The sequence below is a fragment of the Mixophyes fleayi genome, chromosome 2 (genome assembly GCF_038048845.1).
Source record: "Mixophyes fleayi isolate aMixFle1 chromosome 2, aMixFle1.hap1, whole genome shotgun sequence".
NCBI classification, from domain to species: Eukaryota; Metazoa; Chordata; class Amphibia; order Anura; family Limnodynastidae; genus Mixophyes; species Mixophyes fleayi.
Genome location: NC_134403.1, coordinates 95,003,755 through 95,126,965, shown reverse-complemented (window position 1 = coordinate 95,126,965; position 123,211 = coordinate 95,003,755). Strand labels below are relative to the sequence as shown.

The 123,211-nt window shown below is 40.3% G+C and overlaps 3 protein-coding genes and 1 long non-coding RNA gene across 6 annotated transcripts; 2 read left to right on the top strand and 2 right to left on the bottom strand.

The window, feature by feature from the left end:
* Positions 1-17,969: 17,969 nt before the first annotated feature.
* On the bottom strand, positions 17,970-77,581 carry LCP1 (lymphocyte cytosolic protein 1). The gene is made up of 16 exons (XM_075199717.1): positions 77,474-77,581; positions 51,040-51,121; positions 48,667-48,830; positions 48,314-48,443; positions 43,245-43,377; positions 41,926-42,007; positions 38,584-38,749; positions 36,430-36,572; positions 30,838-30,933; positions 29,168-29,363; positions 28,813-28,891; positions 25,105-25,219; positions 23,010-23,143; positions 21,557-21,680; positions 20,121-20,245; positions 17,970-18,383 (listed from the first exon to the last, which is right to left on the bottom strand). The coding sequence occupies exons 2-16, from the start codon at positions 51,101-51,103 to the stop codon at positions 18,254-18,256; spliced, it is 1,881 nt and encodes a 626-aa protein (XP_075055818.1). The 5' UTR covers positions 51,104-51,121; positions 77,474-77,581; the 3' UTR covers positions 17,970-18,253.
* On the top strand, positions 55,739-57,843 carry LOC142139836 (uncharacterized). The gene has a single exon (XM_075197704.1). It carries the CDS (start codon positions 55,924-55,926, stop codon positions 57,841-57,843), a length of 1,920 nt encoding a protein of 639 aa, XP_075053805.1. The 5' UTR covers positions 55,739-55,923.
* A 209-nt stretch (positions 77,582-77,790) lies between the features above and the next one.
* On the bottom strand, positions 77,791-92,613 carry LOC142141335 (uncharacterized). Its single transcript, XR_012688649.1, has 3 exons — positions 92,361-92,613; positions 79,667-79,907; positions 77,791-79,031 (listed from the first exon to the last, which is right to left on the bottom strand). It is a non-coding gene; the product is annotated as an uncharacterized LOC142141335 (long non-coding RNA).
* LRRC63 (leucine rich repeat containing 63) lies at positions 92,394-122,329 on the top strand. 3 transcript variants are annotated; one of them, XM_075199718.1, is made up of 11 exons: positions 92,394-92,603; positions 95,563-95,642; positions 98,254-98,367; positions 101,506-101,982; positions 107,210-107,263; positions 110,904-111,052; positions 113,332-113,430; positions 113,810-113,946; positions 115,155-115,238; positions 120,031-120,270; positions 120,438-122,329. In XM_075199718.1, exons 3-11 carry the CDS (start codon positions 98,256-98,258, stop codon positions 120,619-120,621), a joined length of 1,536 nt encoding a protein of 511 aa, XP_075055819.1. In that variant the 5' UTR covers positions 92,394-92,603; positions 95,563-95,642; positions 98,254-98,255; the 3' UTR covers positions 120,622-122,329. The 3 variants fall into 3 exon arrangements, with proteins under 3 accessions (XP_075055819.1, XP_075055820.1, XP_075055821.1); XM_075199719.1 differs by having other exon boundaries at positions 92,394-92,652; XM_075199720.1 differs by lacking the exon at positions 113,332-113,430.
* Positions 122,330-123,211: the final 882 nt, after the last annotated feature.

The following is a 123,211-nucleotide window of genomic DNA, read 5'->3' as shown; positions in this document are numbered from 1 at the left end:
CATACTTAAGGGGCTCTCGGGGATGTGAAACAAAATTAAAAATAATTGTACTAATAATTCATTAACTTTAAATCAGGGGTGCACGCGGGGGGGTTCTGGGTCTCCAGAAACCCCTCCCCTCCGCTAAAGAAGTGCCCTATATAGCGGCACTGTCAAAGAAGCGTCCGCGGCGGTGCTGTATTGTACCGCACCGCTGCGGACGCTTCTTTGATAGCGCCTCGGCTGCTGTATAGTACAGTGCTACCGAAATGGAGCTGCTGCGCATGCGCAGTAGCTCTCCCGTTTTTTTGGGGTGAATGCAAAAGTCAAAGCGATCATGTTAAAATCCTACGTGCGCCCCTGTAAATGATACATTCTCAAATATATAATGTGGCTTAGTATTTATTATAGTTATTATTTTTACATAAATTCTGTATAATTATAAATATTACTGTAAATTATATGGGGTCTATGCATGAATAAAATGTGGTGCCACTAAATATGCGCAATGCATATATTTAACATCGCTGGAATGCATCATGCCGGTGCTTCTCTGGGACCCCTCTTCTGCAAAGTATTTTTCCTGTAGGCTGCCGGTAAAAGGAGGAAATCGCACAGCACTTCCACTGAAACGGATTCTGCGAAGCCAGAAAGGCTTCAGCAGTTCTCATAGGAAAAGACAGGTACCGCCACCCTGAGATGTACACATATAGAGAGTGGTGGAAGTGGGGGTGTATACGGTGCTATACCATACCGCCACTTCTACTGCCATCTTTGTAAAATGATCAAATTCTATTCACTCACATTCCCATTACATTTGTCATACTGCCACTTCTAAATTTCTATACTTCCATTTCTAAATTTCCTCTTCGACCACTGCATATAGAAGTAATAGAGGAACACACTGATGCACACAACACACTGCCACATGTATAAACTGTTAGAGGCACATATTTTTACTCAGGATTTATATATATTTTTCATCTAGAATTTTCTTATTAATTGTTTTTCAGCGTATATCATTTTGCTTTCCCCATCCCACAATACATCTACCCATGTGCATTTCCATTCCCGGGCCTAAATAATAGCCTATGATACTGATCATCCAACCCACTCCCAGAATTCCCTCACTCCTGTCCCTGTCCTTCCCTCTTTCCTTCCTGAGTGGGTGTACTGCCACCATGACAGTGTTCCAGGCTGGTCATGAGGGATAAATTTGTACACTGCACCAAAAGTGGGTGTAGCTTCAATGGTTTTGGGTGTGGTTTATACACATACACAATACATTTTAATTTGCATGGTGCCCAGAGTACAATGCAGAACCCATACCCAGGTAAGGAGATGTAAGACGTAGGGAGGTGGGACAATGCCTTTTGACTTTTCTATTTATTTTTTAACTCCTCACAGTCTCTGGTAGCAGCAATCTGATAACAGCTCTAGTAGTCACATGTAAACAGACTAATGAAAGCTTATATCTAATTGGTTGCTATGGGTTACAGCACAGGCTCTATTTTATTAAATAAGAACCATATTGTTTTGAGTTATCTCATACGAGGCAGCAAATCATATTTTACCTATAATTTTTACTTGATGTGTTACTGTATTATAAGTTCTGTCTCAGGCAGACTGTGACAAAAAGATTTTGATTCTAATAGAGAGTCACTTTGTAACAATTTTATTAAGGATAAAAAAATAATGTTCCTCTATAGGTTGACAATTTTTGCATACAAAACGTATAAAGGACATGACCACTTATAGATGTGATAGCAGAAAGGTGACGGAGAGCCCTTTGTGTTACCCCAAGTGTTACTACATCAACTAGAAGTGGAAGTACTGTAGTCCTCCAAACATATGGGTCATAAGCATCCTTGATTCCAGAAACATGAAGATCCAAAATGAAAGCATGTTTAAGTGGCAAGTAATTGTGTTTATGAGGGAAACTCCCTCTTTAATCATTCCTGTATAAATTTAGTTCTTGCTCACAAGTTCTTCTGCTCCAAAGCAACCATTAGTGTAGAACCTACTGCATGTGTGTAAGATTAGAAGGGGCATTAAGTCATACTTGCCAACTCTCTCGGAATGCCCGGGAGACTCCCGAATTCCGAGTAGGTGTCCCGGACTCCCAGGAGAGCTGACAATTCTCCCACATCTGCCCACAGATTTGTAGCCTCCATGATGCGATTTTCCGGGAATTGCATCAATTTGGCTCTCCCCCTGTGCTAAAATGATGCTTTTGCATCATTACGTCACAGGGGGCGGACCACGCCCCCTCACACCCACCTCTACACTGAGACTCCCGGAGGCCGATTACTATTACTAAAGGTTGGCAACTATGCATTAAGTTGTGTGGCAGTTTAGTATAGTCATTAACTTCTGAGACCCCTTGTATATTACCTATTCAGTACAAACATGTACAATTACTGACTTCTAGTTCTTGCTGGTTTTCATACGGAGCAACAATACTGCCAAAAATCATTTATAAACAATATGCAGGGGCACACTTGGGGGGGTTCTGTTACTGGCCCAGGAAACATTTCAAAGAGCATCTGCATGTGTTTTGAACATTGACCTCAACAAAATGGCTGCTGTCCTTGCCTCTAGTGATTTATTTTTGCAGTTTTGGATCCAGTGCTCTAGTGTTTGACATAGAAAATACAGAAAGTAAATGACCTGTTATTACCTGCAGTCTGATGTACAGCATAGGGTAAGTAACTGTAACACTAATTTTAAGTTTCATTTTAATTTGGTGTGAGAGGAGAATAATATTCTTTTGTAGAGTAATAGTAATTTGGTTAGATGGTCAAATTTATATAAAGCAGTGATCACATTCATGTACAGTTCACTGTACTTTATGCCTCATTCTTTTTTATATAACATTTTATTACATTAATGTATATTTTTCTGTTCTAATTCTAGTTTTCATATCTGAATACAACAATACTGCCTAATTTCTGTTTTGTGTGTACTTTTGATTTGTTTTGCTATGCTGACTGTATGGACACTGCACAGTACCACTACTCTATGTCATTTCTATGATATACATATATACACTGCACAGTACCTCTTCTATTTGTCCTGTTCATGCTGTACATATGGACACTGCATAGTACCATTTCTATATACGTCATGTTCATGCTGTACATTTGGCAAAATCTCCCCTGTTCATGCATCGTCAAATGTCTTGGAAGCCGTTGATCCTGTTTTTTTAAAAAAATAATTAAACTTAAAATATTCAAATAAATTAAAATGTCCTGATCAAATTTCCTAAAAAACAGGAATAAAATAGGCAAATGGAAACAGTGGCACAACTGCCTCTCAGTAGCTGCTTTTGCAATAGTTGTTATTAGACTCCGTTTTATACTCTGTGATTCAACCAAACTTCTTATTTAAGTCAAACTATTGCACTGCAAAAAAGTGCCTGTTACCAGATTATTGCAGCAACTTATTGTTTTGTTTTTGTTGCAAAATCAAACATTAGGAAAACCCATCTAGAAATCCTTAGTTTGCCCCTAATATTATTTGCGAGATTAACCTTATATTTTTATAGAATCCCTCAATGAGAAAAACACAATATCTTCATAATATTTTATTGGAAAAAATACCTTCGAAACATGTATACCAACCATATCTATGTAACAAATATTGCCAAATTGAGAGAGAATTTAGCCACAAGCGCATTCATTTATTCATGCAAAATGGTCATTTTCAATTACATTACTAAAACACTGTTTGCTGTGACAGTGAAAACAATCAAAAATGATCAAGTCTTGCTACCCAGTTTAGAAAATGATTGACCAGCTTTGAACATTTTAATAGGATCATTGCGTTTCCAGGTGACAGTCTTTGGGGTATATTTACTAAATTGCAGGTTTGAAAAAGTGGGGATGTCTGGCAATAACAGAAACATGGCTCATGCAATCAGACACTGCCTCACCTGCAGCACTTTCACATGGTGGCCTCCATCTCACCCACACCTCCAGACCTGAAGGCAGACAAGGAGGTGGGGTTGGACTACTTCTCTCCCCACAGTGCACATACACAGTTCTACCAAATGTCCCATCACTCACGTTCACATCTTTTGAAGTACATGCTATTCGCATTTTTAATCCATTCTCCCTACGTGTTGCGGTGATCTATCGTCCCCCTGGAGCACACCAACAATTTATTGAGGATTTCTCTGCATGGCTCCCTCACTTCTTATCTTCAGACATCCCCACCATCATCATGGGTGACTTCAACATCCCCATTGATAACCCACCTTCCAAAGCTGCTTCCAAACTACTCTCTCTAACATCCTCACTTGACCTCTCCCAGTGGATTGAATCATCTACTCATAAGGATGGCCACTGCCTTGATCGTTTTCTCTAGACTATGCTCAGTTTCTAATTTTATTAATACACCCTTCCCCCTCTCGGATCATCACCTTATCAGCTACACTCTCACCCCCACTGCTCTAACCTCTCTACTGTCTAACTCAACCAAGCCTCCTCATACTCGTAGAAATCTTAATTCTATTAATCTTCAACAATTTTCCACCTCTCTCCAACACCTTCTCTCCCCTATCTCTACATTCTCATCCCCTGAGATGGCAGTACCTCATTTTCACCTAACCTTAGCAACGGCCCTTGATCAAGTGGCTCCAGCGACACTTCATACTACACGTCGACTTCGATGTCAACCGTGGCACACCAAAGCAACACGAAATCTTCAAAAACTGTCCCGTAAAGCAGAACGTCACTGGCGTAAATCTCGAAGCTCTAATGACTTCTTCACATATACTTCTGTCTACCACTCCTATCGAAATGCTCTGGACACTGCAAAACAAACATACTTTCAATCTCTTATCTATGCTCAGGCTTCTAACCCCAAACGCCTTTTCAATACATTTAATCATCTTCTCAATCCTCCCACCCCGAACCCTCCATCTACTATCAGTGCTCAGGATCTTGCTTCCTACTTCAAGGACAAGATTGACAAGATCAGACTAGAAATGGTATCCTCTTCCTCAACAAGCCATCAGCTCATTTCCTTCCCACTACCCTCTGACACCCTTTCTTCATTTGACCCCACAAATGAAGAGGAAATTTCTACGCTCCTTATCTTCCTACTCTACCTCCTGTCCTCTTGATCCTATTCCCTCGCAAATTAGTAGATCCCTGTCTTCTGTGCTCTTTTCACCTCTAACTCAAATCTGTAATCTCTCACTCTCTACTGGCATCTTTCCATCACTATACAAGCATGCAGTGATTACTCCTATTCTAAAAAAAAACTCCGACCCAAACTCTCTCTCAAATTACCGTCCCATCTCTCAGCTCCCTTGCCCCTCCAAGCTTCTAGAGAGACTTGCCTACACTCGCCTCACACGCTTTCTTTCCGCAAACAACCTGTTGGATCCTCTTCAGTCTGGCTTTCGTTCTCAACACTCCACAGAGACTGCGCTGACCAAGGTTGTTAATGATCTGATCACTGCTAAGACTGAACGCCATTACTCTCTCCTAATTCTCCTTGATCTCTCGGCTGCATTTGACACCGTTGACCACTCTCTTCTCATACAAACGCTGCAATCCCTAGGTCTTCAAGACACAGTTCTATCCTGGTTCTCATCTTACCTCTCTAATCGCTCTTTCACTGTTAATTTCTCTGGAGCCACCTCTGCTCCGCTTTCCGCTTCCCCTATCAGTTGGAGTACCACAAGGCTCGGTGCTAGGTCCTCTGCTGTTCTCTATCTATACCGCTTCTCTTGGAAATCTAATAAGTTCCTTTGGCTTTCAGTATCATCTCTATGCAGATGATACCCAAATCTATCTATCCTCTCCTGATATCTCGACATCTGTGTTGTCCCGTGTAACTGACTGTCTTTCTGCCATTTCATCTTGGATGTCCTCTCGTCAACTCAAACTTAATCTTTCTAAAACAGAGTTAATAATATTCCCACCCGCCAACAAGAGCATACCTGACATTTCTATCTCTGTTGATAACATGACCATAAATCCCACCCCACAAGCTCGCTGCCTAGGTGTAATCCTTGATTCACGCCTATCCTTTGTTCCCCACATTGACTCTATATCTAAATCATGTTACATACATCTAAAGAACATTTCCAGAATCCGCACATATGTCACACAAGACACTGCTAAAACCTTAATTCATGCACTAATCATCTCCCGCATTGACTATTGCAATTCCCTCCTTACTGGTCTTCCCAAAAACAGACTCAAACCCCTAAAATCTATTTTGCATGCTTCGGCAAGACTGATTTTCCTTGCAAATAGCTATTCCTCTGTTGAATCACTCTGTATGTCTCTACACTGGCTGCCTGTCTTCTACCGAATCCAATATAAAATACTTTTACTAACCTACAAGGCCATCAACAAAGCTGCACCAACATACATCTCCTCTCTTGTCTCAAAATATCTCCCAACTCGGCAACTCCGTTCTGCAAAAGATCTGCGTCTCTCATCCACCCTCATTACATCCTCCCATTCCCGGTTACAGGACTTTTTTCGGGCTGCACCCACTCTATGGAACTCTCTCCCTCGCACAATAAGACTCTCCTCTGTTCTACAAACTTTCAAGCGTTCTCTGAAAACCTACCTATTCAGACAAGCTTATAATATTCCTCAACCACCATCTTAACCTCACTACCTTTAGCCTGTTACACAATTTCACAGAAGACAACTACCCCCGGACCAACATTGTTGTGTGACAGGATCATTTAGCTTATGAGTCACCTTACCTTTGCAGTCTGGCTGGGCCAAGATGCAAAATGTATACTTAACCTCATGTGTCAATCTCCCATTGTCCCATAGATTGTAAGCTTGCGAGCAGGGCCTTCTCACCTCTTTGTCTGTTTTACCCAGTTTGTTTATTAGTTTATTACGTTTGTCCCCAATTGTAGAGCGCTACGGAATATGTTGGCGCTATATAAATAAATGATGATGATGATGATGTCGCCTATAGCAACCAATCAGATTCTAGGGGGTAAATGTATTAACATGCGGGTTCTTCAAAACCCGCAAGTTCAGCGTCTTCGGCGATTAAATTTAAAGCGGCGCTGCCTTGTAAAGGGAAACTTCCCTTTACAATGCAGCACCGCTTTAAATTTACCCCTAGCTGTTATTTTGTAGAATGTACTAAATAAATGTTAACTAGAATCTAATTGGTTGCTATAGGGAACATCTCCATTTTTTCAAACCCACAGTTTAGTAAATATTCCCCATGGACTGGCCCATTCGCATACCTGGTAAATCCCCAGTGTGCCATTCTGCCTTAAATTACAGCTTGTCCAGGCCCACTCCTCCATTCCACCTTGAGCCTAACTAAACATTGGTGTCTGGGGCATACACTGGTAGAATGGAAGGAGGGGAGGTGGGTAATAAATATACCCCATGGACTGGCCCACGCGCATACCTGGTATATCCCCAGTGCGCCATTCTGCCTTAAATTACAGCTTGTCCAGGCCTAATCCTCCATTCCACCTTGAGCCTAACTAAACATTGGTGTCTGGGGCATACACTGGTAGAATGGAAGGAGGGGAGGTGGCTAGTGGGTTAACTAGTTAAACATTAACCAAACCTTCTGCATACTGGCCATGCCCCTCAGTGGAGTAGCCAAGCCCCTTCTACTGGTGCACTATTTTCATTTCCACGGTTGGCCCTTCATACTTCAGATCTACACTGTCGGGTGAAATTTACTCTAAATTTACTAAACTGCGGGTTTGAAAAAGTGGAGATGTTGCCTATAGCAACCAATCAGATTCTAGCTGTCATTTTGTAGAATGCACTAAATAAATGAAAGCTAGAATCTGATTGGTTGCTATAGGCAACATCTCCACTTTTCCAAACCCGCAGTTTAGTAAATCTAGCCCCAAGTTGTAGTATAAATCATTTGCAGTCATTTTTAACATTGAATGATGAAATCATGAAAAATGTGTCCATCCTATTTGTACTAACACTGGTCATTGGTCTCATAATTCATTAAATACAATTATCCATCCAGATATGAGTACATCAGTCATGTTTATATATCCAAAAAATAAGTTTTAGAGAAATCAATACTCTTGATTTCTGAATGTGTCCTGCTGTCTACCACTTGCCCTGAAAAACTGATTGTTATTTACTTTCATACAGAGTGGCATGTGGAAATATTATATTTATTGTACATTATTCCAGCTGGACTAATAGATGTGTAACTGTCACGACACATCCTTATGTCCTGACAGTTGTATCTTCATATAACTGTCAGGACATAAGGGTGCGTAAGAGAATAATAGGTAATATATAGCCTTGTGTTTGTGAACAGAAGTAATACTTGAGTTAATTTAAAAGTGATACATTATATATTTTAAATTATTACCGGTACTTGTTACTTATAGCACACAAAGGTATCCCTACTGCCTGATATTTTCTACTGACTAACATTGAGCTACATTTTTGAAGCAATACAATGATATTGACAATACAATTGAATTAATAATAAATAAAAAAAGATAGAACACAATAGCATTTACAAAGAGATTACAATGGGAACCTATATTTTTAGTTTTGGTACCAGCTTGCTAAAAACCACTGGATTAGGTAAGCATATATGTGGTCAAACTGGAAAACACTCCTGCCATTCAATGTTTTGGCCAAGCAACAAGTTCAGCCTGTGCGTGGCCTACGTAGCATTTAAGCTCTATAGTGCCCGTTTTAATGCTTTTATAAGTTGGCTTCGAAATCTTTTACTGGCAAAAAAATAAAGAATAGGGTTAATGCAACTATTGGAAAAAGCAATGCAAATAGTGAATGGTATTACAACATTAATATTATGAATGGTTAAGCAGTTTTGAATGATATTGAATCGCCCCAGCAATTTGAGAAAGTTAAATATGTGAAATGGCAGCCAGCATATTAAGAACGCAAGCACCATTGCCGCTACCACCTTAAGGATATTGTCACTTTTTGTCTTCTTCACCCTATTCTTTGCAGATGCTAAAATAATTTTATATATCAAACAATAACAGATTCCCTGAATAAAAAAAGGTATCACAAATCCAACTATATATTTGATCGAGTCCAAAAACACTGGCCAAAATACATTTCTTGGTGGGTATTTCATGCCGCAGACAGTGTGCTGGGTATGATTTGAATAGTAAGTTTGTCGGAAGTACATTGTCGGAGTGCTCATAGCACAAGCTGAAGCCCAGATTATAAGTGTTGTAATTTTTGCCTTGGTTAGAGTTCGTTTCTTGAGGGACTCCATTGGACACACAATGCCAAAGTATCGATCGATACTGAGGCAAGTAAGCAGGAAAATGCTGGCATACATGTTCATTGATGACACAGTAGCACATAATTTGCACAGAGAGGAACCAAAGATCCATTTGTATTTCCCTGACATATCCACTGCCCAAAGTGGTAACGTGGCCAGAAAAGACAAGTCTGCAATTGCCAGATTCACTATATAAATATTGGCCACTGACTTTGTTTGAAGACAGCATGTCAGTCCTACTACTATGATCGTGTTTCCAACAATCCCTATTATGAAAATGACCATGTACAGTATGGGAATCAGAACAAAATGATAGGCAGTGTCATATTTGATAAACGAGCAGTTCCCATCGGCAGCAGCTCTGGGATCCTGGAGAATAACAGGTCTAAATGATCCAATTGACGTATTTGAAGGTGAGAAATCCATACTCACAAAAGTAAATTGTGTTCCAACACCTAAAAAAAGAAAATTTAGTGTATCAATGCATTATTTTAAATTTCAAAATTGTAAGTGAGAATGACTTAGTTGTTGAAGAAATCTAAGTATACAATAATGTTTTTGTTTATTATTTGTTTAATTAAAATTAGTTCATGAATATATAAGAGATTAATAAATGTTTAGGTGTATACAGGATGTATCAGGTTCCCAGATTTAATAAACTCACTCTATTACTCTGGTACAAAAGCCCTACTTTGTAACAGTGGTTACCATTATGTCCTTAGTTACCCATTTCCTGGACCCAGCAATAGCCGTGCCTGATTGTATTCATGATGCACCTCATTCTCACATCAGCATAAATCTGCATATGGCCTTTGTTACTAGGTGAGGAGCACACGTCCGTACTTGTTTCTGAGATCACAGGATCTCAGAGAAGTACAGGAGCATGTAAACCATCCTGAGGACATCATCTCTTTTAAATTAAGAACATGGAATTGTCACATGTTTGCAGTCATCATTAAAATTTGGGAACATTTAAAACTGTCCCATATCCCTGGAAGCTCCAGTACTTAAATCACAATGTTTAGTATGCAGCAGGCTTTGTGAGTGATTATGACTTAAGTGATAGAGCTCAATGGAATGTTGGACAATGTAAATACACCCAGACTAATTCTAGGTACACACTACAGAATTTTCCACCAACTTTTTATGCCGAGTGATTTTACATGCGATCGATGTTCCGATCGCTCGGCCCATGGACTGCATACCCACTAGCCTTGTTTAGGAAGATAAAGGGAAGAGCGGACGTCCCTTTAGCGACTTTTACAGCCATGTTGTCGAGAGCAATGACTGTAATTTCGTACTCACTGTTGTGGATCGGTAGGAAGTTTATACACACTACACAACGGAAACGAGATTGGAACGAAAATATTAAACGGTACAACCAACCAAATGAGGCGACAATCGTCCATTTTGGGCAGACTTTCGACCATCGTGTCACTACACACACTGACCCGATTTTTGAACGAGCGGTCGTATGTCGGCTGGTTGAGCCGATTATTGGACGAAAACCGTGTAGTGTGTACCCAGCTTTAGGGTGATTTTAACAACATTTACTTAAAAACAAACACCTGACATGATATTTGGATATTTCCATGTCAAAACAGGGTTAGCTTTAGGCTGTGCCCACCAGACCCATATTTTGTTCCCTTACCAAACAGTTCCTGACTCAATTATTGAGATTCTCAGTGCACCCGAGTGAGTTCTTAACTCATTGACTCCAGAATCTATTCCTATCCTATTTCTTCCTTATTCCAGAAATACATAGACTGGTCACCTTAACAGTACAGATCAATCTGGTGGACTACAGGTTAAGTTCTCTCAAAATCCATCTAGTTTTTCACATTTCCCCATTAAAGCCTCTTTACGCAAACACTCATTTCCATCAACTAATTCTACCTCCTAGACCAATTATCGTGGATGGATAAAAAGAATATCCGTTGGTCGCCATCCTAAATTCTAGGTCCCATAAGAGGCAGCTTCAGTATTGGGTGCCGTATAAAAGCAGTCTCAAGGAAAGTTTGTGTGTGTGGCAGTTTCACAACCTATAGCCTCCCAAAGCTGGAACTCGGACAAATGGAGGCTGTCTAGTGGAGGAGGGGGATGATGTTACAGCAGGGACAGATTCAAGCTCTGCCCACAGGGCCTATATCTCCTTCCCTGACTCACCAGGTTCTGATGGTTTTTGAGACACTGTGCTGCTGAGTGAGCTCTGAACTCCCTGGCTCCAGTATATATTCTTGACTCTCTGGTTTTGACACAGGCTTGTGTGATTACCTACACATAGTTCAGAATCTATGGACTGGCTGATTCTGCACTCAAAGTCGGACTATCATTCATTTCCATCTACCACATTATTGCTGCAAGTTCTGTTTGCTGCTCATGAAATCAGCTACAACTTACATATTCTAACTACTTGTCAATTACTCTGCAGTAACTTTGTGCAATGTACCTTTCTAACACAGTGTTGTTTTCTATTATGTGTAGAGCTTGAACTGTTAGTGTTCCTTTATGAAGCATGTAATACTCTACCCTGATCTGCTTTTCTTCACTGTCACAAATCTTTGACTGTGTCCATATAGGAGTTGTCCTGGGAACATGTTATCATTGTTTTTCTGTATCTGTTTGCTAGCTTCTGCCTGAAGCGTTGCTTCTTGATTTACATCTAACCCTGATTCTGATCTTCATAACACTTTATTGTAACAGCAGAATAAACTGAGATGATTTAAAGCTGCATTACCACATAATCACTAAATTATACTCATCTGCTCCTTCCCCACCATGGTCCCCCGGGGGCGTCATACACCCATTTTCATCCGGGATTCAGTTCGCTCTCCAGACCAAAAAAATTGGAGAGTGTGACTTCCGATTGGTCCTTCTGATCACACCTTCTGCAGGAAAGTGGTAAGCTTAAAAGTTTTGTTGCGTCTATAGTGTAGAAGTGGAGGAACCCTGGGAAAAATGGCTGCTTAGAGCAACCACTATGGCTCTGCCATGGGGAAGAAGCAGGTGAGTAAGATATACCTATTCAATGCAGCTTTAACACTAGTTGTTGTGTGGTTGAATTATATGGCAAATATAAAACATAGCCTTGCCTTATTTCATATATTTTTATCTACATTGTTATATTTAAAAAATCAAAACAAAAACTGTCAACTACGTAGAGCTGGTATTAGTCATGTTAGGGTGTCTTCTGAACGTCTCTTTGGCTACACTGAAACATTCTAATCTAATTTGACAAAATGTGTAATTTTGTTTTTATTGCAGTTGTGATTATGGCATGTAATGCTTGTGATATTCTGTAACTCCACTAATCAATTACATATAAGTAAATATATGTTACTTTTTTATCTATTGCTTAGGTTCTTTATGTTATTTCCCACACGTGCATTTTAAGCCACCAGTTGTGGTGGATTGAAATGCACATGGGGGAAAAAGTAAAAAGCCTCAGTCTAGCTTACTCTTACCTCTTTAGCAACACCCCATTCATACATTTTAACTTTTCAGCTTTTCTCCTAAAATATTGATCAGTCTTAACAAAATCATCAGAGAGGACATCAAGATTGTCTCTGTCTCTGTTACATGTGTCATTAGTGTACATTTACATGTTTTAATTGTTTTTATATATTTATTACAATGGTCCAAAAAGGCATCCCATTCAAAGTGTAGGAGAAGTTCTGGTTTATGCTACCTATGTGGGGGGAATGGAGAAAAGTATTTTACAGTCACCTCCAAACCTAGGAATGCTTGCATGAATACTCTGTTTCTATCCCTTCGGGTATATTTACTAAACTGCAGGTTTTAAAAAGTGGATTCATTTTATGGAATGTGCTTAATAAATTACAATCTGATTGGTTGCTGTAGGCAACATCTCCACTTTTTGAAACCCACAGTTTAGTAAATACACCCGCTTGAGTCTTTACATTTCATGTCACTCAAACTAAATTTTGTTTTTGTGTGTAAGCATAAAATGAGGTACTCCTATCCCCTCTTCAGAACAAGCTATATTTGCACCCTCAAAGACAACATGACCCTCATGTGTAAATGCTATGCGTGTTGCATAAAATCAGGCAAATGTGCACAATAGTACCTGCATGGGCCACAAAAGACCCCACAAAAGTTTGGTGGGTCTTCAATTTTGCACTTTTGTAAATAATACTTTAAATGTATGATGTATGCTCTAGTAATAAATATAGAAATAGTTATGCAAAAATTAAAGTACAGTTGTGTCAAGTTTTGTTACTAGTATCTCAATAAGTGTGATAATCTAATTGCACTTTAATTAAGATTGCAAATGCATTATTATGAGTTATCATCTCATGTTCAGTTTATTACAATGGGATGTAACTGTGATTACCGGATAACCGGAGATGCAGTTACTAATGTAATTACTTTGTCCAGTATAATCTGATGTCAAACACATATTAGCGGTTCTTGGCTACAGTCCCTTCAGAACAAATTTTTGGTTACCATATTGTGTGTCTGTCATTTGCAATTGATCCAAAAACAATAATATATTAATATTTTTTTTTATAGAGGGAAGTCTAAGGTATTTTAGATTGTATATATTCAGTCTGAAACTGATATTGGTCTTTACAGTATTATTTGGATCTGTGCCTCATTTGTACACTTTCAAAGCCATGTTCTGTATGTACCATCCACTGCTACAGCTCTTTCTCAAGACTTAACCCTTTCGCTCTGATTGCCCCTTCTGACGCTACGTATCTCTCAATTCCTATTACCATCCCTCTTCAAATCTAATCTGGAATCCTACCTCTGGATTGCAGCACTATTAAAAACTGCAATTATGACTGACTACCTCCCAGCAAAGGGACATGGCAGAATGAAATTGTTGCCAGCTTCAAGTTTTTAAGAATGTTTTGTACTTTCACCTGGGATCATTTACATTTTTAGCACAATTCTATATGGCTCCAGCTTCCTGCTTATATTATAAGCTCTTTGTGACAACAGTTTTCTTATTGTACTTTTAAAGTGTGGGCTTGTTGTGAGTCCCCAATTTGTTTATCGTAAATACTGGAATACTTTTGTGTAAATTGTGTGGCACCTTATAAAATTATACATTATCCATACACACTGGATAATTGTCAATAATAAATATTACTAATTGATTTTTCTAAATGTGTTTTCTATCATCACCTGCTTGATGCAATGTTTGACTATGGTGATAAAATTAAATGATCTGTTTAGAACATTAGGACTACATTTCTGATCCATCTCTTCTGAAATATCCCAACTGTAACACTTGTCCCTATTGCATGTATCTTAGGTAAAAATCATTAGCAAAGATAAAATTAATTGTATTTCACAATATGCAAGTTTGAATGTTTTTTTTTAGAAATGCTGTTATTTCTAAAAACCTTTACATCGAAGATCAGGTTTTCATACCTATAAAAATGTATTTAGGCAATTTTAGTATCTAGAATATACTAAGCATCTAGTCATGAAGATATTATCTGTGATAATCTTGGTCTACATCCACTTTCAAAATTTATAGTAAATGGTTATAATAGTAAATGGCAAAATAGCTCAGTTCGATTGTGTAGAAAAAAAAAAATAACAGTTCAGTGGGGTTACTGAAATACGAAATAATTTAGTTGCTTTTTTCACAGCAAAATGTCTTAAATCTTTGCTGTTCCAGTGTTGTGAATAGTGTTGTATTGCTTTAAAATAAACACTGTGTCTGCTATGAAAAGTAATGCATATACTTACCAAACACTTCTGAAAAGTCTTTTATAGGTTGCTTCTTTTAATGTATCCAAACCTTCGTTGTCTTTGTTTGTTGATGTGAAGAGGCTGTGTATACGATCTCCACCGCTCAGTTACATGCTATCTGGGCAGAGACTACTACTGAGCATCGAGGTTGGTTTGCATTCTTCACTGAACACAATTACTGAAATCTCAAGTAAATAAATATAGATACACATGACTCATATTCATTCAAGTTCCGGCATTCTTACAGTTATACCACCTGCTATTTCATTTTCAGTCTCTTCTGCTGGGTTATTCACATTGGCATATGGAAAGTGCAGTGTAATCTACATCTAATAGCCTGACAATGAATTTGATTTGACTTTGCTGAATCCTGTCTTATCAGCTGCTGGGTGGGGTGTGCCTGCCTTCTGGAATAACACAGTCCCTCCCAACCAATTATGTGTTTGATTCTCTTGTGTGATTCAACACTTACTATATAAACTACACTATGTGTTAAGCTGGGTACATATCTACACAATTATTGTGCAGACTGTACTACTCATGACTGTTAGTTCAGGTATTGCAAGAGTCTGTATGCTCCCACAACCATGTTTTATACCAAAATACATCCTATCTGTTGACTTGGTTTTCTAAACTTCCTAAAGATCATGATCAAAGACTGAACAATGTCGGGCAAATGTGGAAGTGTGTATGCACTCACGACCAGCAGTGTAAGCAGATATCTGTAGAGTTTTCAGCTGATGGTTATGAGAGATGAAGCTCACAGATCTTTTCAGGACTTTCAATCGTTGGTGAATTCAATACAGAAATTTAATTTGAAGTAAGATTGCATAGGTGTGTAACCAACTTTAAAAGTTCACTGGTACTTTTGACCAATGTGTTAAAATTAGTGATTAGCCAGTGGTAGACCTAAAAAATAAAAGCTCCTTGTACAGGAATATTGTTAGGGCTCCTAACACCCCACTTCACAGATCCTCTCACACATTCTATTCCTATGTATATTTTTCCTTTATGCTACCTAGGCAATTGCATATAATAAACACTACATGCAGTCTTTAAATAGCTGAGAGATATGGAATGGAGACAGTGGAGTCAGTGTGCAGTGCGGCTGGCAATGGGGTCATAAACCGCTGGTTATTACCCTCTCTCTTGTTATTAACCAACCTGTACCTAGAAATAAAACTGAAAGAAAGTTGAGTATAGAGATAAAAATGTCTTTGGTTTTGAACTTGAAATTGTGGCAATAACAGTGCTACAGGACATCAGCCATAGTCATATCCTTTTACAGATTTACGCCTGGACCTTGAAGATTCCACTCATCCCTCCTTGGTTATGAACTTGATCCCCCACAAGGGGGAGTGTGAAGGGTGGTGTTTCTTTGGCCACTGTAACATCACCCATGGCATCTGTGCCACTGTGCTTTTCCACTACAGATGTAACTCCAAAAGATACATACTGGTAGTATAATTGACTTGTAGTTGTAAATATAGATTGTAAGATACTCTGAGACACAGACTGATGTGAATGATTATTCTCTGTATTGACAGCACAATATTCATTCATTATTGTCACACTAATTAAAACCTCCTTGCTATAGCTATCCATATGTCCTAGCGAATTTCGTTAGCTTCTGTGACTCTGAAACGAAACATTCTGTCTCAGAACTATCAAATGAATTATTCCTTCTACAGCACTCTCTACATTTATTCTCCAGGACATTCATTGCTGGCATCAGCTGAAAAGAGCCCGACTCTGTAAACTCTATGGAGACTGTGAGCATGAGTGCATACACACTACATGATTGGTCGGAAAATATTAAACAGTACCACCAACCAAATAAGCCGACTTTGGAACGACTTTCGACCATCGTGTTACTAACCCAATTTCCGACCGAACGGTCATATGTTGGCTGATTTGCCCAATTATTGGACGAAAACGCTCCAGTGTGTATCTAGCCTAAGTATTACATATGTTACTCTTGTGTGTTTTTATCACCTGCAAACAAGGTAAAGCACCCATAAATGTACCCTCTCCACCTCTCATTTAAATATGTTATCTGACAAAACCAAAAATTTTATTTCTGCATCTGGTGGCAATTTGAGGCACATATATGTGTGCCCCCCACCTTTAGCAAGGAGCACCACAATATGCCACTAGAGGATGCTAAATGTTCTCCCCTTAAAGTTGCCACCATCTTCGCAAGCAGATCTATATTAGTAGCATGATTTTACTATTTTGCACATTGTAAATAACCCTTATAGGTTTTTGGCGTTATCTACCTATTATGGGCCAATTCATTAAGAAACGCAATTTGCACGCACGTCCGTCCATATTCAAGTATGTTTTGATTGGAACACGGGTATAAGTTCGCTCTGGCTCTACATTATCTGCCGTATGCACACAGACAGAACACTGCAGGCTACGCACAATGCATATGTGCAATATAAAGTCCTATCTGAGTGCATGGAAAAAATAAACACCTTTTAATATGAAAATCGTTAATAACAATACATTTAATAAAAATGTATTTTCGTTTTATCTTTTTTTTTTTTTTTTACATGAAATACATATATCATGATTTTCTTAATGCCAACTATACATAAATGCATTTTTACAGTTTGTCTTACATGTAAACACATGTTCCGGTATGCATACGCATCCATCATCTCTATCAATCGGCATTTACACCCATCCTGTAGCTGGTGCAAGTGATACGGCTAAACAACATGTACCTGACCATGCGCTCAACCTTGGCACGTATATATACATTGCCTATGTTAGACTTCCCCTTCCCACCCCAGTTCCCTCCTTGAAATCGTAGGCTGTCTGAAGTGTCCTTTCCGTGTGACCACATATTTCATGCAGTTGCATTTTCTGGTGTAAGTATCGCTCTGGTGCATGTGCAGAGCGATTTAAAGCAAGATATGGTATGTAAATGGACTATGTATTAAATCGACCATAGTGATTATTATAAAGTATAAACAGGAGACATAAAAACACAGCATAGCAAAAATCAGATCATTTTTATTATTTGTTTTGAATTGAGTTTAGAAAAAATGAAAGATGTACATACAAATGCTATTGTTGTGATCTATCCATATGAATATAAGGAATGCATGAACTGCTTTCAAAACCAAAAATAAGCACTTTGTCTCACATAATATATTTTGACTATATCATGTCATCTAACATAAGGAATGATCGACATTGGTTTGGAGTGACAATAGACAAAAGATCCCTTCATTGCCAGAAGAGCCTACATACAGAATATATTATGTATGTCACTGGCTTTTTAAACTTTAAGTCCTTTGCCCATGAGGCAGGCAAAGACTGTCATGACCATCTTTGGTTTCACCTCCACCAGGTCTTCTGGCAAAGCGTACACCCTTGCCCCGATTTTCCTTGCCATTGAAATAGCATATCTGCAATAAAGAGACAGACAGTGAATCCAGCCAGGTGTTGACACTGACAGCATATGGTCTATACTTTTATGATGTTTCTCTGTTATCTAACTTGACCATATAATTCCTTGTCCCAATACACATTAATCATTACAGTCATAAAAAGACATTTCTACAGCTTCCTCTGTGTATTTACACATACTGCATTCCATGGAGTGCCACCATTGTCATGTTATTTTGATCTGCAGTGGCCTTTTCATTCCTTTGGGATTAGTGAAAGTTTGTATAAATTTGCCTCTTCCCATGAGATTATACAGTTGCACATTCTCACTTTTGTTATCTCAGCATAATGTGCATAATTGTAACTAATTTTACCAAGAAATCTGACAGAGCTCTCGAATTGCTGTAAAGTCTTCATGAGGACATCACTTCTACCAGTGTGGATTCAGTAAGGAGATTTCAGCTTCACTTTTTCTCACTATGAGCCTGATTCATTAAGGATCTTAACTTAAGAAACTTACTGTTTCAGTCTCCTGGACAAAACCATGTTACAATGCAAGGGGTGAAAATTAGTATTCTGTTTTGCACATAAGTTAAATACTGACTGTTTTTTCATGTAGCACCCAAATATCAACTTTAAATTTCAGTGTACAAATAAGCTATCAAGTATTTGTGTGCTACATGAAAAAACAGTCAGTATTTAACTTATGTGCAAAACAGAATACTAATTTGCACCCCTTGCATTGTAACATGGTTTTGTCCAGGAGACTTAAATAAGAAGTTTCTTAAGTTAAGATCCTTAATGAATCAGGCCCCATATGTTATTAATGTATTAATGTGTAATTATAATTCACAAACACATTCACTACATAACACCTCAACTGCAATAGTGTCCAGGTTTCCATAGGACGGCCTATATATAAAAAGAATTGTACAAACAATTATGTCATATAATAGGAGTTTCAGTGGTTTTCAGGAAACCCCAGAGAACCAAAGAGCAATTGAATACTGTAAACAACTTATAGGTGAGCAGCTGGGCAACAGCTCAATTTGTATGCAACATAGAAGTGATTACTAATAGTGTGAGACAGTAACTTTAAACTTTTTTGGCATTCAGACACCTGCTGATGTCACGTGAATAATCTTTTTTTCATAACACACTTCATATATTGAGAATTGAATACATATGAGTATGTTTGAAAAACATTGACTGGCTGCTAGTTTGTTTCATTTACATATAATATATAGTTCAGTAATTGTTCCCATTGCATATCTTCAGCTTACTTTAATCAATTTCCTTTGTTGACTATAAATTCTTTTGACACATCCTGTATTGTGTCATGAGAATGTAATGTGTTCTTTGGTTGGGAATCACTTGTATCCTAGACACCTGTATATTTGCTGAGAATTAGGATATTGAAAAATGGTTGTCTTGAAGGCTACTGCTGAAGAGGAAATATGACTAAATTATACTGAACTAAGTTGTGTATCAGAACTTGTTATTACACATAAAACTGCTAACTGGCTTAAGTTGGCCACACAAGGCCTGATTGTGCTGTTTGACCTGGCCCCCACGTGACAGGATCCTAATCCAGTGTGACCACCCACATTAGACAAAGTATAACAAGTGAAATATTGGTGTAATCTGTAGTTTTATGATAAGAGCAGGGATATTTAAGGTGACAATGGATGTCAGATTTAACCATATACCTAGTAAGGCAATTTTTTAGGCAATAAAGACTTTCATTTTATACATACTTGGCATTATTGAGCTTCTCTGCATCATCTAGGTCTTCTGTTTTCAAAAGATCGTATTTAATTGAGCCAGGTTGAATTGCATCAATTAAATCCAGTACAGGCATACTTGTGCTTATTTTGCCATCCTTGATATAGAGAAAAATATATTGTATTATCAAATACAGCAAATCTTAATATATGTGTTATGAAAGGTAGCAAAATCTCAAATTGTTATTGGTCACAGCTTGAGAAATGCCTCAGTAATTACTTGATCAAGCAATTTATTCTGCACAGATTGCTGCAGGTGTTAAATGTCCAGGTTTCATGTTATTTTGCACATTATCTCATTCCTTCAAATAAAAGTACAACAATTCAATGAATGCTTTTTGAAAAATATACTGTAGACCTTAGACCTATGCAGTGGGGTTCAAACTTATATGTTTTTTTTTTTTTTAAAATGGGATTCCAAGGGGTAAATGTATGAACCTCCGGATTCTTCAACTCCGGCGTGTTCAGCGTCTTCGGCGATTAAATTTAAAGCGGCGCTGCATTGTAAAGGGAAACTTCCCTTTACAATGCAGCGCCGCTTTAAATTTAATCGCCGAAGACGCTGAACACGCCGGAGTTGAAGAATCCGGAGGTTCATACATTTACCCCCAAGTGTCTTTGTTATAAGGTTCAAGTGCCTGTGTGCAATTACTCTGGAAATCCAAAAGAGGTGGGTTCCACATAAAATGGTTTTCAGATCTGACTATCGGGGAATGCCAAATATACATCCATTTGGGTTGCAGGCCCCAGGTAGCACACTTGTGAACTAAAGGACAGTCTCCCAAAAGTAAAGAGCCTTTATTATCTGTCTCAATAAATCACCACCATTTCCTGCTCTACCATAAGTCATCACTCTCACCCTGTACTTGTACCTGTAGCAGATGCAAAACATATGTGTCTTAACAGGCATATATGGGTGTTCCTGCAGGTCTGAGCTGCATTTAGTGTCCTCAGTTTGTACATCCCTTCCCTCCCCCTCCTGCCTCTCCAGGCGCAGGCGGGAGTACTTTACAGAACCATGTAAGTCTGCATTGGAGCATATGCATGTGCCCACTTTTCACACTACGCAAACTGGTGTATGTCCCAATCTGCATCAGGCCCTCTGTGTCTTATGGATAGTTATGTGTCTGTTATTAGTTTTTTGTTTTACCATGCAATGCTAATTCTTCTTTAATAAACAAACAGTGCAAGCATTTTCTATTATCAAAAATGTATTTTATGTATATTTTCCCTATCATGAGCATGAAATGTAGAAATTATGCTGACAATATTGTAATTTTACTGTGTTTATTGATAGAGCCATTGTGTATTGTTTGGGATAGTTCCAAGAACTTACACAAGTATAGATGAATTTATAATTTACTATGCACAAAAGACGTATGTAATAATTTATGTGGTTGAAGTTTTACCTTGAAACTAGAGATGGACGATGACTTTCCAGCCTCTCTGAGTGTTTCATTCACCCAATTGACAATTGTGTCATCATTAACCTTCTGTCCTCCTCCAATGTCCTGCAAGATATTCAGCGTGTACCTTGAATAGAAAGCAGTTTTAAGCACATATTAAACGGATACCATAATAAAGCTATGTATTCTGTGTACACCCTTGACTAATGTAAAAAGTATTCCTGCTACAGTCATTTATTTCAGGGACATAACAACCACGTCAACACCCTCACGGCACGGAGTTGTCGTCATGCTGTTCTTATTGTCCTGTAGTGCCTCATAGACATTATGGGGCTCATTAGAGTTAGTCCGTTATACGTTTAGAATGAACGCAGGGAAAAATTGAACACATCTCAAGATCGGTCCATTTAAAATACGGCAACATTTACGCCAGGCATACATCATACGTAGCAAATGTATATACTTGTTTCCCACAATACTGTAGAGAGATGCGGCTAGACATTGTTAGTAGTAAATGATACAGTCACAGTACCCTATTTGTACACAATATAAGAAATTGAAGTGTCCTATACACAAAACTGAGTAGTGTCTTGACAGTGTTCTTAATAAAAGTCACATTTTCCTTATAAAATGTGATTAAATTTAAATTAAATACAAGCATCTGTTGTTTTCCCCTTTAAAAATTAAAAGGGGACCAAAGGGGAAATAAGTAATGAGAGTAAACGGCCACAACTTCATATCATAGAGCCACTACGCTAATGAATGAAGTAATCAGTTGGACGGGTCAATATGTAATTAGAACTGACTTGATAGCGCTGCTTATAGTCATCATCGTCATTGCGTCACGTTGCACCAGACGTCCAGCTTCCACAAGAGATATGTGGTTCTGTGGATGTGTCTGTGTCTAATTGAATGGCATTTCAGTGAATATACCCTTACTGTACACAGTCTACGCCTGTCTGATCCTTCCTTTTATTGTTTTTGTTATGAGTAAGGAGACACAAGTTGATGATACCAAAAGTCTACATAAGATTTATGCATATGTATTTTTTGTGCACATGCACAGTACGGAAAATTGTGTCTTATGCAAATACCAGATGTAAGTCCAACTAAATGAGATTTTTTTCTAGGCTACAAAAACTTTTTTGTGTAAGTGTTAATGTCTGTCATCTTTATGTTACCTCTATGCTGTTGGCTTTTATTATTATTTTAGTAGTGATATTTTAGCATTTTTCTCACAGTGTACACAGGAGGGTGAAAATCCACAGATCTCTGGTAACAACAGCAAAACAATTTCTAGCCCTTTACAAGCAGGACTCTAGACACTATCTTCTGTTGGTTTGTGAGTTGTTCTGTCAACTATCTGCCACCTCTTTTATCAACTTCACCAAGCCCGGCCTTTCCATCCCTCACTGTGCATGCCAAGACTATTAAATGACAAAACTTGCTACTATACCTTCTCATTAACTGCCACAGCAAAGCAAGTGTGAGAGTCCGGTTTCCCTCATGCAAGTCCTGTCCAGCAATGCCGACTAGAGAAAACTTGGCTTTATTCTTTCCCAGATCCACAGCATAGTTACAGTTTTCAAGCTATAAAATAATGAGTAGAAAAATATAAAAAGGTTGTTGAGTATAAGAGTTTCCGTTGTTTTTATGCAGGATGTGTCATACCTGTAATTTTGACACCTACACTTCCTGCATACAGAAGACCCAGTGCCTCCCCTCGCCCATCTAATTAATCATCATCATTCACTAAAACTCAGAGGAAATTGTCAGTAACTGTGTACCAGATATCTGCAGGAGAACAAGACTCAGAGGGAATTGTCAGAAACTATGTACCAGATATCTGCAGGAGAACAAGACTCAGAAGGAATTGTCAGTAACTATGTACCAGATGTCTGCAGGAGAACAAGATATCCTTTAGGAACCGAGTGGAAGTCAAGAATTGTTATTAAAAAAAAATCAATGGTGATTGGTGGGGCTTGAAAATTCGCTTAAAGGAATTTGGTGAGGAAATATAAAGGATCGCTAAATGTAAAAATGAAATGACCCTCTGTAACTGATACATGACTGTATATCTTATTCAGACTAATGTGTCAAATTAATTACTTCTAATACGGAAATGACTTAATGATGGTGCAAAGAGAGTCCCATTACAATTTGGCTATGGGTCCCAGATATTTATAGTTATGCCCCTGTACTCAGGAATAATCTTGTCATTAGGATTGGATCATTATTAGGTAAGCCTGTAAATGCAGTTGGAAGTTGATCACCAGCAGCCTGTGTATGTGTAGTCATCAGAGCATGTGTAATGTGTGGACTTTAATTCATCAGTTTCCATACGATGCATTTTAAATAAAATATGTACACCAAATTTTACACTAAAGACAATTGGATTATAAGTCAATATTGCCATCTACATTTGATACTCTTGGATCAATTGTTTTTTTTAAACGATTTGCTAAAAAGCTAATAGATGAAATGATCAGTTTGTAACTGTGTGGCCAGAGTAAAAGATATTGGCTGCTGTAACATGCATTGTAATTCCTAACAGAATGGCTACTAGGACTCATCAGGAAAACAATTCTCCATAATGACTTAACCTACGATATCTTAAGTTCTGCTTATCTCCTGCAACTTTCACATATATATCTGTAAATGTTATTAGTAGCTCTTTTTGTGTAATTCAAATTGTATATTTTATTTTGTGCACATTTAAATCATGTCTTAGTCTATATCACTTTCCATATGGATGCTTGAGATGGGGCCGCTAATTTTTAACTTGATAAGTTTAGCAAGTATATCATTTATAAGTATATTGTTAGTCTTTCTATAATCAACTTTCCTGCTGTTGTATAAGAAGCAGACCTATGGTGTATAACAATCTCATAATTCACATCTTGAAACAACCAGTGTATGAGTTCTATCATAGAAATATCTTTAACAACATCATAAAGTTCTTCTCTACATTTAGTTATGGTGAAAATGTGTAAAACTAAATGAGTTCTACTGGTCATAGATACTCATTCAATAAGTGGCAGGGACAGAAGATAAATATTGGAGAGGTTCTCAAAGAAGTCTCATACATTTTTGGAAGACTACAGCTAGTCAACAGTCAACCAAATCTAACACTAGAATACCCTAGTTTACCTTGTAGTATCCAAAGGTTGAATTGAAAATAAAAAAAATATTAAAATTAGAAATTGAAAATTCAGAACAAAAATTGTATTTTGAAATGTCATATTAAATAACTTGTTTTTTTAAAATGTTGTTTGTGGGCAGCAAATTCTATAAAAATATCAAAATAACAAATTTTTCACCCTTACATAATAAATACATTTTACACCCTTAGAACTATTGGCTCAATACCATAAAGCAGGAGATTTGTTTATCTCTAAAACTAATTAATCCTATAAAGTGTTCTGCATAAATTATTGATGCTAAAGAAGTCTCTCCTTCAGATGTTATATTTTATAAATTATTAAAAGACTGAAAGTAATCACAAAGGATAAACATAGAACAGAACTTGTACAGTATATGTGAACAGGTACCTTTTTCATTTTTTCTCCCAATTTAGGGTAGGGTGGTTTGTTTACCCTGTTCCAATCCACAGGAACTTTTATCTTCTCGTACAGCTGAAATATAACTAGTGCATCATCAAGGTCACTGTAATCAGAGAAATGAACAGCATTATTCTAGCTACATATTCAAGCACACATAAACATAGTTTCACTAACCAAGCTAGTATTGAAAATCTCCAATAGATTTCTGCCTCTTTTCCTCACAAGTGTGCTAAAGGTTGCTAAGCAACCATACTCACTTTGATTCCTGAGCTACTAATAAGGGTTCCACATTGCAGCTGATTTAGCAGCTCTTGCAAGACTCATCACTACTTACTACCTAGCAGCTGAGCGGTCAACACTCTCTGCTCACATGATTCCTACCCAACAGCTTATTGTCCAGAACCTACATAAATATACTCATTACAATTATTGTCTTGCTGGTGTTAGGTTTACATAGGCTAGTTCCTGTATCATTGTCCTATATAGATTGGTATTTCTTCTGTTGCTGGATTTAGTGTGTTTGACCTTGGCTATGTTTACTGGACCTCGCTGTTGATTCTCTGCCAGCTCTTAAACTCTCTGTCTGCTTTTTGACCTTGTGTACCTCTCCTGCCCTCTGACTCAGCTTGCAAAATTGACTATCACTTTTGAGTATTGCTTGTCTTGTTTTCTTTATGTATTGCTCCAAAGCCATGAGTTTCCCTGACTCTACCTCACTCACGGCTGTTAACACTTATACTCAACTGGAACAAAGTACAGGGAGCATCCGAGTACAAGTGAACAGTGTGGTTTCAGGAAAGTGTGAAAAACATCCCACGCCATAGGTTCTGTATAGGGGTTATCAGTCGCTGATTGTGGGGTTCATAGCATACACACAAAATACCCACAACAAATATTTCAAAACCTGCACAATCAACTTTATAAACAAATAAAACATTTTAATGATCTTATTTGATGTTTATTGATCATTTAATGTCCATCTGCAGGGAAGTAGATTGAAAAAATCAAACATGCATGTGTTTCCAAATTTAATGACATGCTTTTAATCCAGGTTGATTTGAGATAACAGAGCATCATGAGCACTCGCTGCACTAACTTTAAAAGACAACGTTGCTTGTGTAAATGTTCTCTTTTGTCTAGAAACTGGGACGTTTTTCATGGAGGGATTTAAGACGCAGAATGCCAGGAGTGGAGTAAGGGCCCCAATATACTAGCACCTCCATCAGATTGTCATAATTGCATACTCTTCCAGAATGTTCGGGAGACTCCCAGATTATTAGGAGACCTCTGAGACTCTTGGGAAAGCAGGATAAGATCCTGGAAAAGCACTCGTTCTGGCATCATACACTGCACATTGATGCAAATGGTATCATCAAGTCATGTTCATCTCTTCTTGTTAACACTGGCCTCGCCATCTCATCAATAACAATTATTTCCATTCCATTATATGTCTTTGCGCATACTCTTCGATATTTTAAATTTTAATAATATTTTTAGAGAAATTGCCATCGTAATTACTAGAGATGCTCAGGCTCAGCTCCCCGAGAACTGAACGCACCCAAACCTAGCAGATCCGAGCTAAGCCGGCTCGGTAATTTCGCACGCCCTCTGAATTGAAAACGAGGCAAAATGTCATCATTACGTTGTCAGATCTCGCGAGTTTTGGATTCTATAAGTACCGCCCTCCACGGCGATCCAGCGCCATTTCACAGAGGTACACAGAAGGGGTAGCACAGTTCTTGGCAGTCTGTAGAACATTTGGGCTGCGTCATAGGTAGAAAAGAAAGAGGAGGGGTAGCAGTGTTCTTCAAAGTCTCCAGTGACATTCAGGAGAGCTCCATTGCTAATTGGTATTGCTGAAATAGAATTAATAGGTCTGGCTTGGTCTTCTAAATCTGCAGTCACATAATGTACAGTGTTATATAGGTAACGCACAAAGAGGAGAGCTCCATTGTTCCATTGCTAATTGTGATTGCTGAAATAGAAATACTAGGGCTGGCAGACTTGGTGTAAATCTGCAGTCACATTGTACCGTGTTATATAAATAACACACAAAGAGGAGAGCTACATTGCTGAAATACAAATACTAGGGCTGGCAGACTTGATGTAAATCTGCAGTCACATTGTACTGTGTTATCAAAATGGATTCACAGCAGTACACAGAAGACCGAAGCTTTATTGAGACAGACACAACTATAGGGAAGGGTGCATAAATTAAGGCAAGAAGTTCAACAAAACTTCAAACAGTGATGGGGGAATGAGTTGGAGGGGGTACAGGAGGGGGAGACACAAGCCCAAGGTTTTATTGGGTAAACAGCCACATAGGGGGAGGAGGAGAAGAGGGAGACAGAAAATGAATCATCTTCTCTTCCTCAGGACTGTCAATGGTGTTATAGTCTCTAAGTAGGCTGTGGATCAGCCTGCGACAGTCCTTGATGGTCATCTCCCTTTTCAAGATGAGGCCATTCCTGGCAAGCCATATAGCATCCTTAAAGCAGTTCATAAGGCGCCAGGCCTCCTGGATTGCCCCAAAGATATGGGTCCCAGGAAATAATCCATAAAATACCGAATGTTATGAAAGGAAATTTCTGGGCACACTGTCATTAAATTAATGTTCCAAGGCATCCAACAGTGCCTGTGCAGTGGGGCAGTCCCAAAAAATACGCTGTGCTGTTTTCCTTCTGGTGATGCAGAAATGGCAGTGGACATATCGGCACAGGTTCCGGGAGTGCATGAATGTCCTGAGAGGCAGGTATCCCTGGATAGCCATCCATGAAATGTCTTTGTGTCTAGTAGTCAGCCTCTTAGAGGCCACATTCTCCCACACGTATTTTGTTGTTGCAGCAGAGAGCCCTGGAAGAGACTCCATACTGTGTTTAGCTCTGATGATCTTGTGAACAGTTTTTGGCTTCCACAAGTCTGGTTTAAGTCCCTCCAGATGGTGCTCCCTCACAAATTGTCCAACAGCCAGGTAAAACCAAGGTGTAGTCCAGTTGTAAGGGAAGGAGCTGTCCTACTTGTCCCAACCAAGGGTCCCTCCAAAGAGGCAGGAGGAAAAAGCGAGACATGTACTTCCCAGTAGACCAAATGTTCTTTTCAATAAGAGTTCTGTGGATGCAGTTGCAGATAAAGAAGGCTCGCAGCATGGTGGGGATATCCGGGATCCCTTTCCCACCTTTGAGGGTCTCCTTGTACATGACCGCACACTTCACTGTGTCCATGTATTAGCTGTAGAATTACCACAGTTATCCAAGGAATGGGTGGAGCGATCAAATGAACCATAACTGATTTCATGATCCAAAGACAATTCCATCTTGTGCCACTTTTCTTTACTGACACTGCTGTGTGGCAATGTTTCCTAGATGTGCTAGGAACTGCTGTGTGTTTGAGTCATTGCTCTGTCGCTTAGCATCCAGCCAGGGTGCTGCAGGCTTTGTTTGAAAGTGTATGAAAATAATATTGTGACCTGTGAGGTGGTCATAATTGACTGCAAATGACTTGAAATTAGTGTTATTGAGGTTAATAATAATGTAGTTGGCAAAATTATGTGATTTTAGCAAAAAAAAATTTAGAAAAAAATAGGGATCCAAAATACGCAAGGGCGGTTTTGCCAAAACCAAAACACAAAGTTAATCCAAAACCAAAACCAGAACACGGGGGTCAGTGAACATCTCTAGTAATTACTAAGTTTCTTACCTATACAAATGATTTACACGTGGGTTAACACCCAGTGAATTCATCCAGTTTCTGAATGTTCTCTCCTCTCTTGTTTCACCTTCACAATGAAATGAATAGATGTTTATAAGACAGATAGTAAATATGAGTTCATATCATATATACTGTAATAATTCAAAAAAGCATCAGACTATAGGGAAAGCATTACTGTAATTGAGCAGAATAGCTGCACCACTGAATCTAACTGGAATATATGGCACTCACTAGTAACAACACATTCATTAATATATAAATATGTCATTGCATTGATTAGCAGTACAGTTATAAAAACAAACGTAATATCCTAGATATAGTAAATGACTATGGCTAGATTTACCTTCAATTGAGCTCCAGTCAATGTCCTGATTTTCTGGCTTCTGCAGGGCTGGGTATTTATTAAACAGGTTGGCAATGAAAGCCAAGTTAAGCTTTGGATTTCCACGTACAATATCGGTGGCTGTTACAAACTGGCGGCAGCCTAGCCGGTCTGCCTGCACCAACGCACACTCTGCTCTCTTCAGGTCCTCTTTCTCCTATGACCAGGAAGCAATATGCAACACAATGTAAACAAACTAGATGGACATAAAGGCTGAAGTGTCCACATACAATCGTCTACATATATATGTGAAACGTTAATGGTGTTTTTTTTGACATTCAACAATAGCCAATTTTCCTGCTTAAAAAAGACTACCACCATTGGGTTATGTCTTATTCAAATGTTTTTACATGTTAAAAATACATTTCTGTTTACTCTTTCAGTGTTTTACACCATGCCCATCTTTGGTTGAAGAGCTATAGTTATTTTACCATGTAGGACTTGCAAAAAGTGCAGATTAGTAATGCTTATTTGTGGAAAAATGCTCCTAGTTGTGCTTTTCAGGATGTATACCCACTTCCCAGACTTTGGATCTTAGCAAATAAAATCCACATGCTTAGATTTGTGGGTTTGTAGATAAACTGGAAAAGCCACACAATGGAAATAGTAAAAAAAGTCACACCAAAGTCCAACCTAGTACTACAGCCTTTATTAATTTACATTTTTACACCCAATTTACTGCTTGTTTTAATTTCATTTATAGCGTAAGTTAAGAGAGCGAGAAAGGACTTTCTCTGTTACATATCATTACTGTTTTGGATTAAGCTCTTTATTGCATTGGTTATAGTGTGCCTAGAGATGGGCTTTTCTGCAGTATTGCAGCTGGAAGGTGCAATATGTGTCTATTGCAACACAGGGATGAGACCCAAACCCCAGCACCTCTGATTTAAGTCAATTTATGAGGTGAAAAAGGTTGAGTGCTGTCCTGCAAAGCAGAGACTGCCTCTGTAAGTACAACCCTTTATCTCATTTCAGTTATCTCATCTTGTAAAATGACATCTCATTTTTACATGTAGGTACAGAGGTAGGTGCACTCATGAGCCTAATTCAAACTCTGGAAGGAATAACCTGGGTGTGCCCAAGTCGTTCCATCAGCCAGTGCAAACTTTTGCACCCCTGTAGATGCAGCCATCTTGGCCCACAAATCCATGCACTTCCCTGTAACACTGGCTACAATTCCACAAATCACTTTACAAACAAAATTTTGCATTTGTAATTGACCCTTAATGTGTAGCTGCAAGTTTCCGGCGAGTTTGAAAAGTGGAGATGTTGTCTATAGCAACCAATCAGATTCTAGCTGTCATTTATTTAGTACATTCTACAAAATGAAAACTAGAATCTGATTGGTTGCCATAGGCAACATTTCCACTTTTCAAACCCGCCGGAAACTTGTAGCTTGATACATTTACTCCCAAGAGTTCATTATGACCAGTATTTATCAAATATTAATTTTATGTAAAGGCCCAGAATAATACCTAGAATGGTCACATAAGAGTAAAGCAAATGAAAGCCTTCATTGCATAGTGTGATAGCTGTGAATTTAAATGCAGAGTATGGAAGTTTCATTTGATTGGGTCACTACATGACTGACTAGGTTATTGTAAACAGGCAATTTGCAGAAAGCACTTTACCCTGAGTCCAGTCATATCAATGACCACAGCAGGAACCCCCTCTTCATCTCCTTTTGGAGCAACTTGCTCAAGCAAGTTGTAATAGGCTTTGGAGTCCTATGGTAGAAAGAAACAAATTAAGACAATCATCAATATAATGTGAACACAAATCAGAGCAATTGTGTCTATGTGGTAATATCCATATATAGCTGTGAAATATTACACTCATACTTGGAACAACTGTGCAATTATCACATCTTTACATCATGTGAGATAAGGTTCGCCTGCTATAAAGGAACTAATCCAAACTTTCCCCAATAATTTCCCACTTGCTGATTCTTGAATCTCACCAGAACTAGATCAGTGGTTTCCAGAACGCAATCTCTAACTCACAAGATGTATAGGTGCTAAGTCGGCATTTTAATAAACATACTTTTGTTTTCTAACATCAGTACACTGTACACAAGTCAGCACTTTCTCCATTGTCATTGATACCAGTTTTCTCTGTTAATGGTGAATGTACACAGTTAATATCATAGGGATCCCCATTATCAACCTTTAGGTCAAAGGTCACAGTGCTGACTCAAAAACAATATAAGTAGCACAAACATTGTATTTCATTAATGTGGAGTTTTATAATGCTTTATAATAAAATAAAGTCACTGTTTTTATGTTTTTATTGTGTGTAGTAAGCCAAAGGGTACACTTATATTTGAGTCCTGGCAATCTGGGACTTGTAGTTCTACAGTAGTTGTTGAGCTGCACCCTGCCTATACCTTGTCTTTAGTTATACTGGAGTGTTGTTATTATTACTATTATTCTTTATTTGTGAGGCACCACAAAGGGTCTGCAGCGCCGTACATAGATAAAAGGAATACAGTACAGGGTAACGATCCATGGCATACAGGGTAGTACAGAAACACAGTGCAGTGCAAACAAAGTGCATAAAGTATAAATAATTACCAGCTAGACAGAGAAATGAGCACAGGGCAAAGGAAGAGGTGACTTCCATTGTACAGGTAGAAGGGCAGTGAAGAAGGGAGGTGGGGAGTGAAAAAAGGGGTAACGCCAGTGCCCAGTACAGAGGGGCACAACTTGCAGGATCAAGGCAGGGATAGAGAAGATAAGGCACTAGAGAAAAGTAAAAATATAGGGGCACAAGTCAAGTGACGAAATAGAAGGTGAGCTAAAGGTAAACAGGAGGAAGAGAACACGAGGAAAGAGGGCCTTGCTCAAGGGAGCTTACAGGCTAAAGGTGAGGGAAGACTGACAGGAGACACAGAGTGGTAAGAGGGGGGTGAGGGACGAGAACAAAAGGGGAAGCACAGAAGTATAAAGGAGGGGGTGAGGTATAGAAGATAGTATACAAAGAGAAGAGGGTTGTAAGAGGGCAGGGTTAGGCGGAAGAACGGTAGGCTAGTCTGAACAGATGGGTCTTGTGGGATCATTTAAAGTTTGACAGTCTAGATGACAGCCTGATAGAATGGGTGAGATCGTTTCAGAGAAGGGAGGCAGCACGGGAGAAGTCTTGAACGCGGGAATGAGGTGGTAACCAGATGGGAGGTGAGGCGATGGTCGTTGGAAGACTGCAGTGGGAAAAAAGGAGTATGAGTGGAGATGAGGTTGGAGAGATATGGAGCAGTGGAGTTAGAGAGGGCTTTATAAGTGAGGGTGAGGAGTTTGAAGTGGATTCTGAAGCAGAGGGAGAGCCAGTGTAGAGCTTGACAGAGAGGGGAGGCAGAAGAGGACCATCGGGAGAGGTAGATAAGTCGGGTTGCAGTATTATGTATGGACTGAAGAGGAGCGAGATGGGTATGGGAGAGGCAAATGAGGAGGAGGTTGCAAAAATGAAGGAGGGAGGCAGGAAATGATTAGGTAGTGGATGAGAGTTTTGGTGGCCTCGCAGGAGAGAAAGGGTCTGATCCGGGCTATATTACGGAGATGGAAGCTGCAGGATTGGGCGAGGGATTAAATGTGAGGGGTGAAGGGGAGAGAGGAGTCAAGGGTGACCCTCAGGCATTGAACTTGGGGTGAAGAGGAGATAATGGTAGTGATGGAGAGGGTGGGAGATGAGTCTCTAGGGGGGGGGATAATAAGTTCCGTTTTGGCCATATTAAGTTTGACGAAATGTTGGGCCATTCAGGAGGAAATGGAGGATAGGCAGCTGGACACCTTATTGAGGATGGAAGGGGAACGAACAGGACAAGAAAGGTAGATTTGGGTGTCATCAGCATAGAGGTGGTACTGGAGGCCGAAGGAGCTAAGATCACCCAATGAAGAGGTGTACAAAGAGAAGAGCAGAGGGCCAAGGACGGGGCCCTGAAGGACTCCTACGGTAAGTGGGGAAGAGGTAGAAGAGGAGCCAGAGGTAGAGATAGAGAAGAAGCAGTTAGATAGGAGATGAACCAAGAGAGGACAGTGTCTGAAAGACCAAAGGAGCGATGGGTATGCAGTAGGAGAGGGTCATCGACTGTATCAAGGGCAGCAGAAAGGTCCAGAAGTATGAGGAGGGAGTAGTGGCCTTTAGATTTAGCAGAACTGTCAGACTTTAGTTTCCTTGTCAGTAATGTTAACTTATTTTGATATCTAGGTCCAGAAATCATTACGTCTCATTTTGCATCTATATGCAAATCATCAAGAGCATTTTCAGTGCTATTGTGTGGCCTAATCTTTATTTTCAGCTTTCTCACCTCTATCTTTATATTAAATTAAACTACCTTTTAATAAATTCCTATTTGTTAATCTACAGCTAGATGATGACGTGAATAGGGAAAAGGGCTAATTACATACATCAGGAAGATGGAAAACTCATTTATCACGGCACTTAGACGTGATACATTCACCATTTCAGAAAAGTAAATATTTGCATTGCAGTAAGATAAATATTTTAACCCAGTTTAAAGTCTTCCTGTTACATAAGTCCATGCATCATGTCCTCTCTCATTTGTCTTAATCCATCTTTATCAACCCTATGAAGAGCTGGATATCGCATGAACTAGCAACTTTATACTTTAGATAAAAAATAATGTCAGTAAATAGGTAATAATTACAATATCCCCTTGTCTTATACCATGGCATGATTCATCATATGAAGTCATCATTATAATGATCATTATTTATGCACTATGAAACAATGGCAGCTCTAGGGAAAGCAATAATTTTCACAGAGCAATAAAATTATGAGCAGCCTTTCATCTCAGTTTAGGTCCAAGGTTAATTATTATATTGTACACATTTACAGATCTCTAAAGATAAATGTATATATGCAAAATTACTTATATATGCATTGCCTTGAAAAAGTGTTCAGCTTTTTTTTCACAATCTTATAGTCTGGAATTTTTACATTTCAGAATTGGAATTTTTATATGTGAGTCACACATTCATAGCCCCACCCCCCAAAAAAAGAAAATCGTAAGCTACAAAGTAATCAAAATTAAAGAAAGTATTCATCACCCATGGTCAATATTTGCTATTTATTATTACAGCCAAAATTATTTATGAATAAATCTCTATTAAATTTGAATATTATATTTGAGCAATATTTGTCCATTTCTCCTTGCAAAATTGCTTAAGCTGGGTCAGGTTAGTTGAGGAGCAGCGATGGACTACAAGTTTCATGTCCTACAAAAGATTTTTGATGGTATTAAAGTGAGGGCTCTGACTGAACTTTCCAAGGACATCTATTTTTCACCTTTTTAGACTATCCATTGCTGTCCTTGAAATGTGTTTTGGATAATTGTCATGATGAAATACATCCCAGCTCTAGATTGTTTGGCAGAGAGTATCAGGTGTTGACCAGGACTTGTCTATAATGTGCACCATTCATCTTCCTATTGATCCTGACAAAATTGCCAGACCCTGATACTGAAAGTGTAACGATTGTCTTGTCTGTAATGAAGAAAGCCCTGGGGTGAAGGATACACATATTAGCCTGGTTTAGCACTGGCCAAAAAGAGGCGCGGAGTCTAATGAGTCCTCCGCTCTTCACCAAGAACTCCCGCAAGGCAGGATAGACATTTGTGTCCGAGATCACGCAGAACGCTGCCCTCTGATCAGCCACTAGGCGTAACACATTGGAGAGAAAGCGAAATCCGAAAGCAGGTCAGTTAGCCGAGGACTGGCACACTGGCAGTAGCGAGTACAATTTCAGTATGCAGAAGGGAAGTCCAATAACAGGCTGGGATCTCGTACACAGGCAATAGTGCAGTACAAATTCATGAGTGGTCAAAGCAAGAAAGGACTGGTACATGAGGGTTTAATGGGCAGAAGCACTATCCAAGAAGGAATGAGAAGGAATGCCAAGGTCAGCAGCAATACAGCATACCAGGGAGTCAGTCTGGGTATGAATACCTGTTGCTCTGACACATCTGCAGTGTCAGAGTGAGCTTATATACTCTGCAGGTTTCATTATGCCACCTTCCAGCCACGATCATGTGATCGCTCGAACCAGGGAGTGCTGACCTTTACACAGAGGCAGAGGAACTCAGCAGCACAGGAATGTGGAGCAGGTACGTTTTGTGACAGAAAGCTTCCCCTTAATACAATGCTACCACAATTACACTTGATAATGTGTGGGGTGGGAGAGGGTTAACCGTTAACTGTGTACGATTTAACTTGTACCATCCATACCGCTTTCTGCCACATCTCTGCAGTTTCTTCATGATGGAGATTTGCAAGCTCTTTGCTGGCAAGGATATGTTTTTTTAGCCAGTGGTACATCCATGCACCCTCCTATTAAAGCCCATTTTGTGGAATGCCTTGGCGGTTGTTCACAAATGTACATTATGTGCCATTGCACCATTGACCTTTGTAGTTCGGTCAATGTCACAGATGGCCTTGCTTTAGCTTCTGTGAAAGGTGTCCTTCTTGACCAGCAACAAAGTTAAGGAGGGACGACCTGTCTAGGCAGTGTGGCAGTATTTTCAAACTTCTTGCTTTTCTATACAATGGACAGCACTGATCTCAGAGAGTTGTTCAGTGCCATTGATAATTATATCTTAGGTTTGTTTTGAATGTTCTTTAATCTTCATAGTTAATCTTTTTTTATTTTTATTAGAAAGTCTCCACCATGCTTTAGGACCTCATACAGAGTGATCCTACAGCATTGTAGACCTCTCTCTATGGACATGATGAACTTCTAATACAATCAACTTGCTGTGTTTTAAATGTAAATTTGTGTACTATAAGTAATAATGACCCCCTTACTGTAAAATAAAAAGTATATTAGAATCCACCTTGGAGTTCTGCCATGGTCATAGAACCTCTCAGGTGCTGCCAATATCCTATTATTATTATTATTATTATTATTATTATTATATAAAGTAGGGTATATTATTCAGGTTTTTTAAAGGATATGCACTGTACACCAAATCAACTTGACAAAGCCTAGATCTATTGCAGTGCTTGTATCTCTCTAGAAACATCTATATATATATATATATATATATATATATATATAGAGAGAGAGAGAGAGAGAGAGAGAGAGAGAGAGAGAGAGAGAGGGAGGGATAAATATATAGATATATGTCTTTAAATAGATAGATAGATAGATAGATAGATAGATAAATAGATAGATAGATAGATAGATAGATATAGTATGCATTCACAACATACCTTGATATCTGAGCTGAAATTATTAATTTTGTTGCATCCAGCGTTCTCCAGGTGGTAATTGGCCCATCTCAGGAGCAGTTCTTCTGGAGAAAGTTTCATGAGGTCCTCCAGACTCTCTCCATCCCGTAACAGGGCAATCAAAGCTGTATCGAACAGAGAATGTTACACATTAATAGTAGTCTAAAACTTATTTTACAAAACCTGTGAACTGTTTACGTTCCAGTAACTAAAGCAAAATATGACTTTGGTACAACATTCTATTAGTGTACACAGAGGAAAAAATATATTACAGTGCATTTACTTGATAATATACTCTTTGTACTATCATCATTATCAACAATTATTTATATAGCGCAAGCAAATTCTGTAACGTTTTACAAGTGGGACTATAGGTATTGAATCTATTTTCCACAATGCTTTGGGCCTTGGGGTTTTCCATATAAGGCTAGTTTTCTATATAACTGTATCCTATTACTACAATCTTTATTTTAATTTCCGGTTTCCAGACAAAGTGATAAATGCATTATCGTTGCAGCACTGTATGGTTGGAAGTTTTTAGATTTAAAAAATGTGCCATAAAGTTATATTACCATGGCATGGTGACTGAAGGTGTTGTTGACTACATTGTCACCTATTCCACGACCACACTGTAGCTGTTCCATGACCACACTGTAGCTATCCCACAACTACACTGTAGCTATCCCATGACTACACTGTAGCTATCCCATGACTACACTAACTATTCCATGAGCACACTGTAGTTATCCCACGACTACACTATAGCTATCCCATGACTACACTGTAGCTATTCCATGACCACACTGTAGCTAATCTACGACCACACTGTAGCTATCCCACGACCACACTGTAGCTATCCCACAACCACACTGTAGCTATCCCACAACCACACTGTAGCTATCCCACAACCACACTTTAGCTATCCCACAACCACACTGTAGCTATCCCACAACCACACTGTATCTATTCCACAACCACACTGTAGCTATCCCATGACTTCACTGTAGCTATCCCATGACTACACTGTAACTATTCCATGAGCACACTGTAGCTATCCCACGACCACACTGTAGCTATCCCATGACTTCACTGTAGCTATCCCATGACTACACTGTAGCTATCCCATGACTACACTGTAACTATTCCATGAGCACACTGTAGCTATCCCATGACCACACTGTAGCTATTCCATGACCACACTGTAGCTAACCTACGACCACACTGTAGCTATCCCACGACCACACTGTAGCTATCCCACGACCACACTGTAGCTATCCCATGACTACACTGTAACTATTCCATGACCACACTGTAGCTATCCCACAACCACACTGTAGCTATTCCATAACTACACTGTAACTATTCCACACACACTCTAGCTATTCCATAACCCACGACTACACAGTAGCTATCCCATGACTACACTGTAACTATTCCATGAGCACACTGTAGCTATCCCACGACCACACTGTAGCTATTCCATGACCACACTGTAGCTAACCTACGACCACACTGTAGCTATCCCACGACCACACTGTAGCTATCCCACGACCACACTGTAGCTATCCCATGACTACACTGTAACTATTCCATGACCACACTGTAGCTATCCCACAACCACACTGTAGCTATTCCATAACTACACTGTAACTATTCCACACACACTCTAGCTATTCCATAACCCACGACTACACAGTAGCTATCCCATGACTACACTGTAACTATTCCACGACCACACTGTAGCTATTCCACGACCACACTGTAGCTAACCCATGACCACACTGTAGCTAACCCACGACCACATTGTAGCTATCCCATGACTTCACTGTAGCTATCCCATGACTTCACTGTAGCTATCCCATGACTACACTGTAACTATTCCATGACCACACTGTAGCTATCCCACAACCACACTGTAGCTATCCCATAACTACACTGTAACTATCTCATGACCACACTGTAGCTATCCAATGACCACACTGTAGCTATCCCACGACCACACTGTAGCTATCTCATGCATTTATAATATTGTGAGCAAATTACTTATAAAATATTTTGCATATTATTTAATTGAGTGACTGAGATATATATGCGACCTCTATTTCCCATGGATTAATGATAAAGAAGACCATATACCTTCATTCTTGCTGAGCTCAATGTCTGCAAACAGCCCAATCTTGATAATCTGCCACAGAAGTCCCAGCACCAAGTAGGGTTTCCCTTCCTTCAAATCTTCAGCACCAATGTTTACTACATGACATCCAATGGCAGATGCTGAATTGAGTGCTAAATTCAGATTTTCCTAAAAGCAAAATAAGTCAGAACACTACATATTATATAATGAAAGAGGAAAACAGATGTCTGTAAGTAAGGACTGTGTTTATTACGTAATTAAGTGAGGCCAGGTTATTTGCACAATTACAACAGAGTTCATAGGAATGTATTGCATAGACACCCATATCTATTCCGATATTATCTGTGTCTCCGTACACATCTCCTATTCATTGACCAACATACCCATTGCTGGTATGATTCATCCTAAAAAAACTTTTACACTAATCAAATTATTGAAAGTATATACAGTATTCTTGATAGACTGAAATGTTTAAGAGGTTTGCAGACAACTTTTAATTATACTAGAAGTCCAATCGATGTACCAGCATGCAATTTATATTGTGCTTAGATGTTGTTTCCGTGTTCATGTGGGTTTTCTCCGAGTGGTCTATTTTCCTCCCTTGGTCTTATAGTGTTGTAACTAAACTAGAGCTAGTGTGTATACTGTACTGTCTGTGTGTCTGTGGTAGGGAAACTACTGGGACAGGGACTGATGTACCTGTATAAAGTTCTCTGCTTGTACATCTCTGTAGAATCTTTTGCTGCTAAATAAATAAGGGATGCTAGTAATATGTACAGGTAATCAAAAACAACAGCAATTTTGTTTTTAGATAAGAGCATACAGAATTTACAGGAATATCACCAGCAGAGGGCAGTAATAGTAAAAAGAGAAGTAAACATGAAGAATTGTGTAACGCTTTACAAAACAGTTGGGAAACAGTTGAATTGAGTAATAAATTAGTTTAGCTACCAGTTTTTAGTGCTGTGTGTGTATTTCTGTGTGTGAGGAAGAGAGGACACATAAAACATAATTTGTTCATTAATATAAGTAAAAAAGAACATGCATAAACAACACTGGTAAAGTGCTATAACTGCTGCGCTGTGGATGTATCACACATTCTGGCAATGCCAGTGATAATACGTAAGTTTTATACCTACTACATGCATGACATTTATCTCTTTAGAATAGGATAAACAAGCAGATGATACAGACAATAGCATACTTGCCTACTCTCCCGGAATTCCGGGAGGCTCCTGAATTTCCCAGAAAAGTAGGCATCCTCCCGGAGGAAATGGAGGCGGGGCTTAATGACGCAGTTTTTTTCCATCATTAAGCTCCATCCCCTGCTATGAAATGCCCTGACTTTTGGCATTTTCTAGCGGGGACAGGACTACGGGGTCACAATGGTGTCCTACTCCTCGTCACATGACCTCTCCTCCCAGATCTCCCAGGGAAGAAGTTTGAAAGGTGGACAAATATAAGACATAGTATATACTTTTTTTTCAAGAAGGAGCAAGGGGATAATGAACTCCCTACTATAAATTATATGGATATTACAAGTGGGCGATGAGTTCTTTGGCCATATAAAAGCAGGAGGCTGTAGGCCAAGTGCTTTTATGAAGGTTAAAGATATCCATGGTGACTTAATAATGTACAGTAGGGTGTGCATTATTCCAAAATACAAGTTTTTCTAATAAACCCTGAAGTGATGACATCATTATACCTCACAACATGTCTCCCCACCAGCGAGACAGAGAGTGTGGCCACAGAAAAATATGGGCGTCATCACATCGTGACAGGGCATGAGCACGCTGCAAGAGGACTGCCTAGATCTGTAAAGTGCTGCTCATTACATACCTCCCTTCCGCCAATATTATCACCCACAGGAAAAAACATGTCCCTGGGTGGGAGCGAGTCCTAAAATCAGGACTGTCCTGCTGAAATCAGGACATTTGGGAGGTTTGCCTCATAACTCACCGACATGAGAGCTCAATGTTTATACAGATATTATATACAGGAGTTTTTACATATTTTAACATCACTTGTGTGTTATAATTGTCTTGTATCATCAGCATATAAGCACCAGTATGTTTGAAAATTAAACTTGGACACCTCTGCTGTAGATGATACATTGCTCATACAACTGATTACTACACGCAAGAAATTGTCTCAGTCACTTAATTCAGGAGGGTTTTTGTTAGATCTGAGCCTGTAGTCACTTGAATGGTAATAGCATTCTATCATACACACACAGGGCCTAATCATTTATCTGCCAATTTTGAGCACATCGTACGCACAATCACTCTGTGCATGCCCGGAACCGGGACATATGCCAATAAATGCAGCCCTGTCCGCTCCGTCTTCAAACACAAAGGACACTTACTTCAACCTACTATTTTGGGGAGCGCACGGGGAAGGGAAGAGGCGTTTTGCCACACTCCATGTACAGTAAAGGCATGCCAAACTTAAGCACACGCACCTGCGCCCGAATCAAAACTCTGGGCATCACAAAGTTACTTTTTTTCTGCCATATCTCTTGCTCCAGCTACAGGGCTAGCCTAAGTCTTGAGTACTAGTGATGACAGTACCGTGTGCATGCTATAACATGTGTTTGCAATCACAAGTAACTGTAAAAATGTAGTTTATGTTCAGTAGACTTTAACAGCATCCTCATAAATGTACTTATTTCTGTTTGATCATTAGTGACTTTATTTTTAACTGGTGCTATTAATTATATCTATCTATTATTATTATTACCGTTTATTTATATAGCGCCACTAATTCCACAGCGCTGTACAAAGAACTCACATCAGTCCCTGTCCCATTGGGGCTTACAGACTAAATTCCCTAACACATACACACAGATACACACAGACAGAGACACAGACTAGGATCAATTTGTTAGCAGCCAATTAACCTAACAGTATGTTTTTGTAGTGTGGGAGGAAACCGGAGCACCCGGAGGAAACCCACACGGGGAGAACATACAAACTCCTCACAGATAAGGCCATGGACGGGAATTGAACCCATGACCCCAGTGCTGTAAGGCAGAAGTGCTAACCACTTAGCCACCATGCAAATTTGTAATCCACATAGGTATTGGACGTATCCTGCAGAGTCTTGTGTAGTAGAGCACTGTAGACCTACACCTGAATTCAACAGCGCATGAATCTTGAGATCCATACCTCCGTACCTTGATTAATTTGGGCGTGCGCAAAGCCAAAAAATGTGGGTTTCTTACTAAGCGCAGGCTGCTCTCAGGATGCATGTGTGGATGAATCAAGCCCTCTGCCACGATGACTAGGACTCAGATGGTTAGAATTCCACTGGCATTTTGCACCTTTATTCTGGGGAATTTGTACCTGGATAGTGAAAGGAGTTAGCTTCTTTTTGTTGATAGCTCGTTCATCAATGGTGTCTGTCACTGAGAGGTTGATCATTTTGCTGGAAAACAAAGGCATACATTACCATACACAATGTTTATTTCCGTATATATGACAAAGTGCCTGAACCTTTAGCTGGCACACATATATTATATAAACCTAGGAATTGTACCAATTCCTAAATAATACAAAGAATCCACTTCTAGTTTACTAATTCCATACTTGCCAACTCTCTCGGAAAGTCCGGGAGACTCCCAAAATTCGGGTCAGTCTCCCGGACTCCCGCGAGAGCTGGCATTTCTCCCGCATCCTGAAATTCCATTGTTAAAATGATGTGATTCACAGAGAATCAGGCCAAAATGACGCAAATCGAGGCGCCCCGCCCCCTCCTAGCCATTAGTCGCGTCCCTCTCCCAGATGTTGCCTACTGAAAGTAGGCAAGTATGACTAATTCCACACGCAAGACACTTAGAATACTATATAAGTTTGATAATGTGATGCCATGTCCTTATGTTTCTGTCATCATGGGCATGGGGTGGGTGGAAGTAGAGCTGGTTATAAATGATGTGCACCATCTGAGCACTCTGTAAGAGCCTAGCTTGCCATCCCAGGGGAGACATGTTTCACTTTCCTATCTCAGTTCCTCTTACATTGCTTAACCAGCCAATCAGAAAATCAGTGTTATTACACAAGACACTTGAGCAGTCTGTGAAATCTATAAATAAAGTGGGGGCTTGTCAAGACCTAGGCTCTCACTTAGGTTAACTTGTGTGTGATCTAGTCATGCTGGACACAATTTTATTTTGCCGTTGCTTTAGGGTTTTCTGGCTTATTATGTGCTTTCTGCACTTTTTCATGCTTTTTACGAGTTTACTGATGTTTCCTTGTTGATTTTTTTTTTGCTTTATTTTTTCCTCAGATCCATATTAAAAGGAACAGTATACACAAAAGAAAAAAAAAAAACGAAGCAAGGAAAATGTAAAATACAGCAAGAGTCACCTCTCATAGTCATATATGTCCTGGATACATCATGTACATGTGTGACTTAATATAAATGGCAAAATTAAAAAAGTGCTTGTGTAAACAATTCTTAAGTGAAGAATCCTGCAGAAAATGTCACACACACACACACAAACAAACAAACAGACAGACAGGCACATACACACACAAACGAACAGACAGACAGACAGGCACATACACACACAAACAAACAGACAGACAGACAGGCACATACACACACAAACAAACAGACAGACAGACAGGCACATACACACACCTATAATACTGTATATACTTACCAGAGGATAATTCCATCAGCAACTGCTTTGAACAGGTCATCAGTGTCTGGGTTTATGGGAATGACATGTTTACAATCTGGGTCCTTTTCTAAAGCCTTATTTACCCAGTTTACAAAGGCATACTTTTCCTCTTCTGCAATGTAATAATATAATAATCTATTACAAACGTTATAACTTTTTGTGGACATTTTTTTCAAACATTCTATCATTATGTATTTACAAGTGTTTCTGGGCACAAGAATAAATTAAGCTTCCCGAAACCCAGTCACGACAAATTAAAGAGACAGTAATAGCGTCATTAGGAAAGCCTGTCTATTTGTAAATTAAGTAATATATCTAAAATAATTCATAAATTAAGCTTAATGAATTGTTAATGCTCTATCTTCCAACATCAAAAAGCCAGTGCTTGTGAGATAAGATAGCAAGTCTTAAAAGTAAAATGCTTTGAATTATAGGGGGGTATTCAATTGTTAGCGTTAACGGAAAAAAACGAGCGCTCAAAAAATATTACCGTTTATACGGTAATATTGCGCGCGAAAAGCGTTAATACGGTAGTTTACTCGCGGAATTTCAGGCGAGCTTAAATCCTGCGAGTAATTACCGTATTAATGCTAAGATTTTTTGAGCGCTTGTTTGAGAGCGTTAACGCTAACAATTGAATACGCCCCATAATGTTATGCAGTGGTCGAAACAGGAATTTAGAAGTGGCGGTATTAAAAAACTTAATGGGGATGCAAGTGATTGGAATTTTATAGTGTTAAAATTAGAGATGGGCGGGTCCGGTTCTCCGAGAACCGAACCCACCCGAACTTTGGGTATCCGAGTACCGAGCTGAGCAGCTCGGTACTCTCCCGCCAATTCCGAATCCAAATCGAGGCCGAACGTCATTGTGACGTCGTCGGATCTCGGGACTCGGTTCTCGCGATACTTCAACTTTATAAATACACGCCTCCACAGCAATCCATCGCCATTTGACAGAGGGAGAGAGCAGGGTGTAGTCATAGGCTAATTAGAGCAGGGACAGAGAAAGAATACAATATTGTTCTTGCAATTGCTCTAACCAAAATCGCTAGTGCAGAGAGGAGGATAGAGGTTTATTATTTTTTCTTCATATTTGGCACTCCCCAGCGCTTTTGGGTTGTCCCCCATAATTGTGCATTAATATTTCTGGCTGTCAAAAGTCATATCTGTCAGCAGTATCTACTCAATAAATGTTAGCACTCCTCAGTGTTTTTGGGGTGTCCTCTCTAATTGTGCATTAATATTTCTGGCTGTCAAAAGTCATATCTGTCAGCAGTATCTACTCAATAATTTTAAGCACTCCTCAGTGTTTTTGGGGTGTCCTCTCTAATTGTGCATTAATATTTCTGGCTGTCAAAAGTCATATCTGTCAGCAGTATCTACTCAATAAATGTTAGCACTCCTCAGTGTTTTTGGGGTGTCCTCTCTAATTGTGCATTAATATTTCTGGCTGTCAAAAGTCATATCTGTCAGCAGTATCTACTCAATAAATTTTAGCACTCCTCTGTGTTTTTGGGGTGTCCTCCCTAATTGTGCATTAATATTTCTGGCTGTCAAAAGTCATATCTGTCAGCAGTATCTACTCAATAAATGTTAGCACTCCTCAGTGTTTTTGGGGTGTCCTCTCTAATTGTGCATTAATATTTCTGGCTGTCAAAAGTCATATCTGTCAGCAGTATCTACTCAATAATTTTAAGCACTCCTCAGTGTTTTTGGGGTGTCCTCTCTAATTGTGCATTAATATTTCTGGCTGTCAAAAGTCATATCTGTCAGCAGTATCTACTCAATAAATGTTAGCACTCCTCAGTGTTTTTGGGGTGTCCTCTCTAATTGTGCATTAATATTTCTGGCTGTCAAAAGTCATATCTGTCAGCAGTATCTACTCAATAAATTTTAGCACTCCTCTGTGTTTTTGGGGTGTCCTCCCTAATTGTGCATTAATATTTCTGGCTGTCAAAAGTCATATCTGTCAGCAGTATCTACTCAATAAATGTTAGCACTCCTCAGTGTTTTTGGGGTGTCCTCTCTAATTGTGCATTAATATTTCTGGCTGTCAAAAGTCATATCTGTCAGCAGTATCTACTCAATAAATTTTAGCACTCCTCTGTGTTTTTGGGGTGTCCTCCCTAATTGTGCATTAATATTTCTGGCTGTCAAAAGTCATATCTGTCAGCAGTATCTACTCAATAAATTTTAGCACTCCTCTGTGTTTTTGGGGTGTCCTCCCTAATTGTGCATTAATATTTCTGGCTGTCAAAAGTCATATCTGTCAGCAGTATCTACTCAATAAATGTTAGCACTCCTCAGTGTTTTTGGGGTGTCCTCTCTAATTGTGCATTAATATTTCTGGCTGTCAAAAGTCATATCTGTCAGCAGTATCTACTCAATAAATGTTAGCACTCCTCTGTGTTTTTGGGGTGTCCTCCCTAATTGTGCATTAATATTTCTGGCTGTCAAAAGTCATATCTGTCAGCAGTATCTACGCAATGGATTCAAAGCAGTCCACATATGATCTAAATGAGCAACCAGGTTCTGTCACCAGTCCTGATGTTAGTGTTCCCAGTACGTCATCTGGCCAAGGCGATGTCAAACAACAGAGTGTTTTCAAATTAGTGCAAAAAACAAAAACCAAAAAACAATTTACTGTATTGAAGCGAAAAAGAAGTGTAACTGAGCAAAAGTTAAGTGACGATAAAAAAAAAATTGCAAGCATGCCATTCTACACATGCAGTGGCAAAGAGAGAATGAGGCCTTCACCTTTGGCTATTAGTGGCAGATCCCAAAAAGTTACCCAGCCTACAATTGGTGCACAACTACTGTTACGCGTCAAAGCCGAGCTGCAAGATAACAGTGAGGCATTACAGGAGAATATTTGCTCTGATTCACAAATGACAACAATCCCTGTGGAGAGTCCATCCAACAGTGGGATGTCTAATCGTGAGCATTCTGCTGATGTGTGCCTTAATAGCCCGAGTGTAGCCGGTGATACAGAAATTGAGGATGCCACTTTGGAATTAGAAGAGGATGAGGGGGAGATTTGTGTAGGCGACGAGGGCGCTAATGATGATGTTGATGATTATGATGCAGACAGATACCAAATTGCCTTTCTCAATTTCTATTTATATTCTAGATTATATAACGGCTGAATAGTTTTCTATTTTACTCCTAGTGGAGAGAGGATCTGATGCAGACAGATACCAAACTGCCTTTGTCCATTTCAATTTATATTGTACAGTATATAACGGCTGAATTTGTTAGTATTTTATACAAGTGGAGGGGGGCCTAGAGAGGTGGAAACCAAACTGGCTTTCTCCATGTCAATTAATATTGTACAGTCTATAACGGCTGGATTTTTTGGTATTTTATACAAGTGGAGGGGGGCCTAGAGAGACAGAAACCAAACTGTCTTTCTCCATGTCAATTAATATTGTACAGTCTATAATGGCTGAATTTTTTAGTATTTTATACAAGTGGAGGGGGGCCTAGAGAGACAGAAACCAAACTGGCTTTCTCCATGTCAATTAATATTGTGCAGTCTATAATGGCTGAATTTTTTGGTATTTTATACAAGTGGAGGGGGGCCTTGAGAGACAGAAACCAAACTGGCTTTTTCCATTTCTTTACATATTTAACTATAAGTGTAGGGTGTAATATACATTCAAAGACGATGGCTGCATTGCCAATATGCATAGATGGAGAGGAAGACAATCTGTTTTGTGTGTAGAATAGGCCTACCAACGAAGAATTAAACTGTTTTTTTGGATGATTTATTACCTCAACAATTAGATTACTTGTCTCTAAAACAGTTGGAGCACTAAATTGGGTTAATTTAGGCCCAAAAACATGGATTTTCCAAAAAAATAGCAAAACAAAACCAAACAAAACCAAAACCAAAACCAAAACACGCAATGGCAGTTTTGCAAAACCAAAACCAAAACCAAAACACGACGTTAATCCAGATCCAAAACCGAATCCAAAACCAAAACACGGGGGTCAGTGACCATCTCTAGTTAAAATGAATATGATCACTGATGTTATGTCATACAACATAAAGCATTACAACAGGACAACTATTTATATGCAATGTTGCTTCAAAGGAAGAAGAAATTGCTCTATCCCACTTTACTTATAACTGCAGTGGGAAGTCATGCTATATATGAATTTAAATTTGGGGGTTTAGTTAGTTAAGATCAGATGTGTGTAAATAAAATGTCAGGGTTAGCATCATGTGTGTAAATAAGATGTCAGGGTTAGCATCTTTCAGACAGATCAAGTGTAACTTATTTCTACTATCTAGCCTTATATATTAAAATCTGCAAAGTGTTATTTCAGAGGGAAAGGGGGAAGTACCCAGTTCCTGAAGTGGGTTTCCCAGAAAGATACAACTAACTAGCACCATGTTGTGTAATGTCAAACAGCTCATTTTGTGTTGTGTTAGATTTGCCAAATATCTACTCTGGATGATCGGTAGATCACGTTTCTACATATGCACTATCATGTAGTTGTATTTGTATCCCACTTTAAGCAGCAAGATCACAAAAAAGATTGTGTTATGCATGCCTAAATAACCTGCAAAGGATAGAGGGCAAACTTGAAAGATTTCTTCATTTTCAGAGTAAAAAATTTCTATACCAAACAATTACCCCTAATTCAACCCTGCTTGGAGGTGACGTTGATACACCCAACGGTGTGCTGTTTGTACCAAGATGTGAATGAAACTAGGTTTTCTAGATCCAATAGTAGAGAGGGGAATAAGCAGTTCAATTGTATAAAAAAAAATTAAAATGAGGATGGGGGCTTGTGTCCCAAATAAATTAGTAGCCTGTATTTTTTTATTGTATTTCAGGAATCTTGTCTTTACAATAAGATGATGGGGAAAGGTGATAAGTGTAGATTAAATATCTGCAAACATACTGCAAGTGAAGTAAGGAATAAGTGCATTCTGTGAGAACATACAGCTGTCATGTCATGGTAAAATTCCTAGCATGATCCATTTAACTAAACTGTAACATTTGGGAAGCGCTGCCCTAAGCTACAGGTGAACTTACCTGAATACGAATGCTGGGTGCCCACACTGGACTGTTCAGATGTGCCACCAAGTGCACAAATACCTTCCTTCTTGTTTATAGCCTTTCTGAATGTTTTAGCAACATCTAAGCTTTTAAGATCATGAATAACCTAAAAAGGTGAGAAAATATAATGCTGTCAGTAGTTCCTTGAGAATTGATAAGCTGCTTATTATTAATAAAGTTGTTGCATCCACTGTTTGTCTACTTTTATGTAACTATACTTAATGCCCAAGTATTAACAAGGATTACTTAGTCTAATGTTTAATGCCAAGTGGACAACATATAATCACTTTCAATGTGGATAATATTTTGTGGGTCCAATATGAACTTACTCTGATAAATTCCTCAAAACTGATCTGGCCATCTTTGTTCAGATCTCCTGTTTCGATAAGGCTTTGGGTGATTTCTCGCAGTTTATAACCAGGGAGGGGCAAATTAGCAGCTCTGAATAAATCATTCAATTCATTAGGGCTTATGAAACCATTTCCATCCGTATCTGAAAACAAAGAAGGGAGATATACCAGTGTATGAAGGAAGAGATTAGTATTAGATCTTGTTTGTTCTTTTTCCCTTTAACGTATCGGTTAAAATTTGCTAAAAAAAATAAATCCATATTTTTTCTGATTATTTCACTTTGTAGAACTCTTTTTCCTATAAGGCTTCTAGATAACGATAATGTTGACTATATTAAAGTTAATTCGATAACGTCTCTCAGAGTTACATGCTTATTTGTAATTTTCTCTAATGCTTTCTTTATTTGGTTATTTACCATTATTACTACCAGCATTACACAGACCTATATTTACAACATAAATATGTACATTTCCTTTTAAATAAAAGTGCCACTGGCATGCTGTTGGAATTCATGCAAGTGCAGGCAATGTAACATAACACCAGTGAGCTGATAAGCTACATTCTTATCAATGATTCAGCCCCAAATTTACAGTCACTCATTTTAAAGGGGTGGGGTACGGCATATTGATGCCGAGAAGCCCGACAAGACTTACCCTGACCTGAGGATTCCGAAGGAGCTGCTTCCCGACCTTGACCCATGACGACTCCTCTTCACCCCGACTTCAGCCAATGAGGATGAAGCAAGAAGGCGGCTGCAGTTGATGACGTCATTGAGCATGCCAACGCCATTATCTCTGCTCTTAAGGGGGTAATGTAAGTATGCACCCATGTGCAATGTAGAATCCTTTGTAAACTACATTGTACATGGGTGCATACTTACATCACCCCCTTAACAACAGCGATAAACGCGTCGGCATGCTCAATGACGTCATCAACTGCAGCCGCCTTCTTGCTTCATTGGCATTGGCTAAACTCATGGTGAAGAGGAGTCGTCATCGGTCAAGGTCGGGAAGCAGCTTCTTCAGAATCCTCAGGTCGGGGTAAGTCTTGTCGGAGTAGTCAGCATCGATATGCTGACTATCACCGTTTTAAAGGGTTACTTTTGCCTACACACATTGGAGGGGGCCATTTCAGCCCTTTTAAAGGGGAATTCCATGCAAAACTGTGCTCCACATCCTTTAAAGTGGACCTGTCACCTACACACATGCATCCATTTTTTTTGTACTGAACTAATATTTATGAGAAAATAGCCTAACAATTGACTAGAAAGCAGTACCTCATGAACATTGGCAGAACTAGCGAGCTGTGGGCCCAGGTGCAGGGAGGAGGGAACCAGGGCCCCCGACCCTCTGCAATGCGGGCCCCATTATCTCCATGGGCCCCGGTGCACTGCACCTGCTGCACCAATGATAGTTCCGCCACTGCTCATGAATATAAGTCAGATCTCATGAATGAATTAATGAAAAGTCAGCACTTGTTAATATTAGTCAGATAGTGCCTCAGTGATGTTATTGGTTCCTACCAAATTGTTAGTCTGCAAACTGGTTCAGCCCACAAGAAGGATGACTCCACTGTGTAGGTGACAGGAACAATTTAAGCCTCTCTTCCCCCAAGTAGCAGCACTGTAGCATTCCCATGCTTAGGTTTCGGACAATTTGGGAAATGTAGTACTCACCCCTCACGGATGAGCACCTCAGGAACGATGGGGTCACAGACTTAGGACACACATGGTTCTACTACATGGAGGCATTAGAATGGAAATTGTCACAATTCCTAGAATTTGGGTTTATCTTCACATTGGGCCCGATTCATTAAGGAAAGGTAAGCAAAAAATTGAGTAAGTTTTCTTACTCAAGTTTTCTGAACAAAACCAAGTTACAATGCAAGGGGTGCAAATGAGTTTATTATTTTGCACATAAGGAAAATACTGGCTGTTTTTTTTCATGTAACACACAAATATTTGATAGCTTATTTGTACACTGAATTTTAAAGTTGATCTAGGACATGCTCTACCCCAAATATAAATCTGCCATCACATTTTAAATTTACTTCCCCTCCAATGCAATATGGTTTTGCCTTACTTACTTACTTTTGCATAACTTTCCTTAATGAATCAGGCCCATTGTGTTCAAAATAATATTCCACTTATAGCAAAAATGACCTAAGGAAAAATGTAGATGTTCTTACTTACTGATTTTACTCTCCCGTGTGATAAATTAATCGATCTTTGAATTAAGCAATTTCACTGCTTAGTAATAGTTTACAATTGAAATTCAGATCTCCAGAATGGACGAAATCCCCCTCCCCCCCAGTATTTGGGTTTCCATGTGTACACATGAGACATTTCTTACCAATTTTGCTAAAGGCCTCCCTGAGCTCCTCCATCTCCTCCTCTGTGATGGGTCGAGACTCCATATTGCTATCAGTTCCACCCTAGGAATAATACATGATGATTATATTCTCATGCACGCGCATAATGACAGCTTCGGAAATAAATGCTGTGTGTTGTTGACTTTTTGTTAAACACAGGATGATTTTTGATTCAGTTTTCATTTACTCCAAAGCCACAATAGATGCGATCATCTTTATTTTCAAACTATTTAAATTCAGTATGACTGCCTCCAGGGCTTGTGTCCTGCCTCCAGGGCTTGTGTCCTGCCTCCAGGGCTTGTGTCCTGCCTCCAGGGCTTGTGTCCTGCCTCCAGGGCTGCCAATCTTGAAAAAAACTCTTTACTAACAATTTTATATAAAGTTACTGATGGACAACATTTTTTTACTGATACTTTTATTTGCGAAAGGTATCAAAAAGTGAACATAGTAGAATCTAGAGGAAAAAGAGGTCCAGGGACTAAAATAGGGCACTCAAAGTCCTATTGACCCAAACCCATTAGTATGGTGCAGTGAGTGCTATGTGAAAGGACCTTGGCACATATTTTGCTGATCTCAAATTTTTTTTACTGATAGTCAAAAATGTGAAATGTTTTACTGACTCTCAATAAATGCACTGACTATTGGCAACTCTGCCAGCCTCTCCTTTGTATTAGGCAGTAGCAAAGGAGAAGTTGGAGAAAGTAACGTTAAAAAGATAATTAAAAGAATTTGGAGGTCATTTAAGAAGCGCAAAATGGCCGCTCTGCAGCTTAAATGGACCCAACATGCAACTCCATGTGTGCTCCTAGATTTCCACCTGATACATAGGTTTGTGAAGCAAGATGGGCACATTTGCAGAGGAGCTGCAGTTTGCACAGGCAGAGGGGAGGGGTTTTGGTCGGAGGGAAGACTTTCCTAGTGAATTTCGGAGCTGGTGCACTGATGCGCTACAATTCGTGCAGCAGTGCAGAAACCAGATTTTAGTTTATGGATTAAGATAAGTGAAATTAGTTTAAAGAGTGTTGAGGGTGCAGTTTCAGATGCTTACTTTGCAATAAGAAGGGGCGCACAATTGCCACATGTAATAAAAACAACCCCTTATTCACACACTGTACTGTTTAAAGTAGAATTATAAAAAATTATGCAACCAGCCTCTGTGCTACACACCCTCTGCTGGTTTCCAGTCTAACAGACAGGAAGCATGGGGTGCCCATGCCAAAGTGAAAACTAGTGTCGTTGGGAACACTGGGTGACCCAATGTCATAGCACAGCGGAGCTTTGACCGTGCCCATCCACATGCTTTGTTTCAAAGACATATCGGATCCTCCTTTGCAGAGAATTTCCACAGGTCCTCCCTGGTTCTGAGATAGGGAGTCACAAGTACAGGGACCCCATTCTAAAGAACGTTTCCACTTTCGAATATATCCTTTAATGTCTACAAATGCAGATTAATAAATGCATTGAAAGATATGTGTGGTGCGGCCACACAGATTAAAGTCACTAAATAGCTGAGTACTTAATGCTGCTTTGCACTGAAGTATACAATGAGATTTGCTGCATGAAGGGACATTTTTCGGGGAACATCCTTACCAAGTACACAGTCATGCAGAGTCAACAAGAGTATTATATATTGCTGTGAAGGGAGCATGAGTTCAGATCACTAAATGTATTTGTTCCGACGTAGGCTACAAAACTACACATTATAATCTGTAATTTACGAATGTGGACAAATGAGCTGAAACTGCACATTCCTTTTTATTTTGTGATGTCATTTGCCGCTATTTGCACAACTACAACATGGTTTGTCTAACTTAGTGCAGTCGGGGGCAATATGAAGTAGCTGGAGCTGCAGTGTCCTCTTTACTTACTACTGGTTTGCCACGTGAACCCCCTCACTGTGCAGAGGTCACATGATGTAGAAGTCAGTTGTCCCTGTTCTAATAAGATGGGAGCAGTCAGCTGGGGGACCGTATGATACCGCCACAAATGCTAAAACTATTTGTCCGTAGGTAGATCCACAGTGTCAGCACAAGCCCACGTCTCTAAAAAGGCAATGAATAGGGCATTGGATGACAGGGCTCTTATAAATGGCCTCACATAAATCATTTCTCCTTTTGTAGAGTCTTGTTTGCATATTGTTATAAGGAGTGTAGACCAGAGATCTCTCAGTTCTTCTCATAGTTCTGAGAAACGTGAGTAGTAACATTTTAAACAAATACACACTAAAATATTACAGAAGTATTTTCAAGTTAGTTTGTGCCAAGAAAGTGTAAAATGGTTTCTCAGCGAATCTGACATATGCAGATATTGACCCCACGCTGCTGATAGCATAATTGTAGATTGTTTTCGCTACCTACTATGGGAAAACTTTACATGGTTTTATTAGAGCTGTTTCATTGCAAGTTTTACCTACAACTGTGTAGGTAAATTTGTGGCTTCCTACATGTTCACAGGAAAACCGCTTATATTTCCTGTGTGAAACAGTAATATCTGCAGATTACTGAGAAGAATTAATGCTTTTAAGCCCACTTAACTTTGTATATTAAGTTTGCTATAACAAATAAATATTACTGGAGCATATGTACATCACAAACATGTATTAATAGGATCAAGAAAAACCCAAATACTGATCTTAAAAAACAGGTCTTATTTATAAGGGAAAATCTTATAAATACTACCAGGAATCTACCATAGAATCTACCATAGAGATTATTCATCAAAGCAAGAGTTTTGTGGAACAGGTCATTTTGCAGAGTTCCGCAGTTACAATCTTTGAGACCTGGTTTTGCTTCATCATTCTGCAGAACGCCATTCTGCACTGTATTTGTACATTTGCAACTGGAATCGGAATGTAGGAGTTTATTTATGAATAGAGCTGGAACAACAGCAGTCAATTCATTCTGCTGTGTGGTATGGTTGGGGTACAAGAATTAAAGCCAAATTATGCTAGTGAAACATGCAAAATTGCATGGCCAAATGCAGAAAATGGGTGAGTATTTTGTTGAACAGTTTTGAAAATTTTGCTTATCTCTATTAATTGGTGGACAGTCTGCTAGTTATTCGCTCTATTAGATGATCAATTTGGGGTTGGAAACTGAGGAACACTTAGGTTTCTGATTCATTAAGGAAAGAAAAGGCAAAAAAAGGAGTACATTTTCTCCAGGACAATACATGTAACAGTGAAAGGGGTGCAAATGAATTTAATATTTTGCACACAAGTTAAATACTGGCATTTTTTTCATATATCACACATATATATATATATATATATATATATATATATATAGCATGGTGGCTAAGTGGTTAGCACTTCTGTCTTACAGCACTGGGCTCATGAGTTCAATTCCAGGCCATGGCCTTATCTGTGAGGAGTTTGTATGTTCTCCCCGTGTTTGCGTGGGTTTCCTCCCACACTCCAAAAAAAAAATACTGGTAGGTTAATTGGCTGCTAACAAAATTGACCCTAGTCTTTGTGTGTCTGTGTGTTAGGGAATGTGCAAGCTAATTTTTAGGCATAAATCTGCAAATATATGTTTGTGAATTACTTCCTAGAAATAGTGGGACATGGTTCTCTTAGAAGCTGTTAGATCAAGGGGTTTTGTGTATGTTAAACCACCCAGGGGGGCTGGTAGATAAGGGTAGCACCTTATGTCATTTATGGCAGGACGCAAATGGGAAAGCCTTTGAAGAAATCTCTTGCAAGACAATGAAATCTCACACATGTTTGGGAGGCCCCAGACATGCCGACTGCAGAGACTGGGTTGTATGTAAATGACAGATTCAAGCTGAATAAGGTCACAGGAAGGGGGGGGGGGGGGTGTGGGCCCTGTAGCTGGGTTTTAAAACTGTACTGAAAATGTAACTCCTGGTTCTTCTGAGGGAGTCAATTCGATATTGAAGAGGTCCCATTTTTCCTGCTCCTCCCGGCACCACAAACTTGATTCTAAGTGAGGTATCAATTCTGTGTTTTATCCTTGTTATTTTATAAGAAACAATTGCACTATATTTCTATGTCATTTTATTATCTTTTTATCTTAAGCATTGTGGATGTATCTTCCATATTAAATTACACTTAATAAGTTCTAGTCTCTGTGTTCTTATGAATTCACGCGACAGTTTGGTCCAGACGCTACCTAATTGAAACTGTGCAAACCTTGTGGTTTAAGTGAACTCTGATTAAAGTAAATTGTGTTGGATTAATGCTAGGGAGAACCGAAGGCTTCCTAAATAAGAGTGTCAGCTCTTATCCGAAAAAACCTTGGTGGTGGTAATTAGTATCGCAAAGCTAGTGTGTGGCATAGATAGGGAAGTATTTAATCATTTTAGACATACCAAGTGGTTGTTGTGTGGTTAACCCTGTGTCACATAAGTGTCACGCAGACTCAGGTGAGTGCTGTTCGTGACAAATTGGTGGCAGCGATGGGATATATTTTTTTATTTTTTTTTAAGAATTTAAGTGAATTAGGGTTGTGTGATCCCTGAGAGAGGAAATACAGACTAATTCACCAGAGACTGAACTCAATGCTTAAAACATTATAAGACATACAGCAATTGTTTCTTTCCCTCCCCTTCTCTTTTTTTTCTTATCTTTTTTTATTTGACATTAAACTGAGGAAATGGCTGCTGCATATAAACGCTTGACAAAGGAGGCGCTGATTTCAGACTGTGAGGATGGAGGAATTCCCACCAGTGGCAAAAGCAAGGAGCAATTGATTAAAGCTCTTGTGCAGAGGGATCAGCAACTCACAGCTGTGTCCGAGGAAGAGAATAGCCAGAACTCAGAAGTGGACCTGACTGTGGGTATTCCTCAAAACCAGGGACTGTTAATTTCGGATGATTCTAATGGTTCATGTGTGGACACTGCTATGGATGTTTATTTGCAAACTGCCCTAAAATATTTGGGCCCAGCGGACATTACAACTAAAATGCAACTCATACAGCAGTTCCAGGAGAAGGAAGCTGCTGACCGTCAGGAGAGGCGTGCTGCTATGGAGGTAGCAGAGCGCCAAGCAGAGCAACAGGCAGAAAGAGAATCTGCCGAGCGAGAGGCAGAGAGGAGATATGAGCTGGAGCTTGCGAAGCTCAAACGCCAGCCAGAAGCCAGAGATGCTGGTATTAGCAGACCCCGTCCTGAGAATTTCCCTGTATTGGAAAAAGATGGGGATTTGGATACCTTTTTGCGAGGTTTTGAAAAGACATGCCGACAGTATGGACTGGCCAAAGATCAGTGGGCACAATATTTAACCCCTGGTTTGCGAGGTAAAGCATTAGAAGCCTTTGCAGATCTTCCACCTGAGATGGACGGAAATTATGAGGCAATCAAAAGTGCCCTGTTGCAACGCTTTAACATCACCCCAGAGGCGCATAGGCAGAAATTCAGAGATTTAAAACGCAGTGCCTCTGACACATATTCAGGACTTGTGGCCCAGCTGTGTGCTTCATTCAAACAGTGGGTTGGAGGGCTACAGATCACCACCTTTGATGCTCTGCAAGATTTGATGATCCAGGAGCAGTTTCTGACTTTGTGCCCAGCTGATGTGAAGGAATGGGTAGTGGATCGGGACCCTGCGTCATCTGCGGAAGCAGCTAGACTGGCTGACAAGTACACTGTCACCCGGGCCCCTGCAGCTAAAAGAGGAACTTTTGTGCCAGGACAGTCTGCCTGGAAAGGGGAGCGGCCCGGAGGAGCACCTTCACCTGCTGTTGTTTCTTCATCTTTTGGGAGGGTGGGGGCCAAGCCTGTTCAGGGAGATACCCGCCGTTGTTTTATTTGCAACAGGACAGGGCACCTCAGTGCCGCCTGTCCAGACCGAAAGATATCTACAGCCTCCACTGTGGGACCACCTCCTCCCTGGTCTGCTCCAGCTGTCCTGTGTGTTGCGGGATCCCAAGTGAGCCGGAATGACAATCTGCAAACGGTCACTGTCGGTGAAAAGGTAACTGTGGGGTTAAGAGACACGGGTGCTGATGTTACCCTGGTGCGTTCAGAGTTGGTGGGGTCATCGGATATAATTCCAGGGAAAACTATTGCTGTGCGCGGGGTGGGAGGAATACACCCTGCTGTGCCTATGGCCCGGGTCTATCTGGACTGGGGTGCTGGAAGAGGTCTAAGGGAAGTCGGGGTATCAGACAATATTCCTACAAATGTTTTGCTTGGAACTGATTTAGGCAGGATGTTATCTCGTTATGTTGCTAGTAGTGATGTTGTGGACTCTGAACTTAACCATGTTTTTTCCCAGGTATCAGGATGTGACAGGGAAAATGTTTGTTCAGTTGTATCTGAAGTCTGTAAACTAGGATGTGAGAAGGAAAATGATTGCTCAATTGTATCCGACCTAGGTCAACTGTCTGTATCCAAGGAGGTAGGGGATGTAACTATTTCCTCAGTGTCAGTGGTCACACGTAGGCAAGCAGAGAAGGATAGGTCCTCACAATTAACTCCTGAGAGAGAGGTAGAAAGTCCCTCTGACCCAGAAACTCCCCCTCTAACCCCCCTCCCTCCAGCACCTGCAGTTACAGATGCCTTACCTTTATCACCAGACACTGAGCAGCAAGTGAGAAGCCAGGCTTTTCAACAAGCACAGCACACTGACACTACACTGGAAACACTGAGGTGCCTAGCAGGCAGTCCTCCCACTGAGTCTGATAAAGAAAGAGTGTTTTGGGAACAGGGAAGGTTGTATAAGGAAAGTGTAGCCAGAGATGTACCTGAGGCGGGGGGTGATGGAGAAACGGCTAGTGGTACCCCTTATGTATCGGGAAGGGTTACTCAGGGTAGCTCATGAGGTCCCGCTGGCAGGGCATTTAGGCATAAAGAAAACTAAGTCTCGCTTAAAGCAAAAGTTTTACTGGCCAGAAATGGGCAAAGATATTGCCAATTATTGTCGATCTTGTCATGCCTGTCAGATGGTGGGGAAGCCTTGTGATGTGGGACACGCCCCTCTAGTGCCCCTGCCACTAATAGCAGAACCCTTTGAGCGGGTAGCTGTGGACATTATAGGACCCCTTGCCATTCCCAGCAGCTCTGGAAAACAATTTATTCTCACTGTGGTGGACTATGCCACACGGTACCCCGAAGCGGTGGCCCTCTCCTCCATACGCGCTGACAAGGTGGCCGATGCCCTCATATCCATTTTCTCCAGGGTAGGATTCCCCAAGGAAATGTTAACTGATCAGGGCACACAGTTTATGTCTAATTTAATGCAAAGCCTTTGCAAAAAGATGCACGTGGAACACCTCATAGCCAGCCCCTACCACCCACAGACTAATGGCCTGTGTGAGTGTTTTAATGGTACTCTCAAACAGATGCTCAGAACCTTTGTGGAGTCCCAGGGGAGAGACTGGGAGAGGTTTCTGCCGCACCTCCTGTTTGCGTACAGGGAGGTGCCGCAGGAATCCACTGGCTTCTCCCCCTTTGAACTCCTGTATGGGCGCAGGGTGCGCGGTCCCTTAGATCTGATCAAAGAGGATTGGGAAGGGAAATTAATCACCCCCGAAACCTCCGTGGTCCACTATGTGGTGCAGTTCAGGGAGAGGATGCAATCCCTAATGGGGATGGTGCATAGTAATCTGAAGGCTGCCCAGACTAAGCAGAAGCAATGGTATGACCGCAGTGCTAGGGAGCGTATCTTTGAAGTGGGTCAGAAAGTTCTGGTATTGGTTCCTATGTGGCAGAATAAGTTACAGGCTGCTTGGGAGGGCCCCTTCTTGATAGTTCAACGCATCAATGATGTCAATTATGTGGTAGCCAGGGATGAGGGACGGAAGAGGCACAAGGTATATCATGTGAACATGATCAAGGCCTACCACGAAAGGGGGGTCTCTGTATTAGCTGTATGTAGCTTACCTGAAGAGGACCATGAGCCAGACCCCTTGTTAGACTTAGTAGCCTCTGCCAAGAGTGGGAGATCATTAGAGACCACCCAGCGTAGTGAGAGCTTGACAGAAGTACAGATAGATCAGCTGTTTGTGACATTGAAGCCCTATCAGAATCATTTTACAGGGAAGCCAGGACAAACACATCTAGTTGTTCATCATGTAAACACAGGCGATCAGCCTCCCCTCAGACAGACAGCTTATCGAGTTTCCCTGGAAGTGCAGACAGATATGAAAAGGGAGATTGAAGAAATGTTGGAGTTAGGGGTAATTAGAAAGTCCCACAGCTCCTGGGCTGCACCAGTAGTGCTGATCCCCAAAAAATGTGGTGGAACCCGGTTCTGTGTGGATTATAGAAGGTTAAATGAGGCTACTGTGTTTGATGCCTATCCCATGCCCAGGATAGATGAATTGCTAGAACGGTTAGCCCATGCTCGCTATATAACCATTATGGATCTGAGTAGGGGTTATTGGCAGATCCCTCTGACGCCTGAGGCTCAGGAGCGGTCCGCATTTATCACCCCGTTTGGTCTGTATGAGTTCCTGGTCATGCCCTTTGGGATGAAAAATGCCCCTGCCTCCTTCCAGCAACTTGTGGATAGCCTGCTAGAGGGCCAAGAGAGGTATGCTGTAGCCTACCTAGATGACATTGCTGTGTTTAGCCAGACCTGGGAAGAACATTTGATCCACTTGAGCAGTGTGCTAGCTAAAATAGCGGGGGCGGGTTTAACAATAAAACCTGAGAAATGTCAGATTGGTATGAATGAGGTGCAGTACTTGGGGCACCGAGTAGGAGGAGGTACCCTGCGTCCTGAGCCAACTAAGGTAGATGCTATTGCTGCATGGCCCACCCCTAAGACCAAGAAACAGATTATGTCCTTTTTGGGGACCGCTGGATATTACCGAAAATTCATGCCCCAATATAGCTCCTTAGCTAAGCCCCTAACTGACCTTACAAAAAAGAGGTTGCCCCAAGTGGTGACTTGGACCCCAGACTGTGAAGAGGCATTCACCGCATTGAAGTAAATGACAGATTCAAGCTGAATAAGGTCACAGGAAGGTGGGGGGGGGCTGTGGGCCCTGTAGCTGGGTTTTAAAACTGTACTGAAAATGTAACTCCTGGTTCTTCTGAGGGAGTCAATTCGATATTGAAGAGGTCCCATTTTTCCTGCTCCTCCCGGCACCACAAACTTGATTCTAAGTGAGGTATCAATTCTGTGTTTTATCCTTGTTATTTTATAAGAAACAATTGCACTATATTTCTATGTCATTTTATTATCTTTTTATCTTAAGCATTGTGGATGTATCTTCCATATTAAATTACACTTAATAAGTTCTAGTCTCTGTGTTCTTATGAATTCACGCGACAGTTTGGTCCAGACGCTACCTAATTGAAACTGTGCAATCCTTGTGGTTTAAGTGAACTCTGATTAAAGTAAATTGTGTTGGATTAATGCTAGGGAGAACCGAAGGCTTCCTAAATAAGAGTGTCAGCTCTTATCCGAAAAAACCTTGGTGGTGGTAATTAGTATCGCAAAGCTAGTGTGTGGCATAGATAGGGAAGTATTTATTCATTTTAGACATACCAAGTGGTATACATCCACTACCTATACATTCACTACCTATACATCCACTACTTACACCTGCCTATACATCCACTACTTACACCTGCCTATACATCCACTACCTATACATCCACTACTTACACCTGCCTATACATCCACTACTTACATCTGCCTATACATCCACTACCTATACATTCACTACTTACACCTGCCTATACATCCACTACCTATACATCCACTACTTACACCTGCCTATACATCCACTACCTATACATTCACTACCTATACATCCACTACTTACACCTGCCTATACATTCACTACTTACACCTGCCTATACATCCACTACCTATACATTCACTACCTATACATCCACTACTTACACCTGCCTATACATCCACTACTTAGATCTGCCTATACATCCACTACTTACACCTGCCTATACATCCACTACCTATACATTCACTACTTACACCTGCCTATACATCCACTACTTACATCTGCCTATACATCCACTACCTATACATCCACTACTTACACCTGCCTATACATCCACTACTTACATCTGCCTATACATCCACTACCTATACATCCACTACTTACACCTGCCTATACATTCATTACTTACACCTGCCTATACATCCACTACCTATGCATCCACTACTTACACCTGCCTATACATTCATTACTTACACCTGCCTATACATCCACTACCTATACATCGACTACTTACACCTGCCTATACATTCATTACTTACACCTGCCTATACATCCACTACCTATACATTTACTACCTATACATCCACTACTTACACCTGCCTATACATCCACTACTTACACCTGCCTATACATCCACTACCTATACATTCACTACCTATACATCCACTACTTACACCTGCCTATACATCCACTACTTACATCTGCCTATACATTCACTACCTATACATCCACTACTTACACCTGCCTATACATCCACTACTTACATCTGCCTATACATCCACTACCTATACATCCACTACTTACACCTGCCTATACATCCACTACCTATGCATCCACTACTTACACCTGCCTATACATTCATTACTTACACCTGCCTATACATCCACTACCTATACATCCACTACTTACACCTGCCTATACATTCATTACTTACACCTGCCTATACATCCACTACCTATACATTTACTACCTATACATCCACTACTTACACCTGCCTATACATCCACTACTTACACCTGCCTATACATCCACTACCTATACATTCACTACCTATACATCCACTACTTACACCTGCCTATACATCCACTACTTACATCTGCCTATACATTCACTACCTATACATCCACTACTTACACCTGCCTATACATCCACTACTTACATCTGCCTATACATCCACTACCTATACATCCACTACTTACACCTGCCTATACATCCACTACCTATACATTCACTACTTACACCTGCCTATACATCCACTACCTATACATTCACTACCTATACATCCACTACTTACAGCTGACTATACATCCACTACTTACACCTGCCTATACATCCACTACTTACACCTGCCTATACATCCACTACTTACACCTGCCTATACATCCACTACTTACATCTGCCTATACATCCACTACCTATACATCCACTACTTACACCTGCCTATACATCCACTACCTATACATTCACTACCTATACATCCACTACTTACACCTGCCTATACATCCACTACTTACACCTGCCTATACATCCACTACCTATACATTCACTACCTATACATCCACTACTTACACCTGCCTATACATCCATTACTTACATCTGCCTGTACATTCACTACCTATACATCCACTACTTACACCTGCCTATACATCCACTACTTACATCTGCCTATACATCCACTACCTATACATCCACTACTTACACCTGCCTATACATCCACTACCTATACATTCACTACTTACACCTGCCTATACATCCACTACTTACACCTGCCTATACATCCACTACCTATACATTCACTACCTATACATCCACTACTTACACCTGCCTATACATCCACTACTTACACCTGCCTATACATCCACTACCTATACATCCACTACTTACACCTGCCTATACATCCACTACTTACATCTGCCTATACATCCACTACCTATACATCCACTACTTACACCTGCCTATACATCCACTACTTACACCTGCCTATACATCCACTACCTATACATTCACTACCTATACATCCACTACTTCCACCTGCCTATACATCCACTACTTACATCTGCCTATACATCCACTACCTATACATCCACTACTTACACCTGCCTATACATCCACTACCTATACATCCACTACTTACACCTGCCTATACATCCACTACCTATACATCCACTACTTACACCTGCCTATACATCCACTACCTATACATCCACTACTTACACCTGCCTATACATCCACTACCTATACATCCACTACTTACACCTGCCTATACATCCACTACCTATACATCCACTACTTACACCTGCCTATACATCCACTACCTATACATCCACTACTTACACCTGCCTATACATCCACTACCTATACATCCACTACTTACACTTGCCCCTAACCACACGCAAATAAAACTGCTTTTTCAGCCATATCTGCGTCTACATCCCACTATGAATCTGAATGCATTTGCTTTAACACGCCCTTACTCTACATTGCCTAAGTTAGAACTCCCTCCCCTGTCGTGCCTCTTCAGGAATAAAGAGTCACAAATGGCAAACAAAAACTTTCTAAGTAGGCACAGTAGAAAAGACGCAAAGATGTGCCACGCAAACAGGCGTACGTCTCACTCTAATCTCTACTCTCTGTGCCTGGCATGCTGAGGTGCCTCAAACAGACCTCTCCACCTTAAATTGCTGTGGCCAGGCTGTCCTTGATTGCCTTCATTGAAGGGTATGACCATCAGCCAGCTTAAGCTTTTCCCATATGGTGGGTTCAGGGGAGAAAGTTACCCAACAGGCATGTTTCTGCCCAACTGTTCCAGATAATTAGGGCAGCACTGAGGTTAAACACACCTAGCTTCTTAAGTATGTTAGAAAGGAAATTAAGGGGATAGGCCACATACTGGGATGGCATGTAGCAGCAAGCGAACTATATTTTTGTGGCGAAGGACAGGGTGTTGGAAGTCATATAGGATAATTTGGAGTAGCTGGCCTTTAAAATATAAGACCTTAGGAATCAGTCATAGCACCAAAACCATAAAATTCACAGGGTGCCCAACTTCAAGAACTGTCTTATACAACTTCTGGGTATGGCTCTCAAATTTACTAGAGCACTTGGTTGAAATTTACCAGATTCATCGCCTCTTGAGCACGAAATGACCTGACTCAGATCCACTGCATTGTATTGTGCCTTATTTTACTATTATCAGACATAAAAGAGCTTTCTCCAGACCATCAGAGACAAACCTTTAGATGAACCTAATAGTTTCCATGTCCTGCATTTCCCAGGTATGAAGTTATACCTTCATGATGGACGTTGTAGTGTTTGTGTGTCTGCCTTAATTGCGTTGCACATTTATGCTAATAAACCTACTCAATAGCAAGGAGTCCCTGGAAATTATATTCTAATATTGGCAACTGTGATCTAGAAGCCCATTGCCGAAGGGAGGCCCAGAGTTGCTACATCCATCAGTATTTTGCAATTTTGGGCTTACAGGAAGTACTTGCAACAAAATAACTCAGCTTTCCTGTGAGATGTGCTGTGGTTTATGTAAAGTTCCCCTATTTGCAATGCACAATTGGCCTCTGTGCTAGGTTTTACTTACTTCTTTGTCTTAAGGAATATTTAAATAAAGCTTGGTGAAATGTTAGTGAGACAATGCACATTACTTAGATGCTGAAGGGGGAGAGTACCCATTCTAAGACCAGGAAACTAAAGAATTTCTATGACCATATAAAAGCACAAGGGCTTTTGTACAAGTTACAGAAATCTACTGCGACTTTTGATATATTTACCCTTTAAAGTAGAAGGTACATGCATTATTCCTTATAATACATTAGTGGTAGTGTTTTACAAACATATATTTTGGTATACAAGTGCGGGATATATTGCGTGGAACCCCTTTATCCAGAAAACAAAATCTTTGTAATTAATAGCTGTTTTACCTTGATAACTTCATACCCACAGTGTAAAACAGAATAATTCACCAAGTACCTCCTCATAGAGGAGCACTGTTAATGATTAGGGTAATGCGAGGATCTGTGTGGGGACAATTGTAATTTCTAAATATAATTTAGTACATATTAGGTATGGTGTGGCAATTTGCAGAAAATCCCATTGTCTTAGAACCCCTAAATACAAGCTTTTTAGATAATAGATCCCATATCTAAAAAGAGGGGAAGACACAAGCCATTAGTTACTTAGACCTACTACATGCCAGGGAGACCCACCAGTGTATCTTGTATGTATGCAGACTGAGGGCTAGATTTACTAAGCTGCGGGTTTGAAAAAGTGGGGATGTTGCCTATAGCAACCAATCAGATTCTAGCTTTCATTTATTTAGTGCTTTCTACAAAATGACAGCTAGAATCTGATTGGTTGCTATAGGCAACATCCCCACTTTTTCAAACCCGCAGCTTAGTAAATCTAGCCCTAAATGTTTATTTAGTAATACATAACTCTTGTTTAATAAATTCTCTTACACTTTATGCAACTGTGACTAGCACCAAGTCACATCATCTCTCACCATTGCAGACTTCCTTATTGTAATCAGATGGGACATTGACAAATTACTGCGGTCAGTGGCCCTGTGAAACTCTTATGGCTGTAGTATAGAAAGAAATAAGGAGTTTCAGCATCACTGTCTCTATTTCAGAAGTTGCCTGATTAATCATCTGGTCCAATTTGTTGCCATATGTGTGTGGCAAAAGTTAAGTAGATCCTGCCAAAAGGCCAGATTATATGGTAGCAGCTGGTGTGTATACAGCCAAGTATACAGTGCTGCCATATGTCTCCCGGATAGCTGGCTGCATAGTGCTGTACAGTCTGACAATATGGTCTATTTTTTTTAACTACTGTATATTGATCCAGCATTGCAGTGTTCTGTGGGATAGAAACAGTCATTCAAACGATTGGATTAGACTGTGGTTGGCTGATGCTCACATTGCCTTTTCTATGCAGCCATCGGCCTAATACAATTCATGGCACCCTTATGGTCCACAGTGGCCAAAACACTGAAAGACAATTTCTACTAAATGTGGCTGTCCATGTGTGTGGCCAAATCAGTCACAGTTGTTTGCCGTTGTTGACACCTTTGGATACAACGCTCTGTCTACTTTAGTAAAGTGAAACTTCAATTGGCATTGAAAGTATAGCTCTAAGTATTATATTTAGTATATGATAAAATACAAAGAGACTATACTCTATGTTCTAAGCTGACATATGGCAGAGATATTTCCTTTTTCTCAGTCTTGCTTCTCCTCTGGTTTTTCCCATTTGACTTCTCTTTAGCAGTTCTGCTTTTTTTCACTGTACAAAATTAACTACATGTTTCTCTTTTTTTTTAATACTCTATTTGTCTACCACCCCCTCCTCCGGCGCTGTGAGACCCAATCCGCTTCAGATCTGAGCAGGCATCTCCTGCTCTCCTGTCTCTCCATAATAGCCCAGCTCCACACTCCATGGCTGACATGGAGAAGCGTCAGGAAGCAGCTTCCTAGGCAAGAAGCTGCCGGTTGCCGTTACTTCACATCAGCGGCCACTGCTTGGTATTGGGGTACCGCAGGGAAAATAATAGTCTATTTCTCTCTGTTTATATAAGTTATCTTATCGACATTTCTCAATTTCTGTCAGTTTGAAGGAATAACACAAGGAGTACCCCATCCCATGATGTAATAAGTGTTTCAAGTTAATGAATGGGTGGTGAGAATTCTGGATATGAGTACTTCATTATAAAAAAAAGTACTCGCTTCCACTCCAACGTTCCTTTAAGCTATGGCAGTACGAAGATTCTCTATTGTTTTTGTCTTGCCCATTATATACGCCACGTCTCAATGTAGGATGGTTATCTTTCAAGTGATCACTGATAATGCTAGACAACTGGAAAACATTTATTTATGAATGTTTATACTTTTAGTATTACATGCAGTTTTAGTATTACATGCAGATTTAGTATTACATGCAGATTTAGTATTACATGCAGTTTTAGTATTACATGCAGATTTAGTATTACATGCATGCATGAAAAAGACTTAGGGATTTAGTTATTACCAATCTTATTTTCTTCACATTAATGCATCATTTCTTATCGCAATTATACAAAATGATTTAATGGGCCTATTTATTAAACTCACTTTCACTCATTTTACCTACAGGTTCTTATGGGCTATTTTGCACATTGCGATAGGAAGGAGGGCAGGAGAATGAAGCCTGCTATAGAGGGATCTGAAGATCCCCCTCCTGTAATGCTCTCCCCAAAGGCTATAACAGCTAACTCCATCTTCAGATGGCATTAGCTGTCAGGGTTAAGCTCAGTATTTCGGACCTTGATAAATAGGGCATTATCACATCTTCGTAGTCCCCTTAGAAATCTATGGGGGTTGCATCTGTGATCAAACATGCTGGTATCTCAGAGATATCTGCAGTGATCCTCTAATAATAAATCGGCATGTTCCTTTAAAATGTGATAATCTTCCAAAAAATGCAATTTTGGGTGGATTTATCGGGTTAAAAACCTCTTTGGAGGTTCATAAAATATGGCAAAATGTTTAAATCTGTTCTGCAAAATATTCACCTCATTCTGCATTTGGGAGCAAATTAGTATCACCTGTCGTACCCCAATCAAAAAACACAACAGAAAAATGATTGGCTGACTTCAGCCCACTTCTATTCATAGGGGAAAATTCAATTGGCCGCGTCACTGCCGAAAGTAACAGTAATAGTGCGCAGTCCACGTTACTTTCGGCGATAATGCCGCCAAATGAATTCACCGCATAGACTACAAATGTGAATTTACACATACAGTGCGGAATGGCCATAGCACTGGGCGATGAAGCAATAACGGAACTCCTACAGTATATTGCTCCATCTTGAGTTTGTCTTGATTTACCACATTATGAAACATATTTTTATTTGTCAATTAAATATGAATCCAGCATTTCCTTGAACATTCTATGCAGAGTGATCACATCCTGATTTGGGCGTTTTTTCGGAAGAGACTATAATAAAAGACGTATCAAAGGCCTTGACACTCACATTACGGGAAGGCTGTCAAGGGGAACAAGATGGTAATTGGGCCATTTTTACATTTACAAATAAGGGCTGGCAGAGAGATTGACATAACTTAATATAAAGGTTCCCTAACCATCATTGCCTCTGGCACCATAACTTGCCCCCAACGAGCACTGGTGCAGATACAGTCTGTACGCAGGAAACAAAATAATTAAAAACAAAACTCATGGACCAAACATATAAATGATAAATGGCCCCGTTCATGCTTCATTTCCCTGAGTTTAATCCAAACATTAGATTCAAACAATCAGTTCAACTACAGCACTTTGGAAAAGGTCTGCAGTATTTGATGTCAACTTTGCACCATTAGTTGTGCTACAAGGTTTGCAAAGGAGAAACAATCCACAGGCACAAATGAGCCAATATTATTCAGGTTGTATCACTTGAGAAAATAATTACATTTGCTAATGATAATATTACATCCCACAAATGTCACCCGGGCATTGATCCAACATTTTTAAGTTCTAAACTTTCTCATTTTTTATTTGAAACACAGTTCCATGGATAGCAGCATTTGACAACAATTTCCATTAACGTTGCTGTTCAGGTGAAGTGTGCTACAAGTGTTGCAGTCTAACATGACCTTCGTTTACTACAACTTGACTGAACAAACATATAATCTGTATTTTTGTTTGTACTCTAAATGCTCATCTTAAATACATGTTAATATTGGTCCCACTGGGGCGATTCTGTCACCTGAAGGCCTGAATGCTGAGTAACAATAACAATATTCAATTTGCCAACAAATGTATATGGCCAAATTAGGTCAGACCCGTTTTCTAGGCGCTACAGTCGAGAGGTTGGATTTCTGTTAGCGCTGTCAGAAGCTGAGCACACACAACATTCAATAGCAATCACCTTCTGATCATATTTACATACATGCCCCATAGTGACCCGGTTATTTACAAACTGTTATTGGAAATATAACCAAAAACAAAGTAGGTTTCATTATTTTGTAATTGCCTCCTTTTCAATTGAATTGACACTGTTAAAATCTTACAATATTCTTAAATAAATCGTAGCAGCACAGCAGGGACTGTTAGCAGAACATAGACTGACAGATATCTGTAAGTTGTTGTGTGAACAGGGAAATTGTTGTTCTTGATATTAGTAATAAGGAACCTAAATCATAAAGCACAATATAGTAACACACTATTAAACTTCTCTATTTCCCTTCCTATATACTGCTCATCTGTTTCATGTAACACCTAAAGGTAAAGAGAAGTTGGGCTACCTTTCTTTCCTGAAAGGTAAAGGTCCATTTGTGTGGCTAACAACCTCTGCTGCACCCTGCAAAAACAGGTATGCATGTAAACATGGACAAGCTCCGTCTCTAGATGATCACTGAAATATTTTATCTAGAGCCACAATATCAAATATTAATAATGCAAATCAGAAATATGGGGTCCTCATTCAGGAAGCAGACAGGATGCGCATAACATGAGGTTTTGCCCCCATGTACCTAGATATTCTGCCCAGCACATATCAAGGTGCTAACTTACCCTCTGCTCTCTCGGGAGACACCTCTGTGAACTGGAAGTGAACCAACATTTGAGGAGAGCCTGAAAAGGAGCACTGTGCAAGAGTGTATACCATACTGCCCACTCTCCCGGAATGTCCGGGACACACCCGAATTCCGAGTAGGTCTCCCAGACTCCCGGGAGAGCCGGTCATTCTCCCACATCCTGCCCACCTCCTAGAGACGCGGATCACGGCGAATTGGTCCCACCTCCCACGTCAAAATTGCGCTTTTGCATCATTGCACTGCAGGGGCAGGGACAAAATGACGCGCCCCATCCCCTCCGTCCTCCCACTTTACCTCTCCTCCGGGATCTCCCAGAGGGAAAAACAAAAAAGTTGGTAAGTATGGAGTAAACATCACATCAAAGTCCAACCTTGCAGCACTTTAGAATCACCCTTTTTAGTAAAAATTAAACTCTTCAAACTGTCTGCTAAAATACTACCTTGTTTAGCTTCCGTTATTGTTTAAATTAATCGGGGTCAGGGAACACTTAGACTGCATGTTGCACTATAGTGTGCCTGAAGGTTTGTTTTTTTTCATAGATTTTTTATATTGGTAAAGGGCATCTAGAAATGGGCTTCTCCACTAAAGTGCAACTGCAAAATGCACTCTATTAGCGGTTTAGTCCGAGAGCCAATCTCTGTGAGGTCAGAGCGGATGCACATTTCACATCTGTTCGCGGACTGGAAATGGTTGTGTGCCCCTCCACACAGCTATGAGTGTCCTTAAAATGTGTCCATTATCTAATTTTAAAAATCTTCTCCTAAAAAAGTAAATCATGTTTTGCTCTGCTCTGCAAAATGAAGTACTCTGTACTTATCAAGGAGCATCCTAAATCCACCCAACTCCCATCAATCGGTGCAAACTTCTACTAATCCCCAAACTCTGCCAATTTGCAATGCAAACCCAGGTGTTTTGCCACAAATACAGGCTGCGCACATTTCAGCACACAGAACCAACAATTTTCCGCTGTGTCGCCTGTGTTGAGCTTTGTACATTACCCCCATTGTATTGCGCATATTTGCAGATATCAAACCGCAGTCATCACCTAGCCCTCATCAGGCCAGGTGCTCCCATCCTGACGCACAACATGTGTTTATTCCACAATGGATAACACTTTGCCATGCAAAACCATGTATTATCCTGTAAAATCAGCACAAAGACAGTGACATCACAACAGCATCTTGCTCTGCGCAGTAATTTTGCAAATGTCTTTCTGCTGCTCTTTCTCACCCATACATTACTACCAATGTCTCACACATATGGCACAATTCTACCACTCGACCTGACTAAGCTACAAGATTACTCTTCAATTTGGCAGGTGACATGGATGAGAGTCATGGGGTCTTGTTAGTGTGGTTGAAACAATGATATAGGTAATCTTTGTACCAAATTTACAGGCATAGATAGGATTGGATCATTTTCAGACATTGTACTCATTTTAGAGTCACACACATGGCGACATCCGGCCAAATGCCTAATGCTGCTAGCAATACTGCAGCATGTGTGGTTAGCTTTATAGAGGTGTAAGGTGCTCTCCTCTCTCGCTTGTATAGGTGTCTTTACTTAGTTATAACTTCCTGTACTTTCTACCCACCTTCCTCTGCTGAGAAGGGAGGAAGTCAACATTAAAAATAAGTATGGGTAATGTGAAAGCCCATAATCACTCCATAATCGTGCTTTATCTACATCATACTACTGATATTTTTTGCAATCTATTATCAGATTTTCCATGCTGGAGAGTGCAATGTAAGTTATATATTTTGAAAAGGACCCAATAATATTATTATTATTATTATTATTATTATTATTATTATTATTATTATTATTATTATTATTTATGTTTTGTGAAGCCAAATAAGTGGTCTACTACATTGTTTGGCTGCTTTGTTTCATAGGAGTTTATGAATATTAATTAATAATTGAACATCATACAGAGTTGGCCGCAAAATGGGAGTATGTAAAAATATCGTATGCTGAGTCATACACATCTTAAGATCTATGTAGGTCGCCTCCAGTAACATATATGTCTGATTTACGCTAGACACACATCACAGGCACTTATGTCCCACTTGCGCCCATGTTTTTATCCATTTGTTTTATGTGCAACAAATGCATTAGATATTAGGCATCAATAAAACGTAAAAACCTCTCTAATACAGCCGAAAAAACTCCCTGTCTTGAGTACAAATAAAAAAGTTTTGTTTAAACACGCAGACAAAAGCATATTATTCACTCACAATTGCGCAAACATGCCCTTAATGTACACGGCCTATGTTAGAATACCCCCATGACTTCTCTCCAGGTGCAGGCTAGCGTAATCATGCAAACCTGCATGGGTAAATATGCGTGCGCCCACTTTCTGGCCATGCACGGTGTCATTTCATACAGGATATGTTACACGAACTGGCGGAATATTCACTCTGTATCAGCCCCCCAGTATTTAATATAAAATATCTGTCATCTACACACAGTCAAGTAAGCCATTTTGCAAAGTAATTTAGGGCAAGATCAGGAGCCACTATCGTAGACAACTGTTTGAACCTTACCCAGCAGCGTCTGTGCCTAAAAACACGTTCCAAACCTCTACCCAGAGGGCCAGCTCATTTGATTGGAGTTTTTATTTAAAAATAAATGAACCAGTTGAGACATGTTTGAAATCCAAATATATTTGTGAACCTCACACAACTCGCATGTCAATGTTATTGCTATAAATAACAGTCACACAGTCTTGTTTATCAGTTTTGTTTAGAAGATGACATAAACCAGCTTTTGTTTGTGTATGATGCAGTTCCATTTGGCCAGTGACAATTAAATGTATTTATGCAGTCACTGGCCTACCTTATTGATTGGGCCTATGTGATCTGGTGTGCTGGCCTGCGCTGCGCGTGATCACAATTGTGCAATTTGTCAATAGTAGACAGTTTTAAAGAAGTGTAATGCTGCCTTCTCTTTACTTGAGGCCTGCTCCTCCTAGAATTTCCCTAAGATGGAACAGATCTATTAAATTCTCTTAATCCTATTAGAACCGCCACAAAGTTGGTGTGGTACAATTTCTGTCTCAACCATCTATGACGGGGATGAGGGAAAGATAAGAACAAGCTGCCCGGCCAGACTTTATGGTAGAATTTCAATTGGGCGTGTTACTGTTAAAAGTAACGCGGCCTGAGCATTATTACTGTTATTACAGTAATAGTGCACGTAATTACCGTTATTACAGTAGTTTTAACGCCAGACTTTTGCTCGCAACTCCCTGAGCTGCGAGCAGAAAGTCAGGTTAATATTACCGTAATAACGGTAATATCTATAACGCGGCGGTACTTCGGGGGGAATTGAATTCCCCCCATATTGTCTAAAAGCACCTGAGTGACACTAAGTATGTGGGTAAACACACCTACCATATAAACATACTCAAGGTACACCACACCACAGAGTCGGTATCTGTGGTTTCTTGCTTACAAATGGAGGAACTAGATAGTGACTTCAAAGGTGAGGGTGATGTAGAAAAGGTTTTCTTTGGCAAATAGCTTGGTGACAGAGGGGGCAGCTGGCCTCAGGGAAGACATAAATTGCACAGTGTGCTTTCTTTTCTTGTGATGAGGTGGATTGTTGTTGTTACTCGCAGTCCGCATACAGGAATAGATGGGAAAAGGGATCTCTTAAAGCCTGAAAACATGAACTGTTGGTAGCTCTTGAGGACTGAGTTTGGGCACCTCTGCCTTAAACTATAGATGAAATAGATGCACAGGAGCAACGTAGTTAATAAAAAGTAATCGTTTATGTATAAAATTGCAATATCTCACTACAACATGATTAACAATGAGTTTCAGTAATAAACAGATGGAAGGTCCTTGGACAGTGTTCCTTGGACAGTGCTTCTGCAAATGAGGATTGTGACAACCGGTTTTGCTGTATAAAACAGCTTAATTAGGATCATATTCAGCTATCAGAAGCTTTTCAGTAGGAAACCAGGCAGAGCCTCTTTGTTGTCCCATCATGTAGATAGCAATCAACATAGGCCACCCGCTTACTGAGTTTCGCTAAAGGCTGGAGAGAGTATATTTGGAGATGTACAGAAGATACTGGAGTTAGGTGTTGTCCAGGAATCATACAGTTCATGAGCAGCTAACTCTGTTTTGTTCTCCAAAAAGTATAAAGAAACATGGCTTAGTATAGACCACCGCTGACTAAATGATGTATCTATGTCTAATGCTTATCCCCTGCCCCATATTATGCATTGCTGGAATATTATAGTTAGTAGGAGCACAGAATATTTCCATCTTTAACTTGTGTAAAGAATATTAGCATTTTTCACTGAAGGCAGGACATGAAGCAGAAGCACAGCACCTAGGACATTATATTTGGTGGGCTAAAAAAGCTCTGATAGAAAGGATTGGTGATTCAGCGCTCCCTATAATTGTGGAATGTTAATTCTGCAGCCTCTTGGGACCGGAGGGGAAAGGGGAAGGGGTAGGTTAAAGGGTGGCTCAACCCTTGGTTACAGTAGATTTAAATGCTAGTCCCTGGGCGCCCAGGGACTAGCATTTATATCTAAAAAAGCTCTGAAACTGTCCCAGCCCATGACCAAGACAGGTATTAGCATTCTTAGGTTGCTCCTGACTACAGCACTGTAGCCAAGCCCCTGACAAGCAACAGCCATCCACAGTAGTAGACTAGACACCCGCTTGCAAGTTGAAAGTGAGAGCGAGTGCTTTAATACTGACAGCACCAAACTCTAAGGACTTTACTGCACCCCAGGATGTAATTGGAGCAGTACTAAGCTAGGAGGTTCCTGGCATACAGCAGCACCCTGTGGCTTGTTTGCAGTGGCGGATCCAGGAGGGGGCTATCGGGGCAATCGCCCCCCCTAGCAGGGGCTTGCTGCCGGCGGCTGCACACTATGTGCAGATCCGTTCGGCAGAGAGAGTTAGGGAGAGAGTCCTGCCCAACTGCTCTGATTGCCGTCGGCAGCTTTAGGTGTCAAAAAGGGGGCGGGGCTACATCGCCCCCCCTAAATCGCCCCCGGTACAATTAAGTTCTGGATCCGCCCCTGCTTGTTTGAGATGGAAACTTTTGACCAGGGAGATGGGATATGCAATTTTTGAAAAGGAATTATTGGTCACTGTGTGGATTGTTAAATACTTCAGTCATATTTGCATTTCACCACGTTGACCGACAACAGCCCTGTAAAGTGGCTACAGCACATCTTCAGGGAAAATGACAGATAGCTGCAGTGGAACCGAGTGCCTCATATCTGTGACTTTCAAATTATCCACAAGCAATAAAAAACCCACAACAACACAGATGTCCCAGGAGAAAAAGTCTATATTTCTATGTTAGAGACTGTGAAACCAGTAGCCAGATTGTGGGGATGTGGAGGACATGTACAGTGGAAGGTGAGTAAGCCTAGGCCCCCACTCCACCAAACCCACAACCGAAATTCACTCACATATTGATATAGTGGGGTCAAGGAGGCACACCCCGCAGTGCACAAATGGTTGTGAGTCCAGAAGGAGTATTGCCTCCTGATAATCCTAGGAGGCGACACCTAGCGAAGCTCATTTTGCAATAGCTACATATTGCCCAAGTGTGAGCTGTTCCAAGTGCCAACAATACCCCCAAAAACATGGTGAAATAAGTTGGCACATTGAGTCCACCATAAAGCAGAAACTTTATTTTTGCACTGCTCCACAAAACTACGCACATTGGTGCACCTACTTCAAAATTAGCAAGGAGAGCCCTCATTCTGCCCAAAAGTCACTGCTCAGCAAACACCATCATATTACTCCAAAAACCTGAGCATTTTGGAAATCTAGGCACACCAGCGCAGATCAGGGTGCATGATCTCACCAAATAGAATTTTGCACTTTGCCTCCACAGTTGCAGTTTGTACAAATTTCTACACTCTAAAGCGGCTATGATTCAGGACAGCAATATTCCTTTATAAATAGCATACATCTCAAATACTATAGGGCTTTAATGTGTTCATATTATTTTTAGAAGACATAAAGCTGCTCTACCTTGTACTTTCCAACTCTCCCGAGATGTCAGGGAGATTCCAAAATAGTGGGTGATCTCCCTGACTCCCGGAAGATTCTGGCATTCTCCCTGATGCTGAACCAGTAATGGGCTCCGCCCTCTGTGGCATGATAATACAGGTCGAATATTGTGTCCTATATCCATGCATTGATGTCTATGTAGGTGGCCATTTCCATGGAGACCAAGATTTAATGAAAGACTGTCAGTTCAGATGACGAACATGACTTCAGTATTGGAGTCAGAAATGTAATGTCAGGAATGGAGTTACTTGAGTTTCTAGAGAATCATTAGCTGTTTTTCTTTAATGGGGTAGAAGACAATGGAGCTCCCATTCACAGTATCACAATCAGGTGTGATAACTACTGAACACATTTTATTCACTGACAATTTTTAAAAAAAATAAATACTGATGGCTGTCATTTTTTATTAAGAAATCACTTTCCTGTATTATAGTTTCAATGTACTGATAGCTGTCTAACTGTTTCTTCTCTCTGTTGTGTCTGGGAGGACTTTACTCCCCTTCACTGCAACACAACCCAGAAGTAGGGACTGTGTGCGCTGTCTGATTTTGGGACTGGAGTGTGCACAGGACCATGGAGAGGGGCAGGAGCAGCAGTCAAGATGCTACAGGTGACTTGCAGGTACAAAACAAGGTGCATCTCAGGCAGTTCCTGAACTAACATTGGAGCATCAGGTGTGGTGCACCTAGGTACATGGAGATATTGAGGTCCCTGCATGGGGAATTAGCGAGCTGTGGGCCCAGGTTCCCTCCTCCTTGCACCGGGGCCCACAGCTCGCTAGTTCTGCCTCTGGTCTCAAGAAAAGATAAGATGGGGGGGATATTATGTTTTTATTGATAATGGAGTAACTGTGTCTATAGAACATGATACTGTTCAGCTCTATATAATGTGATGCTGCACCGTTCTATAAGTTGCACCTGGTGTTGCTGGGCGTGTCCTTGGGTAGCACTATATATGCCCATGTGCGCAGCCAGACACGCCCCTAAAGCAGAGCAGGACACGCCCTCTGTGCGTTGCTCCAAGCTGTTACTTGTGTAGTCTCTCTGAAATAAGTTTTCAAAAATAGGCAAGTATGTAAGTATGCTCTACCTAGATTAACACAGTTTATGGGAATAAGTAGCTGTTTTACTGTAATGTTAAACAAGACTATAAATTATGTATTACAAGGAATAGTAGCTATGTAATGTAAATGATGTTTTAGTTGAACATTATAAGAATTGCATAAACTTGTATAACTTTTTTCAGAATTTCATTCACCATTTTATCATAAATGTGTCATGAAACAGACAAGGGCAGGTCTAAAACAACATCAAATATTTGAGTTCCAAAAATTTAGCATATATCATTTACGGGGCTAATTTAAGAGCAAATGCAACTATTGGGGGCAAAATTAGCACCTGGAAAAAAAACATTTTGTGGTACAGGAGGGAAATGTGAAATGTACAACATGAATTAGAGTTGTGAGAGTATGTGGCTTAGACCAACTCTAAAATACCTTGCAAAACTAGAGTAGATCTGTGTGTGCGCACTATTTGCACAGCTGCCTAACTCTAAATCGGACCTAAATGCAAAGATGGAGTTGTTCAAATCAGATCACTTATTATTTCTACATAGCCCTTGCTAAACCTACAAGTACAACTAGGCCCATCACCCCTAGGGCCAGATTATGTGTGTATGTCTCTGATCAAATGTGTGTGTGTCTCCCTCATACTTTACACCACTATGTATCTCATTGCAATACTACATGTTTCTGTACAATGAATTGTTTCTTTGTAAAACTATATAGGTTTAGGGGGGAAAGCAAACTGCTAATTTTGCCCCGAATGCTCTAGTAACTCCAGTGCACTCCATGGTGTGCAGCAGTGTAATCAGTTCATCAAGCTTCCACTGTAATGGACAGTTTAAAAAGTCTCACTAACTGAAAATAAATGGTGCTGGCTTTAATTCACTGTTTGCACTAACTGAGCACAAAATTCCTGTGAAGTTGCAGAGCTGAACGTTCCTGTCTCAATGACAATAGCGATAAGCCACCTTTCCACCTAATTAATCAGTTAATGAAATAAACAATAGCAAGTGTTTGTTGGTTACACATCAGAAAACAATCTCTAAACAAAAACGTACCTTGTTCAAAATGTGGCTTGTCGCTGGCTACACAAGCAGGGTTATCTTGAAAGAACGCTTCTGTGCTAAAAAATCCTAGTTAAGCTTTATTTTGTGGTTAGTAGAAGGAAGTAACTGATGTGACATTATGCCTTTATAAGGAAATATCAACCGTTTTAACCCTTCCTCTATTTCAGCGCCACCTGATTAGTCAAAAAGATGTTAACACCGTTACCCACTTCCTAGCTTGCTTTTGCAACTCTGAGTGCTGTTGAGAGTGAGACTTGTTGTCTGTTGCAATGTATGTATTGCTTATTCACAATCACTCCATAGACAGTTCATCGAGAAGTTTTATTGAATTTAGAGCATTTTTTTTTTGCAGTTGTCTGAGACCTTTATATGACACACAATGATTTGCAGCCTGGTCTCTACTCTGACAATTCTTACATGATCTCTGGCTCATAAAGTGGCATAAACAGAGGTTTCAATAATAAAACTGCAGTACAATGGGACTTCTTATGGCAGTAAATAAAACCATACCACAATAATTAGTAGAACAAGGTATGAGCACAGCTTTCATTATTATAGCACAACTCCAGATGTTCTGGTACCCAACGGTAATTACACTCTCTCTACCACTGGTAGTAACACTGTTGCATGTTTAATACCATGTCAGTAAAGTTGTGAAACCAGTTTAAAAGGTATAATCATGCACTAATAGACAATCATATTTAGAAAAGATAAAACTGCTTGTACGGACATCTGCTAAGAGTGGGAATATGCACTTGTGTACTTGAATAAAAAGTTACTATACATTTATGTGCATATTTTTCTATTTTTATTGTACTTTCTCTCAGATTCAAAATAAAAAACAGTAAAGAAAATACAGAATAGTACATCTGCAGCTGAAGAAATGCAAAGAAAACAAGTGTGTATTGTGTAGGCCAGTGATAGGCAACTTGATACACTTCAGTGGCCGCATGGGTGGCCCTCTAGCCTTCAAAGGGACCGCACATTACCCTTATTCTCAATAATAAGTTAATATGATACATTTATTTAAGGAGAGAGACACCTATCTCTGATAACACATCACAGACATTTTAAGGAAGTGTTACAAGCGAGAACAAACAAATCTGATAATGAAGCAGGTTGGGGTCGCAGGTGAAGGTTCGGAGGCCTCCTGTTGCCCATCACTGGTGTAGACTATAGTGTTGTCGGTTTGGTTTCTGTGCATCAAAACGCTAAGATAAAAAACTAGTGTACATTATACACTTATAAAGTGTTACTCTATGCGTTTATAAGTAAAAGCCAGCCAGCATTTCCTTGAATGACTACCCAACAAATAGTCATAGCTATGAATCACAGAAAAATACCCCACAGGGAATGGAAGAAAAAGAGACAAAGGTTAACATTTGGTTTTAGAAAGGACGTTTTTTTGTCACTCCAGGATGTCCCATGAGTTTAAGTGCTAGGAGATCAGCGGTATATAGAAATCCATGGCATATGTTTTACACTTTCATGCTCATAGAAGCATTAATTGAGTGATGTGTCCTGCCCTGAGGATGGGGAAATTGCTGATCTGGAACATAATAAAAAATATTTCACCATAAAACCAAAGTGATAATTCAGAATCAATTGTCATTTATTTTGTTCTCAACAAGGATAAGTATACTTAAACCAAGTAAATTCACCATACATCATAATAGATGTGTTGCCCATGCCAGAGCAGTTTACATGCTCATGAGACAACACATAAGCTTTTCTGGCATGGGCAAGACGTGCACTTATCCACTTGCTGACAACAGTGTGGACGATGACTCATCTTATCATATGATTATTTTCCGATGCTCTGTGCTCCTTGTTTGATATTACTTGCAAATGTTTTTATTTGTAAGGAGGAATTTATGGACTGCAACTCATAGACTGCTGCTCTGTGAAGTTCTCGGTACTGTATGACTCTGCTTAGGCCCTACATTGATATCTGCAGTAAACTCAGCTATTTTGCAGTGCCTGCCATCCAGGGCCTAGACATCACGGTAGATGAGTATGTTCTTTCAGAATATTTATACATAATCCTAAAGATGATGAATGATAATTAACTCAGCCACATACTTTAAATATATTGTGTATCATTTTCTCATGGTTTCCTTTAGCTTGCAAGTTATATGTACATGAAAACCTATAGAAAGTGACCAGTTGATGTGTATCACATACTTGCCTACTTTCCCGGAATATTTATAAGGTTTCTGAGCTTCAGATAGTCCTCCCAGAAGAGTCGGCATCCTCCCGGGTCTAGGTGGCGGTAGGGCTTAATGACACGATTCTCGTCATCAACCCCCCGCTATGCATTGCTGTGAATATCAGGATACAATAGCAGTGGGTGGGGCCACGTTGACTTGTTGGTGTCACCACACCCCCTCCTGCACTTGTCACCTGACCTCCACACCGGGATCTCCTAGAGGGGAGGTTTTAAAAGTCGGCAAGTATGGTGTATTTTGGGATAGTTCAAGTTTAGTAACTTTAACATTTATCTGTGAATCAGCCCATTCAATACATAAAAAACTACGTACAGTATTTAAGACATTTGCCTGGAAAAGATTACATAGTGGTTACTTATCCTACATTTTATTTGCTGACAGTCCGTCAATACATTACATAAGATTATTTATGTTCTCAAAACACTCAACACACATTTCGATGCAACTGACCAAGCAATGTGTAGCTGGGCAGGCACATCCTTGCATACTACTGATGTAAATAGATGTTAATAATGTGAATAATTAGATGCACTCTAAGGATTTCCATCACCAAATATGATATGGGATCTGCACATAATCATAATCAGTGGTTGAAGTGGAAATATAGAAGTGGCGATACAGAGATTTAGATGTGGTGACATGGCAGATAGTTTTACCATGAAGGCAGTAGGAGAAGTGGTATGTCACTACTGTATACACCTCAACTTCTAACCCCTGGGCATAGTATCATTTTACAGGATTTTAAACAATAGATGATTAAACAGTTTGTTAGATAAATGTTTTCTCCCTCTTATCTCTCACAAACAAGACTCATAATCCTTTAATATCCTTAAACACAGCAGACCCTTTACTGTAAATGTATTCATGTAAACATCAATCATTATATTTAGCAGTTATCAGTAATACAACTGCCCATAGTCATTGGAATATATAATTCAGCAATCCATTTACACCAAGAAGACATAAAGACAACTACTGTGAAAGTGAAAAACTGTAAAAGTGAAAAAGTAACAATAGCTTTATTACAGCAAACCATTATTTTTCACAGTGCGGTCATTGTGTAATCCCTCGCAGGAACAGAAGATATTCATCAGAATAATTGGCTTTAGAATTCTGACCAGATTATGCTGCTGTCAGATTCTATTGCTGGCTTTAGAATTCTGACTAGTAATCTAATTTATAGTCTTCAAATTTCCCAATAGTTAATCTAGGAAGTTGCCATAATGCTGACATGTAACAATTTTCTATGCCCTTTAAACAAATTTGTCTATAAATGTTCCTATTTGTCAGCCTAACACATTCACACATTCCACAGCCCTTGGAAAATGGGAATACATCTGTTTGGGGTGATTGTTGTTCCAGCTTGGAATGAACATGGTGGAAAGAGTAAAATCATCACGTCAAAGACAAACCTACTATCATGTAAGGACCTCTCCCTTTACTTAAACTTTTCCATTTTTCTGCTAATACTACTCATTCCAGCTTTATTTAAGTCTAATCACTAGTATGAGGATGCATTGGGTACTTCTTTATTACACATGGCACTATTCCCTGTGTGACTATTTTTATTACATGGGATTACATGTGCCTTGTTGGTACAAACATCATCCCAGCAAAGTATAGGACATTTGCCCACAAACCATGGAATATCCCTGTAAATACCCATTCTCTAGCCCATGAATCTAATTTAAACATTTCTTGTGTGGATGTTCCTAGTTAAAGTCCTAGTGAACTGAGCATACTCATGCTCTTTATATTACAAACTAAATCCAATTTACATCTGAGCCAACTGTTTCTTTATGTGCCTATATGTAGCTTATATAACTAAAATGTCAACATATAGCCAATGTACCTCAAAATAACCTTACATGTACACAGGGGTGGAAAATAGCAACATCTGAGGGGAAGGTCTGCCAGCCTCGCAGGCCACCCTCTCTGTTCTCAGAAGAGCAGATCTGGGCCCTTCTATGCCCTTCCAGTCCTGCCCTGTACCCATGGCCCAAAAAACTCACCCCCGTTACTCAAGTGGGGCCTTCAGAAGGATCGGTGACCAATAGGCTAGCCGGACTAACAGCCAAAACAATGATGGAAGTGCACTGTGTGGTGAACTCTGGTTACTGTGAGGCACAATTTCATACCTGTGTGAGGGGGACACATTTGGCCTGTTTGGAAAGGACGTTTTTTTATTTCCTGAGAATGAATGTGGAAATGTATGTTCCTCAGGTTACTGTCCCATCATCATTTTGAATGTCCACTCTTAGGGGCATATTAAATTACGATACCGGTCCGCGGGATCGCGCCGGAACGGGCCGCGAACTTAATCCATGGTACCGCAATAACGTGGATTTTCGTTCGCAGCCCCTAGGGTTGCGTACGAAAATCCCCGTTATTGCGGTACCGTATTACCGGCAATACTGCGCAAACCCTAATTGAATATGCCCCTTAAATTGTAATAAACGAAAAAGAATTACAATGATATACAGAGAAGTGCTACTAGGCAAATATGCTTTAATTTAACTTTATTACACAAGCACAGGCAACATTGTTATAATCTCTAATAACTAATATATCACCAATTCCTGATTCACAAGCTGTGCACTTGGGTATTCAACAACAATTACAAACTCCATTCAGAAAGTCCTCTGATCTGCCATGCATTTATTTAGAAGAATACTTTATGGAAAACTAAGCTAAAATAAAAATGGTTGTATATTTGACCACTTTTATTAGACAAAGTAACCATTGTAAAACCCTTGCTAATTAGGTAGACATCCCCCTTGTACCTTTTCTATGGGAGCTCCCCCTAGTATCACACTACTACTGTAATGTAGAAAAGAATACTGAAGCGCAGGCAGTCAGGTGAGGAAAATGTCGGTGTCAGTGCTGTTGGACGTATGTGTGTGGTGAAAATGGCTCCGGAATGGAACAACTGCAGCTCCTCAATATTTACATAATGAGCAGAAGTCCAATTCCCTCTCTCGAGAACTGAGAGTAAGGCCTATAGCAACCAACCAGATTCTAGTTATTATTTATTTCGTATACTCTACAAAATGACAGCTAGAATCTGATTGGTTGCTATAGGCAACATCTCCACTTTTTCAAACCTGCAGCTTGATAAATTTTCCTCTATGAGTGCACCTGCAGACTATCAAGGCACAGCGCTTCAACCCAAGGAATTTTGTGGCATCTCCAAAGTATGGCCTGAGAACTGAAATAAATGGTGCAAATTACTGTTTCTGACATCTGGGCTAAAATGGGAAAATCACTTTAATACAATGTAAAAATAACAAGAACATCTACAAAAAAAAAAAACTGAATTGTCAATGGACTAATCCTGGACAAATTGACATTTTCCAACGTTTTTTAAAAAAAATATAAAAATTACACTAAAGGGTGTACATTATAAATTATAAACAAATAACTTCACAATTGTAACTAGATGGGAAAATTATATTTCACCATCCATATGTTAAATATAGTAATATGTTTCTTCAATTTTGTTTGTGTGAAATGAGGAACTATACAGCCAGTGTTGCAGAATCTGAAAGAAGAAAATCCTTAGACAAATGAACTGTAATTAACTTAACATTATGTTTTATCTTTTTATATTTTATATTTGATAGACCTTTTCAGATTGAAAACGTAAAGATAAGAGATTATTGTCTATTGCTCACAGATGGAGTGAGCATTGCATGCTTAACAACATGTTTCTTATATTAAATACAAAGTATCAGTGGCGGAACTACCATTGGTGCAGCAGGAGCGGTGCTCCGGGACCCACAGCTCGCTAGTTCCGCCTCTGCACAGTATACAAGGCACTATGTATAACAAAAATTAGCACTATATATATATATATATATATATATATATATATATATATATATAATATACTTCTTCTGCTCCCAGAACTATGGGGGACTGCTCCACACATATGTTTTCCCCAGACTCTATTAGTATCACAGCCCCAGCTGAAAACCAGGGTGTGTGATGTTTTGGGGGATGGGAGTGGGAGGTGCAATGAGAATCCCCAATCACAGGCACTGCATCTTCTCATTAGTCCTCCCCCAATATATTATTATCTGAAGTCTCTCTTTCTAACAGGGTGCTAGCCTTGTATATTTGAAATGCTGTGTGCACTAGCTATAGGGCCAGAAACCAGTCGTTGCCTCACTGGGCGCCCCACGTTATTATTATCATTCCTACACCATGTCTTCACTGTACCAATCATATTATGCCATCACTGTGCTTCCTACATCATGCCTTCACTGTGCCAATCACATTATGCCATCACTATGCTTCCCACATCATGTCTTCACTGTACCAATCACATTATGCTATCATTATGATTCCTACATCATGCCTTCACTGTGACCAACATGATGCCAGTAGTATCATGCCATAACTATTCCCTACACATAATGCCACTGTGCACCATTCAATCATTGTGTCCCTTTATGATCACACCGATATCACACACCTGGTACACACTAAACAATATACTCAGATCACACTGATATCACACAGCTGGTACACACTGAGCAATATACACAGACCACACTGATATCACACACTTGGTACACACTGTTCACATGCATAGATCACACAGATACAACAAACCTGATACACCCTGAACATTATAAATAGAGGTGATAGGTGAGGGCAAGATTGAGTGCTAAAATCCTGTTTAGCTCTTTGTAGTAACATCCAAAATACAGTGTCATTGACGTGTCTCTCTATAATTTTATAATATAAGCCTCATCGTTGGGGTAAGGAAAGCAGGGTGGATTTTAGCTGGGATATTATTCAGTGTTGTATCTGTTTTCTCTGATGTTTGTTACTTTTTATTATTTTCCTTTTCCCAATGTGTATGTATATTCATATTACATATTATATGGCTGCTCAACTGAAAATAATGTCCTGGAACTTAATGGGGCTGAATGAGACATTTAAGAGAAGTTTAAAATATGGTTAAATGAATAAATGGAATAATTTTATATTATTGTAAGAAACACATATGGTGGGAAAGCATTTCCTTGTGGTAAAGGACCTGGGGATAAATGTATCAAGCTGAGAGTTTTCCTGCGGGTTGAAAAACTAATCAGATTCTAGCTATCATTTATTTAGTACAATCTACAAAATGATAGCTAGAATCTGATTGGCTGCTATAGGCAAAAACGTCATTTTTCAAACCCGCCAGAAAATTCTCAGCTTGATACATTTACCCCCAGGTTTGGGAGTTGTTACCATAGCCCTTACTCCTGATATGCTAGAGAAGTCTCAATTCTTATTAGAAAATCATCTGGATGGTGAATGCATGCTTGTCATATTAATCCAAAGGATAGGTTTAACCTAATCAATGTATGTTTTCCTTCTCCATAGAGTAATGATGTACTGTTCCAGAGCCTTCCACTCTAATGTCTTGATTTCTTTTTTTATAATATCCAGGATAACTTGGATAGATTGAAATCAGATGGACCTTACTGGGTCATGCTGATTTCTTTTGCTACCATTATTTCAGTGAGACTGGTATAAGCACCCTACTGCACATCCTTATTCCTGTTTTTCTGCTGATCCTTAAACCCATCGTAGACATGACTGGGTTTGGAGATTAGAACCAATTTGGCTGGCGATACAGTGTCATGTAACCTGAAGCTATGGGATTTATTTTTATAATAAAAGTTCTGCCCTGTTATAGTTTGGGATGCGCAAAAGGCATTTACCAGGGACCAATTTACTGCACAAAATAAGGGCTTACTGAAGAATAATCAATGAAAAGGACCTGGTGCTCAATCTACATACAGCAAAATGTGTCATTTCTAAGTATAGGGAAGGTTAAAATAAATGGCAAGCAATTGAAAGGCAATGAGGGTTATTTAGAGTTGGATGCATTTGTGTAGAAAAATTCATGTGAAAAATACTGCAGCAAAATTGGGGCATTTACATGCACCCCCATGATGATACGTTTAAACTCATAAATTTGATGATGATGAAATCATAATGTATTAAAACATAAGTAAATAATGTCCCCCAGCTTTTAGTCCACATGGAAGAAGAAAAACATATGGACGATGCTTACCTGCTCCTTGCATCTAACCAATAGAGGCCTATCCGCAACTAACTAATATAGAGCGGTTTCACTCTGATTGGTCAGATCATGAAAAAGCAGCTTGGATTGGTTAGTTGAGGCTATATTTCATGTGCTGTATTGCCACAATGAACTGCACTTTATCAATGAGGTTCATTGAACAAATGCATGAATGATCCTTACTCCTACATTCATACATTTTATCAATTAACCTCATTGACACATTGAGTTTCATTACAGCTTTCTCAAGCTCTGACATATCAGAGCAAACCCCCTCTGTTTTGGTTAGTTGCCAGGGCTCCACAAAGTATCTGTTGAGCATTGTCCAAATGGTATCGGTTTCTCCTGTGGATTAAAAGCTTGTAAAAAGAAGATGATCCATGTGGAATTAGGTGATTAATAAATAGGTGAATGAGGGACTGGGTGAATCTTTATTTAAATAAAGTTTTTTTTTTACTGTGTGTGTTTGTGTTTTACAATATTTTCATGTGGCACTACAGGTTTCAGCACTCACATGGTTCCCAGGGCATGTTGGTGCTTGTCGTTGTATAAGTGTCAGCATGCTCTAGCAGCCATGGGTATGCTGGCACTTGTACTTCCACAAATGCCAGACTACCCAAGCAGTCTATGGCCAACAGCGCTTGCTGGAACATGTAGTGCCCTATGTGACGAAATGGGGTGCTACTGGACTGAGGACTTTTTATTCATCCCGTTTCTCACAGTTTAAAGGCCCAGTCTACATATACACCAGAGAATCGGTGTATTATGTGTATTATTATTGCATGTTATTAGGTACATTTTGCCCATGCTATTACCTGCAATATTTGATGTATTTGAAATAGAAAAGAATATTGCCATATTGTGTTAATATAACATGACAGCAGAAGTCATTTTGCCTGTGTTAGCTCAGGTAATTACCATTTGTCTCAAATGTCCATTGTTATGAAATGTGGCTTAGATCTGGTTTGTATTCAGAACAATGTCTGAGTGACTTGACATAGTTATCTAGCAGCCCACGTTAATTTGCTAGGTCAACAGGTAATCTAAGAGGTAATTAGGTAAGTTACTGGCTGAAATAGCATTGGGAAATGTATTAACATGTATCAATATAACTGTTATTGTATCAAAATGTATTACAGACTCAGACTGTAATGCTGCAGATACAATGTGTCAATTGTCTTATTGTTTCACGCAAGAGTGAAGTGTCATTCCTTGATGTTATATTGTAACCCTTTGTTTAGTGTATCCAGTCAAATAGCTAATCCAGTCAAGCGATTTCATTGTATAATCAAGGTAACAGAGATGGTATGTCAAACAGTTAAAGTGTCCATTGATAGACCCCTGCTGAAAGGGGGAGGATTGAGACGTTTGACCCTACTCCCTGTGTATACAGCCAAGGATATAAGCTGAATTCCAAGAGAGCTATTCTAGCTTGGAGGATCTGTACAAGACATCAGCAAAAAGGGCAGGCATGTAGTGCCACTGGAGGAAACCCTACAAGGACAGGGTCTGTGTGAGCCAGTATCCCAGGCTGGGCAACATGGTAACTGTCTAGCTAAATGGTAGTGGTAATATTGTGGGAGGGTAAGACTCTGAAAAAGACTGAGATTATTACTTTGGAGTGTTGACTGCAAGAGGCTGCTGGAGGGTACATGCTACCATTTACCCAGTACCTTGTGAACGTCTTGTGGTGTTATGCTGTCGTAATAAAGCCTTATTTTGGATATACTCAGGTCTACTTGAGTGAGTTGAATCCCACAGAGGGTAACTGCCATGCCAGCTAAGGGTTGTATCCTCACACCATATACAAAATAAAATTGTTTCCTATTTAACACTATTACCCAAACAACCACCGCACACAGTTTTTGGGACGAGCTGTCATTGTCCTAAGAGGGGTGGAGGGGTCGGGGGCTTGATTCTCCTAGGAAATTCAGCCCTGTGCCACATTATGACAGTGGACTCCCAAACAACAGGTTTCCCTGTTCTTTTGTGGCCACCCCAGCCAACTAGCACAGGCTATAAGCGCCGGTGCTTGGATCACTGTGAGGATTGTGGCACATGGATTTTATTTTCTAAATGTATTTGACACAGCAATCCCATAAAATCAGGTGTATTTTTTTTACCATAAATTACTGTGGCAGGCTATAGAGTGCTGGTATTTTTCTTTTTCCCTTTGTGATTTTTCTTCAGGTTGTTATTAATGATTTACGATTCTAGACTACCATCCACAGTCACATGGTACATAATCTAGAGGGCAGAGAGGCTTTGGAATGACACTCTACGCTCTCGATACACAGTGACATCCTCCTTCTCGCCCCTCTGCCATCACATGATATGCTGAGAGCTGTGAGTCTGTGTAAGTATAGTAGGCTGTGTTTATGTCTGCAGGCATTTCTCTTTGCCAACTAGAGAGCTTTTAAAAAGGATATAATGATTTGTAGGAGGATATGTAAGAAAAATAAAGATGCAAATGCATGCTTTAAATGTATTTGAATTGCCTTCTAGGGAAAATAAACTGCTTTAAATGGGGTTATTTTTACACTGCAAAGATCCATGCACTGTAAGTCCGTATGGATCATCAGCACAGATATTTGTTCCAGGGGTCGAGCACCCAAAACATATATGACTAGTGAATCAGAGGTTGCTTCAACCTCTAATTACGTGAACATGCCTTTACTCTACTCTGTCTACACTTGCTCTCCCGCCTCTTGCCTTAACATAAGGAGGCACGAGTCAGGGATAAGCAATAATTTTAATACAGAAGCATTCATAAGTTTTCTTGGTACGCATGCGCAGAACAAAAATGTATTTTATACTAAAAAACAAATGTTTAGTTCTAATTCAAAATGAGCCTCAATATGTACTGTAAATTTCCAAAATATTGTAAATTTCCAAAATATTGTTGAATATGAGGGTAAGACGGGTAAGCTATTCCTCTATATGCCCCAATGCTAGTTACCCAATCAACGGATATTAGTAAAGAGGATCCTGTAGAAATCTGTGCTTGTTTTTCTGAAATAAACAGCAAATGATCTGCCTCTTCAATAAGTACCCTCTCGCCGTCCCTCCCCGGTATTGAGAGTTATTTGAAAAGCGGATCCTTTCCCATCTTATAATTGGATGACCACTTATTCCTAGAAGCTAATATTTCTCCAGAGGAGGTGGAGGAATCAATTTCCTCATTTCCCAAAGGAAAATCTCAAGGTACACAGAAGGTTATCCAATTGAAGTATACAAGGTTGGGGGAGAAGGCCTAGCCCATAGCTTGCTAAAACTATATAATCTGGCATTAGAAAATGGATAAATCTTACCTAATCAATGAGCCCTTACTAGGTTTTTAAGACAAGACATCATCTAACCTTGTGTGACTATTATAGATCAATTTCTGTTTTTAATGTACATGTGATAATTCTGGCCAAAATAATATTAGGAGTGAGATGGAATAAAGGTAATCCTTCAACTACATCTTCATATCATTCTGGATTTAAGCTCTTGAAATCAACCATGATAAATCTCAGGCACCTTTATACTAACTCATTTTGTACACATACCAGCTAAGGTTTCGTTGAGTGGGCATACCCGTGGGCAACTATACCCAAGTTCAACACAGGCTGTTGTGATAATAGCCTCACAGTGAAATGGGGCTAGTGGACAGCAGAGAATGTTTAAAAGGTAATATGTTTGTGATGAAACAAGCTTTATATCCCTTCAACCAGCCTGTCCCTCGTTTCTCACAAAATGTTTAGTTTTACAACATGTACTTATACAGTGTCTAATTACATGTGGATAAGGGGACATTGTAGCTCATTGTAAATATGTATATTGTTTATTGTATATTGTTGATATTGCAGTGAAGCCAGGTGGGTTATGGGTAAGGATCAAGTTCCAGGACACAGGTGAGGAGTTGACTGCTATCCTATATCTGGAGGTGGGAAAGGCCAATTAGTATCTGATGTCCTCCACAGGATTAGTCCAGACATTTTGTCTGCAACCCAGCTCATCTCCACTCCCCCTCCAACCCCCTGCTCCAGCACCCACCGATGTTTAAGAGGGAGAGAGCCAGGGGTTTGCCCAGGGAGAGGAAAGCACTGTGGAAATTTGACTCTGTGTCACGCCCAAGTAAGGTGCTGCCTGCTGGTATTTGCGCTGCTGAAACCGGAGGCACGTAGTCTAACGCGCCCTTTGTCTTCACCAGGGATCCCCACAAGGGAGGTATTGATTTGGCTGCAAGGGGTGCGCAGGTTGCAGTTCTCCAATACAGCTGCCAGCGAAGCAGAAGTAGAATGCGATCCGGGACAGAACCAGGCGGGCAAGGGCAGTACCAAATAGAAGTCCAAAAGAAGTGTTAGGAAACAAACTAAGGTCAGAATCCACGAGAATATAGCAGCCTTCTATAAAGGAAAGTCAAGAGCAAGCCGAAGTCAATAACCAGGAGCGCAGACAAATCTCTGGAAACGCTGGAGTAGTGGTGGAACCTGATATTCTGACATCCTAAAGGTGACAGAGGTCTCTTTAAATAGTGTCAGGCTGGCGCTAATTACCAGCAGCGGTCACGTCAGCCGCTGCTGAGCCCGAGATTGCGTCCCATTGATGGGGCGTACATGCGTTACAGAGCCGGACTGCTGGGTCTCGGGCGCTGCCGGATTGGTACGTTTTTGTTTTTTTTTCTCTTCCTGGCTCCCGGGATGCAAAGGGGGCAGAGTGAGGGGATGCAGGGGCACAGATTGAGTGGATGCAGGGGCACAGAGTGAGTGGATGCAGGGGCACAGAGTGAGTGGATGCAGGGGCACAGAGTGAGTGGATGCAGGGGCACAGAGTGAGTGGATGCAGAGGTGGCAGAGTGAGTGGATGCAGGGGCACAGAGTGAGTGGATGCAGGGGCACAGAGTGTGTGAATGCAGGGGCACAGAGTGTGTGGAGATGAAGGAGTGCACAGAGTGTGTGGAAATGAAGGAGGGCACAGAGTGTGTGGAGATGAAGGAGGGCACAGAGTGTGTGGATGAAGGGGCACAGTGTGAGTTAGCTGTAAATTATTCTTTGACAGAAATATAATTTAAAAATATATATAAAAATATTATTTTCCCTTGGATTTATGTGTATTATTTTTGCATACAACTAAATAAGTATTTCTGTCCTGACCTAAATACTTATTACGTTTTTTGACCCAACTACTTATAAAACGGGACTGCTCTGTAATTGTTTTGGAGGGATGCCTTGAAAAAATTATGGAGACTCTAAGGGTGCCGCGAACTGCAAAAGTTTGGGAACCACTGCTCTAACCATTCTCTGGATGGCCACCATCCCTGACATTTCAATTGGATATTGACCATTTATGGTTTGCTGCCAACTAGAACTCTTCTTAAACAATGGACCTTATTCCAGACTTGTGTGAGAACTTGCACTTCTTTTTATTTTATTCCTTTTACGGTTATGACTATAGTCTCCAATATATTCCTGTGTTATTCTTAAGGAATATAAAACAGTAGTCATTCCATCGTAATCAACCGTCATTCCACATGATCTCATTTGTGTAGTGGGGTGAAGGTGTAGGGGATCACATATGCATAGGGTTTAGTGTGTGGAATTAGGGGATTGGGGAGAAATAAGGGTGTTTTCCATGATGGAACAGCATTTTGTTTGACATTTCTGCATTGACATGGTGTATAAAAGAGCCATTCCATAGTAATTGTCCATCATTCCACATTATGACACTTGTGTAGTAGGGTACAGGTGTAGAGGAGCGCATATGTAAATGATTTAGTGTGTGGGATTAGGAGATCTGGGAGAAATAAGGGTGAGTTCCGTGACAGAATAGCAGATCTTTTGACTTTTCTGCATTGAGATAGCTAGAAAAGAGCTGTCATTCCATAGTAATCAGCCGTCATTCCACAGTATGACACTTGTGTAGTGGGGTACACGTATGGGGGAGCGCATATGCAAAGGGTTTAGTGTGTGAGATTAGGGGATCTGGGAGAAATACATGTTTTCCATGACAGAACAGCACTTTTTTTTTTACATTTCTGCATTTATAAAACAGCTGTCATTCCATAATAATTGGCTGTCATTCCATGTAAAACAAGACAAAGTATCTTAGCAATAAGTGTGTGAAAGATATAATTCAGAAGTATAAGATTATTTTTAAATATACAAAAAATATCAAATTGCTATCATAGCAGTCAATTGCCATTCCTTTTAGTATGTCCCACCTGCAGCACATAGTGTGCAGCTACAGGCAGTACACTGATAAAAGTAAATAAGGGATGGGGTCTAAAATTTGAATTTTAGACTCTAAATCGCCCCCCTAAAAAAATTCTAGATCCTCCCCTGACAAGAGCTCGAGATTGCCGCCCCCTAGAGGCGTACATGAACTGCAGCAAAACACTTGTTCCAGTAGTCAGGTCATTATGGGTAGATCAATGTTTTGTTAAATGTAATTGTTATGTTCAGTGTAGTCAGGTAAGTGAACTGTGCTATCTTTGTATGCACAGATACGTGTACTGGTTAATTTGCCCAACAACAAAGTTTCCCGGAAGTCATCTTATATCACTTCTAGTACATTCACTTACACAGTACTTTGTAATAAGCAGGCTGGACCATGTCATCCTATCCCTTGTGCACACCTTCGGAATGCATGAGCTGAAATTCCAGCGCGGGCGGCCGTCTGCGCATGCGCTCTGAGAGCCGGCTTGTCGGTGTGTTACTTGGTCTGGTTGCTATGGACTCTCTGCGACCTTGGTACATCGGGATCTGTTGTCAGCCGAGGAGATAGAGAAGCTACAGACCCTGCATGTGCTGTCCTGTGGGCGCTGGTGGGTTGTACATGAGTCACTATTGTCTGCAGACACCCTGATATAGCTGGTACTTTGTGTATGTGTTATATATCTCTGTGTTTCTTTGTCTCACACGTTTATCTCTGTCTAACACGATCACATACAGCCACTGGACAAAGGGATCGTAACTGTGATTAACATTCAAACTCATAAGCAAGTTATAGCAATAATATAACGTAACATTTGTTTACAGAGAAGAGTTCTCTACTGCTGTAGTTGTCAGTGACATTTACTGCATCACAAATGTTTCCACAATATACAGAACTTTGTCTCAATATAAAATTAATTTTAAATAATTCGCTTTTTGCAAATTACATAACTCCCTTTTAGGAAATAACCAATAAAATTTTTTACTGCACTTTCAGTCTCCCAAAGGGGCTGACTCAGAGTAAATATTACTGCCAGTAAACATGGTGTAAGTTGCATGAAATCACTCAGCACGTGCCCAGAAAGGGACAAGGGCGTCCTAACATAGGCTGTGTACAGTAAGGGTGGGTGTGCGCAATTGCAAACTGATGCAGAAAGCCATATTTTTTGTGGATGGATGAGGATAATGATGCTCTATAGCACCAGTGAGTCGCTTGTGATTGGCTTTATGTGAACGCACTGCTGACGCTGAATGGTGCTTTCTTCGTCTCCCGGGCATATATTATGCTTTTGTGTGTACATGAGACAGTGAGGTGTTGCTGCTGTGTTAGAGAGCTTCTGTAAAAAAAAAATTGATGCCTAATAGTAAATGCGTTTGTTGCAGAGGCGGAACTAGTGAGCTGTGGGCCCCGGTGCAGGGAAGGAGGGAGAAGGGAACCAGGGGCCCACAGCTCGCTAGTTCCGACCTTCTGCATCTGCTGTGCAGTGGGCCCAATAATTGCCATGGGCCCTAGTGCACCCGCACCAATGGTAGTTCCGCCACTGGTTTGTTGCACATAAAACAAATGGATAAAAACATGTCCGCAAGTGAAACGTAAGTGTCCGTTGCGTGGGTCTGGCAGAAACCTGGCACATATGCTACTAGTGTCGATCCACACTGACCTTTAGATGTGTATAGCTCAGCATATGGGCGTAAATGCGCTATTTACATTTTCATATTAATATAAAAAAAAACTATTCGTAAGAAAAACATAATATGACTGTCATTTACACAGGGTGGGGTCAACTATTTTGTGGGCCTAACCAATACTTAGAAGAATACATTCATCCATCTATTAGAAAATGGTGACATCACTGAAGTTGCTGTTTTGTGGGTTTAACAACTATTCAGGATATGATATTGTGTGTTACATTTTCCCTCTGCTTTAGATTGTAAGTTCATAATGACTGGGCCCTCTATACATTTTGTATCAGTGTTTGTGCATATCAGTTAATAATAATTAAAAATTATAGGTGTGTTATTTTAGTCATTTGTTAGCTGTGTTGTTGATTGCTAGCTGTTTTATCTATGGCACATCAGTCATTGGTTAGCTGTGTCACAACACTCATTGGTTAGCTGTGTTCTATCAGTCATTGGTTAGCTGTGTCACAACACTCATTGGTTAGCTGTGTTCTATCAGTCATTGGTTAGCTGTGTCACAACACTCATTGGTTATCTGTGTTCTATCAGTCATTGGTTATCTGTGTTCTATCAGTCATTTGTTAGCTGTGTCACAACACTCATTGGTTATCTGTGTTCTATCAGTCATTGGTTATCTGTGTTCTATCAGTCATTGGTTAGCTGTGTCACAACACTCATTGGTTATCTGTGTTCTATCAGTCATTGGTTATCTGTGTTCTATCAGTCATTTGTTAGCTGTGTCACAACACTCATTGGCTAGCTGTGTTCTATCAGTCATTGGCTCTCTGTGTTCTATCAGTTATTGGTTAGCTGTGTTTTATCAATTATTGGTTAGCTGTGCCACAACACTCATTGGTTAGCTGCATTGTATCAGTTATTGGTTAGCTGTGACACATAAGTGGTTGTTTAACCATGTTAAGTCAGTTGTTAGGAATGTTACATTACAACAGTGGTTCCCAAAATGTGCGCCACAGCGATCTCATAGAGGTGCTGCGGCCTGGGCCGGTGGTAAGCAAGGTGGGGGACTACTTGGTAATTATTTTGGCTTAGGGGTGCCTTGAAAAAATTAGCAATTTTCTGAGTTGCTGGTTTGACTTCGAAATTCACCAATTTGGCAATAAGATTCAGGTCTTAAAGTTACCAACTTTATGAAAACAACACTAGTTAATGTCTTCATCTGTACACCATACACATGGGACCTTAGTCATTAAAGCACATATACTGAGCGCATCGTGACTTTGTTTTAAACTGCACGTAACTTGGCGCAGCATACTCCAGAAGTCAACAAGGAGCGGATCTCAAGATTTGTGTGGTGATGACTACGGATGTAGGTTTACGCTGCTCTACTAGACCAGACACTGCAGTACACATCCAATACCTAAATCAGACACTGCAGTATACGTACAATATCTCTGTGGATTATAAAATCTGTAAATAAGCTGAAGCAAGAGATACGGCAGAAAACCAGAGTACTTCTGTGTGCGCCTGAGTTTGACTTTGGCATGGCTGCACAGGAACACCCTTACTGTACATTCCCTACGCCAACCCGCCAATTCCCCACCTCATTCCCTCCCGGAAATCGTAGACTGTAATAAGTGTTGTTTGCGCTCGAACATCACTTGAACCTATGTTCTGTTGTGTATTGTCCGTCTGAGTGATTTTGCGGACGATACGCACAAGATCGGCAGATACGTTCCCTAATGACTCAGGACTACAGAATTTAGCTCTGGGGATTAAACATTCTGAATGCTTTGTTAATGTGTGAGCACAGGTGTGTTCTATATGATTATTGTTAATTATACACAAGGGAGGGATCCAGATATAATTATGCCTTATACTTATAATGTGTTCAAACATAATGTGACCTGTTATGTTGGTTGTATGTTGCAGGAGCTCATATTTGGTGAAGCGAGATAATGAAAGCTGCCATTCTGTGACCTAGTGAAATGACAACCTCTCCATTAGAAGAGGTAATTAATTATTGTCCTTTACATCTAAATCCCAGGTGTATACTATACAGACATCTGTAATCAATTTATAATGCAAATACATTAGATTTCCAAACTGCTATCTTCAAAGAGCAGATATAAATAGAAGTAACTCATTCAAAGATCAAAATAAAGGTTTTGTTTTGTTAAACACAAATAATTATCAATAAGTGGTGTTTTCCCGTTAATAGCTCTAGTAATGCTTCAAAAATTAAATTTTTATCTTTTAAAGTGAACACAACTGCTCTGATTGCGAAGGTGCTATTTCAGATGCTACCCTAGACAGCAGAATGGTTAGGCCCCTTTCTCCACAGTGGTTTTCAAATACCATACTGATTTTATATATAAAGCCTCTGATGAAACCGTCAACACAGACGGAGAAACGCGTCAGTGACCTCACTTCCCGAATCCCGATCGGTGGCGAGAATACTATCAGCCGCTTTACGTGTGTTGTATCAATACACTATCCGGATTGAATGGCCATTCCAACGGACGACACCATTTAAGGACTCTTCAGAAACATAAGTTCACTAATGATACACAAATACTGGATTTGGATTGGCGTCATAATTGATACATCTAAGGAGTTCCCAAAGATTGATTGAGATGCCGTCACAGTACAGTATATACTTTGTATATTTTTTTAGCTACACAGGAGCCATTAACATTGGACTGATTGATAACGTTGGAGTTCCTTAAGTTTTGGTGGAGATGCCGTATTAGGTACACTCTATTAATTAGTGTGGCTACACAGGAGCTTTCAACATTTGATTGAGAGATAACACTGATGTATTTTCAGTAGGACTATTTGAGATCTCAGATTTACAATCCAATTTGGGAGCGCATATTATTATCATGAGACTATTGAACTACACTCAATTTCCGATCAATATGATTATATGTTAGTACAGGTTCAAACACGTTTATGCCTGTATATTCAATCCGGATTGATATAGATTGGGAAAATACCGGTTTTATTGTAATTATTATATATTGTATGTCTTTGCAACAAAATTCTTATTTATGAGATAAGTGTATTTGAATAAATGATGTGCTATTTTATCAGTGCTTCCCCAATATTTTTTTTATATATGAAGCATTAAAGTAAAGTACATTGTTCAGTCTTATCCATACTTGCCAACTCTCCCGGAATGTCCGGGGGACTCCTGAATTCCAGGTAGGACTCCCGGGAGAGTAGGGAGTCCTCCCGCATCGCCCACATTCTAATGAAATGGGTAGGATTAGAGCCGACTGGATTCTCAGGGAATCGCGTAATTTTGGCCCTGACCCCGCTTTAAAATCATCGTAGGGCCAAAATGACATGGTTTGCCATGCCCCCTTCCCCCCGTCTATATCCCAGGAGGGAACATCAAGAAGTCAAGTATAGTCTTATCACTATATTGCAAACAGCTACATTTACTCCAACAGCTCCATGACACTGTCTGAAGTGGGGCTGATATATTGCAAAAAGCTGAAATGATAAAGCATGTCAGTACTGCTTGCACTTACATCCCTGACCTTGTCTTTGTGTGTGAATCCATACAGAGCATTTATTTTATATAGGAAAATACATCACATCAGCAGGGCATTGCCCCAAAGTAATGCAAGATAAAGAAACATCAATATCCGCTTTATTAAAACAGACTGCAGTTAATAAACACATCCTTTATTTCAGGTATTATTTAGAGTTATTTATAGGTGATAATATACATAATTGTGCCATTACTTGTCATTATATTGTAACTGTATGTCTGTGTGTATATAAATAAGGCTTTATTGTGTAAAGCACTTACAGCACATCTTGCCTTAAGTTCTCACTGCTTGCTCGTTACCTCCACACACCCACTTCCTCCTTACTGAGACCTATATTAAGCAACAGCAATTGCTAATATCCTTTTCAGCTATAATTACCACTGTGTGAAAGTTAATGCAGGCATATCATCATAAATTAATATTTTTATATAAGCCCCCACCTAGGGTGTTTTTGTAGAATATTTGTCCTCAGGGTCTAAGCATTTTAGCCATAAAAGATGGAGTTATATCTTAATAACACAGAAACTACATATAAGGGGTGAAAGTAGTAGAAACTCTAATAAGTTGTTAGTTATGTTTGTCATGTGGCCCCTCTATCACATATGCTGGAAACCATTATACCTAATGATGGGAAATTCCAGGTATTTTGAAACTCTTTAGGTTGTTTATTCTATTAAAATGTTACTACAAAGTTTACAAGTATTTTTATTAAGACGGAGTTACTAAAATATTTATTTTGACATTTTAAGCTCATCACTGTAGTTTTTAGTAGGGATAACTGTTTAAATGTAACTTATTCTATTAAAGAAGCTATAGCAATAATAATGCAGTATACACAGTTTAAAGAATACTTGGGCTGAGCACAAAACATTACTTTCCACAAACCAAAAGTGACTAAAATGAACACATATAATGTTTTTGTTGATATGTTACTGTATTTATTATTATGTATTTATAAATATTATTATTGTGTATTACATTCTGAGAAATGAACATACAAATAGGATTAAGGATTATTACTGTACCTGAATCATATAGTTATGTGTTTCATTTTACATAGTTATGGAGCTCCCATGTCTGTCGCTGGAACCACCAAAGCTGCTGCGTAGACCTCTTCCTCCTAAAGTCTTACCTGTGCTCAATGTAAAGAGGCCAGTCACACTTAAGGAGAAAGGTATAATACCACATTCAACATATTAATAACTACGTTTAATATACAGAATATAATTGTGATGAAGATCAGGATCACTTATATTACTATGAAGCAAATGTATGAAATAGTGAATAGAGTGAGCATAACTTCCAACTGTCCCAATTTAGGTGGGACAGTCCCAATTCGAGGGGGCGGTCCTCGGGTCAGGACATTTCTGAGGTATGTCGCTGTTGATTGCTTGTTAAATGCCACGTGTACCACCAGGGCCTGATTAATGGTTCACACTGTACTATGCTAATGTGCTCGTAGTGCCCTCTCGCCTTTTACACCAAGTAAAGGTAAAAACTCACTTGTACTTAATTTAAAATCCAACTTCCTTCACCCCCCACCAATGGCTATGTATGCATTTTCCAAAAATCAGCTCTACCTGGCTTTTTAAACGTCATTCTTTGCCGCTCCTTGTGTTTTAATGGAAGTATGCAAGAGCACTACTGAGGGTGAAGGTGAAGGAGAGACTGATCCACCTGCACCTGTTGCTGTTCTTGTCTCTCCTACTCACTTATCCTCATGCGCCCACCCCAGTATAACTCATTGTTTGCACCCTTTATCATAGGAATAGGTCAAGATTAAATCTTTTCTATACTTTTCTTTCATGTTTTCTTTTTACTTTGGAGAATAGCTATTATCATATATTTTAACTCTCCTTGTCATAATTTTGCACCCCCAAAAATCTTGCACTCTAGGCTGCAGCCTAGTCAGCCTACTGAATAATAGGGCACTGTGTACCACTGACAAGTATGCGCAGCATTGAAGGGCTGCTTTCAGGAAAGAGGAGGGTGCGTTGGGCAGGCCAGGTCCGGGAGTCGTGGCACACCCTAGCGTGATGTGGGCACACCACCCTCTCGCACATTGGCTCGATACGACAAATCTTAAATTTGGGTGCTATGAGTGAGAGTCAAGGGTCTGATCATGGGTGGAAATAAATGTTGTACTCTATTCTTCTGAAACCTGAAGAGAGGTGGTTCCTTATAAAGGCCTCATTTAGAGATAGGAATAAAGCAAGTTAAATAGCTGGAATGGGTGCAAATGTAAGTTTTTTGTAATGCGGGGAAAATACTGCCTAACTTTACATGTACCACACACTGTTCCGCTTCATTTCTACAGTGCAATTTAAAGTTGTGCTAGGGTGTGTCACCCTTCCAGCTCAAAATCAGTCTGCACATTTTAAATTTGTCCACCTCGATGCAACATGGTTCTGAGACCTGGGGCTAGATTTACTAAGCTGCGGGTTTGAAAAAGTGGGGTTGTTGCCTATAGCAACCAATCAGATTCTAGCTTTCATTTATTTAGTACCTTCTACAAAATGAAAGCTAGAATCTGATTGGTTGCTATAGGCAACATCCACACTTTTTCAAACCTGCAGCTTAGTAAATCTTTGCACTGTGAAAGTAGGTACATTATTATTTGTGCCATCCAGAATTATAATTACCAGATAGTTCAAATTATTGGGGCTTAATGTGGTAAATATTGTATTGCCTTATTAAACCGCTGATGCACATGTTCTTGCTTTTTCAAATAACTTTCACTACAAGTTTAAGATCTGTAAGTGTTATGTATTCCTCAAGTTCTTCCTGTTCCCTCTTTGTGGTTGGATTTATTAATTACTTCTTATAATTTTTAATTAAATAACATTACAGTTTAAGGATGTATATGTATATTTAAATCCACAGGTACTCCTTGTTGTTTGCTATAAGGTTTCTCAGAGTATTACTAGGTTATGGTTCCAATAAACAAAAATTGAACCAGACTGGTGACAAGTATATAAAACTGAGCCATATCTACTAACCGACTTTCACTGCAAAATCTTCCACTGGGACCCGATGTCTCTCTTCTCTCTCCTCCTCTCAGTTTGTTTTTGTTAAACTTTAAAACTGCACTACCACCTAGAAAAATATTTAACTATGGTGCCCCTTACCTCTGCTCCATTCCTCTCATAGTCCTGGACCAATCATAAGTCGCCAGCTTGTAATTGTGCGCTCTCTACCCCCCCTGCACCGCCATTTAAGGATGGTTTGCTTCCCTCCAGGCATTTGGAGGGGGCACGTTAGTAAAATATTTTCTAGGTGGCAGTCAGGGCCAGCGCTGGAATCTCCAGCATCCCCATGCCAGAGTTTGCACATGCGCACTGGCGCGCCTTTTTTCTGTGATTCTTATATTTGTGCACTTTCAGCTTCTAACTGATGCTTGAAAAGTGCATTAAAAATAGGATGAACAATTTGGTACGCTCATTTCCACCATTGCATTCTAAAGGTTTAATGCTGTGTTAAAAAATTTCACTCTGTTTCTCTATTTCTGTTTGTTATTGTGTACTTTCAATCCAATAAATGATGCTGACAAATGTGCGACCCATGGAAAGCGCATTAAAAACACACTCCCACAACTATCCCAATCTCCACTCTGAAACACATTTACTCCTCTTGTTTTAGCTGTGCCCTCTTCCACTTAGAATGTAAGCTCTCTAATGAGCAGGGTCCTTCATACCCTTTGTTTTCATGTATGCGCTTATTTTGTCTACCTTACATGTCCCTGTTTTACGTATGTACTGTTTTGCCTACTTTACGGCACTGCGGAGCACTGTGGCGCCTTACAAATCTACGATAATAATAATGATGGTAGCCTCCAATGTGTGCTCCTCTGTGTCTTTTGTTATTACACCCTCACCGCAGGTCTGCCCCAGACTTTTATTTTCCCCACTCTTGTCCATATGTCATCTTATTGGCCATGCATTCGCTGGCCTGAACAGCCAGAGTAACATCCCATCCACAAACATAGTGCAGCCTTGGTAGAAGAGGATCAGCACTATGTGGGTGGAAGAGCGATGATACTGGGGAAGTAACTATGTAACTAGAATGTAAGTCTGCAACAAACCACTCTGTGACTGTAGCGTTCAGTATGATAATGACTGCACAGAATCCAGGTAGTAGCAACCCCCACCTGCCCCAACCTCTGCTCCATTATAGGTGCACAAACAATGAAATACAAAAAAACAAAGGAACTGATTGGTGCCCCACTATACTCATAGCCAGCACTTATCATAATTCCACCTTAAATGTATGCAATATATAAAAAGTAAACAATAATTTGTATTTTGCTTGACAGATTGGACAGATGATCAGCAAGCCCCTACACCTGCTGCCAGTAGATTAAACAGTGATGATTACCCTGTAAACTGGAACAACCTGGGCATGCTGAGCCGTATCCAGGGACAGCACAAGGATGCTATCTCTGAGCAAACACAAGACTTAATGCACAGAGGACCCGCAGACTTTCCATCACAGAGACGCCACAAGCAGCGAGTAGTAAATGTTCTGCCAAGTGTCAGTGAGAGTCTCCAATATCAGCTTTCAGCTCCAGAATTTACCTTCATGGACATCATTACGAGGACAGCTCATCACGCAGGAAATGTGACCGACGTGTTCAATAAGCACATGGTCTCCAGACTGAATTACAGCAGCATGGAGGACAACATTGCGAGGCTGCAGCAGAACATGCAAACTGAGGTTCATAATGTGGTGTTGTCATCTAGCAGCATCCCTAAGATATCAAAGCGAATCCCACAGCATCAACTTGCTCTAGGTAATCTATTATGTCATATTATACATTGTCACCTGAACCTTCTTATCACAGATAGCACCTCAGGAAAATACGTGGGGATTGTCTGTGATTTTTGTACCACAAGTAACATACGTGTTTGTCATCACAAAAATCCAAAATATTGCTGCTAGGAATGTAGTGGTGCATCCATATATAGACCCACAAACTACTGAGTCTCTTCATGCTCAATATATGTGTTAATGAAAATACATAGGAGAGACGTAAGACTAGCTCTGCTCTGAGTTCAGGTCATGGGAAATATATGACTGCATAACCGCTAAGAGCTTGGAGCTAGTCTTGCATCTTTACATATGGTTTGTTATTTTGCCAAAACTTGGATATTTACTTCCAGAAGAGGATTCTAGCAGGGCCAGCGTGGATATAGGTCAGAAATAAAGAGGGTGAATGAGGACATTGTAAGGGTGTTTCTATTTCAAATAATTGCTTAAAAGATGGTGTCTGTGCATTATTGTAATTTCTCCCTGGTGCACTACAGGTCCCAGCTGTCCCTGAGAGCCAGGGCATGCTGACTCTTGTGGTTCACCAAGTGCCAGCATGCACTGGCAGCCATTGATATAATGGGACTTGTAGTTTTTATCAGATTATCTCACACCCACCATCTGCTAGCCCTTATGTTATTCAACAAGTGGCTGCTTAAACCTAGGGTGGTTGGGGGCGCATTGTTTTTGCATGCCCAATCTCTTTAAGGGAATCCGGCCCTGTGCTGAGAGGCTTGTTTTGGAACAACGGCAGGGGGACTATATATAGTGTATAGTGCTACCAGCATAGTCTATTCATTTCAGAGGGACCCGATCTTAACATTACCAGCCTAAGCTGGCAGCACTGAGGCTGGTTACACTTTTGGGGGGGTCCCATTTGTACGGGGATATTGGGGGGACATGCTGGATTGGTACAATGTCACACACCAAGTAAGTAGAACTATGTATTTTATGAAAAAGTATTTTTGACTGGTGTTCAAGTTTATATATTTTTTGGTGGCATTGTTCTTTAAATACAGTGCAACTTCTTTATCCCGCCAGCTTAAATCCAAGGCCAAAATTAGCATTATATTGAGGTTGATGTTATAAGGACAGTGCATTTATACATTTCAATGTACTGGTATGCTTGTGTAGTGAATATACATGGTGGTAATAAGGGTGGTGTTCTAAAGAGGGAGCACTGCAGAGCCGGTTTAAGGGAAGGAGCTGGCAGGGGACTAGTTCCCCAGGCCCTCATTTCATGGGGCCCCCTGGGCCAGGAGTGAACCCACAGCTGTAACCGGGGCCATGTGGCACAATGATGAGGAGGGCACTGTTGCTGACTGCACACTTTAGCTGCAGAGCACTGCGCTTAATTATACCTGGTGACACCATCCACCGGATGCGATCAATGCTTAGGTATTGTTCTACATCACTGACTTCCTTAACAGACGCCACCGTGACATCATAACATCGCAACTCCATTGAAGAAGAGCCAGGATGAGAGAGGAGAGGAGCTGCACAACCTTGTGGGACTTAGGGGAGAGGGGGTGGAAACATTAAGTGAAAACCAGGGGTGCTGGGTAGAAACCCTAATTCTATTTTCATATTCAAATTTACATGTAATGACCTATGAAATGTGCATAGTTTTTGTACTGCGCTACACTGTCTTTAAATAACCCCTATGTATATGTATTTAAAAAATAAAACACTATTATTAAGATCATCAAGGGGAACTATTATTAAATACCATTAATGAGGCATTATTATTCATTACATTAATCAAAGGCGCACTATTATTTGTTATCATCAAGTGACACTATTTTTAACTTGGATCATAAAAATAGCAGTAATATTAATTATGACCATCAATGGTTATGATAGTTCAGTATATTCAGAACCATATGATTCGAAATTGGCTTAGTAAGTAACACTCTTAATTTTAGACCATAGAGCCCCTACGTCTTAAGTGCCACAGGCCCCCCAAAACCTTAATCCAGCTCTGGAGCGCTGTATTTGTAAAATATGCACTAGTAAATGTTTATGTTTGGGTAACAACTCCCACATCTGAATAGTTGCTCACCAATCCCCAGAAATATAGCAGCCAGCTGTGGTGGTCTGCCTGTCTTATAGCCAATAATAAGAGTGAATGTCTGTATCAGTGTGTGCATGCTGACATCATCTACACCCAGGGCCGGACTGGCCATCTGGCACTTCTGGCATTTGCCAGAAGGGCCGATGGCCGTGTGGGCCAGTCCGGCTCCTGGCGCTGGTCGATCCCGGCACTTTAAGTTTTGCACGGCCGCGCGACGTGACTTCATGCGCTGCCGCGCAGGAACTCTTGCAATCTGTGGTTCAGCTGTTGAGGACGGAGAGTGGATGCCAGCCAGCAGGCTGATTAGGTAAGTGGTTTCTTTTTATTTTAGTATTTTAATTCCGGGGGATAGGGACAGTTACTGGAGGGGGAGTGGGGGATAAATGAACATAGCTGCAGGGGAAGGGTTGAGATAGTGAACATAGCTGCAAGGGGGGGAGAGAGTGAACATGGTTGCACGGGGAGGAGTGATATAGTGAACATGGCTGCAGGGGGGGAGAGAGTGAACATGGTTGCACGGGGAGGGGTGAGATAGTGAACATGGCTGAGGGGGGGGGGAGAGTGAACATGGCTGCGGGGGGGGGGGGGAGAGTGAACATGGCTGCAGGGGGGGGGGGAGAGAACATGGCTGCAAGGGGGGGTGAACATGGCTGCACGGGGAGGGGTGAGATAGTGAACATGGCTGCAGGGGGGGGGGGGAGTGAACATGGCTGCAGGGGGGGGGGTGAACATGGCTGCAGGGGGAGGGGTGGGATAGTGAACACAGCTGCAGGGGGGAGTGAACATGGCTGCAAGGGGGGGGGGGGAGAGTGAACATGGCTGCAGGGGGAGGGGTGAGATAGTGAACATGGCTGCGGGGGGGGGGGAGAGTGAACATGGCTGAGGGGGGGGGGAGTAAGTGAAAATGTATGTTAATAGAGGGAGTGTGTGTGCTATGTTAATATAGTGTGTGTGTGTGTGTGGCCGCAGCAATTCAATTAGGCGTGTGTGTGGCCGCAGTTTTTTAATTAGGCGTGTGTGTAGGTGGCCGCAGTATGTTAATATGGCGTGTGAGGGAAGGATCTTAATATAGTGTGGGAGGTAGGCTATTTAATGGTGGCGTGTAGGTAGGTGCTAATTATTTAAGGTGAGGTGAAGAAACCTTTAATTTCATGCCAGGGTGGTGTAAGGTTATCAATTGAATATGGGGCTGATTTTGGGGAGAAGGGCTATTTATTAAATGTGTATATGAATTATTTATTCTCGGGAACGGTTGTGGAAAATGGCTATGTTTATTAAACTTTAATGCTATTTAATTTATTGTAGGGACTGTTTGGAGGGAGGAAAAAATGTTTTGAGTAAATTGGTATACTGTTAATTTAATGTTGGGGCTGGTTGGAGGGAAATAGGTCTACTTATTAAATGTGAATATAATTATTGTTGGAAATGGAGGGAGGCCTAATTATAAAATGTGAGTGCTACTGATTTAACACCAGGGCTGGTTGTAGTTTTCTAAATCTCATGTACCCATTTTTTTCAAAATAGGGCATCCAATATTCGAGGATCAAGACAAGCAGGAACTGAGCTAAAGAAATCAGCTGCTACAAGTGGTGAAAGAAACAAGACAGGTAGGAGAGAGCAGATCATTCTGCAAACTGTCCTGAATCTGATGGGACAGCCCTGAATTTGGGTGGCTGTCTCGCTTAGTCAGGATTTGGTCCGACTGCAAGGACAGTTGGGAGGTATGTCTCGCTTCACCACGTACTGCTTGTGAAGGCAGAGCTGTGTGCATCTAACAGTAGTGCACACAGTATTGCCTGTGTATTTGTCTAAAATGATAACCATGTTACCTAATAGGGGCCCTGCTGTCTTAAATACCCTTGGTCCCCCGAGCCTTAATCCAGCTCTGGTTAGGGGAAGGGAACTGATAGCTGCTCCCAGTTCCCGGACAGGACACAGCCTGCAGAGCAAGACGAGGAGCTCTAAGTATCACAAGATTTGGTAATCTCGTGAGACAAAGAGCTTCCCTACTCACTCTACAGGAAGTTCCCACCCTTATGGATGTCAGTAGCTCCAGAAGCATAGATAAGTACAGTGGGCTGGGGTGTCATAATGTGGCTGGGAGGGCAAGATAAATGTAATGTTTTATTACAATATATGTATCAATGTGCCATGTTGACCACACCCCACCACAATGCGTCCACAGCCTTTTTGGTGCCGCCGCTGTGCAGTTTATTTGCTAATCGTCTATGGAGGGGGCACCAAAAGTTCCCAAATTTCTCTTGCTGGTCCTGTACATACCATTAGCTAATACTGGTAAGCTCTATGCTACAAATAGAGAGTCAAGCTGTGACCTTTACAAAAAGTACTGTCATATTATTATCTGGAATAGAGGTGGGCCTGTGTGCTTTAAATGCCAGGGCTGATTTTTAGTCCCAGTCCGGCCCTGTCTACACCACAAGGTAAATAAGTGAGTTATTTCCCTTAAGTAATAAACATATCAGTATAGAACCTAATATAAACCAGATATATACATCTGTAGGCTTAGAAGACCAGCATCATTTAGCTAAGCATGAAGTATTAAAGTAAATAATAGAATATATTTTCTGCCATCTATGCTGTGTTCCTACTGTCCTGTGTGTGGTGATAATAGGGTAAATATGTAGATAAGACAGCCTACACTTTTGTTTATGATGACATAATGTTTCTGTCCTAAAACTATTGCAAATTCTGTTGTTTGAAAACATTACAAGTTGATTAAAAATAATAATAATGTCATTATATGTTTGTGAAATGTTTAGTTGTAAATGGAAGTTCTATTAGTGTTTTGAGATCTGTCTTATCATAGAAATCACGTTTCTTTGGTTAGTTTCAATGTAGTTACAAGTGGTTTCCACCTATGTTGAGGGACTTCTACAACCCTTTCTTACCTCAGACTATAACATTGAAGGGGGTTCTTTTGCCCCCATTTAATTAATGTATCTGTCGCAGTTTGTACTGGCTTTGCTGTTTTCCCAGTGTAGCTGTCCCTATTACTTCTGTCCCCTTACAGACAAGTCTTTGCTCACAAACATAATAGCCCATGTTACTGCTCTAGAATAAATTTTCTCACTGCCTGGAAAATATGCTGCTAATTATTATACTCTTTCCTTAACAGAACAGCAACAATCAAGTTTAAAAGAGGGAGGTGTACAATACATAACACATATAGGTTAGTAGCTGTTATCATATGTGTTTTTTGTCTTTATATTAAAGAATTCATAGTTCTGAAAAAAAAATTGAATATGTAAAAGTGTTAGGCAGGAAAATAATTGAAATAATGATTGTTCCTTGCATAAAAAAACATTATTGGGATTGTGTTTTATAAACTGGATAATGAACTATATTATCTTATTTACTAAATAACTATTTAAATATATGTACATTTCCAACATAATAATGCGAAAATTTAGTTTTTTAATACCTATTTTTTGTTTGTTTATTCTTTATATGCTGTTTAAAATTATTTTTAATATTTTTTTATAAACTTTTTAGTGGCTTTGTGGTATCAAAATGTATTGTGAGACACAGTGATAGGGAGGGTAGATTTATTATTCCAGTGGGTAAATTGAACAACCTTCCTTGCACGCTAGTGAATATTTACGCCTCAAATCAGGACCAACATAAACTCTTCAAGCGTCTAGGGACAATACTCTCTTAGGTTTGCAAAAGGGAGCTGATAGTAGATGGAGACTTCAACACAGTCCTTATCCCTCACCTGGACAGGTCTGCCCCCTGACCACTCTTTCCGATGGGAGGGATGGGAGGAACTCTAGAGCCTTACAAGATTTTCTGAAGCTGCACAATCTGTACTGCACATTGCTAATCTCTGACCGTTTGGCCCAAGATTATTCTTTTTACTCCCCCGTCCACAACACATATTCCCGAATTGACATGATCCTGCTCAGCCACAATCTAACCCTTAAACTCACTAATTCTAATATTCATTCAATCAGGTGGTCAGATCATGCCCCGATTCCGGCGGACTTCACTTCCTTAGCTTCTCGTTCCTCCTCCTTCTCCTGGAGACTTAATGAATCTCTCCTCCACAACCGCAACATGGTGGCCCACCTCGATTCCCTACTTTCCGAATATTTCGAGACAAATGAGTCCCCTGATATTTCACCAACAACTCTCTGTAATGCACATAAGGCTGCCATCAGAGGTCACCTTCTGGCCTTGGCAGCAAGCGCCAAGAAGAAGAGACTAGCTGAAACTACACGCATTACTACCTCCCTCCACCAACTAGAGGCGCAACATCAATCCAACCCAGATCCTGCTGTACTTAAACAGATAGTCTCTGTAAGAGGCAAACTCAACCTGCTGCTCTCCCACCAAGTGGCCAACAAGCTGAAATTGCTGAATCAGCATTTTTATGAAAAGGGCGATAAGACAGATAAGCTCTTAGCCACTCGGCTGCTCACCAAATTCTCATCCCGCAATCTTCTGACTTTTAGGGATTTTCTCTTGGTGGACTCTAATCATTTCATGGCTGGGCAGAATCATCGCAGTGAAAATGACTATTCTCCCCATCTCCTTTATATTTTTCAGACAGTTCCTGTTAAGATACCCCTGTCCGAACTATACTCTATGCAACAACACTTAACTAAATTTGTTCAGTGGTGTCCTCATTTTTCCCTCCCGCCTCTCACGCATGGGCGGATTTAGAAGCTGCCTATCTCTCCCTGCCTGACCTATCTGGTCTCTGGGGAATGCCTCCCGTTCCTAGGATGGCTCTGGTTAAACGTTTTCCAACCTTGGAATTTGCTGCTCGGACCTGGGAGTCCTGTAAGTGTCATCTTTCTGTTCCCTCCAGCCCTCTCCCCATCACTTCTCTGTGGCATAACCCCACCTTTCCTCCGGGCATGTCTCGATCTTTTTCCCGGATATGGACCACAGCGGGTTTTTCGGTTTGCTGGAAGTCTTCTTGAGCAGGGAAAGGCCATACCCTATGAAACTCTCTACTCTAAAGTCCCTGACTTTCATCCACCTTTCTATCAATATCTGCAGGTTCGACACTTTCTCCGGTCTCTCCTGTCGAGTAACTCACCTCCCCATTTGAAACTCTCTGCCTCTCTTCCCCCTTGGGGAAAGGCATGATTTCCTCCTTGTATAACCTCCTGCTAGATGATATGCTGACCCTTGGGAATGCACATGAGAGGGAGTGGGAGAGGTACCTGCCCCCTCCCTGGAGGAGGACTGCTGGGAAACCAGCAGATTGAATGTGGCCTCTAGTTTTATTTCTACATTAATTAAAGATAATGCATACAAGATTTACTACAGATGGTTTCTCACACCCGATAAACTAGCAAAGATGTATCAGTCTGCTCCTCCTGCCTGCTGGAGAAACTGCAGTCATCGAGTCACTCTATCACATATTTGGTGGTCGTGTCCTGTCATGTCCTCTTTCTGGGATAGGGTGGCAGGTCGCCTCTCCTCTCTTCTCCAATGCCCTATCAGGAAAGACCCGTGGTCATTCCTACTCTGCTACCCTATCCAGGACATCGAGTCTCACTCAGTGAAATTAGCCTTGCATGTTTTGGCGGCAGCTAGATGTCTGATAGCTAGGTTGTGGAAGCACGTGGAGCCCCCCCCCACACACACACGTCTCTTCTCTAAGATCCTATGTCTGGTTCATTGCCAACATGGAGAAAATTACTTCACTACTACGAGACAAAGAAGACAAATTCCATCAAATCTGAGCTCCCTCTGAGTCCCATAATACAGCCCTGCCGACATCCCCTCCCATAGGAGCTTATGTTCTTTGTAGCTCCCTTTACCTGACGACCATACCCTTCCCTCTTCCCCTGCCCGTCCCCCTTCAATTTCCATAGTTTCACCCCCCCCCCCCTTCTTTATTCATTACTTCCCTGGGTATATGTTTTTGTAAATTTTTTTAATAATGGCGGTCAAATATTTCATACACTATAATACCAGATTATCTTCTGAATGGCAGCAAAAGAGGGGGGAGGAGCCCACAGCTCGCTAGTTCCACCGCTGACACCCCACATACCTGTCCTTTGTCAGATGATACCTACTGATAATTGGAAAACTGAGACAGCGCTGACACTGATTGAGATAAAACACAATGCTGAATGGATAATAAACATTTAATTCACATACCAATTATATACAAGGTACATGCAATTAAAAAAATAAAAAAAAATAAAAATGCTGTCCCCTACTAGGGGATTGAATATACCTCGAGCTGAAATGTCCAAAGACAACTGATGTAGAGATTAGATAGTGCGATATAAGTTATATTCATAGAATGGAACATAGCCTGGACATTTCAGCTCAAGATATATTCAATCCCCCAGTATGGGACAGAGTTTTTATTTTATTTTTTTAACTGCATGTGTATTGTATAATATTTGGTATTACTTATCATTTAATAATTTTATTTTTGCCATATGGTGAACCAATTGGATCAAGTGTTCGTGTTTCTGGATACCAACACAAAGCTGGCCTGGATAACATAGAGATTTTAATGGGATCCTCTCTTCTGTCTGTGCGTCTCAGTAATAAGCAATTCTCCATCAGTAATTATTCTTATATGTACAACAAAGACAAATGTGAGTATCATGCTGTAATTCAGATGTCATAGTTCATAAATTTCAGGGTTTATAAGTATGAATAAGTCAAGTGTTCAACTCTTTAGGGATTGTAGTTATATAAGGCTTTGATTTTCAATTTTTGCAACATAGTTTATTTACAGGAAGTAAAAGTAACAACCTGATTAATTCAGTTATGTCATCACTGTAAATATCACATTTATCAGTGTTTAACAATTTTGTCTGTTTTTTTTAAAGGAGAAGGTTCTATTCATCAGTCCCTTAAATCACAAAGTTTGCAAAATTTTGGAACATTGTATCAGGATCAGAGCAAAGTAGTAGCAACACACTGTGACCTTGCTATATTGGAGAGCCTTGTTCATGGTGGAAATGCATTAAGTCTAAAGGTAACAAGTCCTAGATATAGATTTGTAATCAGTCTTTTGTGTTGCTATTTACGTGTTGTCTACTTTGCATACTAAGGGGTATATTTACTAAACTGCAGGTTTGAAAAAGTGGAGATGTTGCCTATATCAACCAATCAGATTCTAGTTATTTATTTAGTACATTCTACAAAATGATAGCTAGAATCTGATTGGTTGCTATAGGCAACATCTCCACTTTTTCAAACCCGCAGTTTAGTAAATATACCCCATGGAATTGAAACACCAGGATGTGGAGAAAATGATGCAGCTGTAGGAGGTAGCCTGCATCCAACTGTTTCAATTAGTAGTTTATGTAAATATTGAAAATAAGCAGAGAAAAAGTAGTTAACTCTTCTATATGGACTGATAAAATATCTACTATAGATGATACCTAAGGGTAAATGTATGAACCTCCGATTTTTTTCAATCGGCGACTTTGCAGGTAAAATTTAAAGCGAGTTGAAAAAATCAGAGGTTCATACATTTACCCCCTGGTGTCCACCAAGATTGAAAAAGTCTCTTATGTGCTGGCAAAATTGTGTACATGCTTCCTTCTTCCTCCACGTCTGCTGAACCTGTCCCAAAACTCCGGAAGAAGTCTCTCTTTTGCCAAGTAAAATTATGAAAAATATGCATTTTAATATTATGTATAAAATAGCTTTATTAAATTTAATTTAACTAGATTATATGTGAGGGAATTTAGACTGTAAGATTCATTGGGGCAGGGACTAATGTGAGTGAGTTCTCTGTACAGCGCTACTGAATTAGTGGCGCTATAGAAATATCTGCTGATGATGATGATGATAACATAATGCCCCATCCCATTTCCCCTGGTCTTTTCTAGTGGGTTTACCTATAAAGGGAATTGATACAAATGTAGATAAATTTGCAGCCCAGTTTCTAAGTGTAGCTCAATGCTTAGTTACAAACTGCTGGAAACACTCACAGAGGTAAACACTTATCCTAATTCACAGTAAGGGGGTATTCAATTGTTAGCGTTAACGCTCAAAAAAATCTTACCGTTAATACGGTAATTATTAGCGGAATTTCAGCTCGCAGAAATTCAGCCCGCTGGCAGCGAGTAAGTACCGTATTAACTGTTTACGCGCGCAAAATTACCGTATAATATGAAGTTTTTTTCGAGTACTCGTTTTTTTGTGTTTTAGCGCGTTAAAACTAACAATTGAATAACCTCCTAAATATGGTATGTAGCAGAAATGGAGAAAATTGCTTTGGACCTAATAATCTTGCTCAGATGTGGAAATACTATTTAACAGTAATACTTTCCACCCTGGCTCCTCCCAAGATCCTTTAGATCTCTGTAATTCCAAAATAGGCATACACTCTCTCAAAGTTTTACCACCTGCCATCCCCTACCTCCCACTACACACCTTCACTCTCCCCTTCCCGTACTGGCATCCGACACATACTATTAGTCTCTGGATCACTTACACCAATACACAAATATATCTGTATTGTAAAATGGTTCTGGGCATCTAATACAAATGTAGCTATCTCTTACGTCTGCTTATGTATGTAAATGTGCATGTTTTACCCGTTTGAACTGGAATAAACTTTTGTATTGAAAGTAAGCCAGCCACTAGACACACTCTACTGGAGGATACACCTTACAAATAAAATAAGCCTGGTACGGTATTTAATTAGCAAAACTAAGGCTGGGTGCACACTGCAGAAAATTTCTGCTGCTGCGATATCGTTAACGATTTTACAAACGACTAAAAGTCCCGATCATCGTACTAATTCATGTAGACACTATACATGTTTTACACAATTTAACTTCAGATCTGTGATCTTCATGTGTCATAACTGTCGGTTGAAAAGATTGTGACTCTGTAAACTCTCTGGAGATCTATGGACACTGCTGGTCATGAGTACATACGCACTGCAGAATTATAACAACATCATTCCATCATTTGTAGAGATTTTTAGTCCATTTATAAAATCAAATCAAACGATACGATGTGCTCTGGAACGATAAAAAAATTTTGTGGCAAGTATACACACTAATGCAATATTGGACCTAACAGTCTTTTATTGTGTGATTGGCACGATAATCGGATGAAAAACCTATAGTGTGTACCCAGCTTAACCCTTGGGTTGTATCTATGATAAATGTATAAACTCAATTAAATATGTTATACTTTAAATTATATTTTAACAGCTCTGTAAGTGTTCTTATTGCCATGTATACTTATTAGTTACAAGTTTATAAACATCTGTAAAACATTTTTCTTTTTTAGGCCTATTTTATATCCAAACTTCCAGACTTGACACCGTTACATAACACTTTATTTTACCTCAACTTGTCGTTTAATGAATTCTGGCAGTTTCCCACAGAGGTAAGGTGCAGTCTTAACTCTTTGTTACAATGTGACCATTCTGCAGTTGTGCTAGATGGGAGAAGGGAGGATTACTATTAAACTAATGGATTTATTTACTAAACTGTTGCTTATAGCAACTAATCAGATTCTATTTATCATTTGTTTAGTACACTCTACAAAATGACAGAAAGAATCTGATTGGTTGCTATAAGCAACATCTCCACTTTTCTTGACTTATAAGGCTCTATTTTGTTACCATTTTTCAGTAGGTTTTGGGATGGGCCTGGTCTATATAGGTAACATGTAACTTTTTGCTCCAGGCCAAACATTTGTTGAGTCCTTCATACCAAATCCTTCAACCTTTCTGCTAGAGTTTAATATTACCTGCATGTTTCAGGTGTACAAGCTCGAACACTTGGAGTCACTTAAACTAAGAAACAACCCAATCAAGGAGATCCCATATGGTATCCACAGCCTGGAGAAGCTCAGGACTTTCATCATATCATTCTGTTCTTTGTCTTCTCTTCCTGCTGGGTACGGTGGTCACATCATTATTAGACTTACATATACACTTTTATAGGTATATTCCTGGCATAGTGATATGAGAATTCTTACTCGGGATTTAGATGGCATCACCGCACCCTCATTACCCACCATATATTGTGCAGAGCAGTGACGGGCAACATGAAGAAGCTGGAGGGCCCAGTTACTTACTTGAACCTTCTCCTGATGCCTGTCCCAGAGACAATTAATACATAGCTAGCAATGAGTGAACCGGTATAGTCAGATAGTGAGCATACAAGTGTGGTCGTCACCTCTGCTGTCACCAGTCAGCGGGGAGTGGATGGATCCCACAGCTCCCAGGACAGATGCCAGCTGCATGTTAGAGGGGACAACGCTTCTGCAGACACTTTCAGGGAAAGTTTTCCATGGGATATGTCCCATAAAATGGGGACTGTCCTCGGGATACTAGGATGTCTGTCATCCATATCAGATAGTGCTATTTACAAAGCTGCTAAAATGTAGACACTCTGAATGTAGAGTTCTACGCAAATGTAATTTGACTGCCGTGTGCACGCAGAGATGAACATTTGGGAGGTGTCTCTACACAAATGCCTTATATGACTATTTGCAGGATGTCAAAATAAAACAATTATGTCCACTATTACATTATTGTGACCCCCTTATGTAATTTCAACATTTCCATTTTGCTGCTGAAATATGGGAACATCAGAAATGGTATTTGTGTTTTCTTCTTATAATGTGATCCCGGGGATGGTGCAAAGGGCATCTCATTGTAATAAATGCATGATGCCCGACCACTGCCTTCTCTGAGGACATGTACAATCATGTGATTTTGCAGGGCACACAGTCCACAGTCTCTGTGTTACACTGGTAACACGCAATCTCCAAACTTCGATGGTCATTTAAATATCTCGTCCCACAACGTGAAATCAGGTTTTTGCATTTGGGCACAATATGAGGCATATTACTAGTTATTTTTTAATACTACAAAGTAATTTGTGTGAAACCTCCTACCTTATTATTGATAGCATTTATATAGCGCCAATTATATTGCGCAGCGCTATACAGAGGATATGTAGTCATTCCGATCATTCAGAGACACAATTGCTTTATTCAGCAACATAATATTGTTTCTAAATTGCTAAAAAAAAAAAAATGAGTATGTCTGTTTATCTCCAGTTTTATTTCACAAACTGTGTCTTTGGTTTCTTTTGTAGGCTGTTTCTGCTGCCATATCTGCAGGTGCTGGATGTCTCCTATAATAACATTACTTCAATTCCCAATGACATATCCAATCTCAGGTAACAATACAATAGTTACTTTGTGGGTGGGGCTTACACAAATATTCCCTGACTCTGCCATCCCCTGTTATTGTCTACGCAATGCACACATAGGTACATGGGCACCTAATCCGCTTATCGGTTGACATCTTACCTTTACAGTGTTACCGGCAGAGTTAACATACCACTATGAAATAAAGACACAGAGACTTGTTTTGGCTAAAATGAAAGGTCAGCAATTTATTGAAATGATCAATATATTGAGAAGAGGTGGCCAATATAAGCAGACCAATCAGCCCCTAGGTCACACCCATGAGCTATAATCTCCGCCCCAATAGATTGGGTACAGCTGAGGCACGCCCACCTAAGCGGTGCCCCATAACCCCAAAGGGGTCTTCTCACTAATTGCCCAATCCCTTTCGGGGAGAGTGCCTACCACGTCTTGAATGTGACCAAATTGTCCGCTGACTGGGCTGCTTACCGCAAATACGAAACTTTATTTGTGAAAATTTAACTCAAACTGACCCAACACTAAGAACCATAAAAAAAAAGAAAAAATTAATATATACAACCAGAGCGAGAAACCAAAATAGGGCCTGGGTGGGTGGGAAAAACTCTCCAGAACAATACATTTCTGTAATCCTGCCCCCTACGTCGCTACTGATTTGCTGACCCCTGCCCCCCAGTGGAGTTAACTCTTGCTATACTTTTACTTTCTTTTACCTGCCCCCTCAGCGTTTATGTTACCTTGGGCTAATCCCCGCCCTCTGTTATCCTTCTGCTTTAGGAGCAGCCCATGTAAAATCTCTCTGCTTCTAGTATTACAGGATTGTGGGTACAGCTGGAAATGGTAGAGCTGCCTACTATCACTTCATTATAATATCTATAGCCTCATTGATGTATTAATTTAACCTCAAGTGGGGTTTACACCAGGACGGTCTTTAATTCACATGTCACTATTTATGACATATCTTTTGAATGTTTTTATTACATTGGTAGATTTGTGTCTGAAAATGCATCTGCTATATAAAGTTGCCTGGTAGGTGTAAAATGCGTTCTGTTAGAAGTATAGACCCCGTCTGTTTCTGCACCTCTCAGGATGTTTAATAACCAATGGCCTGATTCATTAAGGATCTTAGCTTGAGAAACTTCTTATTTCAGTCTCCTGGACAAAACCATGTTACAATGCAAGAGGTGCAAATTAGTATTCTGTTTTGCACATAAGTTAAATACTGACTGTTTTTTCATGTAGCACACAAATATCAACTTTAAATTTCAGTGTACAAATAAGCTATCAAGTATTTGTGTGCTACATGAAAAAACAGTCAGTATGTGCAAAACAGAATACTAATTTGCATCCCTTGCATTGTAACATGGTTTTGTACAATTCAGATTCACATGTCACTAAAGTAAAAATCCACATTCAAAGTTAGACAGATTGCGCTGTTCTCTCTTACCTGATCTTGCAGTGCAGACTACCTTACGTTCTCTCTTGCTTGTTCTTGAAGCGTTGTTGTCAATTGCCTTCTGGAACATTGGGGTCCTGTATTGAAAATGTGCAAAAATGCAAAATGTTAACAAACCCTGAATGATTCAAACACAACACTCCATTATGACCAAATAAAACAACCCCTTACTACAGGCATATATAGACAATAAAAATTTTTAAAATTATCTATAATAATATACTAACAGCTACCAACCCCTGACAGTCAGTTAATTAACCCCCCAGCCCTTAGCCAATTTATAATTTTTATGAACCCTGCAGCTTATTCCCCCCCCCCCCCAAGTCATGATATCACCTCTGGCCCCCATATAGAGAAAATAAGTAAATAGAGAATAATAAGTAAAGCCACTCAGCCTATTATCCCACCCCCAGCCATGATCTGTGCCACTCCCCTCCCCCCCCCATTAATTAATTATTTCTGCCTGAAAACGCCAGGTTCTCCCCACATATTGTGTCTGAAAATGCCAGGTTCTCCCCCCCCATATTGTGCCTGAAAATGCCAGGTTCTCCCCCCCCCCATATTGTGCCTGAAAAGGCCATGGTTCTCCCCCCCATATTGTGCCTGAAAATGCCAGGTTCTCCCCCCCCCCCCCCATATTGTGCCATATTGTGCCTGAAAATGCCATGGTTCTCCCCCCCCCCCCATATTGTGCCTGAAAATGCCAGGTTCTCCCCCCCCCCCCATATTGTGCCTGAAAATGCCAGGTTCCCCCCCCCCCCCATATTGTGCCTGAAAATGCCAGGTTCTCCCCCCCTCCATATTGTGCCTGAAAATGCCATGGTTCTCCCCCCCCCATATTGTGCCTGAAAATGCCAGGTTCTCCCCCCCCCCCATATTGTGCCTGAAAAGGCCATGGTTCTCCCCCCCATATTGTGCCTGAAAATGCCAGGTTCTCCCCCCCCCCCCATATTGTGCCATATTGTGCCTGAAAATGCCATGGTTCTCCCCCCCCCCCCATATTGTGCCTGAAAATGCCAGGTTCTCCCCCCCCCCATATTGTGCCTGAAAATGCCAGGTTCTCCCCCCCCCCATATTGTGCCTGAAAATGCCAGGTTCTCCCCCCCCCCCCATATTGTGCCTGAAAATGCCAGGTTCTCCCCCCCTCCATATTGTGCCTGAAAATGCCATGGTTCTCCCCCCCCCCCCCATATTGTGCCTGAAAATGCCAGGTTCTCCCCCCCTCCCCATATTGTGCCTGAAAATGCCATGGTTCTCCCCCCCATATTGTGCCTGAAAATGCCAGGTTCTCCCCCCCCCCCCCCCCCCATATTGTGCCATATTGTGCCTGAAAATGCCATGGTTCTCCCCCCCCATATTGTGCCTGAAAATGCCAGGTTCTCCCCCCCCCCATATTGTGCCTGAAAATGCCAGGTGTTTTTAGTGTTATTAGTTTTTAGTGCTCCCAGTTTTTAGTGCTCCCAGTTTTTAGTGCTCCCTGTTTTTAGTGCTCCCAGTTTTTAGTGCTCCCAGTTTTTAGTGCTCCCAGTTTTTAGTGCTCCCTGTTTTTAGTGCTCCCAGTTTTTAGTGCTCCCTGTTTTTAGTGCTCCCTGTTTTTAGTGTTCCCAGTTTTTTAGTGCTCCCTGTTTTTAGTGCTCCCAGTTGTTAGTGCTCACTCTAAGTTTTACTTACCTGCCGCTGCCTGTGAACTCCTCTTCTGGTCTTCTCTGGCGTCCGGCGGTGCTTGTGGTTTCGCGCGGTCTGTCTGATCAGTGTGGTCTCGTGAGATGTTAACATCTCACGTGACCCACTGAACAGCGCACATCGCCCACACTGACGGCAGCTGACAGCTAGTGATTAGCTGTCATCTGCCGTCTTCTGCCTACACTAGCTGAGCCTGTATATGGAGTCATAGGTGGACTCCATACACACGGGCGGACCCTATAAGGTAAGAATTTCAGGGGGCGGGGTTTGGCGGGCGGGAGGGAGTTGTTTGAATGGGGCAAAAAAAAATAATATTTTTTTTTTCTTCCCCAGCGCTGCTGCGCCCTCCACGACCCAGCGCCCCAGGCTGCAGCCTGGTCAGCCTGTTGGCTGATCAGACCCTGCTGATCCAGGACCCTTACATTTTTGTAGCCCATTTTTATTGATATTTTATTCCAAATCCGTCTTTCCTACTAGTGTAATGTAAAAGGTTGTCAGTGACAATGGCTCACTTGTGGTCAGCCTCTGGTTTACTCAGCTGCTGCTTTTATAACACAAAGACAGCTTTAACCAACTTAGGCTGATATTGTAGTGTGTTGCCAATTGGGTGACTATTCTATTCAGTCAGAATCTGATCTAAACATATTGCAACCAAATGGACATTATGAAAATACATAGACATTGAGCCAATAGTATGACATCAATTGTATGGCATCTGTAGCCAACTGGCAGAGGAGGGCAGGCAAAATTTAGCCTGTAGGGGGTGGGGACAAGACTCGACTCAGCAGCCTATTGGGAACATTTTAAGGAAAAAAATATAGGTGGTCCAATGACCCAGCCCAAGGTAGCCCAGTATGTGACCGGCCCGGGGGCAGATGTCCCCCCTGCTCGCCTGCCCCTGCCAACTGCTATAAAGATATTCCTTGTACCCATGACAGTAATGGTCCTTCAGCCTAATTAGTGAAACACTATACATGTGGCAAATTTGGCCACAATCGGGAATAACAAGCGGGTCTGCCACTGTATGGGCACTTGTAGTTTTGCTTAATATTTTGCCTGTTTCAGACAGGAAGGAAACAAGCAACAGCCGTTTGATAAAAAGAAGAATGGATTCCTATCGGTTCCTGGGAGATAATTTGAAATGGTTCAGCACTGCAAAATAAATATAAATTAAAACCGTGTTAATATGCCTTTAAATGGCCTTTCTGGGCATTGCTCTATTTACTGCTGCTGAAATATTAATTACTTTCAAAACATTGCATGTTTCTTAGCTGTCTGATCTAAGACAATTATTTATTCATATGCTGCTGGTTGCTAATGACTTGCAGTTATTCAGCTGTAATAAAGCAGCTCCTTTTTAGGAAAATTAAACACATTCAACAATACTAATATCTCAAATCTATTTATTGGGATTATTATTATCCATTATAGCAGATCTATGGTAGTATTCCAATGTATCTCGCTATCTCCAGGCTTCAGCTGCTGGTTTCTGAAGAGACTAAAATGAAATTTGTGGGAGATTTAAAAAACAAAACCATGAGGTCAGTTAATTGCAACATAATTCTGCCCTGTGTTTGAGACTAAAAAGAAAGCGAAACATATATCTGAATGTTATTTTCTCAGGGTGTAAATTGTATGTATTGTATAAATCTATATGTTTTTAGGGCTCTGGAGTTCCTGAATGTGGAAGGAAATAGCCTCCCTGCGTTACCTCGTGGGGCTCTGAAACTGAAGCTGAAACACTTGCGTGTGGGGAATAATCCAATGCACCCTCTGTTCTGGGCAGAAAACACCCATATTCAACCACAGCGGCTAATTGACTTAGCAGCCATGTCTTTTGGCAAAAACAACATGTTTCGCTATTGCACAGCAATTCCCGCAGAAGCCAAACGCATACTATGCAAGTAAGTCACTGTAAGGTTCACTACCAGGACATTTCAAACCATTGCTCCCCTTTCATCTTACTGATTTCATTCAAGAGACCTTTGTGGTGCATCAGGTGGGGGACATAGTTTAGATATTAACGTCTGAACAGTACCTGAGTTTACATGTCGTTCTTCTTTCCATCCAGTTTGAAGATCTGTGATTGTTGCAAAGGAGTTCTATCAGGGGAAGGACTTTGTTTTATCCGACCGTGTGACAAAATCTTTGGGATCCGCAAGCTTCCGTTTATATTTCACGCCTGCTCACCGTCCTGTTACAGAACTTTCATGTCTCAGACAGACTCTCTGACTCAGCACCTTTATGAAAGTTGATGCTGGCTCTTACCGCTATTACTTTATATTGTAACACCTTTATACCAGGACTATATCACTCTTCTGTAAATCGCCAACCATGGAAAATTACTTAGACCGTCAGTACTTAAAGTGGACAGATAGTATCTTTTAGTGATAATGCAGGAAGAAAATCTGCAGCATTTAGGTCTGTAATAGTAAATGACATCCTAACTACAACCAAAGATTACTTGCCCTGGGTCTAACGTTCAGGATATTGGGATGGTCCCCCGAGGTCTCCCGTATGCTGTCCATTGCTTCTGCACTTTCCCACTGGCAGCATGTTGTCAGTGGACAACATGCTGCTTGTCTGAAAATAGACCAGTTTGGCAGGAGCAAGGAGAGTGCGCCAGACATTGGGGACCGGCTGAGTGTTGGGATGAATTATCATTTAACTTAAGATTAACATATTTATGCTCATGAGTGATGTCATATGAGTATTTTAGAACTACGCAGCATTCTACCATCTGGTATTGGCTCACTGCACTCATCCTCGCAAATGATTATGCTTTTTTTATATGCTGAAACATTTGCCCGACATTACTCTGAATAAGAGCATTCTGGACGCCTTACTTGTGTACAGCCCCAAACTGGAGAACCTTTACTCTAACCTGTCTTCAGGGCCCATTGGCAATTTACGTTTGTTTAGATATCGGGTTTATCTGGCCCAATGCTGGCCCCATGGGTGCCTTCCTATTTCAGGGAAATCTACCCAGTACTTTCTAGGATTTGTATAGTCACTCAGGCAAATGCAGTTATAAAGATACAACAGTATATTTATTGTCATACAAACAACACTAGATTATTATTTACACTCAGTAAATAAATGCCAGGCAGGTTTGCCACATCATCTCTCCCTTACCCCACTAGTTCAAGGAATTATAGTCACCTGGCTGTCCAGACTTCACGACCCATGGATCTCTCTCAGCTGCATATATAGACTATAGTAGAGAACGACAACTCAAAACTAGATCTTGCACCTTTCATCAATGAAATCCCAGAATGAACACCCTTCCCCCCTGGAGTGGATCCTTATATCTCAGGTCTAATTTCCACAGTCTTTCTCCTCCCTAGGCAAACCCCTGGGTCTATTCTTCTTAACCATTGGTCAGTGCAGGACTAGGGGGGGTTGGAGAGGGCAGTGAAGATGAGCTGTCCTTTCACAGAAGCCCTCTGCTGGGATGCAGACAGAATGTCTAGACTAGTCCTAAGGAGAACAATTGATACTAATTGGCTTCCCCTACTTCCAAGGATAAGGTAGCAGTGAGCTCCTCCTAAAATTAACCCCTTACACTACTTTGTGATGTCAGAGGGTCCCCAGCTCTTCCATGCTTCCTGTAGAGGAAGGAGGGGGGAAAATGAATGCAGCTCCAGCCCTCTCACCTGTATTGAGGACACCACCTCATCTTTACCCATAACCCTCCTGGCTTCAGTTTAAGGACAATGAATAACATTACTGCAAGTAATCAAAATATAATACACAATATATATATTTACATTGAACTACAATGTCCCCTTAACCACATGTAATTGGACAATGCAGTTGTAGTCTGGTGAGCTGGGGAACAAAAGCAAGGGCTATAAAAAGTACTATAATCCACATTATGTGAGAAACGAGAAACAGAATGGTTAGCGTATCACACTCGTTTAGTCACAGTGTTCTGTGGAGCTCATCACACCATTACAGGTAAATGTATCACATTGTTGGAATCAAGGATTCCTGGGAGCAAATCTACAAAACCTACACAGAGGGCCCTGGAAAACCTCTGTCCTGGGCATAAGCAACACAGTAGCGCTGCCTTGAAAAAAATCATTATGGCAGCTCCCATTTAGGAAAGGAAATGTAGAAGTGATGTAAAGCAGTATATGGTATTCACTCATCATCATTTATTTATTTATATAGCGCCACTAATTCCGCAGCGCTGTACAGAGAACTCATTCACTCATCATATTTTCAAATGTCTAAATACATTCTCATTACTTAAGGCTTTAATAAGACTATTTTAATTGTTTATGTTTGGTTCAACATGCCATTGCTTGCCATACCAGCCTGCTTATATTAGTGACAAGTTTGGCTGCAAGTGGAGTCCTCAGCAAGTCAGACAGTCGATTTGGAATTTTGTTTCTTAATAAGTTCAGATTGCCGATGTTTAATAAGTAGCAGATCCATAGGCTGTATCTCACCACAGACAAGCTCCACAGAATCTGGTCCACAGTTTCTAAATACTGCTGGACACACTGCGGTGAGATTGGCTTGTTCATACATGTTCTCTGGACATGCCTGAGGCTCAGATCATTGTGGGAAGTGGTGTTCCATCTGATCTGTCAGGTCACTAAATCAAGTATCCTCCCATGCTCCACTGGGCACATCCTCTTCGCCACTAGGGCGGCAATAGCCCAGCATTGGAAGTCTCCTCTACCCCCTCCCCTCTCTAAAATTGTCAAAACCCAAGGTAGTTATGTGATGATAACCATTGGGTTTAAATACTCCACTGAAGTGTCTTCCCCATTGCTCAGGTGGTTTCTGTGATATGCAAAAGGACAAAAAGGCTTATTGTGCTGAAACCATATA

Coding starts and splice junctions, on each gene's coding strand:
- LCP1 (XM_075199717.1), bottom strand. CDS start 51,103: ATGGAGTCTCGACCCATCACAGAGGAGGAGATGGAGGAGCTCAGGGAG. Junction 36,573..38,583: donor TGAGCTCAGCAAGAATGAAG/GTATATGGTCTT, acceptor TGTTCGATACAG/CTTTGATTGCCCTGTTACGG. Junction 30,934..36,429: donor ATTTCAGCTCAGATATCAAG/GTATGTTGTGAA, acceptor TTTCTACCATAG/GACTCCAAAGCCTATTACAA.
- LOC142139836 (XM_075197704.1), top strand. CDS start 55,924: ATGGATGTTTATTTGCAAACTGCCCTAAAATATTTGGGCCCAGCGGAC.
- LRRC63 (XM_075199718.1), top strand. CDS start 98,256: ATGGAGCTCCCATGTCTGTCGCTGGAACCACCAAAGCTGCTGCGTAGA. Junction 111,053..113,331: donor GAAATGCATTAAGTCTAAAG/GTAACAAGTCCT, acceptor TTTCTTTTTTAG/GCCTATTTTATATCCAAACT. Junction 115,239..120,030: donor AATGACATATCCAATCTCAG/GTAACAATACAA, acceptor ATATGTTTTTAG/GGCTCTGGAGTTCCTGAATG.